Consider the following 144179-nt stretch of genomic DNA (forward strand, 5'->3'; position numbering starts at 1 on the left):
AGAGAAGTTCCGCCATTGGAGACGAGAGAGAGCAAGGAGAGAGGGGGTGAGGCGGAACTTGTGGGGGATCGTTGGTTCACTGAAAAAAGACCACACCAGAGAGAGAGAGCGACATTTTAGGAAGTGGGTATATCTGGGTTCTCAAGCAAAGCGGGGCTCGTCGCCGGAGTTTATCCCGGATTCCGGAGCTCCGATCGGGGGCAAACCCAGATTCTGTCCTTCACCGATTCGACGAACTTGCTACCACGGAAGAATAGGAACGGCCAGACGACCTTCAGCGTTGTCGACTGGGATCTCATACCACCGAGCAAAGCAGGTAAAATCTCGTTTCCCGAGAGTCCTGCTTTGCCTCAGCCGAGAAATACATGTCTGAGTGAGTTGATTCATTATCTCGAGGAGACTGATGAAATAAAGTAGGTTTGTTGCTAATAATAATGTCCGGGGTCTGTACGTGTTGTTGCGAGTGGGAGGAACGTATTAAAATCGGATCGGAGGCTTATTCAGACGACTGCCCATCACTTGTTTGATAAAATGCCGGAATGAAGTTCCGAACCTCCATGTTGTCTGATTCGACGTTAGAAGTCTGTTTAATGTTTGATTGCTCACACATTATCGGAGCACGACTCATTTTGGTGTGTTTTCGCTGGGTTTCCAAGTGACTTCGTGGAAACAAATCGGTTGATGGCAGTTTGGCTTTGAGTCCCCCCTCCACCCGGTGCAGCCAGCGGTTTGAGGCTGCCCCAGTCAGTCCACTTCGCTGCATTTTAGCACATTTTTGTTTGGCTTGTTATTGACACCTAAATTTCACAATTTTACTTAAGACTTAATAGCATTAAAAGTTAGGAATTAGTCGCTAAAAAAAAAGAATGAAATCCAAAAAATTGTCATAAAAAGAAAAAAACAACGAAACAACAAAAAAACAACAAAATGCTTAAGGGGGGTCGGGTTGGGCCTGATCTGGCCTTGGCCCGGCCTGCCCCTCTTTCTTTTCTTCTCTCCCTCGTGCGGGCCCAGCCCAACGTTCATTCCAATTTGCCGGCCCGCACCAGCCTATCTCCTTCTTGGCCATCCCTTCGCATGCGACTTGCAAGAAGAGTAGAGGGGGAGAACGGGAAGAAAAAAAAAAACACGGAGAGAGCACAAGGGAGTGAAGAGAGTTGGAGGGAGAGACCACCGGCCACCGCACGGCCGACAACCTGCCCCGTGCCTCCTTTCCTGCTCCAAAACTCCGACCAGACGTAGAGACCAGAGGAGCGAGAGAGAGAAGGGGGGGAGATAGAAAGCTCAAGAGATGAGAGAGCACCACCGGGAGAGAACAGAGATGGAGGAGAGGAGAAATAGGGGAGTTCACATGACTTCCCTGGAGAGATCTCCGGCGGTGAGTGAGCTAGAGAAGGAGAGATGCCGAGTTAGCCCAGATTTGATTGGAAATGATCAAATCTGGGAGACAATGTTGCTCTACTGTTGCTTACTGGAGCCACTTTGCCCTCCTTCTGCCCACGACCCAGCCACGACGCCGCTCTGCCACTCTACCAGCGACCTGAGAGCCTAACGCCTACAGTCGCACCGCCGGTTACCCCGTGTGAACACCATCCGTAACGCTTGCCATTGTCGCCCGCACACTACTGCCTCGAGTGTCGACGCTCGCACCTGCACCTACACCACTGCCACTGCTAGTTCGCCGCTCCCCTCTACCGGACTGCTGTCGCAGCAACACCTTTGCACAAGCACCCTCTCGCAACGCCAGAACCAGTCACCGAGCCACCGCATGCCTCCATCTTTACTCCGATGCCTAGTAGCCCCGCTTGCACTGCCCTTCGTTTGAAGCTCCACCTCGTCTCCGCCTAGCTTTGTTGATGTTGTTGCCCATCGTGAGCGCTGTTCGCCTCCTCTGTGCCACTGCAACACCAGTCCACACCCTTGATGCCAGCAGCCGAGCCGGTCGTCAAGCCTTCTCGCCATGCAACCTGCAACATCCGTCGATGTTGCTACCCATCATCGCCATCACCTGTTGTGTCGTTGCTGCCATCCACACTACCAGCTGCTCACCACGTCGCCGCTATCCTTGATCGTCTCTCGTCGGCGCCGCAAAGGAGCAGGGGAGAGAAGAGGTGGAATCGAGTAGGGTTTGGTCTTTGAAGCAAATTAGGTGCGAGTCGTGAAACAAGTAAGGTTTTTGGCAATTCGGGCTAGGTTTGGACTGTTTTTGCATGTGGGCTTTATTTTTAAAAAAAAATTAGACAAGACTAGGCCTACACATCAGGCCTAGCTCGACTGGGTTTGCAACTTTGGGCCGCACGGCCGGGCTTGGCCTGAGCCCGGGCCATGGCTCGATTTGGTTGGGCTCGGGCCCTTTTCAACGAACCGGGTTGGACCCAACTCGAGGATTCGACTCGAGTTGTTTTTAATATATTATAATATTATAATATTATAATAATATTTTTAAAAAAATTAAAAAATTAAAAAAATTCTAAAGATCCAAAAATGTAGGGTTTGGTTAGGAATTACCATCTATTGCCTTCTTAGTGTAATTAGGCTTTTATTTGTTCATATTTTGATTATATCGTATGTTTAATTTGCATATCTAATAATGTTTAATTGCACGTATTTAATTTTACTGCAATTAGGATCTTGGTAGCTATGATTATTACTTTAATAATTACGCACTCGCATGATTATTTCATGTGTTAGTGGATATGTATAAAATCAATTTAAACTGTCTGACAAAAATATTTTCTTCTAAAACGAATAAGATTAGGTACCAAAATGGTACTAATTGGTCAATTCGTGTAATCAAGTCACCGACGCTAGATTCTCTGGTTGAGTAGGAATTGAGGTATACTCTTATATCTCACTTAGTTTCTAGCCGACTCCAATAGACTAGTAGCAACTTTTTTTGTGTAAAATTTCTAAAAAATATTCCAATGTCACACAAGGTATGGGCTTGGGAGAGCCTGCACCTAATATTGGGCCATAGGCCCATCCTTTAGGCAATACCCCTAAACCCACGATGGTAGGCTGTGACAGCTTGGCGATTCCATTGGGGATTTTGTTTTAGACCTTAGAGGACTTAGGCCTAAATTTATCTTGTTCAAACATATTTTTGTTTAGCAGCAAGGATTCCAGATACACCCCTAACATTAAATGTGTTAAAATGTTTTCCTAGAATGGGAGGTATAAGGGGAAGTGTTTGTTCACCTTTGTCTTGTAGGGAGGTGTAGGAATGTATGATTTATTTATATGTACGAAGTGTTGTTTGCCTATAAATTATTGTACATGTATCATTTGCATTGTACTACGCTCTAGCACACATAACCTGCTGCCGGAATTGGGCCGCATAGGATATCTTAGCATGGTGTCAAGATGGATACTGCTCCAACTACGATCATGTAGTACGAGTCGCCCATCTCTACCCCAAAATTTATTTCTTCATGTCGAAGGTACCCACTCTGGTTTACAATCACGCGACACGAGTCAGTTCTTTGATGAAGCCGGAGTCATGGGTAACCTGACCTTGCCACGAGCTTGTTGGTTTAGTCCGGTGATCCTATGGCTCTATTTTGAGCTGTATATAGTAGAAATCGAACCACATCCCATGTGCATGTCTATGTAATAAAAACAAAAACAAAAAAGGTCGACACCAATTGTAAGTATCATTTTTCTTTCTATTTGCTCATTTCGTATTGAACTTCTATCTTAAAATTCGCGAACATCAATCGATTGCCTTTGGTGCTATAGGCTTAACATTGAATGTAAGTGCTAAACACTTTGATTTCGCCTCGTCGAACACATGGTTTCATTGAAATTTCTAGTTATGGGCTCGAAATCATCTATAAGGTTTATGGTTAGCCTTAAACCATGTCATTTACAAGATTTGTGAGTCTATCCTTAAAATCACGGGGTTGGTGGCTTTTCCTAAACCACGACTTGTAGGTTTATCTGTAAACCACGCTTGTCTGCATCCGGTCGAAATCCGTTCGTACATGGTAAGACTATCATACGTGGTCGAAACTTGTTTGTATACGGTGATACATTTCTCTCAGTCGAAACTCGTTCGTACACAGTGAGACTATCGTACCAGGTCGAAACCCGTTCATACACGACGAAATTTTTCTCCCAGTCGAAACCCATTCATATACGGTGAGACTATCATACTTGATCGAAACCCGTTCATATACGGCTCCCAGTCGAAATCTGTTTGTACACGGTGAGACTATTGTACCCGATCGAAACCCCTTCGTACACGGTGGGAGAAAGAACCCGTTTGTACACAGTGAGACTATCATCCGGTTGAAATCCATTTGTACAAGGTGAGATATTTTTTCGAGTTGAAACCCGTTTGTACATGGTAAGACTATCGTAGTCGGCCGAAACCTGTTTCTATATAGCGAGATTATCATACCCAGTCGAAACCCGTTTGTACACAATGAGACATTTCTGCTAGTCGAAACCCGTTTTTACACGGTGAGATTATCACATTCGGTCGAAGCCCGTTTGTACATGGTGGGAATTTTTTTTCCAGTCGAAACCCATTTGTACATGGTGAGACTATCATATCCAATCGAAACCTGTTTTTACACGGTGAGACATTTTTTCCAATCTAAACCACACGGTTGGCGGGTCTATCCTTAAATCACACAGTTAGTGGGTCTATCCTTAAACCACACGGTTTATGGGTCATCCTTAAACCACTCTTTTAAAATGTTCATGAGTCTATCTTTAAACTACGATTTTTCAAAAGGTTCATGGTCAACCTTAAACTATGTCATCTACAAAGGTTCATGAGTTTTCCTATATTTCCAACCCGGTTGAAACCCGTTGTTACACGGTGAGACCTCATTTTTCTTTCTTCTTATGACATGGCGTGCTTCTGTAGCTCGAGGTTTCTCTTTCTTCTTTTGACATGACATGCTTCTATAGTCCAGAGTCTTTCCTTCTTCTTATGACAAGACGTACTTTCATAACTTTGAGTTTTTCCCATCGACCTGATGCGTGCTTATGCACCCAAGGTCTCTCTATCGCCAAAATAATTTAGGTGTCTTCTATCTTTGAATGTAACCTCTTTGAGCTCCCATTCAAAAATGGGTAGTTGTTAACGCCTAAATTTCACAATTTTATTTAAGACTTAATAACATTAAAAGTTAGGACTTAGTTGCTAAAAAAAAGAATGAAATTCAAAAATTGTCATAAAAAAGAAAAAACAACGAAAAAAAAAACCAACAACAACAACAAAATGCCTAAGGTGGTTGGGTTGGGCCTAATCTGGCCTTGGCTCGGCTTGCCCCTCTTTCTTTTCTTCTCTCCTTCGTGCTGGGCCCGGCCCAGCCTTCATTCCAATTCAGCCCGGCCCGCGCCAGCCTGTCTCCTTCCCGGCCATCCTTTCGCACTCGACTTGCAAGAAGAGTAGAGGGGAGCACGAGGGAGTGAAGAGAGTTGCAAGGAGAGACCGCTGGCCACCGCACGGCTGATAACTGCCGCTATGCCTCCTTTCTCACTCCAAAACTCCGACCAGACGCAGAGACCAGAGGAGCGAGAGAGAGGGGGGGGGAGATAGAAAGCTCGAGAGAGGAGAGAGCACCACCGGGAGAGAACGAAGATGGAGGAGAAAGAGGGGAGTTTACATGACTTCCGTCGAGAGATCTCCGACGGTGAGCAAGTTAAAGAAGGAGAGACGCTAAGTGAGCCCAAATCTAATCGGAAATGATCAGATCTAGGAGACAACGTTGCTCTACCGTCGCCTACCGGAGCCACTCCACTCTTCTTTTGCTTGCGACCCAGCCACAAGGCTGCTCCTGCTTCCTTCTTGCGAGCTCGCACCGCTGCTCTGCCGCTCTGCCAGCGACTTGCAAGCCTGATGCCTACAGTCACGCTACCGGTGACCAAGTGCGAACACCACTCGTAACGCTTGCCATCATCGCCTGGACATTGCTGCCTCCGAGCACTAACGCCCGTGCTTGCACCTTCGCCACTGCCACTGCTGGTTCGCCTCTCCCCTTTACCGGACTGCCACCGAGCCATCGCGCGCCTTCGCTTCTGCTCTGACGCCTAGTAGCCCCCGCGTGCGCTGCCCTCCATTTGAAGCTCTGCCTCGTCTCCACCTAGTTCTGTCAATGCTGCTGCCCATCGCCAAGCGATGTTCGCCTCCTCTGTGCCACCGCAACACCAATTCGAACCCTTATCGCCAGCAGTTGAGCTGGTCGTCAAGCCCCTTCACCACGCGACCTGCAACACCCACCGACGCTGCTGCCTGTCACCGCCGTCACCCGTCGTGTTGCTGCCGCCGTCCACACTACTACTGCTCACTGCATCGTTGCCGTCCCCAACCATCCCTCATCAGCGCCACAAAGGAGCAGGGGAGAGAAGAGGCAGGGTTTGGTCTTCGAAGCAAGTCGGGCGCGAGTCTCAAAACAGTTACGGTTTTGGCAATTCGGGCCAATTTTGGGCTGTTTTTGCATGTGGACTTTATATAAAAAAAAATTAGATCAGGCCTAGCCCGGCTAGTTTTTGTAAGTTTGGGCCGCATGGCCTAGCTTGGGCCCTTTTCAACAAATCAAGTCGGACCTAACTCGGGGATCCAACCTGAGTCATTTTTATAATATTATAATATTAGAATATTAGAATATATTTAAAAAAATAAAAATAAAATTCTAAAAATTCTAAAAATTCTAATAATAAAAAAATGTAGGGTTTGTTTAGAAATTGTCATATTATGCATTCTTAGTGTAATTAGGCTTTTATTTGCTCGTATTTTGATTATATTGTATATTTAATTTGAATATCTAATTATGTTTAATTGCACATGCTTAATTTTATTGCAATTAGGATCTTGGTAGCTATGATTATTACTTTAATGATTGCACACTTGCATGATCACCTCACATGTTAGTGGATAGGTATAAAATTAATCCAAATTGCCTGACAAAAATCTATTCTTCTAAAATGAACAAAGATTAGGTATCGAAATGGTACTAATTGATCAATTAGTGTAATCAAGTCACTAACCCTAGATTCTCTAGTTGCATAAGAAGTGAGGTATACTCTCATATCTCACTTTGTTTCTAGCCAACCTCTATAGGCTAGTGGCGAATCTTTTTTTGCAAATTTCTAAAAAATATTCCAATGTCACGTGGGGTATGGGCTTGGGAGAGCCCGCACCTAATCACGGGCCATAGGCCCATCTTTTAGGAAATACCTCAAACCCGTTTCCTCCCATTAGGGTAGGTCGTGACACTTGTCAAAATTGTTGCTGTTAAATGCTTGGGCTCGATGAGATTTTTTGAAGATTTTTTTTCTTTTTATTGATGGAGAAAACAATTGGCGATAGGCCGGCGGTGATTGGTGGCGTAGGCCAGTGGTTGGTCGTGGTTTGGAGAGTTTGGTCGTTTGATATAGAGCGGTGGCCGAAGTTCTGGTACTTGTGCGATGGAGTTGTTGCTTCAGCCAACGGTCTACAGGTGAGGAAATCTTCGGAGAAGGAGGAGCCGCGAGGTTGAAGAAGATGCGGTGAGAAAAAGACAAAAAAGGAGAAAAGAAAGGAAAAAGGGGGAAAAAGAAAAATGATAAGGCTAGAAAGAATGGAGAACTGGTTGGTCGTGGGCTAGCTTCTTTTTTTTTTTTTAAAAATTTGGGCCAAAAAATTAAAATTAAAAAGAAGAGAAGTGTTCATGGGCTTATTTAATTATTTCGAAAGGGCCTTCAGGGTAAACATTTTTAGCCCTTAACATTTTTAGCCCAACCCGATCCGAGAGGGCTTGGGTCGGTTTAGTTGGACCGGGTCTCCCCACCCGATCTGAATTTCTTCTATATTAATATTTAAGAATATATTAATAGTAATTAAATAAATATTTTAAAAATTAAAAATTCGAAATATAGTAAAAAATTAAAAATTCAGAAAATGATAAAAAAATTTAAAAATCTTTGGAAATAAAAATAATTTAGAAAAATCGAAAATCAATAAAAAATTAGAGCTTTAGAAAATTATACAAAAATAAAATAATTATTAAAAAATTAATTTATAAAAAAAAAAGAGAAAATTTTTAGAAAACACTTTAGAAATTATAACCCAAAATTGGATAAGCCTTTAGAACTTTATAATAGGATTTCTTTTTTTGCTTTGTCTCATTTTCATTTTTAGGGACAATTTTAGGATGCTTGCAACTTTCTATTATGATTATAAATGATTGCGCTTTTCAATATTTTGATGTTACTTCCTAGTTTTAGAATAGTTATAACAAATATGATTAGGTTAAGTACCAAAATAGTGTTAGCCTTAGGACTAACATAATCAAATCCCCAAGCCCATAATTCTTGGTTGTGGTAAATAGTAAGATATCATCTCATATCTTACTGATTTATAGCCAACCCCTAAAAAAGGCTAGTGGCAACTTCTTAATAAAAATTTGTATAGACTTAATTGATTTAAATTTTTGAACATCCGATGTCATGTGACGTATGAGCTTGGAAGAGCCCATATCAATGGAAGACTGTCAACCTTAAGTTGATAATACCCCTAAACCTAGTATCTCTGCCTCTGTGAGGGGTTAGGTCATGACAGTATCCAAGGGTTCTAGAAAAAAAGACATTATTTGCATGGATCATGCTCAATGTAGGGAAAACCTATGGTTCTAGAAAAAAGACATTGTTTACTTGCTTACATGCAAAATTAATTTGCATGGGTCATGTTCAATGTAGGGAAAACCTAGGGTTCTTGAAAAAAGACATTGTTTGTTGGCTTACATGTAAGATTAATTTGCATGGGTTATGATCAATGCAGGGAAAACCATAAAAAAAAAATTATAAACCTATTGTATGGCGGCCAAATCGGCTAATTTAATTCTAAACTTTTTAATTTGACCAAATTAGTCTTACACCTTTTGATAATTTATCAATATAGTTCTTCTTACTAATTTTGATCAACAATTGATGACGTCAACCCTAGTTGTTCTATGTGGCAAAATTGGTACCAATGTAAATATTTTTTATTTTTCTGAATTATTTATTATTTATTATTTTCTTTCTTCAATTCTTGATAGGCGAGGGCCCTCACCTAGTGGCCATTGAGGATCATTGGCCCTCACCCAGTGGTTAGTGATGGTTGGTTGTCAGCCCAAGTTGGAAAAAAGATATAAAGAAAAAAATGAAAGAAAAAAAAAAGAAAAAAAATTCTAAAAAACTCAGAAAAAAGTTGAAAAAATTATCTACGACTACACTAACCGTGCCATGTAGAACAGTTTGCATTTACATCAGTAATATTACAAATCATCTAATGTGAGGCCTATTTCTTTCACTCGCTCACACATGCACTCAACAATATGCATACGATAATGACAATATAAATGGACAGACATTTTAAAAAAAATTAAACATTAAGAGGACAGTTATGGAGATTTTTTACGCATATGACAACTTAAACTTTGGACACACTACATACATAAAGAATCGATGCCCTCCCTTATGTCCTTGCGAGGAACATTCATTGTGGAATCTTAGCGTTGGAGCGAGGGTCAAGTGAGACCCGTGACTCATTGGTGTGGACCTTATCCTGCTGTCTTCTGCATTAACCGTGATGGACCCTATTTCCTTTTACTATTCAACGTACAAGACGAGGGTGACATTGACTCAAATTTATGGGTCAGACAAAACGACAAAATCTTTCCCTGTCGATACATTGATTGAGAGGCTGAGGAAGCTTCCCAGCAACAACACCTTTACATCTGATGGCGAAGCTTTCAGATGGGAACGCTATACGTTGTTGTCGGGTTTCGATTGTCACGACATCCCGAAGGATTCCCAATTGCGAAGAAAGGTTTCAGCGAGAACTGATTGAATTAGAAGTCACCAAAGAAAAATGTAGTATGAAGAGAGCATGAGTCTTGACAAGTCAAGTGTCCCATATTTACTCGGTAAATATGGTACCAAATCATCCAATTCCAAATTTAGATAGACTTTGGTCACACGATCGGGTCGCCGGGGGGGTGGTTGTGTTTGTGGCGGCCCTTCCACTGTCTCGTATGGTGCACTGGTAACTACATTCCGTGGATGAAGATTTAACAACTTCTAAGTTTCTGGTTATTTACAATTTCATTTCATCACCGATCTCTTTTCATTGGTCATTTGCGCTGACTTTCGATCTTTCCAAGTTACCAAAGTTGATTAGTCAACATTATCTTCAAATTTTAAACTTGTTCACAAGTTTCGGAACCGCGTGGAAACAGAACGCGTCTAGAATAGGGGAAGCTTCATAGTGAATATAGTTTGAATTTTTTGAAAAGACTTTGGACATTTGTGCCTGTCTTGAACCATCGTAACTTGACTTTTCACAAGCTTGTCCATATTATAATATTGCACCAGACCGCAAGCCATGACGTTCGATTCGAGCTACATCAACCAGCATTGAGGTCACGAAGCTGGTAACGAATCCGCAGTATCCTAAGCTAGTCTCATTTGTTGTTTTTAAGTACGAGATGACGATATGTGAAAACTCAATTTGTGCTAACCCCTACTAGACCAACCGACACCGACCAACTCTGGAAAAGATTCCTTTCTCTCTTCTCTCTATCCACCACCCCTCAGCCTTTGACTCGTCCACGTCAACTGCCACAGCTTGGGCCATTATTACCTATTAGAAAGTTCAACACAAAAACTTAAATCGATAAGTGGAGGAAAACCACGTACATATAAAGAAAGTCCAACACAAAAATCAATAAGTAAAGAGAAACCATGTGCATATAAAGAGTTTAAAAATCCCATAAATAAGCTAGAAAAGTACTTTTAAGACTCCTCTCTCATGCAAACCAAATTAGGAATTATATGTGAAATTTGATGACCAAACCGAGGTGGGGTGAACACAATATAAATTGAGGCAAATACAAGCTCTAATAGCATTAAATAGTCAATGAATAACACATATTTCATTGATAATTCGTACAATATAAATAGGTAGATTTTGCTTGCTATAATCATAGTGAAAGTTAAACATAAAAATAAAAATTGATCTACATGAAAAGTAAATAACAAACAAAACAAGAAAAATATCTCCAAATAATCAACTTGTTTATGCACTGCTTAATGTGATCTCTCCATACTTATTGATAGAATATTTTGCATTGTAACTATGCCAATACTTTGCTATTTGGTTTGCTACTTTAAAATTGTCATTGTCCACCTTCAAGCTTCACATACCATCATTGCCACCCCCCCAAAAAAAAAAAAAAAAAAAAACAAGGATTTGAAAGCACTAGAAAAGATAGGGAGAAGATGCCAGTGACAGCGGTGAATTGTGGCGTGGCTTGCTAGACAATGGTGATCAACAAGGGAGGAGCAATGGTTAGGCATAAGGCAACTAAGGAGTAAGAGGAGAAGGAACAGACAATATAGATTTGCATGTTAGGGTTTGATATATTTGAATTAGGTGTTGAGTTTGATTTTCAAATCAATGATAAGGGCATTTTTTGGACCATGCACATTTGTTTTAAAGTTTTTTTGAAGGGGCACTATAAAAGGGATATGTTACACAACCCATAAAAAAACTAGCCTCCACATCCTCTCCCTTCTTTGCTCTTCATATCTTCTTGTTAGATCTATAGATCTTGTGACTCACCAAGTAGTTGAGCCATGTACTCATTGTTGAAGATAGTGAAACCACTCTCTCTTCCCATGGTATTTCTCGCCTTGGATTTTCATATATATCTTGTGTCTTGTGTGGTTTCAATTTTTCTTTCATCATTTACCATTCGTTCTTTGATTGGTGCATTTTTTGGTATTGTTCCGCAAAAAACTAGTATCAAAGCAAAGGAATTTTGGCCTTTTTGTCCGATATGGCATCTATCAAGTTCAAAGTGACACCTTCCGATGGCCAAAACAATTATAGGTTATGGAGGATCAAGATGAATGCGTCATTGCATTGGGAAGGTTCAGTTAGAGCCTTGGATAGGAAGTATCCCGACAGAAATACTACAACCAAGACCGAGGAGATGAAAAAGAGGATGCATGACACCATTCAATTGCCGTTGTCTAACAAGGTGCTTCGAGGTCACTGATAAAGAAACGGTTTCAAGATTGGTGGAATAATTTTGGGAACCTCTACATGAAGAAATCTTTTACAATGAGATTATTCTTGAAGTGGTGTCTTTACACACTAAAGATGCAAGAAGGTGCTCCCATCCAAGAACACTTAGATGGATTTAATAAGATTATTATGGATATGAAAAATTCATATTTGAAGTTAGATAATGAAAATCAAGTGGTAATAATGTTATTTTGAGCTCATATGAGAATTTTGTGAATTCAATGTTGTATGGAAGGGAATCCACAACTCTTGAGGATATGAATGCCTCGTTGAATTCCACGAAAATGTGTAGAAAGTTGAAAGCAATTGGCAATAGTGATAAAGTTGATGGCTTAATTGTTAAAGGAGGGTCAAATCATCATGATAGGCATAGTAATAGTAAAAGGCATTCAAAGTTTAAGTCAGCCGTGACAAGAACAAGGTAGAGTATTACTATTGTTACAAATTTGGACACTATAAAAATAAGTGTTATTTACTCAAGGCTAAGGAGAAGAAGTCAATGGAGAGTTTCAATTTAGCTAGTTTGGAGAAGAATAACAAGTTAGCTGATACAAACAATGTTCTTACGGTTTTGTCTTTAGATTGTCGTGTCGATGATGACTAGTTTTAGATTCGACATGTTCATATCACGTGTTTCAATAGAGATTGGTTCCACACATATGAGAAAGCCAGTGGTGATTTAATTTTGATGAGCAACAATGTAATTTGTAGGATAGTGTGTATTGGCAAGGTGCAAATCAAAGACAATATATGATCACCACCAAGGCTTAAAGGACACACCACCAACTAGGGAATATAATTGGGATCAAAGAAGTTCATCACCAAGGCTCAAAGGACAAACCACTAGCCAAGGACAAAGGACTTCGAAATAAAGAAACTCACAACCAAAGCATAAAGGACAAACCACTAGCTAAGGACAAAAGACTACTTCGCTCATCACCAATGAGTAATTCACTCTATAAGGATAAAAAATCTAGGATATGAGTTATCTACTTTCCAAAGATATTACCTCACACCGAGGAAAATTTCATATATTCATATACCCAAACCGATGCCCGCCTTTACAAAGAGATTACAACTCTATTTATAGAGATAGTGCTAAACAAAAGCAAAAACTATTTGAATGCTTAAAATTGAACAGACTCTTAGGGAACTCACCTAACAATGACTCTAAAAAACAACAACACAATAAAAAATTACAAAAATTTGTGAATAAAGAGACTTAGATGCATGCGTCTAATTATTAGAAGCATTGAAACTTGATAATATTTTGATTATATTCGACTATTGAATTCGGCGGTTCTTACCATTTAACGTGTGTGATTTTGTATATCATTTTATTGAATAAATTCTAATATTCCAAGAACTTGAGTGATAAAAGTGGCGGTTATTTCCTAAAACATGATTGATCACACCGGTGTTCGTGCTCCATGTGTAAACTAGATTTTGCTACGCGCCCTGAAAAAGGTGTGCTGAATGGGTACGCTTGTTTTGTCAAAGCATATCATCTCAGTCAAGTCAATGGTTGTCTACTTCATTACTTTTCCCGACCCGTTTCGGGAGCCGCAAGTGAAAAGGTGCTCGTTCACATTGTTAAGTATACATGGAACAAAGATGCTCAATGCAGCAAAGCAAAAACAGAGGACTCGAGGATTCGGCAAATCAGCAAAGCAAAAACAGAGGACTCGGATCGCCAGCAAATGACTTGAATCGCTAAGTCATAAAGTCAAATCAGTGGCAAAGATCTTATAAAGAAGACCAGCCTGGATCGACGATCAATGAACGAAGATGCTCAAGGAATCAATGACTCGGATCGCCAAAATCAATGACTCGGATGATCGCCAAAGTCTTTAACATAGTCAACTAGGCTTTTCTGTTAAAGTAGTTACTATATTCAGTTTTCCTCTGTAACCAAGTTCTGTTACATATCCTGATATAAATACTCTGCTTTGCTTTACATAAGAAATAATGAAAACTGATAGAAAGAAGATAGAGAGGAAGCGCAAGAGTTGAACAAGGTATCAAGATCATCAACGAATGCTGAAGAGATTTCAGTACTAAGAGAAGAGAGCTACAGAGAATGAAGAACAGCTCAAGTCTGTAATGCTGAAGCAAGTTAAGTACAATTGCTCTTAGAAGATAGAACAAAGAAATTGTATTCACATTCTGTCTTTCAGTTGTACTAAGATACAATGATATGATCATCATTCTGAAATACAAATCATCTTCAGAGTTGATCATTTGATCTTGTTTGAAGTTCTTCATCTTTCTCACACATCATCGAGACCATGGAGCGTTGACTCTTCTCGTGATTCTAAGCACCCTTCATCTTTGTCGAATCCGGGGGATAAGGCATTGTATCAACTTAGATTCCGGAGCCGCGAGGGAGAGGTTGAGAATTGGAATGGGGAAAGCAGATGATCCGCAGCCATGGAACGCCACCGTCCTCCACGATACCGCAGCTAACTAAAAAACTTGAGACCTTGGCGGATTTCATCCTTGGTTTCAGCACACGACAAATTTACAAGCGAAACGAATGAATCCAGATTGATTTGGGCCCCAACTTTAGTTTTCCAACGACATGATTAGCATTTACCTGTAATGCTATTCCGCTTGAGCTATTTCAGTTTGTTCTGAGTTGGAGTTTTTAGGATTTCATTTGCAGATATGCCTATGATGAGCAAAGCTCAGATTCCGCCTAACAGTCAAAGGTCTCATTACTGAAACTGATGCACCTCAATGCCATAGTACTGAATCCTGATGCTGGTTCATTTGGATTGAAAAACGGAGAAACGTCAAAGGATACAGGAATGTCTCATCAGGTAGGCATAGGACAGTAAATGTAGAGCGGTAAAGATTAAAACATGGAAACTAAACTCACTCCTATACCTTACATGAACTTTCTATACACACCCTCTAATGTTTCTTCAATGTATACTGTAGTTTCTCTAATAGACTTATTCATCAGGCACGCTGATTAGGTAAAATCCAGCAACACAGCAAGTTTCTTCAGCACTCGATTTCTACTTCTTGTTCTTCGACACCAAGTTACTTGGGAGTTGAAATTATTCTGGAACTGTTCTTGCAGCGGACAGCTCTGTCTGACTGGGCTCGTCCTCATTTTCGCCCGTGAGCTCCTCGAGCGACTTTCCTTTTGATTCAGGGACTAATAGAGTGAATAAAATCCCGAAGAAGTTGATCACGCCGAGCATGATCAATGAGTTCTTGACTCCAATGCCCGGTGGGTAACCAGCATCTCTATCTGCCTCCTTTTTCCCCTGAGCAGCATACAAAAACCCAAAGGCCCCAACGATTGCCCCTGCCTTTCCACACGCTGCTGATATGCCGTGGCAAGTTGACCGGAGCCTCGCGGGGAATATCTCCGCCGGCACGACGAACGTTGTGGCATTGGGCCCGAAGTTGGCAAAGAAGAAGGTCAGTGAGTACATGATAACGAAGCCGATGTGGTTTGGCTTCAGGGTCCAGTGATGGTAAGGGATTGCGAGCGCGAACATGAACACGGTCATGAAGAAGAAGCCCATTAATTGGATAGCAAACCTTCCGATGCGATCAATGAAAGCAACCGTAAACCAGTATCCGGGGACGGTGCCGCAGAGCGCAATCAAGGTCTGCGCTCTGGCAATGCGGAAGACTTCATGAACTGCGTTCATTTCCTTTGCGGGGGGAAGCCAACCCACCTTGCTAAAGATGTCCTTCTGGAAGAGATTGGAGCTGTAGTAAGCAATGTCCAACAAGAACCAAGTGGTGGTGGTCCCGACAAGGTGGACCCCGTGGCGGCGAGCGAACTCTCTGCTGAACAAGCCGAAGTTGTTGGATCTCTCTTCTGCAATCTTTTGCACCTTCTCTTCCTCGGCCTCAAGGTCAACGTTCAACACCTTAGACATGTCGTTTGCCGCCTGCTTCGCATTCTTGGCCACTAGGGCGGTGTAACGAGCAGTCTCAGGCATCTTCATTCGCCAGTAGTAGGTCATAGCGGCCGGTATTGCCCCGAACATCAGAATGATCCTCCAGATGTAATCGGCTTCCGGAACAGTGGAGCCTGCCCTATCGACTGAGTACGGAGGAGACTTGTATGCATGATCAAATGCGCTCGAGACGATGAGGGCCACGATCCCTCCAACCAATATCCCAAATCCTTGCATGGCGAAGACCGCAGCAATGAACGCGCCACGGGTCTTCTTGTTGGCATATTCAGACATGATGGTCGCAGACAACGGGTAGTCGCCGCCGATGCCGAACCCAAGCCAGAACCGGAAGAAACAGAGGGTAGCCATAACGCCCTTGGGCTGGTGGCCCAACGAGAGCCCTGAGGCGAAGGAGCAAACAACCATGAGGACCAGAGTTATGCCGTAGACTCGTTTCCGTCCCAACTTGTCACCAAGCCACCCGAAGAAGAGCTGCCCGGCCAAAGTGCCACACAGTGCGACACCATTAACAGCAGCTGCGATACTGGGAGGCAAAGTGCCGGGCTTGGCAGAATCGGGATTAAAGTAATATATCCGGCCGAGTAACTTGGTGACAAGAGATATACTAAAGAGATCATACGCATCGGTGAAGAATCCCATCCCGGCGATCACAATTGCGGTGAAATGATACCATTGTGTCTTGGCCACATCAAGCGCATCAAGTACCCCCAGTTGGTTTCGAGCCATGACTGGCAATCACACTAACCTCTGTCAAATGAAAGATCATTTTAGTGGTTTTAATGAACGCATCATACCCTTCTTGTACCTTCAGTGGCAGAATTACAAGAAATTGAACGCGTCTAGTCAAAACGTAACAAAACAAGAGGCTAATTATGAACAATCCTCTAACTCTCAGTAGCCAAGTGAACCAAGTTGAAGAGGAGTGAAAATTTGACACGCCTTCCAAAGCTTGTACAAAGGCTAACGTATTACATGAGTTTCAGATTCGTGGAATCTCTCTCTTCGTAAGATGTTCGATGAACGATATGATTAGGTAGGACACTTGAATCATCAAAAAGACCGAAAAAGATGGCCCAATCAAACGGTTTAGATTTTTGTGTGTGACCTCTGAAGTCAATGTTTCAACAACTCTGGGTCTTTAATCATCTTTAAACCCTTGATTACCGGAAACCCATGTTTCGTGTCGACCCTGCTGATAGCTTCTTAGCTACAGTTATCATATGCTCCAGAATTCAGACTAAAAGAAGCAGAAAAGTTGCAAGGAAAAGTTGTCACAAATTGTTAAGACCCTCTTCTAAAAAAAACAAGTAGCCGAGTTAACAGGAGAGTCTGCTACTAAGGGATTTGCCAAGAACAAGCATCAAAAGACTCTAAAAGGAGTGCAGAGGCAAGAATTACAACATACCAAAGCCCACTTGTTCGTGCAAGAGGAGATTATTTCCATTTGGTTTTGGTGAAGGGAAAATTTGCCTTTATGTTTTATTGTTGGTTTTATCGAAGAAGACAAAGTTGGGAGGAACAGTTAAGCGTATTCAACAGCTCCATATCTATCACTGATCTCAGGAAAGGAACGAGCTTGAGCACCATCATTTGTTCATGCAACGCAAAATGCTTCAGTTGAGTCCAGAAGTATGAGATATGATGACAAGCAGAGAAAAAAAAAGGGCTTTGATGGTCGCTAAAAAAAAGCCATCCTTTGTCTTTTTACGACTGCAATTATAATTAATGAAAGAAAAGAGGAAAAATGATTGTGCATGCAAAAGGAGAAGCAGAAAGTTACTAGGCAGATCTCTCTGAACCTAGCGGTGGAGTCCGCCACTCATGGGAGGGAGGGAGGGAGAGAGAGAGAGAGAGAGAGAGAGAGAGAGAGAGAGAGAGAGAGACTGACCAGCTGAGGATAGTCGACGAATGGTGCTGATGCCAAGTTGGATATGAAGAGTGCAATTGGAGCAGAAATGGTCGGGTACTTAAAGGCTTCTTTGGTCTGCTGGAAACCGAGTCAACATTGGCGTGTCTACCCGTGTTTGCGTCAATATTCTAAGTCGTCGCGGCAGCTCAAGTGGTGCATTTTCGCTCGCGGCAGGTCTCTCTTCTCAACGTTACGTCAGAAGGAAAAGAACAAAAGAAGAGAGAGAAACTTTTGAAGACATTTCTTCTTTCTCCGCGTGAAACGATAAGCCAGGGCCAGGAGGGTTTCATTCATTGTTGACCATGGTGCTTCAAAGGAAAAGAACAAAGGCAGAAGTATAACCCCAATGGAGATTGATTTTTTTTTTTTTTTTTTTTATAACAGAATGGAGATTGATTATGTATATGATTATTGTAACTCGAACCTAGAAAAACGAAAGATGATTGCAATGAAGGGAGAAAAGAGAACTGTTGAAAAGTCAAGGGTAACGGCCCAATCAAGTGAGTGAGTGGTTGTGAAAATTGATGTGGCGATTTTTATATGATGAAGTCTTTGTGGGTGACCTAACAAAGAAATTGTTTGAGGTCATCAAAATGATTATTTGTGATGTACTTATTTAGTACGTACAAACTTTTCGATAATAGTTTTGTAAGGTGATTTTATATATATTTTGTTGATTAACTATAAAAAAGAAGCTGTCCAATTAATTTAGTAAGTCCAGAGGAGCAAGAGAAATAAATCCACTGGTCATCTCTGACTTTCGCTGCATTACCTTTTGGCCGTCCTTGTCCTAAAGAATTCGTGTTCTCCCTCGTATTGCTCTGATGGTATTTGAAGGATCTTTCTTGCATATACTCTAATGGAGTTTATTATAGGACAAAGGACTTCGTAGAAGACATTTATGTATTGTAAAACAGAAACCCCAGAATCCATGTTACGGGCAATCGCCCACATATTTAACGGAAATGATGCCATCCAGTGAAAATATAGAAAATTGTCCAAAAAATTCTAAATATAATTTGCGGCAGTCAATTCAAACCTAAACCTTTTAATTATGTCGATGTAGTCATAAATATTTAACAATTTGTCAATGTAGGCCTCCCGATCAATTTTAGCCATAAATTATTGATGTGGACGCCAACCATTTTATATGATATAGTCAGCATTGATGTAGACAATTTTGACAATTTTTTATTTTTTATTTTTTCTCTTCTTTTCTTTTCTTTTCTTCTTCTTTTTTTTTTAAAAAAAAATCATCTCACTAGCCACTAGCCTAGGCTCGATGACTTGTCAGGCGAGAGCTCGCTGCCCTCGCCAAGCCTTAGCAAGTGGCCAACGGCCCTTGTAAAGCCTTAATAGTAAAAAGAAGAAGAAGAAAATAATTTAAAAACTCAGAATTTTTTTTTTAAAATTACAAAAATTGTCGAATCAGCAATTTTAGATCGGAATGACTATATTAGTAGATCATCAAAAGATTCAAAACTAAATTAACACAATTAAAAAATTATAATTAAATTAATAGCCACACAATATGTTTAGAACTTTCCAACAAAGGTATGTAGGAGAGTGAATCTTATGAGAGATCAGTTATTGTCATGATAATGGTTAGCAAGGTTTGAAAAACAGCAAAGTCGATTTTATTTTATGTTTTTCAACACGTTAGAGACTAAATTCTTTCATCAAAAGTTCCTTACCAAAAAAATTCTTTCATCAAAAGTTATTAAATTCGCATATTCAATCATTTATCATCTTATTGGGGTTAGTATGCCGAGCCTTTGGTGAGGATTTATGTATTATTCAGATTTTTCAAAAAGAAAAAGAAGAAGAAGAAGAAGAAGCAAATTGAATGTGCTTTTTACTAATTATAGAAATGAAATGCATAATTGTAGCCCAGTACATAAGATCTAGAAAAATCAACGTTCGCAATCATGGGGAAAAGAATTATCCATTTTTAATCGACGAGGGCAAGATCAATGATTCATGAGTATAAAAAAACATTCACACCGCCTAATTTAGGATTATTTTGTTTTAATAAAAAAGTATTTCCTTCCCAAAGATGGCAAGGTTGACTTTGCCACCTTCCCAAAGATGGCTCAAAAAAAATATTAAGTTATTATTAAAAATTATCAATGTTAGTCCCAACCATGCTGCGTGAGATGGCTAGCATCCATTTCGGTGATTTTCTGCCAAATTTATCCAAATGGACTCAATTGACATAATTTAAAAAGTTTATGATTAAATTGACAAAAGCTCAATAGATTTAAGATTTTTTGGACAATTTTCCCAATTTAGCTACCTAGGAGATGATGCAAATTTCATGAACTAGTTAAGTCCAAATTTTTGGCCTCATTCATATGAGTTCGCATGCAATTTGTGAGATTCAAATAGGTGCTTCTAGTTTTTTAGCTAGAGATCTCCAACATCTAACCAATTGCACCAATCCTAAAGGGGTAAAAACCTATTGTGGGGAGTTAAAAGACAGTAGTAGATGATATTAGATAGGGTAAATGACACAAATAGTCATTGAATTTTGGTTCAATGTGTAATATGGTATCTAAATTTTAATTTAATATGCAATGTCATCGTTGACTTTAATTTGTACAATGTGGTCCGGGACTTTTGGTATGTGTTTAATATAATTCTAGAATGTATGAAAATGTTCAATATTGTTCCTAAAATATTAAATAAGGATTGTGCTTTGTAGGGAACAAAGACAGAAATAAGGATCGATGGACAAGAGAAATGAAAAACGACATCTTCTGACACAAACATTGTGTTAGGATTAGCCGCACAACCAATTATTTACAATTCAACAAACTTAATTAGTGGCAGTTAATTAAATATTGTATTTACCATAAAAATTGTTGTAACCAGGAATGTCATGATTAATATACGAGTAGCATGCAAAGCAAAGATTACAATGTGAATTCAGAAGCCGAACTTTTCGTAGGGATCATTATAAGATTCGATCAATTTGCTGGATGATTAGAAAACCTGGACTTCAAATGCAACTTCTCAAAACAGGCTGAATAATATATAATTTTAGCGTTATGACCGCATATAAGTGAGGCCACGTTAATATTCTCTACAAATTTTCTATTTAACTTCCCGACAATCAGTGACTACCCAAACAGAAGAGGACACCCATGGACGCGTACATTTCATCACCGAACTCATTTCATTGGCCATTTGAGCTGACCTTGATTCAGCAAGATGCTGAAGTTGGCTTGTTAACATCATATTGTGAAACTTGTTCACAAGTTTCCGCTACCGCGTCGAAGCAAAATGCGTGTACGAAGAATAAATTCATCATATTAGTTTAGGATATTTTATGAGATGAAAATTAATTTAGAATAAATGTGTCATGAACCACTATTGAGATTTCTAATGATATCAAGCCAACAAACATTTAATTCTCGCTCCCCACTTTGCTTCTGCTTTCACCAACAAAAATAACATTCTGTCCTTGTTTAAGTTGCTGTTATTCTCTCTGTGTTCCCTGAAGCAAGCCTCTACGCATAAATTACTGAAACCTGATTGGCATTTTTTGTCGAGATCGTTCTTGCCCCATGGACGACATCATTTGGTACGATTTGGGGTTGATATTTGTGGCAGAATATGATTGTAACTCTCCGACAATGACTTGAAAACTCGGAAAGCTTTCACATTCAAGCCTCCCTAACATCTTATCTTCAGAATGTCATACGGGCACGCCAAGTAGTATATAGAGTCAAAACTCTCGCTATTCATCTGTGTTCTTTCTTGAGCACTCCAAGACAGCGGATCTCAAACTCAATTCATCTGATCTAAAAGGAAAATAAAAAGGGTTAGGCATTGCAAGTGGGTAAAATGTCGGCCTCGTGGTCAACTGTTACTGCCGAATGATGGCTTCTAGAGGATGCAAAAGCGGAATGAGTAAAATTAGGTTCAAAGCATGTACGTTTTTCTTGCTCAGACTAACAGATTTTCAACCCTATGAGGCATCTGAGTTTTTGCGTGATCAAAAGCTTCTTTTCAGATTATGTTGTTGACCATCCAATTAAGCGGTTCTTGTAAGTTAAATGTGCATGATTTTGTAAGTAATAGATGAAATATACTACGCTTGTGACCTAAAAAATTGTAAGTGATTGAGTTTTCTCACACAATCATTCATGATCTTTGAAGTTACTGGGCTCAGTTATGGGTTGTATACTAAGGTTTTAAGAAAAATGACATTTTTTTCTTTAATTACGTGCAAATTAATTCACACGGCTCGTGCTAAATGTTTGGCTAATGGGAAATGATGGGTTTATTTGAAAGGAAGCTGTCTTCACCTTTCGACATTCCCACCTTGGCAGGCGTGGTCCTTTTGACCTAAATAGGAGACACAAAAGTTAGTATGGAATGGATCCAAGGACCTGAGTCCATTCACTATTTCAATTCTCATTTCTCTGGAAAATCTGTTGTCTTCTATTCTAAATCTAATAATTAAACCGGTATGCGTCATCCATTGAACACAAATTGCATATACTAATTAGTTTTCAAATACAATGTGAACGGATTTTTATTTTTTATTTTATTTTTTCCGTTTTAACATATAACTACAGAGCTTACTCAATTTTTGGCTATTATTTTTTTTTTTGGTAAGTATTTTTGGCTATTATTTTACCATTAACTAAGATCAATATCTTTTTTTTTTACTTTTCTAAGTTAAGTTTTTCTCTCTCTGAGATTTTTATTCTACCCCTTTTTAGAGTGTGAAGAGCCAAAAGGGTAAGAACTTAAAGAATATTGTGAAAATGTTATCGTACTGTCATTCTTTAATTTTTGTAACCTTTATTCCTGAATGTGCGAGAAATTTAGAGTATAATTCTAAAGTTCTAAGAAATCAAGAGGCGCAAAGTGTGGTGGTGTAAAACTAGATATATACAAATTATAAGTCTGAGCAACGAAAATCGTACAAGCATCATTTATCAATAAAAAAGTAACGTCTAAGATATTACATAGAGAGTCAAAAGTTGTGAAAATTTATTAGAATAATTATATTAAAATTTAGTGTAAAATTTTAAAACTAAATTAATAAAATTTAAATTATTTATGAATGAATTGATATTCATATAATATATTTATGGTTGGTTGTGTAATTCTTCCTATGATCTGTACGTGCGAGGAACATGCATCGTAGCTTCTTGGTAATGTGGTGAGGGTCAAGCGAGACCCGTGACACATTGATGTTGACCGTTTTTTTAAATATTTGTTTGGTTGTAGATGTGGACCTTCGTCCTGACGTCTCATTAACGGCGGTGGACCATATTTCTTTTGTCATCCAGCCGAACACTGTTAATTTCGTTTGCCCCTATTGAGGGGTGTGACATTGACTCAAATTTCACTGGCTAGATAGGCCGAAACTTCAATACCTTCTTCTACCGTCCGTACAGGAACTGAGGAAACTTCCCAGCAGCAACAGGAACGCGCAAACGGGTTACCAGCCAATACGTTTGATGGCGAAGCTTTTACGCGAAACCTCCCATGTTGTTGTCAGGTTTAGATTGTCATGACATCCCGAAGGACTCCAAATGCTGAGGTGGGAACGCGAAGAAATGTTCTACTAAAATATAATACGCAAAAACGATGTGATCTTCCAAATTACGTCGATATGAAATCACTATAAAAATAAACGAGAAATAATAAGGATATTAGAAATTTACGTGATTCGGTTCGAGTAGCAATACTTACGTCCACGAAAAAAGCCAATATTAAATAATCAACTATAATTGGAGAATTAGGGTTTATAATCTCTCATACGCTTAACTCAACTGTTTTCCGCACCTAAATTTAAATTCAAATTCAAAATGTTTATAAATAAACAACTCATTTGGACGTAAACTCACAATACAAAATTACCGTGCGTTCAAGTTCAAAGTAAAACGTTCTACGTACGCCAAAAACAAAAACTTCAGCATTCGATTTTTTGCTCTGTGTACATATGACCTTCGCATTCTTTCTTTCTTGATCGCGTGGCTTCTACAACGGCTCCTCTAGACATGCGGCTTCTCTTCTTTATTTTTATCCGTGTGGTGCTCACTCTGTAAAAGGAAAAATCTAGGTGTTTTATGTGTGCCCAAAGTAAAAAATTTGACCTTGGGCCCACTGCTTCAACAAGTTCTTAACCACTGCATGTGAAAAACGGGAAACCCTTTCTATTGTCCTTTTGCACCATTATCCTTTTTTTACCCCCAAGTAATAGATAAGCCCAAATCTTTTTGTCTTGTAGCATTCAATATTTCACCTCTAGTTGAAGACGTTTTCCACGCGTGAGATTTGAATCCATCTAGGAAAATCTTTCTCAACAAATTTGGCTAATAAATCAATATTTGAATTCAAACTCGATATATTAATTTAACAATTCTCTACATTGGCTTGATATTTGAAGCCAAGTTATAATGCTTATCATTCATGCTGTCCTTCCAACGCCTCAACATGCACTTACTCTCCACAGACGCTAATGGAGCTCAAGCAGAGCTTGAACTTCATCAAAGGAACAAAGTTAGTCATCATGTCTTCCGGGTTATTTGCTGTAGCATCTTTCTTCACAATAATATTACTCTTAGCTAAAACAACTTGGATGAAGTGATACATAATGGTGATATGCTTCGTTTGCTCGTGATAAATTGGATTATTGCCAAATATATCACACATTGGTTATCATAGTGTATATCAACACTTTTTTATTCTAACCCAAAGTCCGAGAGCAAATTTCGTACCCATATTGCCTCCTTCGCTATAAAGGCTAGTGTCATTTACTCTGCCTTAGTCAAAGATAAGGTAATGTAATCCTATAAGGACACTTTCCAACTAATTGCACCACTTGCTAGCGTAAACACTTACCCTACTAAAGACCTATAATCATTTAAGTCATCGGCTTGATCTGAATCCACAGAGCCAATGGTCTCACTGCCATTGCTATTCCTCTGATATATTATACTCAAGTCTATTATCCCCTTCAAATATTTGAAAATCCACTTCATAGCTTCCTAATGTGTTTTACTAGGATGCTTTATATAGCGACCAACTACACTCACAACTTGTGAAATATCAAATCTAGTGTACACCATAATGTACATAATACTACCTATGGCATTAGAACAAGGAATACGGAATATATGCTTCTCCTCATCTACAGTCTGCAGTGATAATTTATTTGAAAGTTTAAGTGTCACTAAATGCATACTTATAAATTTCACCAACTGTATGTTAAAATGTGCCACAGTCTTCTCATTATATTTCTTTTATGATAGACGTAAAACTTCTGTAGCCCTGTCATGAAAAATCTCTATACCCAATATTTTCTTTGCAGCACCTAAATCTTTCATCTCAAATTCAACATTTAATTGTCTATTCAGCACATTAATATCAGACATATTTTTAGCTGCTATTAGCATATCATCAACATAGAATAATAGACAAACCAAAGAATCATTCTCTAATCTCCTAAAATAAACATAGCTATCCATTTGACTTTTCAAAGTCTTGGCTAGCCATGAAGCGTCAAAACACTTATACCAATGCCTTGGAGACTGTTTCAATCCATATAAAGATTTCTTTAACAAGCCAATATGATTTTCTTTACTTAAAATAGAAAATCCCTCTGGCTGCATCATGTAAATTCACTGCTCCAATTTATCGTGAAAAAATGCAGTTTTCACATCTAGTTGCTTTAACTCAAGATCCTGCGCAGCAACTAAGGTAAGTAAAATACGAATAAAAGTATGTCTTATCATAGAAGAGAATATCTCATTATAGTTAATGTTCTTCCACTGTGTATAGTCCTTCACCACAAATCTCACCTTATACTTCGCTGCCTCGACATTGAGAATGCCCTCTTTTCTTTTAAAGACCCATTTACTTCTAATAATCTTCTCGCTTTGGGTACTTTGACCAACTCCCATGTTTGATTTTGATTGAGTGATTCCATCTCTTCACTCATAACCCTTAGCCACTGCACCTTAGAGTAAGACGAAGGCTCATCTGTTTCCACTTTGTCACCTATAGTTAATGCATAAACAATATCTATATAATGATAACGTACCTGTGATTTATGCCATCTCTATCTTTCTGTGGCTATAGTGTGCTGCGGCTATGTTGGTTGTTCATTAGCATCGACTTTAGGAATTGCAGCCTTATCTGCAATCCTAACTTATGTTGCCCTCGAGGTCTTCGAAGTCTCCACCTAAAACTCCACCTTACTAACGACACCATTATGTTTGCTTTGTTGGTTGTGTCTCAGAACTCCTCTATTCAAGCATTACAATCTTGTTGAAGATCACATTTTTGCTAATTAGAAAACCAGGTGATCTAGGATTAGTGCACCACAGCTGATAGCCTTCCACCCCATGTGTATAACCTAAAAATATGCACTTCTTTACCCTTAGCTCAAGCTTGCCATCACTCACATAAGTATACGCAAGACATCTGAATATATGTAATCCAGAATAATCAATAGGTTTCCCCAATCATACTTCCTCAGGAGTTTTCTACTTGATAGTAGATGATGGAGATTGATTAACTAGCTAACATGTCATGTTCACTACTTTTGCCCAAAATTCTTTGCTAAGTCTTGCGTGTGAAAGCATGCATCGAGCTCGCTCAAGCAAAATTCCGTTCTTCTATTTTGCCATGCCATTTTGCTCTAGTGTCTCAAGTGCTGTGTGGTGTCTTACAGTCTCTTCTTTCTCGCAAAACTCAGTAAATTTTTTACCATAGAACTTCATGCTATTATCAGTTCTTAAGCACTTGATCAGTTTATCCGATTGCTTCTTAATCAATGCCTTAAATTTTTTGAACCAATCGAACACATCATATTTGTACTTCAAAAAGTATACTTATACATTCCTTAAATAATCGTCGATAAATTTTAGCATATATCGGGCACCTCTTTTTAAAGGAACTGAAAACAGGCTTTAGACATTTGAATGAATATATTTAACTAGTCGCTTGGTCAAATTAATAAATGTAGTAACCTTAACTCGATACTGCTTTTCAAAGATGCAATAACAACCCTCTTTCACTTAACATTGCTATACTTGCCTCACTCATTTGCTCTAAACGCATATATCATAACTGAGACAAGTTAAAATCTGACTCACCTAATGAAATTGCAGTGGTTCCAATCTACTAGAGAGTATTCACTTTCTTCCTCTTCATTACTATCATGACATCTCAAGAGATCTTTAATACTCCAGCTTCAGTAGTGTACTTACACCCAATGTCATCGAGTGTCCCTAGAGAAATAAGATTTTTCTTAAGCTCTGGTTCATGCCTCACATCTGTTAATGTGCGCACCACCTCATTGTACATCCAAATTGTCCACATCCCCACAGCCTTACATATTAAGTTATTTTCCAAAAGAATTCTACCACCATCTACAGTCTGGTAAGTAGTAAATCAGTTCTTATGAGTAGTCATATGATAAGAACACCCCGACTCTAGCACTTATTTGTCTCCTAACGAACTAGTAGTCACACATGAAATAGCTTTTGTATCACTAGTGCTCCCCTCGGCAACATTCATCATATTGCTTGTAGCATTCTGATTATTACCTTTATTTCTCCGCTTCGAACAATCTCTCCTAATGTGCCCCTCCTCGTGACACTCAAAGCACTTCACGTGTCCATTGGACTTTCTGTGGCATGATTTCAATATGCTTTTACCTTTACTGCCACTAGGCCTCCGATGTTGTTCTCTACCTTGAAATATTAGTGCTTGCGCTACCTCTTGCGTAAGACCATCATCTCATAACTTTCTCTACCACTCCTTAGAGAATAAGACAAACTTTATCACTTCCTAGGTAATTGTAGTATGCCCATGTAATAGTGAATTAGTAAAGTACTCCCATGACTTTAGTAAAGAAGCTAACAACATCATGCTATGTTTTTCATCATCAAGTATCTTATCGATATTTTTGAAATCCATCATGAGTTTATTAAATTCATCCAAGTGGGATCTGATAAACGTATATTTAGTATATCTAAATTGAAACATCCTCTTTAATATGTACAAGCGATTGTTCAAATATTATCTTCACATAGAATGCCTGAAGTTTTGCCTATAATACTATGGCATCATTTTCCTCAGTAACCTTTATTAAAACCTCATCCAACAAGTTCAATAGAATTGTGCTCTTTACTCTTTCCATTAGCTCTACCCTTTCAAAGGCTTTCATTATAATTGGCAACTCATGTTCACCATCCAGTGTAATGGCCAAACCCTAGGTTGTCAATAATGCCCGTATCTTGATGCTCCATAACCCAAAGTTGCTCTTCCTGTTAAACTTATCAATTTCATATTTTGCCTCAGACATTATTGTAATAATAGAATTTCCAGATAATAATCGGACAAGTAAAAGACCCAACTCACAATCAGGAAATCCAATCCCAAGCTCTAATACCAATTGTTGAAATATAATATGCGGAAACGACAGGATCTTACAATTTACGTTAACACAAAATCACCAAAGTAATAAACTAGGAATAATAAGGACACTGACTGAGTTATCTTTCCCTATCCGCTTTTTGTAAGAGATTTATGTGGTTTGATCCAAGTATCGGTATCTACGTCAAAAATCTGACCTTGGGCCCTATTGCTTCAACAAGTACTCAGCCACTGCAGGTGAAAAAGAGGAAACCCTTTCTATTGTCCTTTTGTCACTATTATCCTTTTTTAACCCCAACAAAACAAATATATTTAAATTTGTAATAAATGAGCCCAAATATTTTTGTCTTGTAGCATCCAATATTTCACCTCTGGTTGAGGACGTCTTCCACACGTGAGATTTAAATTCATTTGGGAAAATCTTTCTCAACAAATTCCCCTAACAAATCAATATCCGAATTCAAACTCAAGATATTAATTTAACATGTTTTATGAGAGAACTCATGAGGAAGATTGTCAGATGGAAATTGAGTTTCTGAGTCTAGACAAATCGAGTGTTTTGAGTTCGCTTGTTGATATGTTGATCAACTGGCATATGCAATCACTCGGGTTGACAATGGGGGAAAAGTATTAAAAAATCCAAAACTTGTTGCGTTGGTTTGTGACAATTAACTCCTAAACATTTTGACTAATAGTCATATCAATCATTTTGGTTAATTTTGGCTAGATATTGGTGACATGTATACCGCCATCTTACACGTGGCACGGCGAACACTGATGTTCACATTTTTTTAATAATATTTTTATAATTTTTGAATTTTTTCTTCTTTTTTCTTTCTTTTCCTCCTCTTTCCTATGGTAGTTTGACATGGCTATGGTTGGTGGGTGGCGTTGCCGAGTGAGAGGGGCTCTCATGGCTAGGGCGATGGTCAACCTTGCCGAGGCAAGGGTGAAAGATGACGAGATTGTCCTCATTAGATTTGGCAAGGTTAGGATTGCTTAGGCGAGGGCGGCCAAAATGAAAAAGAAAAATAAAAATATTATTAAAATATTATTCAAAAATATCCATATTAGTGTCACTATGCCTTATATGACCACTAGCATCTAAGTCCGCAATATCCAGTCAAAATTATCTAGAATGAGTAAATTGGCCCTAGGTTTAAAATGTCTAGGATTAAATTGACATAAATATAATATGTTTATGATTTTTTTTATTTTATTTTTTGTCGACAGTGGGACATGATGTGATCTTTTTTCCCTTGTCAAAAGTGGGGTTGTGGTTATTATTACGAATAAAGCGACTTATGCCCGCTCTTTCTTTTCGCAATTCGTGAATGGATGGTAAGAAAAAAGTGCAAGGAGGCTTATTGACGGAAACTCATTCGGACAACACAAAATAGGCCAAGCCGCACCCAACAGCTCGACGTACCAATTCCCAAAGAATCAAAAGCAATTTCCATTCTTTAAATAGACTAATTTAGTCGCACTATTGAGTCCAACAAGATGGATGATAAGATAGTTGTGAAAAACACATAATAAGTTAGGGACTGCTTATTTTATTTCTAAAACTTTAATGGTTAATCCATCGGTTTAGTATTCAGAAGTTTATTAGTGGTCATCCTTCTCACATGGGAATGAAGAAGTAGGGAGTTAGTTTCCCACCTTCTCAAGGGGCTGAAGATGGGGACGTTTAGTTTCAAGTATGGGATTTGACTCACACGCTCTACAAAGAGGCTAGATAAAAGTTTGAGAGTAAGTTGAGAGTTAATGAGAAACAAACTACAAAATTAAAATAAAAATTGTTCTTCTTTTTGTCTCTCTTTATTTCATCAACCATACGACTTTTGATTAGGACATGGATCCTATGTTCTGTATGGTGTTATTCTTGATGAATTCCATGGATGAGACTAATATCTTTTAAGTTTCTAGTCACAATTTTTTTAGGCATAAGGATTCTAGAAATACTAAAAGTTACGTTCCACTCACTTTGGTGTCAAAAATTTTTTTTAGATCACTTAAATGCCACTTTAAGAAAATGATCACTTAAGTACCAACTTCAATTTGAATTGCCGAAAATTTGACATTGTTATATTTTATTAACTTCTTCGACCAATGTGAATTGCCAACGTGTTGATCAACATATATAACCCTAACAATGCTATCTACATGTTTTTCCCAAATATAAACCTAAAATCAACCATTTGACCAATTTCCAAATATAAACCCTAAATCGAAACCCTAATTCAGTTTTCCCTCTAGCATCGACGTCCCCACAATTGCACTAAGAATTGAGCCATAATTTTTCCCTTAAAGCCCTAATTTTTTCAGCCATTGAGTGAGTGAGAGAGGATGATGAATCTCAAGGGAGCGACTAAGTGAGAGCAATAGAGACGGCACACGAGCGAGCGAGCGAGCGACTACAACTTAGCACGGGCGATGGTGACCGAACAACAGTGAGTGGGACAGAGGACAAAACACTAGCATTGAACGAAGCTTCACAATACGCTTATTTTGAGAGAAGCTCGTGTGACATCATTTTTTAGCCCGGGCTTCATGCGATGTCGTTTCTAGGCAAGCCAGCCACGTCGTCTCATGCGACGTGGTTTAGGAAGTCCATGTGGACTCGTTTTTAATATAATAATGTCAAGTTAGATTAAAATTCTTATTATAAAAAGCCACATAATATTTATTACTAGAATTTCTCACCGAAGATACTTAAATGATTGTTTGGTTCTCCAATTTGGCACTTAAGTAAGTTGATGAAAACTTTTAATACTAAAGTGAGCAATGTAGGAAACTTTTGGCAGTTCTACTATTGTTTTTCCCTTCTTCTTTTTTTATTATAAATTATATTGAGTATTTAATTCAATAGTTCCGATCATCTAATGTGTATAATTTTTATTTCATTTATTAAATGAAAGGATAGTCTTAAACTTTGGCTCAATGTGCAATGTCATTCTTGGACTTTCAATGTGGTCGATGAACTTAAATGTAACAATTCATTTTACTCAAATGACAAATAGGACGTTGTCTGATAACGTTGATTATTATATGCTAACTTAGATTTTTCAAAGTAATGAGTCAACATATCTATTTTTTATCCATCTACTTTAAGAAAGGAAAAATAAAATTAGTGCACTAACATGTCCATCGTTATTCAATGATGTGAATTATTATGTCATTATTTGAGATGAATATTTTATTTGGATAGTTCACTTGACAAAAAAAAAATTATCCACCATTCAAAATTAACGGATTGGAAGCCACATCAATAGATTTCATTAACTTAAATTTAAAGGAAAGATGATATCGAATGTTCTTATATAGTCTAGGTAGTAGATTGAATATTTATTATTAGTTTGTGAATTACATTGAACAAATTAAACGTTAAAAAAAAATAATATACATTGAATCAAAATTGATGAATCATTTGTGTCATTTATAAGAATTTGAGTGATACGCGTGGTGGTTAATTGCTGAATAATGATTGAGCATGGAATTTTATAGTGGTGTCCGTGCATCATGCATAGACTACATTTGCTACGCGTGCAAAAAGGAAATTAGGGAGATGAAACTTGAACGCCAATAAACTGAGTAGCGAGGAGATGACTATAAATATGGAATAGCGAAATATATGTCTTGTTTGGCTTGGCTTTGGGAAGGGACTAGTGAATTTGGCTTGGCTTTGGGAAGGGACTAGTGAAAGTTGTGGCATTTAGCAAAAAAATAAAAATAATGAACCACTTTGAATGAAAGCTAACATTGACAAAGCCCAAAACTCAAGCACGATAATTTGATTAAAAAAAAAAAAAAAAAACCCTGTCTAAGGATGATGATTTTTTCAATTTCCTTTCTACCCTTTAGAAACTTACTATAATTTCTAAATGGCCTTTTGCAAACCCCATAAATGGCCTTGAGTACATTTAGAAACTAAAATTCAAGCAATTCATCTTCTTTAAAAATTGTTCCAGGGAATGTAAATAAAAAAAGTGTTTATGTTCCGAGAACAATTTTTGAACAAAAAAAAACGCGTTTGGTAAATTTGTTCCGGAATAAAAATAAACAGAAATACGTTTGGTAAATTTGTATAATTTTTTTATTTCTTTTATTTTTTAATATTTTTTTCTATTTTTTTCTTATTTTTCCCCTCATTGAGTTTTCTTTCTAAGATTTGTTTTACATTTGTGTTTCTTATTTGTGTTTCTTTTTTTAGAAACTAAAATTTCGCTTTTACCCCTAAATGGTCATCGATCTGATGATTGTGCTCCGCTTGTTGAGGGTCACCAAGGGTTTAGGTTCACGTATTTGGTTCGACACTCATGTGGGTTTGCATTAGTTTAGTTCACCAAGGTTGTGCGACCCTTTTCATCATCTCGCCTAGCCTCTTTGAAATTTCTATAGTCAAGGATGATGGATTTGCTTCAACCAGGTTTGCTTACACGATGGGATATCTCCATTCTCCAATTTTGCTTTCACGATGTTGTATCCCTCTATTTGTCTTTTTTTAACTTTAAAGCTACTTTGCAAAAAACATCAAGTCACTTAACCAAACAAATTTCTGATTGAGCAAATGGACCTTCAGTTAGGAAATGCATAAACTCTTTCAAATGCACTCTTAGGTTGGGTTTAGCAATCAGAATAAAATTCGAGATAAGATAAAATTTATCCTATCTTGTGTTTAATGCCTGCTCAAAACAGGATATAGTCGAATATAGAAGGGATATAGGCTAGATAAAGGTGGATAATATTTCTAATATTTGTAATAGGAAAATTATTTTTCCCGGATAACGAACTTATAAAATTGACAAAATTAAAATTATATTTCAATATAAATAATATTTGAATTCTAATATAGGAAATTCAAAATAATTAAAAATATAATTTTTTTTTACAAATAAAAATTTATAGTTAAATGGTTGTCAAATTGATTAAGTTTTAGAATAGACACAATTAACGAAGTTGATGTCTATATATGATTATATTCACTATTTTTGTCATATTCTGATACTCGTTCGAAATATTGTAAAAAGTTATCATTACACTGGTCTCTTCAATCTTTTGTTTACTACTCATTCTTTGTTTTATTTACTATAGTTTCGTTTGAAGAACTCTTGATAATATGCATGAAATGCTAATCATAAAATAAATGGAATGGAACAGCTGAAAAAAATTCTTATAACGTGAATAATGAGCTAAATGTATTTAATTGTACAATATTCAATAGTGTATGTAACTAATTACAGATAGTTGTTATCGTAAAATTCATATTACACATAGTTCAATGATCAATCTATGCTTTAGTGTATTAAGCTGTATTGCAAATAGATAAAGTAGTCATTTTTATTTGACAGTCAAGGTAGGTTAATATTGCAACAAATAAAACTGTTAATCTAATTAAAAAATAATAAAATATGTGTATATGGCTAATAATTCTGATTACATAAGTTTTCTACAAGGTCAATATATATTTTCAATTTAATAGGGCGAATGCTTTCTTTTATCATTACCATTTTGACCTCTTCTCGAAACCAACCCCCCTTTCCAAAACTTGACTATGTTTCGAAATACCTTCTGAACTCGATCGAGTTAGCCCAATAACCCATCTCAATTCATCAATTTTGGAGGCGATGGCCAGCTGACAAGCATGTGCTTGTCCCGCGCACTTTTTGCGATTTTCCCGAAGGCAGTTTGATCCATAAACGACCAATAACCTATAACACTAAGTTAAAATAAAACATAAGTCAGTCGACCTTACCCTTACTTCTTGCACACAAGAAACTGCCTAGTTACTCGACCGCCTCCATGTAGCTCTTTTCCCATATCTATAATGATTCTCCATCTCCAATTGTTCCATCCATCCTTGAGAAAATCCCAACCCTTTCTTTCTGATTTGCAAAGTTGGAACAAATTTGGAGCTTTTTAACATTTTCGATATGCACGTGTGGGGCATTGGTGAAATCTGTTTAAAAAAAAAAATGCCCCAAAAAAGAAGGCAAAACACGTGCGTGTCGAGCATCCATTCATTGGTCAACCATTATTTCCGACGGTGATGAGCTCGAGGGCATTGTTGCGTCAAAGTATTCAATTTGGGAGTATTTTGAAACAAAGTCGAGTTAGAGAAATTTCAAGAAAAGAAGTACACTTCAGGGAGTTTATCAAGCCAAAATGATCAATTTCACGAGCATTTTGGAATAAAGTCAAATTTAAAGCAAACTTGGAGAGTTGAGCGACCATTCGGGGCAATTGGAATTTTCCCAAACACCTGTTATACCAGAAATTAAGGAAAATTACTAAAGTGCATGTGTCACGGCCAAAAAGTTTTCCGTGTCAAGGACTATGAATGATCCATGAAGATCAAGTAAACCTCGAAACTTCTAAATTCTAAGGATTCTCGTGTATTTTAGAACACTCTAGAGAGCAGACAATATTGGAAATGTATTCTCTTGTAATAAATGCCAATGGTTGATAAATGGGGAGACATAACTCCATTATTAAATTATGGAGAGATCTACGGCTGTAAACCGAGAAGTATATGTAAATATAAGGGTTTTGTGACATCCTGATTTTTGAGTTTGATTTCGATGAGACGAGTTGGGCTTTTTATCGACATGTCTATAGCCTTTTTCTCTGAGTTGGCCAGTCACGAGTTAACTAGCCTATCAAGTGAAGCCGTTAAACGCAATAAAAATGAGAATTTGACCAGGAATCGACTACTCAACCATGCTAATTTACAATGGTCATTATGACACCGACAAAATTGATAAGAGACTGGAGATAGATCGATTTGATAGAGGTATGTGATTAGTGCGTTGGTGATTTTACCAAATTGCAAAATTTCTGTCGAACAGTACTAGACCGATTTTTCTATCATTTATGTACCCAATGTCCGTATTTGAAATCTCGAGATTTTTACGATAACCAATAGTCGCCAATGTGTTGAAAACGTGCAACGTGACTTGAAAATAATCAACCACGGGCCAATTGCATTAAAAATTCCTAAAAGCTATTTGGTAGATTAGACGCGCTAAAATCACGTCATGGTGAAATTAACCGTGAAATTGAGCTTGATTTCAGAAATTAAAAGTTCTATCATATCACAATTCATTTTAGGAATGTCATCTTATCTTCTGAAAATTTTTCGGAAATTCCGGAATTTTTATAGAAAATCGATTTGGAAAACGAACGGAAATTCGGTTTAGCTCATTTGAAAGGAATTTCGACTTCTAAGCCGAGCTACTGGATGGTAGGAATTTGTGGAAGGGTGTGGGATTTTTCTTCGACAAAATTGGACTTCGAATTTGAGAATTTGAGGATGAAACAGAAATTTAAACTAAGTGAAATTCGAAATTAAGGTTGAGGGGCTATATTTTGGTATCAAATTGGTTAATTCTTGGATTATGTTTATTGAAAAGTATTAAGGGGGACAATGATTCAACTGAGGAGATAAGCATGTTGACTTATTTCCGCCCAAGTCAGCTGCGCTCCACGGACGCTGCTTCTTTTCCATTTCTTTCGGTGCAGCTTCCTCCACGTCGCCAAAGACCGCTGCTTCGGTCTCCTTCATGCGCCGCCCCTTCGAAGCCGACATCATCATCTCCTGCTTATCTTCATTTATTTTTTTTTCTTCATTTTCACCCTCTCTTCCACGTGCTGCTCCATTAAAATTTCCCCTCACACCGTTAGCTTCAAGCTGTTGTGAAGACCGAAGCCGCTCATCCCCACCACCGAAACCGTTTCTGCTCAGTCCCTGCCTCACACCTCCACCGAAGCTTTTATTTCCCTGCACCACTCACGCTCGCCCATCTTGAGTCAACCAGTGCCATTCGGTTGACCCCTAAAACCCACCATCTGGACGCCAGCTTCCTCTCCACGTGTCTCTGCCATCTCACGTCCGAAGCTCCATCTTCTTCGGTCAAAACCCCAGCCGAAGGCCTCCATCGTCCACGCCTTCAATCCCACGCATCTTCGGCTTCTTCGGTCAACTTTCACCCAACGAAGACGAGCAGCTTCCCACCGAACCGAAGCCTCACTCTGCAGTTTTGTTGACCGCCAGCTCGCCCGTGGGGTCTCCTCGAAGCCGAACTTCGTGCTGCGTCCTCGAGCCCGCAAGTTTTCAGCCCGAACAGCGAGCTTGCTGGAACATTTCCAGTCGGTTCGAGCTTCCCTTGGCCTTGCTATGAGCCTGGATCTTGGCTGCCGTTGCTGTGAGCCGATTTTTGTGCTTAACTAGTGAGTTGCATCATAATCCTTAATTAGTGGGCTAATGACACTTAGAGGTGTGCTAGTTAGCTAATTAGTGGATTAATTATGTTAATTAGGCTTAAGATGGCTTAGTTAGATTAAGTATTTAGTTAGTTTAATTATTTTGTTAGGTGGATTAGTTAGGAATTAGTTAGTTCATTTAGTTAGTGTACTTAGATTAAATTATATATGATGGTTATATTTAATTGTTAGTTAGATTATTTAGTTTAGTTAGTTTAGGTTAATTCAATTAAATGCTTTAAATTTATTTATTTTGTAATTTATTTAATTTACAGTAATTTATTTAATTATTACTTATTTTTGGAAATTAGGTTGGGATAGCCGATGACCGGAATTTTGTGCTGATTGCAATTGTGTGTTCAGTTTATGCAATTGTATGTTAATTTGTGCGAATTGAGTACTGATTGGAATTTTGAGTATTTAATTCCAAAATTCATGAAATTCACTATATATTCAGAAAATCTCGGATGTTGGATTTTAACATCAAAAATAATTTTATACACTATATAAACCAGTGAGATTTTAAATTTGAGGATATCAATTTTTCTAATGTGAATTGACCATGTACCCACACATGACTATTTTACCATGTATTTCTAATACAAAGAAAATATGCCAAGTTCACTATTTTAATTGAGGCATTTGAGTGCAATGCACAGTATCCTAGGCCAAGATTGATTGGTCGTGTGTTGATTAAGAGAAACCGTCCTAGGCTGTTAAGCCGAGCGTTACCCATTCATTGGGACTCGGGTCACAGTAGATTCTGAACCTACGCCCCTTTGGGAAAGCCATCTAATTAAGAGACGTCGCTGTGCTCAAAGGAGGTGAGACAACACCTGGCAATGCCATAAGACTGCCAAATTTAGAGTTGGCCATACCCTTAAGGGATGTAATTAACAATTGGAACGCATGATTGTTGAGTTGATGAGGTGTTCCGATTGTTACGTGCACTGATTATATGCATTGCGATATGAACTGTACTAATGTGCAGGAAGGAAACTGAGGCAAGATAAGTCATCTATGCCAATTGAGTGGTTGTGTGGTTAGGACACTTCTAGGTGTATTTCCCTTCTAATCGGGGCTTAGACCGTGAACTCACTGAGATTTATATCTCTCCCCATCATGGGCTTGAAATTTTCAAGGCCGTAGAGGGAGAACCTGGAGCTGAGCTGAGGTGACCTGAAGAGTAAGTCAACTAGAATAGCCTCTTTTTGAGAACTAGTATTTCGGTTATAGACTTGTGTAAATGACTCAGTATGTTTATAAAAGTGTGGTTTGTTTGTGAATATGATGTCTTGTTTTTCTATCCCGAGATAATTATTATCAGGGAATTTATTTTTGCTTCCACATGTGTAATGAAAAGTAAGAGTCGGCGACTCATCCTGGGAAGTCGCATAATTTTTATCGACCAGAAAAGGATAGGCACACACTCGAGGATTGGGACATGATAGGTTTCCTCCCGTTTATTGGTATCATCTCACAAGTAATAGAATTTCTAGAAGTTTCACTCTTATTACCATAAGTTTCTCTCGCTAGAGTTTTTCTCTTACAATTCTTGTAAGCAAGAGTGAATAAGGCTAACTTGTGAAAAAATTTCTAAAATCAAACGGATAAAAGAATGCTACATCAACCTATCCGCAAAACACGCCTCATACTCTAAAGTCCTAACATTTTATGTAAATAATCAGACTGGGCATTAATGCACGCTTATGTTGCCTCACAAAGGCTCACCTCCAAAGCCCATGACGGTGTTCGGCTCTCACTGAAATTCATTTGTACGGACTTATTTCCATAGGTGATACCGCTCCATCAGAAATAAAAAATAAATAAAAAGAAAACGTTAGCACTGAAAAGGATTAAGTGTACATCATCCACTTAACCCCTTAATTCCAATAATTGATATCTCGATCTCTCAGCATCAATCCTTTAAACTTACCAAAAAAAAAAAAAAAAAAAAACGTCAATCCTTCAAAAGCAATCAAGTGGTCCAGATAAAAATAGAGGATGTCATTCTTTCTCAACAAGCGAAAGGGAGTGGCAGTTCAACAACACGATTTCATAATCTTTGAACAACCTTAGGAAGTATAATTGCTCTGTAATTAGCCATCCTCGACCATTCACTCACTTTTTTTCTGCATTGTAGAACAAGATAAACCAACCCCCCACCCCCTTCTCCCAAACCCCTCGTCAGGAGAAACCTTTCGAGATTCTAAGCGGAAGAACTAAACACAAAATCAAAGTTATAGCCTTTCCCTCCAACTGAAATGAAGTTCCATGATCCGGAGACTTCGAATGATTCTCCATATCTTCCATTATTGAACGGCCAGCGGTTACTCATGCCTTTGCTCCGAGAAATGACTGCAAAGGAAACAAAAAAATGTTACGGGAGAAAAAGTAAACCATAGACAAAGAACCGATAAATAAAAAGGAAGAGCAAAGTGTCTGCTGGTGAAGGTGAAGGCCCACAAAAACATTCGGTGTTGGCATTCTTCGATGCCGATACTCGTAAACGCTTATGAGGTTGCAACACAAAACATTTGATTCACAACAGTTGCAAAGGTCGGTTCTAATAATTAGCTCAAGATAGTCTAATCAAGGTTCTATAGAAGCTTCAGTTATGTGCTTCATTTAGAGCATTTACCACCCTCCTAGGCAATCTGAAGGCAATAAGAGCTGTAGAAATGCCGAAGACAGAGGTAGAAAAAATGATGGAGGTAACTGATCCTCTAATATGAATCTGGATCTCACAGCAAGATTTGAACTCTGAACGCAACAGGAATATACATGTTATACCAACTACTTACTTTTCATTACTACAAAGAAACGTACCAAAAGCCGTGTTTTTGTATCCAATTGATCTCTTATACTTGATAATATTTTAAATTGAACAGAGACAGAGAGGCATAATCAAGCCATGTTGATTTGACAATTCAATACTCCAAATTGACTTAAATTAAGTCGAACTTGACTCAAATCAACTTGAAGTCAACTCAGTTGATATTTGAGTGAGTGAAGTTAATAAGTCGACTTAAAATAAATGGAGAGTCAAGCTCAAGTCAGCTGACCGATTAGCATTCCTAACCAAATTATGAAATCACCGCCAAGATACTGGAATTTGGAAGTAGTTCTTTTCTCCATTCCACCTCTCTCAGATTGGGCTTTTCACAAACAAAGCCATCAAGTCAAATTATGAATTCACCACAAATATACTGCTGTCTACACTATTGAATTGAACATGTTCAGCTGTCATACAGCAATGCACCAATGGAGGCAAGAGCTTTTGAGAGTCAAGGAAAAGAGACAAACAACATGATGTTATCTCATCATGGAGCTAGAAAAGATGGGTCAAATCCCAAATAAGTAGCATGGTTAAATAGTCAATATTTATATGAAACGATCTTCTTCAGCTTGGTCAAACAATGAAAAGAAAAATTAACATCATGCGTGCATTGAAAGTTAACACTTCGAACACTGATTTTTGTCCAAGTTTGTATTTAACAGATTGTTTTGGTCTAGAATGCTTTACCAATCTTGGACTACATACACTTTCATAGTGAAATGTTGCAACCTACACACACTTTATACAGCTCTCTATGACAACCAACAAGCTTTTCAATCTATGGCAACAAATCAAAGCTCAGAGGACCCAAATCATTGCACAAATGGAACAATTAGGCCATGTCGCTTGTGGACGTTGCCCTTTTCAGAATGTCATCATATCTAGATCTCATTCTTGTCAAAGATTTGACCTCATATTCTTCCTCACTATTTGCCACATAAATATGTATCAGAAAGGAAACTCTTTTTCCTTTGTTCTATTTATTCTATGACAATGACAATTACCAACCAGTCCCTTGTTTCATTTTAATTGTCGTTCAGAGCTAATACTGATCACAAATAAATCTGAAAATTTGGAAATCTGAAATTTTTTAAAACAGATTAGCATAAAAGACCATACAAGTACAATGCAGCAAATCATAAGATTGCACCAACCTTGACTTTATTTGGAAACGCAGCAGGCTTAGCTGTTGCAGTGCTTCCGATGCTTGATTTCTGCTTCTTATTAGCAGGACTCAATATTTGAAAAGAGCACATAAGGTTCTCATCAATAGTCATCACAGCACCAGCATTGTCAAACTCCCCACAATAATTAGGTGCGGAAAATATAGTCACGAGTTGCTTGTTGGAGAAAAACTCAAACCCATCTTCAACAACCTGACATGCCAATAATGAGGGTGAATGAATCTTACAAGTGAATGTCGACCCTTCGAATCTGAGATAATCAATTCTAGGACTAACTATATTTATTTCTCAAAGCAATCCCAAACCTGGTGAGCACGGCAAATCAAGTCAAGATCCTGCCTCTTGAGAAAATCTGTCACTCTGTCAGGACCAAATGTATAGGAAACTCCCCTGTCATTTGGACCCCACCCTCGAATGTCCTTACTAGGATCAGACCAGAGAAGATCGCATAGCAAACCCTTCTCTGGAATATCGGTGGGTCGTGGTAACCTTCTGATCAGATTCAAATTGTTGAGATCAGGAGAGAGTCCACCGTGCATGCACAGTATCTTATCATCAATGAGAGCTGCCACAGGGAGGCAGTTGAAAGAATCGGTGAATGTCTTCCAGAGCCTTACATTGAATCTCCGTTTACACTCATCGTAAAATCCATAAATGCGGTTCACAGATGCACATTCATGGTTGCCTCTCAAGAGGAAGAAGTTTTGAGGGTACTTGATTTTGTATGCAAGGAGAAGGCAAATTGTTTCCAGGCTTTGCTTTCCACGATCAACATAGTCTCCCAGGAATAAGTAGTTTGAACGAGGTGGGAATCCACTGAACTCAAAAATCCTTAAGAGATCACTATACTGGCCATGGATATCTCCTGTTAGACAAAAAGAGATATCACCCATTTCATACTTTGTAGTAATTAGATGTGTATCATCTCTGATTCTAGAACCAAATTTCCGTAAGGCGAATTGTCATCAGCTGCAGGATAGTACAAGCAGTACAAGTTATGGTATTTGAGAATAAGATGGCTGGAAACTCACATCTTCCAAGGACAAAAAGACGTGGACATATATATTACTGATGCTAGCTGACCTTCAGTTTAAATAATGCAAAACTTCAGAGTGTCAAGACTTATGAAATTGACGAGTGAGAACATAGCAACAAAACAACGTTGGGAAAGCATATTGGGAAATGAACCAACAACATTGTATCACAGTATCAGGTACACAAATGATTATGATGCCTCATGTACTGACGCTGACCATAACAAGTGCCAGTCATTTGCAGAAATAAGGATGATCAACTAGAAAGAAGGAATTCAAAAGATCACGTTTTCAGAATCATCATCCGGAAATCTGCACTATCTCAGAAAACTGTCACCTGTCATCGTTTTCCGACAAATCACGCAATTTAGCATGTGAACTCTCCCTATTATTTTTAGCCCAACAGCAATATAGTCCTTCTAATTAGCTCCATTTCTTATGGAATATAAGCTCAGCAATTGTTGCTTCATTCTTCCATGCAACAGATCGTTGGCCATGCCAATCTCTTTCGAGTGAAATAATCAATCCAACCAAACATATTCTTATACTCAAAACAACTGTGGCCCAGAAACCCACCGATTTCACATACCAGACAACTGAAACTTGCTTTGGACTGCTTCTCAAGCTCATCATTCAATCCAGTAGTTTAACGTAATATCTGTCTTTTTTTTTATTATAATTATTATTCAAATCTAGCAAAAGATCTACTTCTGTTTTCTTAAACATATATTAACACAAAAGGAGAAGAAACTTGGCCATCATTATATACCTGTTCTCCAAATACGATGTTAAAGCATGCTTAAATTTACAAGAAAGACTGACAGTAATTTTTGACATGCAGCCAGTCCTTGAACTTGATTACGAACCACAAACATGAATATCACAAGAATTAGAACGAAGAGTAAAGTACCACAAACTTTGATGGGTGCTTCAAGCTCCAAGAGATTGGGCTGGCTCAAGAAGACGTCTCTGGACACGCAACAGAGCTGCTTGATTTCTTCTTCGGAGAGCTGAACTTGCTTCCCTGGCTTGCCTCTCACACTAAGAAGCTGATCGATTATGGAGTTCAGGGAAGATGTTTGCATCTCTCTCTCTCTCTCTCTCTCCCCAACCCAAAAGACTTTCTTTCCTATTCACCCTTCAAAGTGGAAGAAACACAAAACGAAGTGAACAACAAAGCGAAGATGATGATGATCAAGATTACCCACTTTAATAGTCCTTCCGCAGATCAGCTAGGGTCCAATATCTTCTGTTGCTTGAGAGAGAGAGAGAATCTTGGCTTTTGGAAATGGAGGGTCTCAGATTGAAGTGGGAAAGAGAGGAGAATCATATTCGAAAACATTATGGATAGAGTCATGCGTTCAGATTCCGAGTCGAGCACAGAGAGAGAGAGCTATGGAATTTCTCTGTTTTCTATCCGACCATACTCAAAAGAAAATCAAGAAGCTACGCATCGCTTTGAGATCGCGGAATATCAGCGTTGAATTCAGCTTGCTGATTCCTCTTTTGCTCTGCTCCCCGGAGAAGTCGACGGGACTCAGAAGAAATAAATAATAATAATAAAATACAACATAATTATTTTTTATTTTTTATTTTTTATTGAATATTTTAAAATGGAAAAAATCGATCAAACATCTGTTTCGCTTTGCATCCTAATTTCCCATGTGAGACTTTAGGGGGGCCCCCTTTGGCATACGAAAATTATTCCAGTTTCTCCTTTTCCGTAAAAATAAAAAGCAGCTCTGCTATTTTCTTGCAAATGTGTTTTCAATTTCGACAATAAAAACGCTCAATTGGAATGGAAGTTTGGAAAGATGTTAGCTTTTGTTATTTTTCAAGATTGATAAATATGCGAAAAAAAAAATTAAATCTACATATTTTGTTTCGATTTTTTTTCTTTTCATGTTATTGTTTGATTGTATCATCACTTAATTACTATTTAGCTATGCCAAGATTTTTTAATAAATGAAGGACTACAACATAAAATGTTTGGACATAATAGATCAACAATAAAATTGCAATAGTTGATTCATGGGAAAAAATTCATTTAAATTGAAAATCATGAAACAATGTTTGATTCCATTATTTTTAGGGTTAATACCCCGAAAAACCCCAAATTGATACTCCCGTAACAAATTTACCCCAAACTAGTACATTTATGACAAATTTACCCTTTACTAGTTTTCGTTAAATTTTACTATCAAATTATTAAGTTAAATGACACAAGACAATTGATTGGTATATCAATTTGAGATTTTACGCTCCCCGTTTGTCACAGTTTACAATTTTTGTGATTTTTTTGTAGTATTAATCTGATTTAGTGGAGAGTATATTTGTCACAAATTTACCAGTTTGTAGTTTTCTGCGGTTAAATAAATTAGTTTGGGGTAATTTTGTCATAAATATACCAGTTTAGGGTTTTTTTTTTTTTTATGGTCAATAGGGTAAATTTGTTACATGTATATCAATGTGAGGTTTTTCATGGTAAAAAAAATGGATTTTGGTAAATTTGTCACGAATGTACCAGTTTGGAGTTTTTGAGGGTATTAACCCCTATTTTTAATGTCAATCTAATTGATAATCTACTATCAAATTGAAAAAAAAAAATGAATCAACATGAATAAATGATTAAAGTAAAAAAATTATGAAAAAAATGTTTCTTAATATTATATTATGTATTCTTGAATTGGAATATTATTCGTCAATTTTGTGGAGTAGGCTATTTTCGAATTTCTCTTGTCATTGTTTTTTTTTTCTCTCTTCCTCGTTTTTCACCTTTTTTTTAATCTTTGTTATCGTTTGTCAAATTTACGTTTTTTTTTTTCCTTTTTTTTTTTCATTTCTAAAGTTTTTAGGTGCAAAATTCTTAGTCGCCGTTTTCTAGGTTTAAAATATTCTCCTCTTCCAGCCCTTCTTTGACCTCTTCTTTCTACCTTTCGTTTTCTCCGCCGTAGCCACCGCCATAGTTACTGCCGCGCATATTTCGATCCTACACCCTAATTATTTAGTCACTTGGGAATGAATGGCTGTTGAGAGAGAGAGAGAGAGAGAGAGAGAGAGAGAGGAGTCGCCACATCCATCTAATCGACGACGGTCATCAATGCCAAAGAGCCGATGAACCTCCTCCCATATATTATTACATCACAATGGAACCAAATTTGAGAGAGAGAGAGAGAGAGAATGCTGAAATATAAATGATGAACAAAAATGATTCGAGTCAATTGAAAACCCTAATTATTAGAGTTTGCCTCAAATGCGATCCTTCCTACATAGGAAGGAAGAGATGGGGGCTCGAATTATCATATTCTTAGAAGGGTTGATGTGAGGATGATTTGATATCGTTTCAACTCCCACATCCTATAAGGAGACATGATATAAATTTGAGAATTAAAGTATAAGTAGAGTAGAATCGACCAAAAAAGAGATGACTCGGATTTCTAGTTTAAGAATTCCATTCAACAATATATATATATATATATATATATATATATATATATATATGTATGTATTAAATTTATAGTTAGAATTGGATTGTATTAATTAGAGAAGTTTTAGAAGTCAAAATGCAAAACTTTGTGTTTAGTTAGTCTTAAAGCCGACCCGAGAGAACCCAATGTCGTAGTTTTGATTGGAAAAAAAAATGTTTCCATAAATGTTCATAGGCATATATGCTTTTTGAAGACCTGAGGTAGTCTATAATAAATTAAAGTTTTGATTTAACACCCCAAAAGTAAACGGAAAAAGAAGAAGAAAAAGGCAAAAAGCAAAAAGCAAAAGCAAAGGCAAAAGCAAAAGCAAGATTTGTGGTTTGTGGTAAAAGAGAGGAAACTATAGTATATTCACATTACTTTAAAAAACAGTATATAGGGTGAGAAGGCAATTAGCTTTAATTATGATTAATGTAAACTACAATTAACCTAATCTCAAGTATACGCATTTAACACCCCCTCAAACTCAAGAGAATTGGAAAAAAAAATCAACTGGAGTTTGAAGAAAAAAACATCAGAAGCATCGAGGTGGATGTCTCTTGGTGAAGACATCCAATTTCTGTGGTCAATGAAGTGAAAATAAGTTGAATAATGCCATGAAGAGCGCAATATCAAATGAAATATTAGTTTATCTCAATGTGTTTGGTGCGATCATGAAAAATATCATTATGTGCAATTTGAATAGCATTGTGATTAATGAAAGACTATCTCGTAGTGATGACACACTCCATATCTTTCAATAGCCATTGCGATCATAATAACTTTGATGTCGTATCGGCAATAGTTCAATATTCAACTTTTGTAATAGAGCAAAAGACAGTGGTCTATTTCTTGCTATGTCATGAGATAAGTGAGGTGCTAAAAAAGAAAAAATAGCTTGTAGTGGAGCGACAATCTTGAGGGTCACCAACCCAATCAGCATTCAAACAAGTTGTTAACTCCAATGTAGAATGAGCAGAAAAGTGAAAGCCATGAACTACTGTACCCTTAACATAGTGAAGGATTATAGCAAAGTAAGTCATACAGGACACAAAAATTTACCGATTGACAACGTAAATAGCATAAGTGATGTAAAGTCAAGAATGAGATATTTAAGACTACCAACTAACTATCGATAAATAGTAGGATTTAAAAGAGGGGTCCCAGCATTGGCATCAAATTTGGCATTGGTCTCAAGGAGAGTCATGGTGACCTTATTGTCAAGGAGTCTTTCTCAAGAAAGAAGATCAATGACATATTTGGCCTGAGAAAGATAACAGCAAGATGAATATGAGGTTACCTCTAAGCCTAAAAAGTAATTGAGTTGCCCAAGATCTTTCATCTCAAATTGTTGACTAAGATATTGCTGAGTTATGACATTCCAATACGATCATCTCTAGTATTAACAATGTGGTCCACATATGAGAGCAGCAAAATAGACTCACAAGAAGTGTGTCAAAAAAAAAAAAAGAAAAGAGCATGGCCATAGACTAGATGTAAAGCCAACAGATTCCATTGTGATCTAAACTTTTAATACCATGCATGAGGAAACTATTTCAATCCATATAATGCATGCCGTAATGAAAAGGATGAATGAAGTTAGGAGGAGGCACCAGATAAATTTCCTCGATGACATCGCCATTTAGGAAAAAAATTTTAACATCCATATGAAACAGAGACCATGGCTCAATAGTGGCAATAGCAAGAAGTTTGTGAACGAAAGTAAGATGCACAAACCGGAGTAAAAGTCTAGTCGATCCCATATTCCTTAGTCTAGCCTTCCGCAATGAAGCAAGCTTTATAGCAATCCACGGTACCATTTGCTTTTGTCTAAAGCTTGTAACTCATTTGCCATTATTTGCTACTAAAGAGGATTAGTACTAGCTTCTCTATATGCATGAGGTTCATAAAGGGAAGTCATAGTAGAATAACAATGATAATCCCGAACTCGAACATAAGGTTGACTTACTATAGTGGAAAGATGGTTAGAAGAGCATGGAAAGACCAATGTTGGAGAATTTGTGGATGGGTAGGCATGTCAAAAGTGGCTAAAGTGGTGTCACTAGAAGACCATGCATCAAGATGAGGAGAAGACAATTTATGGATGAGAAGAGTCAAAGGTGGATGAAAATGTGGTAACTTCTAGAAATAAGTCTATTGAAGGATTGGTAAAAAAGTGTACATGAGCAAGGATTTAAATGGATGAATAGAAAAGAACATCTTGTATTCCCAAAAGGTAACATAACAAGATACACGAAGGTAGTTAGAAATGGGATCCTAGCATCTATACCCTTTTGTGCTTAATGCCATACCCAAGGAAGTAACATAAATGGGCATTGGGTTCTAATTTCATGTTCATGTGGAAGAAGACACACAAAACAAGCACTACCAGAGATGCGAAGAAGACTATAATTTGGTACATTATCATACAAACACTCATAAGGAGAAATGTTACCTCAAAGGGGTGATCAGGTACGGTTGATAGTGTGAACAATATTGTGACACACTTCCCCCCAAAATTGTTTAGGACGAGAGGTAGAGACGAGAAGAGTACGCATAACATTTAAGATATGCCAATAGTTATGTTCTACTCTACCATTTTGCTAGGAAGTACTTCGACAAGAGCAATGAATGTAGTACCATTTTGGAAAAGAATTCTAAGAAATTTTGTCTCTATATTCCATAGCATTGTCAATATTGAAAACATTATATCCAATGAAAATCGGGTTTTGATTAATGCATCAAAAATCATGGTAAATACAAGTAAGTTCATAGCGATTTTTCATAAGATAAAGTTAGGTATAATGAGAGTAACCATCTACAATAAAAATAATAAAATAGCAAGAGCCACTGATGGTGGGGTATAATGAGAGTAACCATCCATAATAATAATAATAAAATAGCAAGAGCCACTGATGGTGGGGAAGGGAGTTAGTCCTCAAATGTCAGAGTGTATGAGGTCAAAAGGAATATGAGATACAGATTCACTAGTATGAAATGGTAAAGCGTGATGTTTTCCTAACTTATAAGGCAAACGATCAAAATTAGTGTCAATAGAACTGAAAAGACCATTTGAAATCAAGGAACTTAACCTAGAGAAAGAATCCTAACCTAATTGAGAACGCAAGTTTTAGATGACAATATGGCAACACAACTGTCAAAAAAAGTCAGAATGTTTAAGGAAACAAGCTCAAATAGGTGCCCCACTTTATAGCCTGTCCCAAGTGTTTGTCCCATCTAAGGATTCCACACATGACAACCATGAGAAGAGAAATGAATACCAAAACTAAGCTCACATAATTGTTTGATAGATATAAAGTTTAGTAAGAGTTTATGAACCCAAAAGGTATTAGGTAAGGATAATATAGACGTGGAAATGTTTCTCGTATGACTAACTCTCATCTGTGAGTCATCAGTTGTATGATTAAGAGGTGCATGTGAAGTGAAAGTTTTAGACTGAAAGAGAAGGGTTGGATATCATGTGATTGCAACAAGCAGAATAAAAGAAAAAAAAAACCATGAATCTAAAATACCTAGAGTGAAAGACATAGTACAAATGCTAGGAATGGAGGAGCTAAAGGTGCCAAACTATTGAAGGATAGAACAAAGATCTTCTAAGGATAGTGTGATGGATGATCCATGGGCAGAAGTCTCTATAGTGTTAGCATTGATAGGTAAGAGGAACTCTATTGCAAGGTTGACTAGCCGATTAGTTGATCCTGTTGCGTAGGTCATAGCAGATAACAATTATATGCCAAATGACCATGTCGACAACAGTGTTTGCAAAAAGGGCTCCGCGAGGAGGAAGAACTCGAAATGGCAAGTACGGCATCTATAGGTGTGGAGATTGACAAGGCCGTGCGTTATGCTTTCAAGTAGCCAATTGAGTGATTGTAGCATATAACAATTATATGCCAAATGACCATGTCGGCTGTAGTGTTTGCAAAAAGGGCCCCATGAGGAGGAAGAACTTGAAGTGGCAAGTACTACATCTATAGGTGTGGAGATTGACAAGGCAATGCATTATGCTTTCCAGGTAGCCAATTGAGTCTCCTTAGTCAATAATTTCGATACAATCGTCTCAATACAAGAGAAAGAATCTATATGTAGAAAGGAGGCCCTCATAAATTCAAACTCATCACTCAAGGCCACCAAAAATTGCATGAACGCGCACAATCATGATATTCAACAACTTTGCAGGCATCATGGCTTAAACATGGTTGACTGATCACAAATAGCTTGCATGGAGGATAGAAAATCATTAATGGATTAACTTGGCTCCTAACACTTGATATAAATTCCTTAAGAGTTGATACTGATGGGCAACATTTGAATTGGAATAACGACCGGCAAGAAGATCCCAGTCTTCCTTTACCATATTAAAAAAGCCAAATTTAAGTCAAATAGATAGGATCAAAGTGTTCCTGAACCATGTGAGAATCTAATAATTCTTACTATTCCATTTGGAATATCAACAAATTTAGCCTCAATTTCTTTTAGTGTTTTAGTAGTTGCACAAATATCTAAAGAGACATAAAATCAAAGCCGACGTCCTTTCAAGAAACTTGATATTTCTTGAACCCATAAAATATAATTAGAATTATTCAAAATAGTTTGAATGGGCATTGGGACTCCCAATTTATCCCTGATAGGCACTTTACTAATATAAACCAGCATAGTCCAATATGTCAAGAGCAAATATGGACAAAATAAGGCAAGAAATGAATTCAGGAAATCGAACTTTAAAACTAGTCAAAAACATCAAAAACTGGTTAGGAAACAATTGGACCGATCAAAAATTCAACAGAACTAATCTGATCGGTCTGGTATGAACCGGTCAACGCCAATCAATAGTTAATTAACGCTGGTCAACAGTGAGATGACGTGGCGATGACATGGCGGATGATGTCAGCAGCCTAGAGAGCTGTTGGCGCATATCCCTAGGGAGGCACATGGATCTCAGATGCCGTACTTCCGGTGGCATGTGGCATGTCCGGTGGCGGTCGGCAGCGAAAATTCATGAGCTGACTAGGTGAAGGGCAACAGGTGGGAATTGGGGGTTGGGTTTTCGAACACACGGCGAAAGGTGTCCAAATCATCACTGGACGACGGTGGGATCCCCAGGTTTGAGACGCGACGGTGCGTGTGGTGGCGTTCGATGTCCATTGGCGACGAAATTTCAGAATGTGGCTCGTTTGAGGGCGGTGAATCTGATAGTAGTGTTGGTTTTCCAAAATGAGCAGTGAAAGTATGTCGAACAGCAAACAAAGGTTTCGGTCATGGCGGAGAAATTGGGAGCGACATTGGCATCGTGGTGGCCATTGTGTAGCAGACCTAATGGGCGCTCCTCAAGTAACAATGGCTCTAATATTGAGTTGAAAATTGTGGTTTGTGATAAAAGAGAAGAAAGTGTAGTATATTCACATTACTTAAAAGTAGAGTATGAGCCCTTCCTTATTTATAGAGTGAGAAGGCAATTAGATTTAATTATAATTAATGTAAACTACAATTAACCTAATCTTAAATATATACATCTAACAATACCGAAAACCCGAGATTTAAGACTTTTAGTCAACGTTTTGCAAGAAAAATATCGACCATCATTCATCTTTCCAATCTGCTCTTTAAGTGAAGTGATGACCATATCAATCATAAGATCATTCCTAGTAATGCAATTCCATAGTACACATTATATCGATCTAATATTTTCTGGCATTCTATTCAATATGAAATATAGACCATATAATATAATTATAATGGATTGAAGACATATTCATGTGAGTAATTTCTTTATCTATTTCTTCTCAAAATTTCTGAAAGCCCTATTTTGAAAATATTCTCGCGAGGGCAAATGTGTAAAGTAACAACAAGTAAATATTAACAGTTACCTATCCATTTTAATGGATGAAATCCACAATTTTCACTGCCCTTTGGGGTTCTCACTTTTAGTTTTTTAGTTTTTAGTTTTTTATTTTTATTTTGTAAATCCGTATTCTCTAACATCAAGGATTTTTATAACTAAATTTATGAATCCAATTTCGGGTGTGCGCAGATATAAGTACCTGGTATATGGCTTTTTCTGACATTATGCATTATTTTGAGGATAAAACCCCTTAATAATATCACATTCTATTTCTTTTATTTTCCTCCCTGATTTTGAATAAAAACCCTGCAGCACGCACAAAGGAGAAGCTATTATTAGATGCCATGGAGTAGGACGTTCGTTGTATCTGCAAAGTCATGTGTTATCGAAGTCATGAAGGATTGACAGCTGAGATTTATAACGATGGAGCAAGTTCAACATCGCTCAGCTTTATAAGGAGTCACATTTGCAGGAAGTACCCTGCCAAATTAGCAAAGCACACAAGCCATTGGTACACTATAGTAACACTTCATGACAAGCATCGGAGCTTCTGGAGAACTACGTGCCTCTGCAGCTCCTCTTATTCATAGTATTACACATCACTTTTTTTTAGTTGAGCACACTAGATGCTAGTTGAATCATTCGGAACCTTCATTTGTAGTCTCTCTTTTGATTATTTTTCCTTGCTATTGCCCTTTTCGATGCACACGAAAACGGGCTTAGGGACCTTCAATTAAGAGGAGGACGGCCTTTGCGAGGTCGACCAGCAATGAGCTTCTCCACCGTGTGTGGTGGCTTTCCCTTGTGGTGTGGTGGTCTTTTGTCCTGCGGTGCTTTCCCTTCGCCAGGACTCTTATTGCGGCGATCCTCTAGGGCATGACGATGAGGAGGGTGGTCGTGGTCGCCATCGTGGCCACGACCAGATGGTCCTTTCTCCTCCGGAGGCTTTCGCTCATCACCCCTGTGTTCGCCAGGACGATCATGATGATCATCCTCTAGAAGATGTCGATGAATAGGGTGGTCGTGGTCGCAATCGTGGCCGCGACCAGATGGTCCTTTCTCCTCCGGAGGCTTTCGCTCATTGCCTCTGTGTTCGCCAAGACAATCATGATGATCATCCTCTAGAAGATGTCGATGAATAGGGTGGTCGTGGTCGCCATCGTGGTCGCCATCGTGGCCGCGACCAGATGGTCCTTTCTCCTCGGGAGGCTTTCGCTCATCGCCTTTGTGTTCGCCAGGATGATCATGATGATCATCCTCTAGAAGATGTCGGTGAATAGGGTGGTCGTGGTCGCCATCATGGCCGTGACCAGATGGTCCTTTCTCCTCCGGAGGCTTTCGCTCATCACCCCTGTGTTCGCCAGGACGATCATGATGATCATCCTCTAGAAGATGTCGATGAATAGGGTGGTCGTGGTCGCCATCGTAGCCGCGATCAGATGGTCCTTTCTCCTCCGGAGGCTTTCGCTCATCACCCCTGTGTTCGCCAGGACGGTCATGATGATCATCCTCTAGAAGATGTCGATGAATAGGGTGGTCGTGGTCGCAATCGTGGCCGCGACCAGATGGTCCTTTCTCCTCTGGAGGCTTTCGCTCATCACCCCTGTGTTTGCCAAGACAATCATGATGATCATCCTCTAGAAGATGTCGATGAATAGGGTGGTCGTGGTCGCCATCGTGGTCGTGACCAGATGGTCCTTTCTCCTCCGGAGGCTTTCGCTCATCGCCCCCCTGTTCGCCAAGATGTTCACGAAGATCATCCTCTAGGGCATGACGATGAGGAGGGTGGTCGTGGTCACCTTCATGGCCATGGTCGTGGTCGTGATCGTGATCGGATGGTCCTTTCTGCTTCGGAGGCTTTTGCTCATCGTCCCCATGTTCACCAGGATGTTCACGACGATCATCCTCTAGGGCATGACGAGGAGGAGGGTGGCTGTGGTCGCCGTCATGGTCATGGCCATGGTCGTGATCATGATCAGATGGTCCTTTCTCCTCTGGAGGCTTTCGCTTATCGCTCTCGTGTTCGCCAGGACGTTCATGACGATCATCCTCTAGGGCATGACGATGAGGAGGATGGTCATGATCATCACCGTGGCCGTGGTCGCGATGTGATGGCCCTTTCTCCTCTGGCGACTCTCGCTCATCGCCCCAGTATGAGGAGAGACGGGCATCGGTGGTGGCGGCAGCAACAAGAACCACCACTCCAAGGAGGACTAGGAAGTATGTGAGGCGAGACATGTCTTGGGTTTTGGAGTGGAGATTAATAGTGAAGGCAAGCTCTTATTTATAAGGTCATAAATCTCACAACGGCATGAGAAAATGAAATGCCATAAGGCTAATGCCCCAAATATTTTATAGGAACTAACTTTATGACAACATATACTAAGGTTATATCATCCAAATCCGAGGCCCGCAACTTGGATTTCCCTTTGCTGTGGACCACCGGATTGAAATATATAATTTACTAGGCTAACACGGAATTCTTTTATCTTTACATTACATGACTCAACATTCATGTGGGAGATTATGGGATAAAGAATGAACATAACATGTCGGTAGTGCATCTCGCTCGAGAGCCCATGTCGACATGGTGTGAACCTCGTGTGTTAATACAAGCCGAAAATGTAATGTGGAAAAACAGTCAGCCCCGTGGGCACCTAATTTGCACCACCAAAATGACAAGAACAATGATTGAAGATGCGATGAAACAACTTTAAGTTCAAGAGTCAAGTGTGCATTTTTATCTTTTCACCTTAGAATTGCTTCAATTCCTATATGTTGGCCACCGCAGAATTTTCTTCCTTCTTTTCTTTTCTCCCACAAATAAGCATATTATTGAATCTCCCGACAGACATTAACAAAAGTCACTGTGCATGTATGCCCGTGTCATGGCAGTAATTGTTCAAAATATTCTAAAATCTTTTGAATGACGATCAATTCAATCATACATTTTTAAATTTGGTCATTTAAATCTTAAACTTTTTGACATTTGCCAATATGGTCCTTTTGGCCAAATTTGATTAATAATCACTAATGCAGATGCCAGCTCTTTTTTTTTTTTTTTTCCTTTCATTTTTCATTTTTCTCACTTTCTTATTTCCCTCTGCTAGGGCCTTAGTGATGTTCGACAGAGGTCATTGGCCATAAGGCAAGGGCTGCAAGGGCCACAATGGCCTTGTTGGATCTAAAAGAGGCCATGACGCCCTCACCTTGCCCAGATCCAATGAGGGGATGTAGCCCTCGTCGGTGGTTGGCGACCAAAAGAGAGAAACAAGGAAAAATAAGGAAAAATATTTTTTTTTCACAAATTACACAAATCTTTTACGTCAATGACAACCGTGCTATGTGAATTGACTAATAATCAAATCACTACGAGAGAGACTTTCTACTAAAACGGGCAAAAAGGTTTATAACCAAAATAAGTAAATTAAAAAGTATATAACTGAATTAACTGCCGTACAATAGATTCATGAGTCTTTAGATGATTTTCCCACGTGTCGTGATCAACAGATGTGCTAGCCGGAGCTTTGCTTTTAAAATTCAAGTAAGTGCGCCTTTTGTGTAGATTAGCAGCCGGAGAAAGAAAGATACGCGCGCCCACCCGTTAGTGCTTACTGAATGTTGTACCATCTTCTCTAATCATTTATTTTTCTTACTCTTTCGGTCATGGATAACGATCGCACTGGACCCATAGAGAATCCGGATCCCGCTCTCTTTCTCTTTTGCCTTCCTTTAAGAACCTGTGGACTTCTTTCTTTCCTATTAGGATATCAACCTTGTTTGTTCCTTCTTAGTTTGCCCTAAAAGCTTCACCTTGTGGGTGTTTAAAGTTAGGTTTTGTTAATAAGGGTCGGTAGTGCACCTGATTCCCAAGTATGGCAAGTTGGTCATTTTAAATAAACTGCCACTCCTCGTACCATGCATAATCAGTGCATTCTAAATGAAGGTTTTTTTTCATATGGAGTATGGTTAAAGAATGCTTCCGAGCTATTCACTAACGAGACCCTTAAATTAAAGCAATAAATTGTTGCAGGAGGAATAGTAGTTGGACAAGAGCACAGAATTCAACAAGTTCATAGAATATAGACCAACATCCGAGAATTCAGAATGGTTCGACATAAGATTTGGGAGTTTAATTCTAACAGATGTTCATGCATTCAATTTTATTTTTTTATACAAAGATAATTGTCTGAAAGGTCATAAATCTATTATCCGGCAACCGTGTTTAGTCCTAAATTTATCAATTTGTCTAATTTAGTTCTTCACCTTATGATAATTTGTCAATATAGTCATTTCCAACAATTTTGATTGAAAATCATTTACATAGACACCGATCGTCTAACGTGGCACCACTAGTACTGATAAAGACAATTTTTGCAATTTTTTACAATCTCGCCAAATATGCTGAAATGGGATTTCTTGCGTGTCTTGGGATCCAAGGATCATATAATTTCACCACGGCCACAACGCCACACCAGAGCATGGTCGATCAGCGATAAAACTCGCAATCTGGCACTCTCCCTCCCTCCCTCCCTCATATTCATACATGCGCGTGCGCGGACAAACACACCGGCAAGTTGTAATAGCATCTGTGGTCCCTGAGAGCGCGGATACCAGGGCTACGTTGGAAAAAGTTCACAGACAAGAAATGCAGCATGCGCTTCTTCTGTTCTATTCAAAGTTCTTCGGGAGGCAACTCGCATTAAAATGACAGTCAATTTTCTCTTCCCCCTTTCAAGGACATAAAGAGTCTAGAATCCTTGTAAAGCATCCAAGAAAACCAAGCATATATACTTAAAACCATCCGAAGGGGAAAAAGATGCTTACAGAAAGAGAAGAATTCAGAACAAATGGTTTTATCATGACATATATAATCCATGTCAATTCAGGAGAGACTGGGATCATCATAATAATTTACATGTGATCCAACCATCATTAGGGAAATTCAAATGCAGTTAGTACTTTGTCTCTGTATATCATTCCACATGTGAAAAACCGCCACCACCTTCAGCCTTCGTCCTACACATAGTGAGGCATGCACGGATGGTGAAAATAGTGAAAGAAACCTGATGTATGTGCGCTTTTGCTAGGTACAAATATGTCAAACATAATCAGCTAGGAGAACATCAGTCAAATACCAAACTAGAGGATACACAACCCCAAATGCCTACGGTCCTTGTAATGCAAGCAGCCCTAGAATTGGTACATATCATGGCATGCATTATGGTTTTTGAAGGAAAGCTATCAAATAAATTTCCAAAACTTTAATCGACTTGTAAAACCATCTCTTAGTTTCGAACAAGTAACACTCCATGCCATCAGAGATGTTCAACACCATGTTCATACTTTCTAGAAGCTTAATAGCCAACAGGTACTTCCGGCAGTGAAGTACTTGCAGTTATGGCCTCACTTCAAATAAAGTAATGAATAAAATTTATTTTATTCATTAAGATCTCATTCAAACCAAGGAGCAGGAGAAAATTTTTGTGGAGATGAGCTAGGAAGAGGAAGACTTACTTATGATCAGAAGGATTCGGCATCAATTCATATACGATGGTAGCAACAACATCCCTCTTCAACTGTTTAATCACAGTCCAGCGCATGTGTCAGTTAAAGAGCACCAAGACAATTCATGAAACCAAGCTGCCTAGGATATTACCTGAGTAGCTTCGCCTTTAAAGCCGATGTAATGTATCTGGCTCGTGTCACCCCCAAAGTTGTCAGGAAAATGCAACGTAATGTTGCCCACACTTTGAAATTTTGAGTACCTAAGATCGAGATCAAAATGTGTAAGAAAATCTAATGTATTTTCAGCGTTTTTCTTATGAGTCCTCCCTCTTAGAATGGCCATGTCCCAACAAAACTCTCATTTTCCCCCTATTTATTTGCATTCATGTTTCATGGAAGTTGGTGGTGTGCCAAGTAGGAAAGAACATAAAACAATTACCGAGTCTGATATTCCAGCATTCCTTGCGTGTTTTCAGCCAAATCCCATTCCTTCAAATAAAACCACCAGATTATTATATGATAGCCATAAACACAGCCAATGACCCTAGAGATCAGCTATGAAAAGTACCTGGACAGCTTGCATACTCTGGGCATCTGAAAAGTCAATGCCCTCTCTATTGATAAACCTGATTGAGACCACATTTACTTAGCCTAGAAATCGATGAGAATATAAACATATGCAAGAAAACCGTAAGAAACAAATATCACTGAACCGAAAGAGGAAAGTATTAGCACAACCAAGTGCAAGCAGCTACTTCACGTTAAAATTCCAAAATTGAAAAAAATTGACTTGCACCAAACACGTAATTGTGGAATCGAACTTACGCCCTCATCTTTGATGGACTTGATCCATCTGCACCACCCACAATTGAAATACTCTTGATCTTGACATCCGAAGTAAATCTATTTACAACCAATTGAATGTGATTAGAAAGACAGATGAACCCTTCAACCAAGAAGAACAGCACATTTGTACCAAGCACAAAAACACATGCACACTCATGAAAGGGGGAAAAAAGAGAGGGAGAGAGGGAGTGAGAGAGAGACAGAGACTGTATCTCCAGCACAGAGAGAAAAACAGCCAGTTCTCTATGAAATTTTCTTCTAAATTATGAACTTGCAAAGATAGAGATGTGATTGTAACTATTTAAGCCATAAAAAGTTGAGGACATCCAAGAAAATGCAAAAAGGAAAAAGAGAGAAACAAGGCAAGTTCTTTATGTGTTTTCTTCTAAATTTTGAACTTCCAACAATAGAGTTGTTGAAGACATCCAAGAAAATGCAACAAGGAAACGACAGGGTGTTTAGCTGCAATTATAAATAAGAATTGCAAGTCTTGAGACATACTTGACACTTGCAAACAGTGACAAAGTTTTTACAAAAAATGATGTATCAGGAATCAGTGATTTGCCTCTGTATATTGAAATATATACATCATTACAAGTCTGATTTGGGCAAGGTTATACCCAACCCTGACAATCTTGAAGGTAAAAAAGAAAATGACAGGGCCAGCTCTGCAACAGATCCTGGTGGTAATGACACCATAAATCTTCAAGAATACAATGGATATCGCAGAAAGGTTCTATGTAGATTGATAATGACTTACTTCTACAAGCACAGGTAATTTCTACCCACAGGCTGTGCGCCAAAGAATGAAGTAATCTTCATCCCCAGTTACATAAATGAAAAACAAAAACCAAAACCAACATAAAGGAAATGCAAACCAAAGCAAAAGCAAGTATGGAGCAGAAATCCAACATAAAAATTTCAAAAAAAAAAAAAATGATGGATATAAACAATGGTTATGCCGCATAATACCAATGTAAGTGGAGATTCTCACAGATTGACTAATCCACCATGCTTCCCACATAAGAGGTTCAGTAAAACATCTGGAAATCCTTTTGAAAGGAAAGAGTATGGACTATTTGCATATTCAATGTATTATCCCACAAAGTTGACGAATAAAGACATTACATTAAATGCATAACCCAATCAGCAACTCAGAGCAGACTGCTAATACACAATTCAACATGTAACAGAGACTACAGATTTGGGCCCCCATAAACTTACGGAATGAAAACAAGTAACTCAGGATCACCATCATTGCTTTCCAAGTAGCCCTGTTACAGTATCCACACATAAATAATGAAGAAGTAATAAAAATTAAACAGTTATCATAAAAAGTGAATACCACATCATAAAGAAGTGGCAGGGAGAGGAGGTTGTTTGAGGGATAAGACCTGACAACTCTAAACATTAACCCTGAAACATATTCCACAGACATACAGACACGACTCATTAATCAGCAGCTATTTGACATTGCCACCAACTGCACTTGTATAAGGACACATAAGTGCCAACCAAGTACCTGGAAGATCACTACCCACTTGTAACGATCAAGCAGATCAAGCAGATCAAGCAGATCAACCTGATTATAAGTACAAGTACAGGGCTTAAACTAATCAAATATGAAAAGGAGAGAGGTTCGAATGTCAACGGTTCATTCAGAACTTGATGAATGAAATATGTCTAGAAAGCAGACAGGTAATTGATTTTGAAGCTAATTTAGCAATGTCTCATACACAAAACAGCTTCAAGACAATCAACTAAACCATGATATCTTACATTTCTTTTTATGTCACCGGATATATCGTTAACCACTATCCTGATTTATCAGAAAGACTGACCAGCAGTTCCTGCAGAAGCATTATCACGAATCCATTGCTTAAAGTACTTTACCTTGACCAACATAACCAGGTACAAGAAATGCCTAACAGAGTCAACATTTATTTTAGCAAAACATAGCGTAATCATCCTAGTACCACCAGGGATCATAAATTGGCCTAGAATGGGCACCCTAAGCTTGTTGATATCTATTTCTAAAATTGTTATGAAGTTCTTGGAGTAACTGCTAAGTTGCAATATACAGGCATTAAGATAGTAAAATTTGTATGATTATATATTTTCTGGTTAGAGGGAGCACTCTAACAAAACCTTTTCCAAACATTGTCCAAGTACAAAAGTAATAAAACTCTATCTATAAGTGTGCATAAATTACAGAGGAAATACAGTGGTAGAACAACAATTTACCTCAGAAGAATTCAAGCGATGCTCCCAAGCTTTAAACACTGACTTCACGCTTCCTGGAACAGCCTCATTTAGTGCCGATACCTAAGACAATCCACAATCATTATGAGCAGAAGACCTAAACATGGAGACTTCCCTCTTATTCCCACAACATTTCCAACAAGCTGTTAATAGTTTCCAATTAGTAAACAACAATTCCACCAAGATATACAGGGTCTAGAGACTGCATCGTTGGTGCAGAAAATTGACATCGATCAACTCTATCTCTTACGCTACTCAACTTTAGTTAACAAGGGAGCTTGCAAAAAAAAAAACAACATATTCATTCTTAGACTCTCTTATTAATCAAGCCGTCAAGATAGTATGAAATGATCACATCAAATTTATTCTCCTGGCATGAAACCCTCTTTGTGCAATAAACCACCCCAAGCCTTGCGACTCATACTCAATACATAACTTCCTAAGCCCATTAGTTACTTTTTTCAACCCCCTCGAATGAGTTTCAAGAACAAGTAGTACTTCCAATTCTTCAACCTAGACGTCAAACCTCTCATAAAAGCACACTAAAATGTGATTCTTATACTGGATTTTTCTAAATTCGGTGAAGCATGAGGCATTGGCGGAGACATCATTGAGAAGCAATCTCCAACTCTTATGAGACAAGACTTGCTCGGTCCACTTGGTAAAGGCCAATCTCCCTACAAGCACTAAGCCTTCAGTTTGATGCACACATTTCTCCTTCCCACATTAACCTAACTATAAAACAAAACGTGCCCTCATGATTTTGAAAGCATTCCAGAAGGAAGAAATTCGGATATCATCACCAACAAGTACAAGAGGCACCGACTTTTCGAGTGAAAAATTGATCCATATTCGGAAAATGTATTGTCATGTGTATCACATTTCATCAAAATAGGCCCAAAAAATTCCTTAGCTCCACAGAGACATAATATCATCGACGTCTACTGATTCTTTCGAGTCTCTTAAGAAGACGATACGATCAGCCAAAAGGATCCAAACTCCAAAGCAACTCCCCACAACAAAATTGAAAATACTTGTCAAAGTTGACATGATTTAGGCACTATGACGTGCCAGAAGCCACACGGCAGAGAAAACCCATCAGCCAAGAGAGGTTTCCGACAGCAATTAAACACGGGACATCTGCAGTGAGCATACGCATAACACCAATCTATCGCCAAACCGAAGATGACCCAATTCACGAGATAGCATAATCTCCCAATAATCTAACCGTAATTGCAACAAGCTCACAGACAAAACACAAGATGCATGCGGGCCAATCTGGAATCGAACAAGCAAAAGGAGAAAGAACGATGGGGGGGCACCTTGGAGAGGTCGATGTGCTTGTAGAGGGACCAATTGGAGGAACAGTCGTGGTCTTCGCAGCTGTGGTCGTGCATACACGCCATTTTCCCTTCGAATTAAGTGATCGCTCGCGGAATTCGCTTCTGGGTCTTCCTCTCCTTCGAATTTAGCGATAGCCCGCAAGAGGTTGCTTCGTCCACGGAGGGGAGACGCGCCCTGATTCCGAGCGTGCGTTCGTGGGTCGTCCGCTAAAAGCTGAGGTTCCGTCCACGGCTCGCCACCGATCCGCCGCGCCGGCTGGGCCTTTTGGGCTCGCAGCGACTTTCGCGTTCTTTTTCGAACAGTGTAAGTTAGGCATTTTCAATGGGATAACGACGGCGAGGGTTTGGACAATTTGGGTTGATCCATTTATATATAGTCTTAGGGATGTCAACATATACCATATTTATACATAAAGAATCGGGGATAAACACACTCAACTAACGGCCAAAGCGCCAAGTGCCAAATAAAAAAAAAAGCCAACATGATGCATATGCTTTAAGATTCAATCGAGGTCTCAGATATGGTGTGAGAGACTAAGTTCATCACCAGACACAGGGGCTTGCTTGATCTCCACATAATTCTGAATTACAGATTCTTGTCTAACAAGGCTCATTCTTTTGAAGGAACCGGTACTACGTTGATTGAGAATCAAGTGAAAATGTGGTGGATCATTTTAGTACTAGTTATCTGAGGTGATACTAACAGTACACACATTAACATCGACACGAGACCAATGTTCGATTTATCGATTCAAGTTTCACAGCTCTGAAAGCTGGTGCCAGCTTCCCTATTTTGACAATATACTCAAGATTCTTATGAGGTGCTATCCTCATGAAATTTGAGGCTATAGAAAATAAACTAAGACTCTCAAGAAATTAGAAAAAGATCAGCAATTACCCTGCATTTTGACTATTAATGATAATTTAGCATCTGGATCACTTAAACAAATTATAAAGTCTCAAAGCCTTGCAAAGAGACTCTACAATTCTCATCAGAGCTTAGCTCTACTAAATATGTTTCTCAATCTTACAGTCTGTTCTAACTTTCCTGAGAATGCAGTTAGATACTCCCAAACGCTCCCAACATCAACAACTTAGTCGGAGGATTAACCACAACACCCCTCTGGTTCCGACGGCGACGATCGAGGTTGGCGGTCGTGGAGTTGAAAGGGCGGTGGAGAAGATCGGGGAGAGAAGGCCTTCGGACGAGAGAATGTCACGATGGTGGCTGGGCTTCGATGGAGACGGTGGTGGCTGGTTCCAACGGCGACGGTCGGGGTTGGCGGTCATGGAGTTGAAAAGGAGCGGTGGAGAATATCGGGGAGAGAGAGAAGGCCTTCGGACGAGAGAAGCGAGACCCTGTAGAGGCGAGCGGCAACGGAAATTAGGTTTTCAAAAGGGTCAAAGTTGGAATTTAATAAATGTGTGTAAGGGAACAAAGGCAAAACAAAAATTTCCTTCAATGAAGCTCTAGGGCTAAAAAGCCCAAGCCTGGAACTTCGGTAAAAATCTTGGCATTTTGCTTTGAAGTCATTCCAAAGTTTTAAAGCACCATTTTTTGCCCAAGAACCAGGAAGTGTTTCCATGTCTTAATAACTAGGGATGTGCAAAAGAATCGGGATCTCGTCCACTCGCCCACTCAAATCAGACCGATTACATTAAAATAATATATTAATTTTGCGATTAAAAAAATTAAAATTACTAAATAATAAACTCAAATCAAATAACTAAAAACATTAAGTCAAGATCGCAAAGAAGCAAGGTTGGCCTAGAAGCTAAAACGTCCAAAGCCGTCCAAAGTAGGGCTGGCCAGCCCAGCTGGGTAATCTCCAGTCAAACCAAATGGAAAGGTCAAGAAGTTAAAATGTCCAAAATGCACCTTAAGTCCTTGACAAAACGCCAAGTAGTGAGTGGGCAAAAAGCAAGCAAGCGAAGAAGCAGGGTGCAGGAGGAGGAGAAGAAGAATAGGTCAAGCAAAGAATCAGCAATTTCGATTGAAAACCAAAGTTGTTTCGCGTCAAGATTGGACCGAGAAACCCAAGAACCCCATCAAGCTAGGGTTCACGAGGAAACCCTCAATCGCAGCAGGTCCATCTATCTCCTTCTCTATTCAGCCCTATGGAAAATCGTCGTCACCCTCGACAATAGTAGGTCCGTCCATCCGTCCCTTTCTCTATCTCTTTATTCGGCCCTCCGATGTCGATTTTCCGGCACCGTCACCCTCGACAGCATGTTAGCAACAGATGGGACAATGAGTGCTCATCGTTTGAGTGGATGCATCTCGATCCTGATGATTCCGGGCATTCGGGGGGTTTTTTATGCGAGGAAGATGATAGAGCGTGAATAGATTGATTGCAATTTGATTTTTGTCATCTTGTGGGGTCGAGCTGTGTTTGTTATTGTGAGACTGATTCCATGGATCCACCCGGAACCAGACCAGACCAGCGGTTCAGTTCCCAAGTGGATCAATGCAACTAATGGGTGAATCCTGATTTCGATTTTTGGAACCGGTCCTTGGCGGGCGGTTCTCGATTCTAGGTCGGGAACCGCCTGCTCAGATCATGCACACCTATACTAATAACATTGTTTTCCAATTTTAAAGTTCCAAAACTTGCCACTATTTTTAATGTTAGCTATCCTACTAATTTCGTCCATTTTTCTTATATGAAAAATTTCAATGACCTCTTTTTTTTTTAATTAATTTTTATTTTATTTTTTGAACTAAGAGCGTTGATGTAGTGCTAAATAACCATCCCATTAAAGGAAAATTAAACATTCCAAAAAGAAAATTGCCAATACGCAAATAGAATGACCGAAAGGCAATGATTAGAACACGAGCATCTTTTGTTGTCACGATGGTTAGAGACCTTCGCCAGGTTATTGATTAGGTGTTGACACCTAATTTATACTTTCAAGCACATAAAAAAAAGGAAAAGAAAAAATTTGATTGAAAAAATATATATGTTAAAAAAATTTAAAACGAAGCCGCACACTACCGCCCCTCTTCCTCTTTTCTTTTTTCTTCTTTTCCCCACTTGGGCTTGGGCCCTACCTTCCTCTTTCCCTTTTTCTTTTTTTTCCTTCACGCAGCCCAGCCCCCTTCACCCTTTCGGCCCGACCCGCACCTCTATCATCTCTCTCGGCCGTTGGTTGCACGGGGAATCCACGAAGCAAAAGCAGAGCCGCTTGGAGCAGAAACGAGCGCCAACGGGGGGCAGCATGATCGCATGGCAGGCAAGCGGCGCGATCCTAGGGTCAGAGTCGGTTGGCAGAGGCCACTGGTTGGCCAGCCGAGGGCACGCGGGCGAGCGAAGTGGGGAAAAGAGAAAGAAAAGACCAGAGAGAGAAAAAGGGAGAAGGGGGTGCGACAGAGGGAGAGGGAGGAGAGATTGAGATAGTTGCTGGAGGTCAGCCAAGGTGTAGGAGCCCCCAGGATGCCTCACCACCGTCAAAGAGCCGCCCGTTCGTCGTTGTTCACCGCTGTCTTCCCCGAAATCCAGGTTGGCCTCTTATCAAACACTTGGCGTGCAATTTTTGAAATTGAGCTGGCCGGAGTTTGTTTCGCCCGTTTTGAGTGAGCTCCAGCCCCATTGTCCAATCCTATTACTTCCCTTGCATGTTGGTAGGTTTCCTTAGATCTCCAGGTCGGCCAAGCCGGAGGCTCTTGGTCTCGTCCATGCCCATCACTTGTTCGCTATATTGCTCGAATGGGTCCTCTCCCCCCGAAGCTCCCCCGCGTGGAGCCCTAGGACCCCCTAGCTGCCAGAAGGACGTCGTTGTAGCTAGGGAAGCTATGCCGTTCCCCCCACCTAGCCACCGCGGCGCCGTCGCCGGCGTGCGCATTCACAGCACCCCTGGTCGCGACTGGGCAGTGGCAACCAAAGGGATGCCAGGCGAGTGGGCTAGATCACAAATTTGGCCCACTCGACTCCTATTCTCACTTGGGCACGGCTCTCAGGCCCAAGTTGGGCCTAAACCGGTGGAACCAGACCTGGTCGAGCCGGACCGGTCGAGCCGGACCGGTCAAGTCGGACCTGGTCGAGCCTAGATTCGGTCAAGCCGGACTTGACCGGGTCGAATCGAGTCAGACTCGACCAGACCCAACCCAGTTTGGGCAAAAAAAAATAATTATTATTTAAAAAAAATCATTTAAAAAATTAAAAATAATTAAAATAAATTAGTTAATTAATATATATTTTAAAAAATTAAAAATTAAAAATTTCGAAAATCCAAAAAGTGTAGGGTTTGGTTAGAAATAGTTATATTTTGCATTCTTAGGGTAATTAGACTTCTATTTGCTCGTATTTTGATTATATCGTATGTTTAATTTGCATATCTAATTATGTTAATTGCATATGTTTAATTTTTACTGCAATTAGGATTTTGGTAGTGATGATTGTTACTTCAATGATTATGTATCCGCATGATCACATTACATGTTAGTGGATAGTTATAAAATCAATCAAAACTGTCTGCCAAAAAAATCATTTTGTTAAAATGAACAAGTTTAGGTACCGAAAGGGCACTAATTGGTCAATTAGTGTAATTAAGTCATTGACCCTAGATTCTCTGATTGCGTAGGAAGTGAGGTACACTCCCATACTATCTTGATTTCTAACCGACCCCAATAGGCTAGTGGCGACTTCTTTTATACAAAATTCCTAAAAATATTTCAATGTCACGCGGGGTATGGGCTTAGGAGTGCCCCTGCCTAATCATGGGCCTTATGCCCGTCCTTTAAGCAATACCCATAAACCTGTTCTCTTCCCTCAGAGGTAGGTCACGACGCTAGGGTTGTCGCCCTCATCACAAGCAAACGCTTGGTGGCCATGGCTCCCCCATCGCTACTAGGCAAAGGTTGTATAGCCCTTGCAACTGTCAAGCTTGGGACCTCGCTCAATCATGGCTAGGGCCCTTGTAGCCATCACTTAGCCAGGGCAGCTCGTGCGGAGGGCAATAAAGGAGACGATGCTGCCATCTTTTGTTGTACCTCCGTGCCTACCCAATCCCTCTCTCCTTTCTTTATTAATTTCCTCTTTATTTTTTATTTTCAGTTTTTGAATTTAATGGAAAACGACATCATTTTTTTGTTAACAAACATCGCTTTGTACTTTAACAACCTTTACTAGTAAACAACAATAACGAAAAGAGTGAGGTCGAATTTTCCATCCACTAAAAGCTGACAGGAAAATTAATGGGGAGGATGGCAACTAATTTTATAACTTAAATACATGAAATTCATATAAGTTTTGAGGACTCTCGTTACCATTGCTACTATTTCCATGAGCTGGAAAACAAATTATATACCTGTTTTTGGGAGCAGAAAAACAAAATTTGTTCAGAAAATGATATTAGTGGCCAGAATAAATAAGACAATAAGAAAAAGGAAATGCCCGGGAGCATTGATCAATATCGCAAAGCGGACGAGAAAGTCAAAAGCAGAAATACCATTTGAGGAAAAATAAAATATTCACGATCAACTGTGAGGAAAGGCCCCTAAAGCTTCTAATCCATGTGAAAGAAATTATACAATTTCGAGCAAAATTCCTGTCTTGCCCCTTCCGACATAAAAATTTACATAACCCATACCTTGCCATCCGCCACGTGGAATGCACTTATCTCGTGAAACAGCAATATAAGAGGGCAAGATCGTCAATTTCAAAAACGTGCACCATTAGAATTCTCATCCGTGGCGCTCGAAAGGGGCGCGTGTACACAGTACGTAAAGGATAAATGCTTCATTCGTTTTGGGAAATGATTATTCATTTCTTATATTCGTAAAGAGAAATGAGTAGGGAACGGTGCTGTTATTTCAGAAAATGAAAGGTGCAATGTCACGACAAGTATCAAACATAAAAAAATGGAAGACTCGTCCGTGGAAAAAAATTTAAGGTAAATATCTAGAGCATATCTAAGCAGGCTCAAAAGTTTTAAATTACAATATTTAAGATAGCAAATATTATTTTCTAGTTAGAGAAAAGATTTAGGGGATATCATTCCCAAATAAAAGAAACTTAATAACACAAAAAGAAACTTTATATGAAATTCGATTGAAAATCCTTTCTTTTTATTTTAACTTTAGTTTTGACTCATGTGATCCTAAAATTGATCTTGTTATGTTTTAGGTTCTTATGTATCTTCATCTACAGGTTAAGAATCAATGGGTAATTTTTTGTCTACTAATTTATTATTAATGATTTCTTTTTAGTTAGTGATTACGTTTTTCTACTTGTGATTTGTGGTTATCTATATTTCAGTATTTAATTTGTTTTTTTTTGGTAAAGAGTATTTAATTTGTTTTTCTATCCTTCATATTTTAAAAATTCCACTTAATGAGATTTGTGAGAGTTTCCTTTTTAAATTAGTGCTTGTTGGGCCTTTTTAAATCCTCTAATGTAATCATAAATTAAGCCGAGAAAATATAAAGCAATGGGAAGTAAAAAAAAAAATGAAACTGGGGGAACCTATCTACCAATTTCCTCCATAAACATGAGCGGCTAAAATTCGACGGTTCCTACCGTCACAAAAGCCCACGGTTAGCTAGCTGGGCTCATTTCTAAAGCAAATATTTTAGGACGTGGTCCGATGGATCCTCCGATCAATGCTACCTATGCGGCATCATCTAGCAAATACAAAATTCTAGGTGTTTTGAGTAAATATATATTGAAACGCTTTTTGTCGGTCGAGAGCCAATGGTAACATTGGAGAAGCATAGGATTACACGCAATAATCTACATCGTCCAAGGTCTAGTACAACCGACACAAAGCCAAAGAGCCAACTCCAAAACAGAACATAACTAAAAGACGAGCCAGAGAACGAGAGAGTAGCGATACAAGACTGTCCATTCAGTAAGACTTGAGAAATCGCACTGATAGTGTACATATAATCGGATCAGCGTGGCTCTTATTCCTAATGCATAATGAGCACATGCAGGGACACATCATCTACGGCACACTCAGCTCTCGGTCGGAGGCTTGTGCGGCGGCTTCTCTCCCTTCCCCTTCTTTGGCTCCTCCCCTTTCTTCGGTGGCTCGTTCTCAGGGCCTTCCACCTCCTCTACGAGAATGTGCCCCTCGTGCGGTGGCTTGCCTCCCTTCCCCTTCTTTGGCGGCTTAGTGTCCTCTTCCACCTCTTCTGCGAGAATGTGCCCCTCATGCGGTGGCTTGCCTCCCTTCCCTTTCTTCGGCGGCTTCACGTCCTCTTCCACCTCCTCTGCGAGAATGTGCCCCTCATGCGGTGGTTTGCCTCCCTTCCCTTTCTTCGGCGGCTTCACATCCTCTTCCACCTTCTCTACGAGAATGTGCCCCTCGTGCGGTGGCTTGCCTCCCTTCCCCTTCTTTGGCGGCTTAGTGTCCTCTTCCACCTCTTCTGCGAGAATGTGCCCCTCGTGCGGTGGCTTGTCTCCCTTCCCTTTCTTCGGCGGCTTCGCGTCCTCTTCCACCTCCTCTGCGAGAATATGCCCCTCGTGCGGTGGCTTGCCTCCCTTCCCCTTCTTCGGCAGCTTTGCGTCCTCTTCCACCTCCTCTGCGAGAATGTGCCCCTCGTGCGGTGGCTTGCCCCCCTTTTTCTTTGGCGGCTTCGCGTCCTCTTCCACCTCCTCTGCGAGAATGTGCCCCTCGTGCGGTGGCTTGCCTCCCTTCCCCTTCTTCGGCGGCTTTGCGTCCTCTTCCACTTCCTCGGCAAGCATGTGGCCAGGGTGGTGGGGCAGTGTCTTGCCGGGGAATGGCTTCTTGTGGGAGTCCTCCTGTTCGGCCTCTTCAACGAGGATGTGCTCAGGAGGGTGGTGCGGGGGCTTGGGTTTGGGGAAGGGCTTTTGTGAGTCGTCAACTTGGACGTTCTCGAGGAGGCGGCGACCCCCAACAGGGGGGTGCTTGTGGGGAGGTTTGTCCCCTTTCGGTGGCTTGGGATCGTGGCCATCGCAGAAGACGGTGGCGGCAAAAAGCGCCGCTCCTAGGAGCAACACTAGCAAGTACTTAGAAGACATCGTTTGCTTCATTTTTGCTAGAAGAGGATTTATGAGCTGATGGTGTTGGAGTTAGAAGCGAGGGAGTGTCCCGATTTATAGTGGGTTTCGAACTTATGTCGTCGTCAGCAAGCATGTCACCCGGTCCCTCGGATTTTGCCTCTCGCCTTCGCTACGAAACAGCGCGTCTCTTAGGTCTGTGTTCTATTGGTTGCTCAAGAGTGTGATAGAGTGGGGCCCGCCTTGGATATAGGGATTTGCTTTGGGGTAGAAAAGTTTGACAATCAGCCTAATGCCTAATTAACTAATCTCTCTAAGTTTGACAATCAGCCTAATGCCTAATTAACTAATCTCTCTAATTAACTGCTCCCACTGGATAGATTTGCACGGCCGGATGGCAATATGGTGGGGTCCATCTTCGGACGTTGGGAGTGCTTGATCTCTCAATTCCTTGTGACAATTCTCTTTCTTGGAAAAGCAGGAGTAGATTCACACGCATAGCACATTGGAGTAGTAGAGGCTCTTACCTTCAATGTGAAAAGCTTTTACAATGCAACCACAGATTGAATTTATGTTGGAAGGCGGTGGTTGATATGGAACCAAAGACTTGTTTATGAGCGAATGGGCATAAAACTACATCTTAAAAGAGAACAATACTAGATATATTAATACCGATAAGAGGGGCATGGCGGTGATAAGTTTAATAATTCTTAAATTGAAATAAGGTAATGTTATTCCTTTCGTATAATCCACAACCAGCTATTTGGACGCATTTTTACAAGTCCTTTTAAAACTGGTTAAGTTCATGGGATTAGACCAAAATAATAATAATAATAATAACAATAATAATAATAATAATAATAATAATAATAATGGTAATAATTGCTTAGCTAATACATGGGACTAGATTAAAGCAAGAGTAACAATGACATACTTATTCCCTAGTTTGTTTCACATGAAGGGATAACTATTATGGGACTATGTTCTTTAAGGGAGAATAGCTCAAAAAGTTAAAAACTTATTACACTTTTGTCAATTCAATCATAAATCTTTTAATTTTGCCAATTGAGTTCTTATTTGTAAACCTTCTCACCTTTAGCTAATTAAGTGCATACGGCCAATTTTGATTGAAATTTGTTAATATGGATGACAGTTGTTCTACATAACATGGCCAACATTGATATGGATAAATTTTTTTTTTAATTTTTGAATTTTATGAATTTTTCTTTCTTTTTCTTTACTTTTTATGGTTATTTGGATTAAGGGTAGGCAGCCCTTGTCTACTTTGGGTGAGGGCCACGACGTCTTCACTGACTACTAGGCGAGGGTCACGATGCCCTCATGAGCCAAATCGAGAGCGAGGGCCATGATTCCCTCACCTAGTGCCATCTTAAATAGCACCGATACCAACATGCGACATACGATACAATACGACATGCCAACATATTGTTTCTAAAAAATTAAAGAATTTCAACATGTTAAGACCTCGTTGTATATTAAAGGTATATTTTTTATAAACATGATTATTTTAATCAAATTAATTTTATTCAAATTCACAAATAAACAAATAATAAAAAGAGAGCCTAGAATGAATTTACACTAAAAATATTAATCTACCATTTGTTAATATCATCTATTGTTTCAATTTGACAAATTCAACTCCATTTTAATAATCTATAAAACTTAGAAAAAAAAAAAAAACAATCCATATTCTGGACTTGTGTGTCAGAGTGTGTTAGATGAGAAGAAAAAAAAACTTGGGCGGTGAATTGTGTGTTACAAGAAGTGAGAGTTAAAGAGAAGAGAAAACTATGTTTTTCTTCTTTTCCTCTTCGTATTTTTAATATTTTTTTACATATTTGCATTTTGATCCCTCATTTATTGAAAATTTTTAAAATTGACCAAATACGTGTCGAAATCATATAACAAAATCTTGAACTCGCATATTGGAATTCCAAACTCACATACCAAAGAGTGTTGGGAGAATTGACTAGATGTTGAATTTTCCAACACTTATTAATAGAGTGCCAAAAAGTGTCGAACACGTGTCAGAGTGTCTAACATGACAAGAATGCTCCCGGATAGTGTTGGTGCTTCCCAAGTGTTAGCAAGGGTCATTGGCTCTCAATCTAGAAAAAATAATGTAAAAAAAAAAAAAAAAAGAGAAAGTAAAAAAAAAAATTAAAAAGAAAATATCTCAAAAAGATTATTAAAATATTTAAAAAAAATATTTATATCGGTCTGGCCATGCCATGTAGAGTGATCGGTGTCCATGTCATCAATTTCTTGCAAAAATTGATTGAATGGATTCAATTAGTAAAAAGTGAAAGAGTTTAGGACTCGGCAAAATTGAAAGTGTAAAACTATTTTAGCAAAATTTAATAGGTTTAGGATTTTTTGGACAATTTTCTCATCAATTAATGTATTGGACTATCCAAACACAACTGTTCAAATCCATGATAGTTTTAAAGTTAATTTTATCTAATTAAAAAGGCCATATTTTCCTCCGTCTTCCTATATTATGTAATTTTACTATGTATATTGCTAAAGTGCAAGCAAATTAAGGATTGTAAGTGAATCATAATTAAGATACGTGTCGATTATAATCATAACTTAATTTTTTCCGATATATACTTTAAAAAAAAAGATAAATAGGGATCGTGTAAGCGCTATAAGTTTCGTCTAAATATGGGTTATACCCATGTTTCTAAATCAGAAAATTGGTTGAAAAAAGCTTCATCCTACAAAGATGGAGGAAGACAGGCCCATTAGTTTCAATTTTCTACATAACTCAATGTATTAATTTGCGGGTTACCCTTAATATATCTCCCATTAATGACCCAAATACTAGTATCATGACACAATAGTGGAGGTATTTATTGAGATGATTATCACCCAGATATACGGGCTGAAAACTTAAATCATAGATTGAAAGAGTGATGCATGATGCATATATTATCGTTGCATATTTTTACATGGTCTTTTCATCCCTCCCTTCGTACTTCAACTCCTAGTTATTTTCTTGATCTTTCATTGGGAATTTACAAGTTAACATAGAACACTCTCGTTTTGTTGTGAATTTTTTTTGTCCAATCGCGATTTAGTCAAGTACCTTCATTAAACCACAGGCTTCCACTAGACTTAATTATAAAGGATAATCCAGAGACTTTTACTTGTGGTTAGTATTAAATATATTATCAGTGAATAAATTATCTTCGTAAAACCTATATGCCTAACTGGGCCAGCCTATCATTTTAATATAAGGATATGCGTCCTAGTCATGCCAAACATGAAGAATAACGAAGCCCGTCACACGCAACCCAACGAGCCTTCGTGACATTGGGCAAGTTTCACTGTTCAAATTGATGCGCTGATGAATGGAAAGCATGTGAGCCTTTGAGATTTTGACCAGCTGGGTCCAGGTTGAGAGAGAGAGGAGAGATTTTGCGGCGTCTTTTCTCGGTTTCCCATTTGAGATGGTGACCCTTGATTTGATACGTACATAAAACGTGGAGGCATTAGAGACGATGAGAAAAGGGCCCCCTAGTCATTATCGTCTTGTCTATTCTTTTCCTTATCTCGGCAAAGTAACATTTTGCACGAAAACTAGGGGGAGGAACATTAAAACGTTGTTCTAACCAAAAAGAAAAAAATTGAAACATTGAAAAATTGTTAGTATGAGCTCAACCCGTCAAACAACAGATGACTTAGGTCAGAATTTAAATAGTCTAATCCAAATAGACTCATTTAATTTATTTTGACTCTTTTTTTTTTGGTAAGAGATAAGAATAATATTGACTTTTGAATGAAGAGCTACACAAAAGTACAGTAAAAGGACTGGCTCCAAAAAACTTGCACTAAAAAAGACACAGGCGTCAATCCAAGTGGAAGGGAGTCGGGGAAAGCTCCACCAGAAAAACAGAGAAGGTACAAGCAGCAGCGGAAGCCAACACAGAGGCAAGGAAGAAATAAACAAAAGAAGGGGCAACGACAATGAAACCCCAAAACTGCAGAAACAGACAGGGGAGCCAAACGGAGAAACCAAGGCCACACCCGGCAAAGCAAACCAAAAGACAGCTCAACTAAGAAGAACCATCAACAGCAGCACGGACGAGCAGAGCAGAAAGCAGCATCACCCAGTAATCCAACAGCTCAGCCACCGAGAAAACCAAAGGGACGAAAGCAGGGTCAAAATAAACTTAATAATCCATGATGAATCCAATTCATATCGTTAAAATGCTCTGAAATAAGAATGCGGAGTGAGTAAGTATGAGATTAGGTGAAAGCGAGAAAAATTGGAGAGAGACATAGAAATATGTTCGGTTTAAGTAAGTTGAAAATCCATATATCATCTATTTAATACTTATATTATGTTTAAACCCATTTATGACATATTTACTCAATATAACTAATATGTTTATAACCCTTATGGGTTAATAATTGAATTTATGACCCATTTTGATGGGTCTAGTACGAGCTTGTGACATGGGATAAAAATGTGGATTTTCATTAGCTGCATAGAATGTCCAAGCCTTTTGATTTATGTGATCTCCATCGATGCATGCAGGGCTTTTCCGGGAGAAAATCGGGGTGAGCATGGCTCAAGTCATTACATATGTATGGGAAAAAAGTGGGGGCTACTGTTTAAATAAGAAGAAACTCCCTTTCTCGCATAAGTAAAGACTTTGAAAGATTTTGAGGTCACATGATTAGACTATATAAATTTCCTAATACTCCCCCTCACACATAAACAACTTATTTTAGATTTATGGTTAGCCAATGGCTATAAAATCAATTGGTTTGGTTCTTAATTTCAATTTTTTGTAACCAGTGCTCGAAGGGTTGGTTTCCAATTGTATGTCCAGAACCGATCACCCATACTAACATTAAAGTGTGTAACTAAGATCATACCTATTAAGAAACTAATAACACTAATAAAATTGAAAAGTGCAAATTGAACATATAAAAATGGCATTGCCCCTCCCTTTACCCTCTTCAATATATATTGAAAAAGTTTAAGCAGTTGATTTAGGCATGATTTAATACCTCAAGCATGGCATTCACACTAAATCTCACTAAACAACCTCATAAATCTCCGACACCCTATGTTCTCTGTGTACAAGCCATCTTCCTTTCCCTTCTCCCTAGAACAACCTGCAATTACTTAATTCGAACCTGATGTCACCGCGCATGTCAGCCACGACAACGACTTCACTGGATCGTGCACCGGAATGAATAAAGAACCGAGACAGAGAGAGAGAAAGGGAGAAACAGGGTAGACCGGATCGGGAGACTACAGGATTTGCGATCGTGGATTGCGATTTTGGTGGCAAATGCCAGTGTGAACCGTTGAAAAGGTGGACATTTCGCTTCGTGGGGTTAGTTACAACAAAATCCTCTTTTGACTCGAACAGCGCCGACATCGGTTGCGAGGGGGATCGTCGTGCGTATTTCACCTGGATCTCAGTCTCGATTCAGCTTTAGAAGACGTAGCAGACTCGACCAAGGTTCTTGACGTCTCATCCCTCATCCTTCCGTTTTCTGTGGTTTATGTGATTATGACGGACTTCTAAATTCTTCCACTGCGACTTATCCTAAGGAAATTTTACCTGTTATCGTTATGGAGTCCTTTCTTGTTTCTTGTAATCAATATCTACAAAAAATAGATCCTATTATATTTATCATGTACGAAAAAGTTTTTTTTGAAATACTCATTAAAATTATGAGTGATTAGTTTTAGCGTGGGATGGTTTCCACCCCCACAATCGTGAAATGACCCACCTGATTTTGAAACCAAATCGAATTGGAACCATTTCTCAGATGGATCTGAGAATTGATGAGGATATATTTCTTTTCTTTTTCCCTACGCAGAGTCATTCGTTCGCTTGCTCATTAAATAACATACTCTCATACTCTGTAACACCCCATAAATAGTAACAGACCACTGCTCAAATCTCTCACCCCTTGCTTCTTCACTGACCAACAACAACGCTCTTTAGGATTCCCAATCTCCATTTGGAATTTCCGTTCTTAGAAAATTAAAGGAAAAGGTACGTTACAAAACAAACACCAAAAGAGGGAGTCCCATGACTGTGTGAGACTGAGAATGAGAGTGAGAAGTGAGAGGCGTGAGACTGAGTGAGCAAGGGGAACTGAGGGAGGCATAGCGTGAGACCGAGAGTGACAAGAAAGAGGAGTGAGATTGAGTGAGAACCAAGAGGGATGATTAGGGAGAGAGAATGGAAAATTAGGGTTTTGAGAATTGATTTGTAATAATAAAAATTATATGTAAAAAATTATCAGCCTAGTTTAGATGGTTCGGTTGGATCGGTCCACATTGAAATCAAGAACTAAATCGATAATCACCAGTTCCAAATCACTAATTCAGTTTGGTTTTGTGCTTATCCCTATCAAAAATAATATATGAAGTATTAATTTTAGTCAAGCCATGGTTTCGGTGACAATTTAACAGTTGACTAAATTGGATGAAATCACCAAAGTTTGTGTCATGTTTCGTTTTCCTTTTTAAAAGATGCCCACTGAGTTGCTTGGAGTGCCCATTGAGATGCTTACTAAATTCTTTCTTTATGTTTGACTTTTTATTATTTAGTTTAGGCCCTTGCGCAAACTTTAAGAAAAGACAAATATGGGCATAAACTGTCAAAAAGATGACTCAATTAGAGGAACAGTCGTGGTCTTCGCAGCTGTGGTCGTGCATACACGCCATTTTCCCTTCGAATTAAGCGATCGCTCGCGGAATTCGCTTCTGGGTCTTCCTCCCCTTCCAATTTAGCGATAGCCCGCAAGAGGTTTTGCTTCGTCCACGGAGGGGAGATGCGGTCCGATTCCGAGCGTGCGTTCGTGGGTCGTCCGCTAAAGCTGAGGTTCCGTCCACGGCTCGCCACTGATCCGCCGCGTTGGCTGGGCCTTTTGGGCTCGCAGCGACTTTCGCGTTCTTTTTCGAATAGTGTAAAGTTAGGCATTTTCAATGGGATAACGACGGCGAAGTTTGGAGAATTTGGGTTGATCCATTCATCATAGTCCTAATAACGGTGTTTTCCAATTTTGAAGTCCTAAAACTTGCCACTATTTTTAATGTGAGCTATCTTGCTAATTCCGTCCATTTTTTTTGCACTGAAAATTCCAATGACCTCTTCTTCTTTTTTTAAATTAATTTTCATTTTATTTTTTGGACTAAGAACCATCCCATTAAAGAAAAATTAAACATTCCAAAAAGAGAATTGGCAATACCAAAATAGAGTGACTAGAAGGCAAGGATTAGAATACTAGCCTCTTTTGTTGTGACAATAATTAGAGATCCTCGCCAGGTTACTGACTAGGGCTGTCGCCCTCACCACAAGCAAACGCTTAGTGGCCATGGGTTCCCTATGGCCACTAGGCAAAGGTTGTATTGCAGCTGTCATGCTTGGGACCTCGCTCGATTGTGGCTAGGGCCTAGCCAGGGCCAGCTCGTGCCAAGGGCAATAACGGAGATGATGCTGCCATCTCCCTTGTTGTACATCCGTGCCCACCCAATCCCTCTCTCCTTTCTTTATTAATTTCCCCTTTATTTTTTATTTTCAGTTTTTGAATTTAATGGAAAATGACATTATTTTTGTGTTAACAAAAATCGCTTTGTACTTTAACAACCTTTACTAGTAAACAACAACACGCGTGCAAAAGAATAACGAAAAGAGCGGGTTGAATTTTCCATCCACTAAAAGCTAACAGGAAAATTAATGTGATGGATGGCAATTAATTTTATAACTTAAATACATGAAATTCATATAAGTTTTGAGGACTCTCGTTACCATTGCTACACAAATTCTATACCTGTTTTTGGGAGCAGAAAAACAAACTTATTTTGTTCAGAAAATGATATCAGTGGCCAGAATAAATAAGACAATAAGAAAAAGGAAATGCCCGGGAGCATTGATCAATATCGCAAAGTGAACGAGAAAGTCAAAAGCAGAAATACAACTTGAGGAAAAATAAAATATTCACGATCAACGGTGAGGAAAGGCCCCTAAAGCTTCTAATCCATGTGAAAGAAATTATATAATTTCGAGCAAAATTCCTGTCTTGCCCCTTCCGACATAAAAATTTACATAACGCATATCTTGCCATCCGCCAAGTGGCCACTTATCTCGTGAAACAGCAATATAAGAGGGCAAGATCGTCAATTTCGAAAACGTGCACCATTAGAATTCTCATCCGTGGCGTTCGAAAGGGGCGCATGTACACAGTACGTAAAGTATAAATGCTTCATTCGTTTTGGGAAATGATTATTCATTTCTTATATTCCTAAACAGAAATGAGTAGGGAACGGTTCTGCTATTTCAGAAAATGAAAGGTGCAATGTGACGACAAGTATCAAAGATAGATAATGGAAGACTCGTCAGTGAAAAAAAAAATATAAGGTAAATATCTAGAGCATATCTAAGCAGGCTCAAAAGTTTTAAATTACAATATTTAAAATAGCAAATATTATTTTCTAGTTAGAGAAAAGATTTAGGGATATCATTCCCAAATAAAAGAAACTTAATAACATAAAAAGAAACTTTATATGGGATTCGATTGAAAATCCTTTCTTTTTATTTTAACTTTAGTTTTGACTCATGTGATCCTAAAATTGATCTTGTAATGTTTTAGGTTCTTATGTATCTTCATCTACAAGTTAAGAATCAATAGGTAATTTTTTTGTCTACTAATTTATTATTGATGATTTCTTTTTAGTTAGTGATTACGTTTTTTTACTTGTGATTTGTGGTTATCTATATTTCAGTATTTAATTTGTTTTTCCATCCTTCATATTTAAAAAATTCCACTTAATGAGATTTGTGAGAGTTTCCTTTTTAAATTAGTGCTTCTTAGGCCTTTTTAAATCCTCTAATCTAATCATAATTTAGGCCAAGAAAATATAAGCAATGGGAAGTCAAAAAAAAAAAAAATTGAAAATAGAGGAACCTATCTCCCAATTTCCTCCATAAACATGCGCGGCTAAAATTCGACGGTTCCTACCGTCACAAATGTCAAAAGCCCACGGTTAGCTAGCTGGGCTAATTTCTAAAGCAAATATTTTAGGACGTGGTCCGATGGATCCTCTATAGTAATGGAGTATAAAAATACGTTGCGTCCGATGGATCCTCCGATCAATGCTACCTATGCGGCATCATCTAGTAAATAATAAATTTCTAGGTGTTTTGAGTAAATATATATCGAAACGCTTTTTGTCGGTCGAGAGTCGATGGTAACATCAGAGAAGCATAGGATGACACGCAATAATCTACATCGTCCGAGGTCTACTTGATGAACCAAGCGTACAACCGACACAAAGCGAAAGAGCCGACTCCAAGACAAACATAGCTAAAAGACGAGCTAGAGAATGAGAGAGTAGCGATACAAGACTGTCCATTCAGTAAGACTCGAAAGATCACACTGATAGTGTACATATAATCAGATTAGCACGGCTCTTATTCCTAATGCATAACGAGCACATGCAGGGACACATCATCTACGGCACGCTCAGTTCTCGGTGGGAGGCTTGTGCGGCGGCTTCTCTCCCTTCCCCTTCTTCGGCTCCTCCCCTTTCTTCGGCGGCTCGTGCTTGGGGCCTTCCACCTCCTCTACGAGAATGTGCCCCTCATGCGGTGGCTTGCCTCCCTTCCCTTTCTTGGGTGGCTTCGCGTCCTCTTCCACCTCCTCTGCTAGAATGTGCCCCTTGTGTGGTGGTTTGCCCCCCTTCCCTTTCTTGGGCGGCTTCGCGTCCTCTTCCACCTCCTCTGCCAGAATGTGTCCCTCGTGCGGTGGCTTGCCTCCCTTCCCTTTCTTCGGCGGCTTCGCGTCCTCTTCCGCCTCCTCTGCGAGAATGTGCCCCTCATGCGGTGGCTTGCCTCCCTTCCCTTTCTTCGGCGGCTTCGCGTCCTCTTCCACTTCCTCTGCGAGAATGTGCTTGCCTCCCTTCCCTTGAGGTTTGCCTCCTCCTGTGCCCCCCTTCTTTTTCTTTGGCGGCTTCACATCCTCTTCCACCTCCTCTGCTGTGAGAATGTGAATGTGCCTCCCTTCCCTTTCTTCTGCGGCTTCGCGTCCTCTTCCACCTCCTCTGCGAGAATGTGCCCCTCGTGTGGTGGCTTGCCTCCCTTCCCCTTCTTCGGCGGCTTCGTGTCCTCTTCCACTTCCTCGGCGAGCATGTGGCCAGGGTGGTGGGGCGGTTTCTTGCCGGGGAACGGCTTCTTGTGGGAGTCCTCCTGTTCGGCCTCTTCAACGAGGATGTGCTCAGGAGGGTGGTGCGGGGGCTTGGGTTTGGGGAAGGGCTTTTGTGAGTCGTCAACTTGGACGTTCTCGAGGAGGCGGCGACCCCCGACAGGGGGGTGCTTGTGGGGAGGTTTGTGCCCTTTCGTTGGCGTGAGGTCGCAGAAGACGGTGGCGGCAAAAAGCGCGGCTCCTAGGAGCAACACTAGCAAGTACTTAGAAGACATGGTTTGCTTCATTTTGGCTAGAAGAGGATGTATAAGCTGATGGTGTTGGAGTTAGAAGCGACGGAGTGTCCCGATTTATAGTGGGTTTCGAACTTATGTCGTCGTCAGCAAGCATGTCACCCGGTCCCTCGGATTTTGCCTCTCGCCTTTGCTACGAAACAGCGCGTCGTTTAGGTCTGTGTTCTATTGGTTGCTCAAGAGTGTGATAGAGTGGGGCCCGCCTTGGATATAGGGATTTGCTTTGGGGTTGAAAAGTTTGACAATCAGCCTAATGCCTAATTAACTAATCTCTCTAATTAACTGCTCCCACTGGATAGATTTGCACCGCCGGATGGCAATATGGTGGGGTCCATCTTCGGACATTGGGAGTGCTTGATCTCTCGATTCCTTGTGTCAATTCTCTTTCTTGGAAAAGCAGGAGTAGATTTACATGCATTAGCACATTGGAGTAGTAGAGGCTCTTACCTTCAATGTGAAAAGCTTTTACAATGCAACCACAGATTGAATTTATATTGGAAGGGCGGTGGTTGATATGGAACCAAAGACTTGTTTATGAGCGAATGGGCATAGAACCACGTCTTAAAAGAGAACAATACTAGATATATTAAGACTGATAAGAGGGGCATGGCAGTGATAAGTTTAATAATTCTTAAATTGAAATAAGGTAATGTTATTCCTTTCGTATAATCCACAACCAGCTATTTGGACGAATTTCTACAAGTCCTTTTAAAACCGGTTAAGTTCATGGGATTAGACCAATAACAATAGTAATAATAATGGTAATAATTGCTTAGCTAATACATGGGACTAGATTAAAGCAAGAGTAACAGTGACATACTTATTCCCTAGTTTGATTCGCATGAAGGGATAACTATTCTGGGACTATGTCCTTTAAGGGAAAATAGTTCAAAAAGTCCTAAACCTATTACACTTTTACTAATTCAATCATAAATCTTTTAATTTTGTCAATTGAGTTCTTATTTGTAAACCTTCTCACTTTTAGCTAATTAAGTGCATAGAGTCAATTTTGGTTGAAATTTGCTAATATGAATGGCAGTTGTTCTACATAACATGGCCACAGTATGGACATGAATAATTTTTTAATAATTTTTTAATTTTGAATTTTTCTTTCTTTTTCTTACTTTTTTTTAATGGTTATTTGGATTAAGGGCTAGGCAACCCTTGTTAGCTTTGGGCGAGGGCTACGACACCTTCACTGACTACTAGGTGAGGGTCACGATGCCCTCATGAGCCAAATCGAGGGCGAGGGCCACGATTCCCTCACCTAGTGCCAGCTTAAATAACACTGATACCGACATGCGGCATATGATACAATATGACATGCTAACATATTATTTCTAAAAATTAAAGAATTTCGACATATTAGAACCCGTTGTATATTAAATGTATATTTTTTATATACATGATGAATTATCATTTTTATGATTATTTTAATCAAATTAATTTTATTCAAATTCACAAATAAATAAATAATAAAAAGAGAGCTAGAATGAATTTATATTAAAAATATTAATCTACCATTTGTTAATATCATCAATTGTTTCAATTTGACAAATTCAACTCCATTTCAATAATCTATAAAACTTAGAAAAAAAAAAAAACAATCCATATTCCGGACTTGTGTGTCAAAGCGTGTTAGAAGAGAAGAAAAAACAAACTTGGGCGGTGAATTGTGTGTTATGAAAAGTGAGAGTTAGAAGAGAAGAGAAAACTATGTTTTTCTTCTTTTCCTCTTCTTATTTTTATTATTTTTATTTTTTACATATTTGCATTTTGATCCATCATTTATTGATTTTTTTTTGAATTTGACCCAATGCGTGTCGAAATCATATGTCGGAATTCTTGAACTCGCATATCAAAATTCCAAACTCGCATACCAAAGAGTGTCGGGAGAATTGACTAGATGTTGGATTTTCCAACACCTATTAACAAAGTGCCGAAGAGTGTCGAACATATGTCAGAGTGTCTAACATGACAAGAATGCTCCTGGATAGTGTCGATGCTTCTTAGGTGCTGGCAAGGGTCATCAGCCCTCAACCTAGAAAAAAAGAAAAGTAAAAGAAAGAGAAAGAAAAGATCTAAAAAAGATTATTAAAATAGTTTTTTAAAAAGTCTACTTTAGCGTTGGTCATGCCATGTAGAGCGATCGGTGTCCATGTCATCAATTTCTTGCAAAAATTAATTGAATGGATTCAATTAGCAAAAAATGAAAGAGTTTAGGACTCATTTAGCAAAACTGAAAGTGTAAAACTATTTTAGCAAAATGTATAATGTTTAGGATTTTTTGGACACTTTTCTAATCAAGTAATGTATTGGACTATCCAAACACGGCTGTTCAAATCCATGATAGTTTTAAAGTTGAATTTTATCTAATTAACACAAAGGCCATATTTTCCTCCGTCTTCCTATATTATGTAATTTTAATATGTATATTGCTAAAGTGCAAGCAAATTAAGGATCGTAAGTGAATCATAATTAAGATACGTGTCAATTATAATCATAAATTAATTTTTTTCGATATATATTTTTAAAAAAGATAAATAGGGATCGTGTAAGCGCTATAAGCTTCCTCTAAATATGGGTTATATCCATGTTTCTAAATCAGAAAATTGGTTGAGAAAAGCTTCATCCAACAAAGATGGAGGAAGACAGTCCCATTAGTTTCAATTTTCTACATAATTCAATGTATTAATTTTGTAGGTTACCCTTAATATATCTTCCATTAATGACCCGAATATCATCACACAATATTGGAGGTATTTATCGAGATGATTATCACCCGGATATACGGGCTAAAAACTCAAATCATAGATTGAAAGAGTGATGCATAATGCATATATTATTGTTGCATATTTCTACATGGACTTTTCATCCCTCCCTTCCTACTTCACCTCCTAGTTATTTTCTTGATCTTTCATTGGGAATTTACAAGTTAACATAGAACACTCTTGTTTTGTTGTGAATTTTTTAGTCCATTTGCGATTTAGTCAAGTACCTTCATTAAATCACAGGCTTCCACTATACTTAATTATAGAAGGATAATCCAGAGACTTTTACTTGTGGTTAGTATTGAATAAATTATCTTCGTAAAACCTATATGCCTAACTGGGCCAGCCTAGCATTTTAATATAAGGATATGCGTCCTAGTCATGCCAAACATGAAGAATAACGAAGCCCGTCACATGCAACCCAACGAGCCTTCGTGACATTGGGCAAGTTTCACTGTTCAAATTGATGCCCAGATGAATGGAAAGCATGTGAGCCTTTGAGATTTTGACCAGCTGGGTCCAGGTTGAGAGAGAGAGAGAGAGACATTTTGCGGCGTCTTTTCTTGGTTTCCCATTTGTGATGGTGACCCTTTGATTTGACACGTACATAAAACGAGGAGGCATTAGAGGCGGTGAGAAAAGGGCCCCCTAGTCATTATTGTCTTGTCTATTCTTTTCCTTATCTCGGCAAAGTGACATTTTGCACGAAAACTAGGGGGGAGGAGCATTGAAACGTTGTTCTGACCAAAAAGAAAAAAATTGAAACATTGAAAAATTGTTAGTATGAGCTAAAACCGTCAAACAACAGATGAGTTAGGTCAGAATATAAATAGTCCAATGCGAATGGACTCATTTAATTTATTAACAAACTTAATAATTCATGATTCATATTGTTAAAATACTCTGAAGTGAGAATGCGGAATGAGAAAGTACGAGATTAGGTGAAGGCGAAAATTTGAAGAGAGACATAGAAATATGTTTAGTTAAAGTAAGTTGAAAGTAAGTTTAAACTCATTTATGACATATTTACTAAATATAACTAATATATTTATAACTCTTATGGGTTAATAAATGAATTTATGACCCATTTTGATGGATCTAGTATGAGCTTGTGACATGAAATAGAAATGTGGATTTTTATTAGATGCATAAAATGTCTGAGCCTTTTGATTTATGTGATCTCCATTGATGTATGTAGGGCTTTTCCCGTCACCTGAATCGAGGGGCGAGCATGGCTCTTGAGTCATTACATATGTATTGGGAGAAAATCTTGGGGGGCTACTGCTCAAGTTTAAGTTATAAGAAGAGTGGGCGATCTACTATGTAAATACCTTGAAACTCCCTTTCTCGCATAAGTTAGACTTTGATCTAAGACTTATGAGGTGAGCATTGATTCAATATATAAATTTTCTAATACTCCCCTTCATACATAAACAACTTATTTTAGACTTATGGTTAGCCAATGGCTACAAAATCAATTGGTTTGGTTTTCAATTTCAGTTTTTTGTAACCAGTGCTCGAAGAATTGGTTCCCAGTTGTGCGTCCAGAACCGATCATCACCCATACTAACATTAAAGTGTGTAACTGAGATTAGATCTAATCTGGAAATAATCACTCTAATAAAATTGAAAAGTGCAAATTGAAAATATATAAATGGCATTGCCCCTCCCTTTACCCTCTTAAATATATATTGAAAAAGTTTAAGCCGTTGATTTAGGCATGATTTAATACCTCAAGCATGGCATTCACACTAAATCTCACTAAACAACCTCATAAATCTCCGACACCCTATGTTCTCTGTGTACACGCCATCTTCCTTTCCCTTCTCCCCAGAACAACCTGCAATTACTTAATTCGAACCTGATGTCACCGCGCATGTCAGCCACGACAACGACTTCACTGGATCGTGTACCGGAATGAATAAAGAACCGAGATAGAGAGAGAGAAAGGGAGAAACAGGGTAGACCGGATCGGGAGACTCCAGGATTTGCGATCGTGGATTGCGATTTTGGTGGCAAAAGCCAGTGTGAACCGTTGAAAAGGTCGACATTTCGCCTCGTGGGGTTAGTTACAACAAAATCCTCTTTTGACTCGAACAGCGCCGACATCGGTTGGGAGGGGGATCGTCGTGCGTATTTCACCTGGATCTCAGTCTCGATTCAGCTTTAGAAGACGTAGCAGACTCGACCAAGGTTCTTGACGTCTCATCCCTCATCCTTCCATTTTCTGTGGTTTATGTGATTATGACGCATTTCTAAATTCTTCCACTTGTGACTTATCCTAAGGAAATTTTACCTGTTGTCGTTATGGAGTCCTTTCTTGTTTCTTGTAATTGATATCTACAAAAAAATAGATCCTATCATATTTATCATGCTCGAAAAAGTTTTTTAGAAATACTCATTAAAATTAGGAGTGATTGGTTTTAGCGTGGGATGGTTTCCACCCTACAATCGTGAAACGACCCACCTAATTTTGAAACTAAACCGAATTGGAACCATTTCTCACATGGATCTGAGAATTGATGTGGATATCTTTCTTTTCTTTTTCCCTATGTAGGGTCATTCGTTTGCTCGCTCATTAAATAACACACTCTCATACTTTGTAACACCTCCATAAATAGTAATAGACCACCGCTCAAATCTTTCACCCCTTCCTTCTTCACTGACCAACAACAACGCTCTCTAGGATTCCCAATCTCCATTGGAATTTCCGTTCTTAGAAAATTAAAGGAAAAGGTACGTTACAAAACAAACGCCAAAAGAGGGAAGCGCATGACTGTGTGAGACTGAGAATGAGAGTGAGAAGTGAGAGGCGTGAGACTGAGCGAGCAAGGGGAACTGAGGGAGGCATAGCGTGAGACCGAGAGTGACAAGAAAGGAGTGAGATTGAGTGAGAGCCGAGAGGGATGAGTAGGGAGAGAGGATGGGAAATTAGGGTTTTGAGAATTGATTTGTAATAATAAAAATTATATGTAAAAATTATCAACCCGGTTCAGATGGTCCAGGTGGATCGGTCCACATTGAAATCAAGAACTAAATCGATAATCACCAGTTCCAAATCACCAATTCGGTTTGGTTTTGTGCTTATCCCTATAAAAGATAATATATGAAGTATTAATTTTAGTCAAGCCATGGTTTCGGTGACAGTTTAACAGTTGACTAAATTGGACGAAATCACCAAAGTTTGTGTCATGTTTCATTTTCCTTTTTAAAAGATGCCCATTGAGTTGCTTGGAGTGCCCATCGAGATGCTTACTAAATTCTTTCTTTATGTTTAACTTTTTATTATTTAGTTTAGGCCCTTGCGCAAACTTTAAGAAAAGACAAATATGGGTATAAAATGTCAAAAGATGACTCAACATTTCACTACGCCGAATTTCTGTTGATTTTACGGATCACTAGAGCTTTTGGCCCTAAATACTCTTCACAAATGTGCGCAGATCGTCTTGTCTAGACGTCCACTTCCATCATAAAAGGCAGATATGCCCTCAAAGCTACTTCGTAGAATAATCCATAGAGTTATTACCTGCATATGCAATGGCTACGACAGTACCACACATATCTATGTATTAAACCTTCATTACTCAGCCGCTCATAGGAGAACATAAAGTTAATCAGTTCAAAACGAACCTAATGCTTTGCTAATCAATTGTACAGAAGTAGTTTGAGCATGGTACATTGCGGATCTTGTCTACATCAATTAACAATTTGCTACTTTCCTTGTCATCCTAAATGGGGTTGGGAAGTACTTGGTCGTCTCACTTTACAATTCAACCCACAATGACAAGTAAAACATGAGCTTTCCAATAAGCAATTTATGGTATGTTAGTATAGTCTTGGTTTACTATATAGAATCAATAGCATGTCTTAATTATTTGTGAGATTATTCTCTTACAATTACACTTTTCTTAGTAGGACACAATGGATTTCGTGGTACTATAGTTATAACTGCTTTTTTCGCTCTTAAATTGAAAGGTTGCAATCCCTACTTTAGATTTTCGTCTAGGTAATCTTTTGTTTGGAAAGGATCTATAAAATCCCTGGAGGCGGGTACGGTCCTAGAACGAGGATGCCATTGCAACCTACGGGAGCCCCACAAAGGCTGGCGGCACTGTTTCCCTCTGCTCCATTCGCCACACGTGCAAGGATCGTCAAAGGCTGCGCATCAACCTGTAGTTGTGCATGCCTGTCGCGATTTGCCACGTGGCGCGTGGAGCGGGTACCCACCTGATTCTTATTCGCCCCGTTATGGCTCAATCTGGCTTGGCTCTGCGAATCGAAGGTCACCGTCCTAACTGACATCGGCAGTGACGTCAATATTAGAAAATAAATTCATAATACCATCATAATATATTGATTGAATATAAGTTTTTGAATCGACATAATTAATGGTTGCGCTTGTTTGTGTTCTCAAACCCATGTGAGTCTGGCCAACTTCGGAACAAAAAACCTTGAAATTGTTCATTTTATAATACCGCGGATGCAACGCGTGTAGGTGTTCTAGGTTCTGTTAGCCCATGCAATGCACTTACTTCTAAAATGAGAATATTAGTTATATAATAAACTTGTGTGCACTATCGCGTTTGAAAATTCGCTAAACTCAGGTACGGAAAGGGTATGAAACTTAAATTTCTACAAGTTCGATTACTATTGAAGAGTTTTCATTGACCAAATACCACATTGATGCAACGCAATAATAATTAATCAAAAAACCGACTACGTTTGTGGGGACTTGCCCATTTCACGAGTCAACATGAATTTGATACGAACCCTTAATATGATGCATGCACCCGTCTAATGAAAAACAATTGACATCAATCTGCTATTGATTATAGCTAGGGAAGCTTTTGACTTGAATTGAACTAATAAAGATTTTTCTTAGATCACAAGGACTTTTAGATTGGCATGATATGTGACGATTTCACACATGGAAAATCGTTGAGTATAGCCATAAAGCGAAGTTCTTCATGAACATTTGCCTACTCAATGATGGATTTGCACAATGCAAAATTGGACTAAAACATTCGATTAGAGAGTGATCTGGCTAGTAGAAAGCTAGAGAGTCTAGTATAGTGCTCCTCACTTTCTTTTTCAATATAGTTGATCCAATGATTTATATAGATGCCATTTCTTGTCCCTAATAAAATATTTAGTTAGATATGATGAAGTACGAGATGTAATCCATGAAACGTAATGGTGTTTGAGAACTTGTTAAATTGTCTGAAGGTTACAAGCCCATTGATTGCAAATGGGTGTATAAGATTAAAAGAGACTCTAAAGGAAATATTGAGAAGTTTAAAGCCAAACTGGTAACCAAGGGTTTTACTCAAAAAGAAGAAATCAACTATTAATCAACTTTTCCTAGTCTTGTCTAAAGATTCTTTTAGAGTGATCATGGTATTAATAGCTCATTTTGATATGAAGTTACACTAGATGGAAGTTAAAAATGCATTTCTCAATAGAGACCTTGATGAGGAGGTTTATATGGTGCAACCCAAAGGTTTTGCAACAGATGATTCAAATAAACTTATATGTAGATTGAAAAAAATCTATGTATGATCTCAAGCAAGCTTCTAGACGATGGTACTTGAAGTTTCATGATATTGTCACGTCATTCAGTTTTGTTGAAAACAAAATAGATTAGTGTATGTACTGCAAGCTAAATGGGAGGAAATTTATTTATCTCACACTTCATGTAAACGATATCTTGCTTGTGAGCAATGATATTGGATTACGGCATGAGACAAAGCGAATGTTGTCGAAAAAATTTGAAATGAAAGGACCTTGGTGATACGTCTTTTGTCCTTGACGTTCAGATCTATAGGAGTCGTTCTTGCTATATATCGGTTTTGTCTCAAAGGGCATATGATGATCGTATTTTGGAAAGATTCAGTATGCAGTATTGCAAACCAGGATTTGCTTCGAATCTCTCACAATGTTCTGATTGAGATTTTTGAGAAAACTCAAATAAATGATGTACCTTATGCTAGGGAACTTGGAAGCATCGTGTATGCTTACGTCTGCACTATACTAAACATTACTTTTGCAACAAGACTTCTAGGTTGATATCGGTCAAATCCATGATATGATCACTGGATTGCTACCAAGAAAATTTTGAGATACTTAAAGAGGACAATAAACTATATGCTGTGGCACCCCTCGAAGGCCCCCAATCCGTTAGGGTTGCCATAGATTACTTTCTACTCATCCTATCACATGCCAGTCTAATGACTTTTATGATTAAAATGAAACCACAGTTCAGAGGGGTTGATCAATGGAATTCCTTACCATTTTTTTAAAAAAGAAAGGTCCCAGCGTAGTTCATCAGCAGAAGCATAAACAAGTCTCACCATCTCTCTCTCCAATAACTATAATGCAATGCACACCAACTACGCACCAGAAGAAAAGATAAAGCCGATTCACTTTTATTTATATTTTCATGATTTACATTAAGGTCGATACAACAAAAAGGCCAAGATTTTTAACTATACTTGGCTATCCCAAAAAGAGAACTCGACCCTATACGAAACATGTACATCCCTCTATCAACAAGTGTCGGCTATCCCCAAAAAGAAAGCATTAGCTCCCACCAGTCCTACGTGCCATCACACCCACCCCGGTGCATCGGGCGGCAGTGGCAGTAACATCCTTAGCATCACCCCATTGCATCGAACGTGAACGGACAACAACTCTTGGATGATAGGGCCATCAGCTAATCCCACGTCGTACATCACCAATACTCGAACTCGGACATACTCTAGACCAGGTATACTAATACAGGAATGCTCGGTACACTCCACCTCAACGTCAGTAGGTATGCCATAGAAGGTACCACGCACAACTAGTAAAAGATGTATATTTCTAATCTGAAATGTTAATCCCCAAAAGGGGTGAGTACAACCACTTAGCAGTAAAGATCCGCCACACTACACAGTGCATCAAACAAACAATCAAGGTATCATGAATAAAACACATATCATTCATGCATTCAAGCATACCTTACCTTGCAGCCATGCATATATCACCATGTCATATGTGCATATACCACCATGCACTCATTATTAAGCAGTCATGCATATATTACCATGCCATATGTGCATATACTACCATGCACTCATCATCAAGCAGTCATGCATATATCACCATGCCATATGTACACATCTATGTGCATGATAGAGTCTCAATTTTTATCTTTCCAGGGACTAGTGTTTGCATCCCTCAATTTATCACTCGTATCCAACCTGGCATCATGAGGAACCTCCGGCACACACCTCCGGGCATCCGGCACACACACTCTAGGCATCTCGTACCCCAACTAGCATCACGGGGTATCCCCCCGGCACACACTTCTGAGGCTTCCAGCACACACCTCCGAGCATCCCGAAACTCTCGAGGATGTTCGGCACACACACTCCGGGCATCCGGCACCCACACTCCGAGCATCCCGAAACTCCCGAGGCATCGTCGGCTCACACCTCCGGCGATCTTGTTATTATCTCAATTTATATTCACATATGAATCTCAATTTCAACATGGCATTTGATGCATCAATATACAAAGTCTCAACCAGCTTTTAATGCCATATAACCTGCCATATGTCATCACATATGCAGCAAACTCAATCACTCAAAACATTGCATCACATGGAAAAATTCATTTATTTTTGATAACACATCAATTTTTTTTTTTTTGATAAAACAGAATACACTCCTTTGGTTAAAACTCTAGGAAAATTAGTAAATGGTATAAATAAATTCTGAAAACTTGAAAAATTATAGACGAGACCTAAAGGCAGATATCTCATGAAGAACACCATACCAAAAAAATCTCACACAAAACAGTACGGTCCATGCATCACAGTCTTCAAAATTTTAACACTTCAGCTTGCACTTCGGAAGTAATTTAAATTAAATATCCAATTGAACTCCGAAGATTCTGAAATTTTGATATGTTATAAAAATTTCCTAAAGGTAAATATCTCATGAAGAAATCGAACCCCAAATCGTTCTAAATTAACAGATATAGACGATTAATTTCCCCTGTTCTCGGTGTTGTTTTTTTTCCAGATTATCTTCTTTCAAAGGAAACTTGTTTCACCAATATAAATATGTCCATTTCTTATAAAGTTTCAGTATGTTATACCTCAGAATATTACCTACAACTTTCATTAAGGACACACGATCAAATTTTAATTGTATGATTTTATAAAAATCATAGAATCATACTAGGTCGAGGTAGTATTTTCCCAGATCCAGTTTCTTCAAAGGACAACGATTTCACTGACCTATTTTTATTCATTTCCTCTAAATTTTTGATATGTTTTACCTCAAGAAGTACACTAAAACTTTCATTAAGAACTCAAAGTGAGATTTTCACAAGAAAGCTACTTTACAGTCCACGAAATCACTAAAGGTCAGCACAACAAATTCCAGATCTAATCTCTCCAAAAGAAAATCATTTCACCAGAAAATCCTTGTCCGTTTTGTCTCAAATTTTAGTATGTTATTCCTCAAGATGTTCTCTACAACTTTCATGGAGAGATCGAAGCAAGATTCCAACTAAAAATTCACATGCAGCTCACAAACTCGTGAAGGGTCGGATTGGTTTTTCCAGAAAACAGCATGCTAGGCCAACGAATTTCTCCCCATAGCTTCGACCTTTCATCACATCTACCACAACCAAAATTCACCATCTTCTACACACACAACACAGCAAGCAAAGGGTAGGTTTTAGGACTCTACTTGCCTCGAATTTAAGCACAAAATAGCGACAAATAGTGGGCAAAGCGGCAAACGAACGGCGGTGAGCTAGGCGGACGATCGGCGGACGGACCTCCCTCCTTCCTCTCGCACGCACGGCCTCTCCTTTCTCTCTTTCTCTCCTCTCTCTCTCTCTCTCAAACGACTCCCTCTCTTCCTCTCCTCTTTCTCTCGCTTAATCTGCCCCCTCACTCTCTAATTTCCTTCCCTTCATCATTAGCCATCATGATCTTTGCATGCCCGCGCCACTTGGCAATTGCCATGCAAGGTGGGCTTGAATCCGGCTGGGCTTGGGCCAGCCTGGCCGACGGCAACTCCTCCTCTCCCTTTGGGCTTCGTGGGCCAGGCCCATGTGGTCGAATGATGGGTGATCTTGGGCTGGTCTTAGCCCACTCTTCTCTAATTTAATCTACTAATATCTTCCACTTAAATAAATTCCTAACTTACAAAAATAATATGGCCATAAGACTTGATATGGCCATAAGACTTGAAGTCATAAGTCCATAAATTCCAATTTATAACAAACATAGCCAATGATAGAATTTTCTTTCCTATCAAACTAATTATCCACTAAAAGCTTGGTCATAAATCTCATTGCAAATTATGAATCAAATAGCTACAATATAACTTGATGGTACTTTCATGACCTATTCATAGACTTTAATGCTTTTAGAGATTGCCATGAATTTTGGGATGCCACATATGCTAATTTACAAATATATTCAAGACTTGTAGTTTATAGGGTATTTAGATTCAGACTTTGCTGATTGCTAGGATTATTTGAAGTCGACACATGATATATCTTTCCATTAGTAAGAGCTGCAATATCATAAAAAACGACAAATAGAAATCAATATCATGTTCAACCATACAAGCAGAGTTTGTAACATGCTTTTCAATTGCTCAACTCCAAAACCTTAACCATATTTGATTTTGTGAATGGACCTATATCATGTATTGTGATAACAACTTTGCATTGTTGTTTATCAACAACAATGACGAAGGTCTTAAGGTATCTAACATCGGCAGTCAATTTTTGATCATAAATAAATAGTTCAGAATGGTGACATTACAATAGAGCATATTTTCATAAATGATTTGGTTGCAGATCCAGTAAACTAAAGGCTTCGCCCTTGTATGTTTGAATGACATATTAGCATGGACTTAGAAGCATCATGAGATAGTATTTAGTGGGAGCTTTTTTTTGTTTTTGCTTTAATAAAGTTTACGTATGTGTTTATTACATTTAATAAAGTATTTATGAGTGTATTATTATTATATTGAATACATATTGATGAAAATCTCAAGATATTGTGTAAACCTTAAGCAAAGGCTAGGGGCATCCAATTATTAGCTCTAAGGATATGTTTTATTACACAGAAAAAAAGGTTAATCATAAAGATAAGACATATGTATATTCATTGGAACTATAAATGTATTCTCTAGTAACACATTAAGTTTTAAGGAGAAAGGATGGTGATTGACAAAGGGGATGACACATAAGGTGCTATTCTCTATGAGGTGTTATTTATTTGTTACATTGCCATGAATCTATATTAATAGATTTAAAAACACTTGTAACCATAGAAAGTTTTGTGTGTATACAAGTAGTTACTGTTATGATTCAATATTTGAGACTTTATGGGATCGGATTAATTGTTAAGAATTATCCCTAGACCAACATGAATATGTGCACATATAGTATAGTTTCAATTAATACAACCTGGGTGGAAGAATGTAATTTTTTTTCTAATGTGGGCTATATTAATAAATATCGCAATTTACTGTTTTATGGAATTGGTAAAGCGAGATATAATGATTCTTAATTAGTCTAATATGTGGCTAACTAGTATGGGCTCAGTAAAGCCCGGTTTGATGAGAGGAACCGTGGCTTAAAACCCTATAAATGTTGTTTAAGTCTCTCTTTTAACCCTAACACGCAAAAATCCTCACATAAGGAGCAGTTATTGTACACTAAGGGTGAGGAGTAGTCTCATTGAGCTAGTGGATACAGAGAATACTAGAGAAGAAACACTTGAGCTTTGGATCATCATTGTTCTGCATTAAAAACAATAAATTCTAAATAAGATGTGTAAATCTCTTTTACTTGATCATATGTATTCTTTATTCTACCTATGCAGATCTTGGGTGCTGTTTTTACGATTTACACAATTTACAAATCACATCCGCATTTGTACGTAATTCATGTCAATGTGTGTTAATGTACCTATCACTTCTATCTCTTTCTATCATATTTATTCAAGCATTTTCTTTGTACTTCAAGTTTCCCGTCTCTCTTGTTCCTGCCGATTAAACAAGGAACCGTGTTAAATACATTCAATGTACATTCATGAAGGAGTGTTCCTATGTCCACCTACATTTTTGAATGATTATTCGTTTCCTATATCTCTAAAACAAATATTTTAGGACATGGTCCGTGGATCCTCAATAGTAATGGAGTATAAAAATACATTGTGCCAATGCATCAAACCTGTCCTACGGTGAATCTTCTTTTTGCGCAATAAATTGTAATCCTCCGATCAATGCTGCCTTTGCGGCATCATCTAGCAAAAACCAAAATTCTGGCATCAAATAACATTGTGGTGTTTCAAATAAATATGACACAACACCTTTTGTCAGTCGAGAGTCGATGGTAACATTGGAAAATCGTAGGATGACACGCAATAATCTACATCGTCGAAAGTCTTGTCAATGCACCAATCATACAACCGATACAAAGGGAAAGAGCCGACTCCAAGATAGAACGTAGCTGAAAGACAAGCCAGAGAACGAGAGTGCAGCGATACAAGACTATCCACTGACTAAGGCACGAGAGATCGCGCTGATAGCGTACGTATAATCAGCACAGCTATTATTCGTAATGCATAATGAGCACATGTAGGGACGCATCATCTACGACACTCAGTTCTCGGTGGGAGGCTTGTGTGGCGGCTTCTCTCCCTTCCCCTTCTTTGGCTCCTCCCCTTTCTTCGGTGGCTTGTGCTCGGGGATCGGCTTCTTCACATCCTCTTCCACCTCCTCTACGAGAATGTGCCCCTCGTGTGGTGGCTTACCTCCCTTCCCCTTCTTTGGCTCCTCGCCTTTCTTTGGCGGCTTGTGCTCGGGAATGGGTTTCTTCAAGTCCTCTTCTACTTCCTCAACAAGAATGTGGCCCTCGTGGGGTGGCTTGTGCTTTGGAGGTGGTTTCTCTCCCTTCCCCTTCTTTGGCTCCTCGCCTTTCTTTGGTGGCTTGTCCCCAGGGAATGGCTTCTTCGAGTCCTCTTCCACCTCCTCGACAAGAATGTGGCCCTCATGGGGTGGCTTGTGCTCCGGCGGTGGCTTCTCTCCCTTTCCCTTCTTTGGCTCCTCGCCTTTCTTCGGTGGCTTGTCCCCAGGGAATGGCTTCTTCGAGTCCTCTTCCTCTTCCTCTTCCTCTACAAGAATGTGTCCTTCATGCGGTGACTTGTGCTTTGGTGGTGGCTTCTCGCCTTTCTTCGGGGGCTTGTTCTCAGGGAATGGCTTTTCCGTCTCCTCGGCGAGCTTGTGGCCTGGGTGGTGGGGTGGTTTCTTGCCAGGGAATGGCTTCTTGTGGGAGTCCTCCTTTTCGGCCTCCTCGACAAGGATGTGCTCAGGAGGGTGGTGCGGGGGCTTGGGTTTGGGGAAGGGCTTTTGTGAGTCCTCGATTTCAACGCTCTCTAGGAGGCGGCGACCCCCAACAGGGTGGTGCTTGTGCGGTGGTTTGTGCTCTTTCGGGGGCTTAGGGTGGTGGCCGTCGCAGAAGACGGTGGTGGTGAAAAGCACCGCTCCTAGGAGCAACACCAGCAAGCACCTAGAAGACATCGTTTGCTTCATGTTTGCTAGAGCAGAGGATGTATGAGCTGAAGGTGTTGGAGTTAGAAGCGAGGGAGTGTCCCGATTTATAGTGGTTTTCGAACTTATGTCGTCGTCAGCAAGCATGTCATTCGATTCCCAGGATTTTGCCTGTGCCTTCGCTATAGGCAGGGTCCATCTTTCGGTCATTGAGATTAATTTTAGGTTTGAAAAGTTTGACAATCAGGCCCTAATTAACTGCTCTCTCTGCACAGATTTTCACCGCCAGATGGTAATTTGTTGGGGTCCATCTATGGATCGGGGCTTCTAGATCTCTCAATTTTTAGGGTGTATTGTTTGAGTTAAAAAAAAAAATTCTCAAATTAATTTTCCAAACTTTCTTACTGAAAATGATTCATTTACCAATAAAAAATCAACAATTAAAAAAAATGCATGTTTAAAGCTAGGTGATATAATAATTAAATATTAAAATGTGTATTCATTTAACAGTTTAAGTTTTTTAGAACAGTTGGTGATGGTTATACAAAATTTCATATTAAGAAAAATCCGTAGATTTTTTTTTTTAGGAAAATGAATTTCCTAATCTAAAAAGGGGAAAATATCTTTCTAAAAATAATTTTATTAAAAAGCATTTTTCTTTAACGTGAAATTTTCTCCGAAACAAACACATCATAAATCAATATACTTGACAATGAAGAACACGCATTTCGAAGCGCAATTGGTCTAGCCAGACACCGGATTTGTAGATCACATGCACAATAGAGTAGAATAGAGTAGAGTAGTAGAGGTTATTATAGGATGATGGTCTTGATTACGTAGCAAGCTTTTCTTGAAAAGCTTCTATAGCGGAACCACAAATTGAATTTATATTGGAGCGGCGGTGGTTGATATTGAGCCAGCCACTAGATTGATTCGCGTGAAGGGATTACTATTCTTGGACTAAGAATGGTCTAAGAATGCATTGGATTATCCAAACACGGCTGTTGAAATCCCTAATGTTTCTAGAGCTCAATTTTGTCTCCCTAACACAAGGGCCATATTTTCCTTCGTGTTCCATATATTAAGTAATTTTATTATGTATATTGTTAAAAATGCAAGTAAATTATGGACTGCAAGTGAATTCATAATTAATTTAGAGTATCACTTTTTATCATGTCTCAAATTTCTTTTTAATATATACTCAAAAACGGAAGATAATTAGAGATCGTGGCAAGCACTATAAGCTTCCTTCATCCATGATTTGAGGAAACTTCCTCCAATTATGCCTTTGATTGGTGAATTAAGAATTATGGACATTGTCCACTTGCAATCTTAAGTAAAAATAAATTTGGGTTTTATCCATATTTTTTAAATCAGAAAATTGGTTGATCTAAGCTTCTTCTAATCAAAGTCGGAGGAAGGAATGGCCCTTCTTTATAGGCTTTTAATATGATCCACTTATTCGAATGCCCATTAATTACAACTTTCCACATCATTCAACGTATTAATTTTGTAGATTACCCTTCATTTAACTCATATTATTGGCCCAAATATTACCCTCGATATATCTCACATTATTGGCCCAATTTTTCATCGTCTTAATATGTAAATATAAATTGTTGTTGAAAACTCAAATACTAGATTGAAAGATGCTTGTATGCATTTATTAATTTTGCAAATTGCTACATGCCCTTATTATCCCTCCCTTTGTACTTCACCTCCTAATTATTTTCTTGATCTTTCAAAGGGAATTGACATTGGCAAAATTACCAAACAAGTCCTAGACTTATTGTGCTTGTACTAATTCATTGTTGAACCTTTTCATTATGTCAATTTAGTCCTCAATATTTTGACGATTTGTTTATTTAGTCACAAACCTTTAGACTATTTGTCAATTTAGTCATTTAGACCAATTTTGGTAGGAAAAATGTTATTTTAAGGGTTAATACGCTGAAAAACCCAAAACTGGTACACTTGTGACAAATTTACCATAAACTATTTTTTTGACCATGAAAAACTCCAAACTAGTACACCTGTGACAAATTTACCCTGACTGACCATAAAAAACCCTAAACTAGTACATTTATGACAAATTTACCAAAAACTAATTTTTTCGACAACAAAAAACCCAAAAATTGGTAAATTTGTGACAAATATACCCTATACTAAATTGTAATAATACCACAAAAAAATCACAAAAATTGTAAACTATAACAAATGGAGCGTAATATCCCAAATTAGTATACTAGTCAATTATCACGTGTCATTTAATTTAATAATTTAATAGTAAAATTTAACGAAAACGAACATAGGGTAAATTTGTCACAAATATTCTAGTTTGGAGTAAATTTGTCAAATGTATACAAGTTTGGGATTTTTTGTGGTCAAAAAATTAGTTTGGGGTAAATTTGTCATAGGTATACCAGTTTGGGGTTTTTTAGGGTATTAACCCTACTTCTAATTAGTGTTAGCCATTCTACTTGGCATGGCCGATGCTAATGTAAACAATTTATTTGTATTTTTGAATTAGTTTATTATTATTATTATTATTATTATTATTATTATTATTATTATTATTATTATTATTATTATTATTATTATTATTATTATTATTATTATTATTATTATTATTATTATTATTATTATTATTTGCTTGTTTTTTGGGCCTTCACTTGTGGCTGGCAAGGTTGGCGTAGTGACCTTTGTGCCATTGTTGGCTAAGAGTTGGAAAAAAAGGAAAAGAAAAAAAAATACAAAATTCAGAAAATAATTAAAAAATGCAAAAAAAAAAAAAATTGTCAACATAAGTGTTTTCCGGTCAATGTTGGTCAAAATGACTAAATTAGCAAATCATTCAAAGTTTTAGAACTAAACCAGCATAATTTAGATGTTAGGATTGGTTGGAAAATTGTCAAAATGTTTATAATTAAGTTGGTCATATTGAAAAATTTAGAACTGAATTAACACAAGTCCAATGAATCGGGATCTTTTTGGGAATTTTTCTAATTTACAAGCTAACATAGAAAAATCTCATTTTATCGCAAACTTGTTTAACTCGATCACAATTTAGTTGAGTACCTTCATGAAATTATAGGTTTCTCACTATACTTAATTGTATAGGAGACTAAAAAAATATCGTGTTACAGTGTCCTGGATGTGTGGTTACCGTTGCATATGTAGTCGGTGAATAAATTATCTTCGCAGAACCGATATGCATAACCGGACCAGCTGGTCATTTTAATAGACCTAAGTTCCACGTATGGAAACAATGATTATATGTCAAGAAAGCGATGATATGGGAGACTCCAGAAACTCGATAAGAAGATGCGTCCTAATCATGCCAAACATGATTGCTAGAATAGCGAAGCCCATCACACGCATCCCTATGAGCCTTGGTGACATTGCTCAAGTTTCACCGTTCAATTCACTGCACGATGAAGGAAAAGCATGTGAGCGTTTGAGATATTGATCAGTTGAATCCTGGTTGAGAGAGAGAGATTTTGCGGCGTCTTTTCTTGGTTTCCCATTTCAGATGGGGACCACCCTTTGATTTAATACGTTTAACTAAAACGTGGAGGCATCATAGACGATGAGAAAAGGGCCCTCTACTCGTTATTGTCCTGTCTACTCTTTTCCTTATCTCGGCAAGCAACATTTTGCACGAAAAGTAGGGGGGATGAACATTGGAACGTTGTTAGCATGAGTGGGATGAATAGGTAGACTTTCATGAGATGCATGGATGCTTGAGCCCTTCGGTTCATGTAATCTCCCTTGATGCGTGTTGGGTTTTCCCATCCACCTGAATCATGAGTTGAACGTGGCTCCCGAGTCATTACATATGTGTTAGGTGGCACTGTAAAATTTTTATTAACCACCGTCTAAGTTTAAGTTGTTAGATAATGTGCAATCTGATATATAAATACTCTTACACTCCCTCTTAAGCATAAGCTAGAATTTCATCTAAAATTTAGAAAGTGAGCACTTGTTTAATGCATAAATATGCTAAGACTTCCTCTCACGAGTAAATGACCTATTTTGGACTTGCGGATTAGCTGGCGTTTGCAAAACCAAGTGATTCAATTCTCAATTCCAATTTTTTGTAACCAGTGCTCACGGGTTGGATTCTACTTTGTTGTCTGGAGCTAGTCACCCATACTAACATCAAAGCGTATGATTTAAGAACCGACTTAATTTGGTTTCGATCACCTCTACTAAAGTTGAAGCATGCAACTTGAGAATATATATATATATATATATATATATATATATATATATATATATATATATAAAGTAAATTTTATTGGGATCACTAATAAGTATTTAAAAGGCTTAAATCTGTTATTTAATAATATCTCAAGCACGGCAGTCATACTAAATCTCACTAAACAACCTCATAAATCTCCAGCACCCTTTTGTTCTCTGTGTAGTGGTACACGGCATCTGCCTTTCCCTTCTCCCTAGAACAAACTGCAATAACTTAATGTCGAACCTGATGTCACCGCGCATGTCAGCCACGACAGCGACTTCACCGGATTGCGCGCCAGAATGAATAAAGAACCGAGAGAGAGACAGATAAGAGAAACAGGGTAGACCGGATCGGGAGGCTGCAGGATTTGCGATCGTTGATTGCGATTTTGGTGGCAAAAGCAAGTGTGAACCGCCGAAAAGGTGGACATTTCGCCTCGTGGGGTTAGTTACGACAAAATCCTCTTTTGACTCGAACAGCGCCGACATCGGTTGCGAGGGGGATCGTTGTGCGTATTTCACCAGGATCTCAGTCTCGATTCAGCTTTGAAAGACGTAGCAGAATCGACCAAGGTTCTTGACGTCTCATCCCTCATCCTTCCTTTTTCTGAGGTTCACGGGATTTATGTCCAAACTTCTTAATCCTTCCACGGCGACTTATCCTAAGGAAATATATCTGTTGTCGTTATTGAGTCATTTCGTGTTTCTTGCAATCAATATTTATAAAATTAAATCATGTCATATCAATCATATTTGAAAAGTATTTTGAAATGCTTATTAAAAATCAAGAGTGACTGGTCTCATAGTGACTCGATTCTCACCCTACAACTGTGAAATGACCCACATGATCTTGAAATTAAAGTGAACCGAAACTATTTCTTGGATGGACCCGAGAATTGGTGAGGATATCTTTCTTTTCTTTTTTCCCTATGTAGGATCATTCGTTCGCTCACTCTTTAGTCAGCATAATTTCATACTCTGCAACACCCCCATAAATAGTAATAGACCTCCGCCCAAATCTCTCATCCCTTACTTCTTCACTGTTGCTATTTAGGATTCCCAATCTCCATTGGAGTTTACGTTCTTAGAAAATTAAAGGAAAATGTATGTAACAAAACAAACACCGAATGAGAGAGGCACGTGACTGTGTGAGACTGAGAGTGAGAGTGAGAAGTGAGAGGTGTGAGACTAAGTGAGTAAGAGGGACTGAGGGAGGTACCGCGTGAGATTGAATGAGAGAAAATGAGAAATTAGGGTTTTGAGAATTGTTTATAATAGTAAAAATTATATAAAAAAAAAACTTATTAGCCTAGTTAAGATGGTTTGACGGATCGGTCCACATTGCAACTAGGAACTAAACCGATAATCATTGGTTCTAAATCACCGATTCGGTACATGTGAAGTATTAATTTTAGTCAAGCCATGGTTTCGGTGACAGTTGAACATTTGACTAAGTTGTAGGTAAAAACCAAAGTTTGTGTCTTGTTTCGCTTTCCTTTTTAAAAGAGTGCCCATTGAGTTGCTAACTAAATTCTTTCTTTATGTTTAGCTTTTTATTATTTAGTTTAGGCCCTTACGCAAACTTTAACAAAAGATAAACAAGAACATAGACTGTCAGAAAGATGACTCAACAAATTTTTTTTTTTTGGTCGAAGATGACTCAACATTTTACTATGCGGAATTTCTATTAATAATACGGGTCACTAGAGTTTTTGGCCTCGAAAACTCATCACAAATGTGCGCAGGTCAGTCTCGTCTGGACGTCCACTTCCATCATAAAAGGCAGACATGCCCTCAACGTTACTTTTAAGAATAATCCATAGAATTATTACCCGCCTATGCAATGACTACAACAATACTACATATCTTTATGCATCAAAACCTTCATTACTCAGCCACTCATAGAAGAACATAAAGTTAATCGGTTTGAAACAAACCTAATGCCTCGTTAATCAATTGTACAAAAGTAGTTTGAGCATAATATATTGCAGATCTCGTCTATATCATTTAACAAGTTTCTACTTTCCTTGTCATCCCAATTGGGTCAGGAAGTACTAGGTCGCCTCACTTTATGAAATTCAACCCACAATAGTAAGTAAAACACGAGCTTTCCAATAAGCAATTTATGGTATGTTAGTATAGTCTTGATTTATTATATGGAATCAATAGTGTGTCTTGATTATTTGTGAGATTATCCTCTTACAATTACACTTTCCTTAGTAGGACATGCAATGAGGTTTACGATACTACAGTTATAATCACTTTTTTCACTCTTAAATTACAAGGTTTCAATCCTAATTTTAGATTTCCATCTAGGTAATCTTTAGTTTGGAAAGGATCTATAAAATCTCTATGTTCACCACAAAAGATTCGATATCAATTTGGAGACCGATGTGGTCCTAGAACGATGATGCCATTGCAACCTACGGGAGGCCCCCCCCCCAAGGGTGGTCGGCCTTGTCGATCTGCCCCATTCGCCACTCGTGCATGGATCGTCAAAGGCTCAGCATCGACCTGTATTGGTGCATGCCTGTCGCAATTTGCCACGTGGCGAGTGAAGCTACACTACGAGGTCTCGCGAAGTCTGCGTTAATCAACTAGCAAGTACCGGCCCGATTCTTATTTGATCGGATATGACTCAATCTGGCTTGTCCCTGCCAATCGAAGGTCACCGTCCTGGCTGACATGAACAATGACGTCAATATTAAAAAAAAGAAACTTGTAATACCATAATAATATATTCATTGAATATAAGTTTTTTAATTTAATGCCTCGATATTATTAAGGCAGAATTACAATACAAATGTCCAAACTTAACATAGAGGGACACCTAAGTACTACAAATTCCAAAAGATACACTTAAGTGTCACTTTTTAAAAAAAAATATGATATTTAAGTATCAATTCTGGCGAAGGGCGCCAAAAATCTGATGTGACTTATTTTTAATAATATAAGTCGACTATGTGGCTTGTCGGAAAGTTGAGTTAAAAAAAAAAACGATGTCATTTTGCCTTTTATTTAATTAAATTAAAATTTAATCTAAATTATTAAAAAAGAAAAAAGAAAAACAAAAGGATTGCATCAAGTAGCCCTCATCGCTTGCCGCCCCACTATCACAGGATAGGCCGGCGACAGTGGGGGAAGAGTCGGCGAGGTTGCTTGGTCCCCCACTGCTGCTGGTCCTTCCTAGCGATTGTGGGGTGGCGGGGCGAGGGTTGCATAGCACTTGCCAATCATGTTGCAATCCTTTTTTTTTTTTTCCTTTTTTTTTTTTTTTTTTTAAAACATTTTTAATTTAGTTTGATTAATATTTATACTAAATTCAAATTCGATGCAAAATGAAGTTGTTTTTGGCTTATCTAATCACATTAGCATGCAAAACTTCATTTTTGGCTTATATAGTTAGGTTAGCATGCAAAATGACATTGTTTTCCACTTGTATTGCCAAAAAAATGCCACGACAATATTTTGACTAGATTTTCTCACTATTAGCACTTTATTGATCCATTTTGCTTCGATTTTGATACTTAAGTGTACATTTTCTAACTTTTGGCACTATTGTCGATCCGTGTTAAGTTTTGACACTTCAGGTATCCGCGCCCCTATAATTAATGGTTGTGCTTGTTTATGTTCTCAAACCCATGTGAGTCTTGCCCACTTCGGCGTAGAAAACCTCAAAATTGTTCATTTTATAATACTGGGGTGCACATGTGTAGGTGTTGTGGTAACTGTTAGCCCATGTGATGCGCTTACTCGTAAAATGAGAATATTAGTTATATAATAATCTTGTGTTCACTTATCACGTTTGACAATTCCCTGTGCTCAGGTATGCAAAGGGTGTAGAATTTAGATTTCTACAAGTTCTGGTTACTATTGAAGAGTTTTCATTGACCAAATACCACGTTCATGCAACACGATAATAATTAATAAAAAAACTGATGATGTTTGTAGGGACTTGCCCATTTCACGAGTAAACATAAATTTGATACGAACCTTAGTATGATGCATGGACCTGTCTTATGTAAAACAGTTGACATCGATATGCTATTGATTATAGCTAGGGAAGCTTTTGACTTGAATCAGACAAATAAGGATTTTTCTTAGATCCGCCATTTTTGTAACTACATCTACACAAAGACTTTTAGATGGGCATGATATGTGAGGATTTCACACACAAAAAATCATTGAGGATAGCCATAAAGCGAAGTTCTTCATGAATATTTGTCTACTCAAAGATGGATTTGGACAATGCAAAATTGGACCAAACATTCGATTAGAGAGTGATATTGCCAGTAGAAAGCTAGAGATCTAGTACAGCACCTCACTTTCTTTTTCAATGTAATTGATCCAATGACTTATACAGATGCTATTTCTTGTCCCCAATAAGATCCGTGGTTAGATGCGATGAAATACGAGATGTAATCTATGAAATATAATGGTGTTTGTGAGCTTATTGAATTGTCTGAGGGTTACAAGCCCATTGACTGCAAATGGGTATATAAGACTAAAAGGAGACTCTAAAAAAAAAAAAGATTGAGAAGTTTAAAGTCAAACTAATAGCCAAGAGTTTTACTCAAGAAGAAAGAATAAACTACGAATCGACTTTTTCCTCGGTCTTTTCTAAAGATTCTTTTAGAGTAATCATAACATTAGTATCTCATATTGATATGTAGTTACACTAGATGGATATTTAAACTGTCTTTCTAAATGGATACCCTGATGAGAAGGTCTATATGGTGCAATTCGAGGGCTTTGCAACAAATAATCCAAGTAGACTTATATGTATATTGACAAAGTCTATTTATGACCTCAAGCGAGCTTTTAGACAATGATACTTGAAGTTTCATTATGTTGTCACTTCATTCAATTTTGTTGAGAACAAAGTAGATTAGTATATATACTACAAGGCCAATGGGAGGAAATTTATTTTTCTTATACTTTATGTAGATGATATCTTGCTTGCGGGCAGTGATATTGGATTACTACATGAGACAAAGCGGATGATGTCGAATTTTTTTGAAATGAACGATTTTGATGATATGTCTTTTGTCCTTGACATTCAGATCTGTAGGGATCGTCCTTGTCGTATGTTGGGATTGTCTTATAGGGTATATGTTGATTGTATTTTGGAAAGATTCAATTTTGTAGCATTGCAAGCCAAGAATTGCTTCTGTCATTAAGGGTGATAAAATGAATCTCTCACAATGTCCTCATTCAAATTTTGAAAAATCCCAAATGAATGATGTACTTCATGCTAAGATACTTGTAAATATCACATATGCTTACGTTTGCATTAGATCAAACATTACTTTTGTGATATGACTTCTGAGCTGATATTAATCATATTGCTGCCAATAAGGTTTTAAGGTACTTAAGAAGGACAAAAAACTATATGTTGATTTACAAACATGTTCAAGACTTGCAATTAGTAAGCTATTCAAATGTAGACTTTGCTAGCTATTTGGATAATTTGAAGTCGACAACAGGATATATCTTTGAGTTAGTAAGAGTTACAATGTTATAAAAAAAGAAAGAAACATAAATCTATGTCATCCTCAACGATGCAAGTGGAGTTGGTAGCACGCTTTTTGACTACTATTAAGGCTATTTGATTCCAAAACCTTATTAGGCAGTTGACCGTATTTGATTTTATGAATAGACCTATATAATTGTATTGTAATAATAATTGTGCATTGTTGTTTATTAACAACGACAACAAAGGTCTTAAGGTATCTAAGCATATGGTAGTCACGTTTTTGAATAGTTTAGAATGGTGATGCTACAGTAGAGCTTATTTCCATAGATAATACGGTTGTAGATTCAATAAATTAAACGCCTTCACCCTTGTCATTAGCATGAGTTTGGAAGCATCATGAGATTCTATTATTTTGTAGGAGCTATTTTTATTTTTACTCTAATAAAGTTTACCCCGTGTATATTACTATCATGATTATATATTTTTTTTTCAAATTTATTTATTTATTTTATATTTTAATTAAATTAATTTTATATTAAAATTCTAATATACAAAATCCATGCCAAAATGGTGTCGTTTTTGCATTTTTTGTTGAGTAAACTCTCCGGCGAGCCACATAGGCAAGAAAATTAATAAAAATTTGCCACGTAGGATTTCTGGTAGGGTTCGTTTAAGATGTCACTTAAGTGTCTCACTTTTCAATAGTAATGGAGTATAAAAATACATTATGCAAAAAAAAAAAACACTTAAATGTTACTTTCCTAATTTTTGGCACTTAAGTGTCTCTTCGTATCAAGTTTTGACACTTAGGGAGTACTTTTCCCAAATAAATATATCGAAATTCCTTTTGTTGGTTGAGAGTTGATGGTAATATTGGAAAAGCATAGGATCACATACAATAATCTACATGGTCGAAGATCTTCTCAATGCACCAATCGTACAACCAATGCAAAGTGAAAGAGTCGACTCCAAGACAGAACATAGCCAAAAGACAAGCTAGAGAACGAGAGTGAAGCGATACAAGACCATCCACTGACTAAGACACGAGATCGCGCTGATAGTGTACGTATACTCAGTGCAGCTATTATTCCTAATGCATAACGAGCGCATGTAGGGACGCATCATCTACAACACACTCAGTTCTTGGTGGGAGGCTTGAGTGGGGGCTTCTCTCCCTTCCCCATCTTCGGCTCCTCCCCTTTCTTTGGCAGCTTGTGCTGGGGGAATGGCTTCTTCGCATCCTCTTCCACCTCTTCTACGAGAATGTGACCCTCGCGTGGTGGCTTGCCTCCCTTCCACTTCTTTGGCTCCTCGCCTTTCTTTGGTGGCTTCTGCTCAGGGACGGGCTTCTTTGAGCCCTCTTCCACTTCCTCTACAAGAATGTGGCCCTCGTGGGGTGGCTTGTGCTTCGTAGGTGGCTTCTCACACTTCCCCTTCTTTGGCTCCTCGCTTTTCTTCGGTGGCTTGTCCCCATGGATTATTGAACTACTAGATTCACTGAATAAAATGCAAGTTAAGCAGTTAAAATACACGGACTACAATATAATGACATATTAATATTATAATTAAACAAAATGCGTACCAAAATTGATAGATGATTCTTTTCACTCTTACTTATGTTTAGATTATTTTTTGAATAATAGTTTCCTAAAGCAAAAATAAAAAGAGAAATATCAACTCATTGACACAATAATTTGTTAGCTATCTACCAAATAAACTTTTTTTTTTGGAAAATAGGAACACCAATTTATTCCAAATAGATAAAGAAAAGGAGAAAAATAAAAAATAAAAAACATAAAAAAAGAAGGCAATAAATAATTTAAATTAAGATTGGGCCCCACATCTAATCTTAGCAAATATTGTCTGAGAGGAGTATGGGTAGTTTCATTTCTAGTAAAATCGAAAGTGGAGAAAAAAAGGAAATGACTAATCTTAAATTAAGAGTGAGACCTACAAGAGATAATATAATCAAATCAATGTGATAGGGAGTGTCAGGAGCTAATAGTGGGGTGAAAATTACTTGAGCCTTAAAATGTAGTATCGTTTATGATCATAACTCAATTTTCTTTTCAATGTATACTTAAAAAAAAAAGAAGATAAAAAGAGATCGTGGTAAACACCATAAGCCTCCTCCCATGATTTGAGGAAACTTCCTCCAATTATGCCTTTAATTAGTCACTTACGAATTATGGACATTGGCCCCATTTGGTTCGGCCTTTCAAATGGGCTTTCGGACTCTAAAGTCCCTTGACCAAATGCAAACGCGTTTGGTTCGATTTTTTGGGTGACTTTGGCAAAATGCAATTACATCTCCAAATGGCTCTAAGGGCCCTTAGCCCAAAGCAGGTCTTGAGGTACTTTGGGAAATTGCATCTTTGGAATGTAAGTTCGGTTATTGTTCATCTTCTCTAAAACCACCGCACGGAAGCCGATTAGAGGCCAAAAACCGTCAGCCAAGGGGTTGCGCGCATCGGCAACCGCCGCTTAAGGGTCGCCGAACCTCAGGCGACACCTAGGTCGTGCAACCTCAGGCAACGGTTGCCGGGGTTGGGCGACCCCAGGTGATAGCAGCTTGAGGTCATGTGGCCCAAGTAGCCAGATTTAGCCATCCGGCCGCCAGATCCGGTAGTTCGGCCGCCCGATCCGGCGGTCCGGTGGCCGGACTTTAAAAAAAAAAAATACAAATTTTTTGTTTTTTTGTTTTTAATTTAATAAAAGTCATTTACAAATGCAAATTTTACCAAACCGTATTTTGGCCAAAGTTGTTTCTCAATACAAATTTTACTAAATATTATTTGCATTTCGGAAAACCTCATTCACCTAAAGGTATTTACATTTTTGCAAATGCATTCCCTAAAAGCCGAACCAACGGGCCCATTGTCCCCTTGCAATCTTAAGTAAAAATAAATATGGGGTTTATCCATAATTTTAAATCAGAAAATTGGTTGACCAAAGCTTCTTCTAATCAAAGTTGGAGGAAGACATGGCCCTTCTTTGTAGGTTTTAAATATGATCCAGTTATTCTAATGCCTATTAATTACAACTTTCCGCACCATCCAACGTATTAATTTTGTAGATTACCCTTAATATATCTCACATTATTGGCCCAAATAATGACACAATAGTGGAGGTATTTATTGAGATGATTTACAGACATTGGTCGAATCATAATGATTTTCACCCCCCTCGAAAACTCAAATCATAGATTGAAAGATTGATGCATGGAAGCATGCATGCATTTATTGATTTTGCATATTGCTATTTGAACTTGTTATCCCTCTCTTTGCACTTCACCACCTAATTATTTTCTTGATCCTTCACGGGGTTTTTCCAAAGGCAAAATTACCAAACAACTCCAAAACCTACTGTGCTTGTATAAATTCATTTCTAAAAATTTTAATCATGTCAATTTAGTCCTAAATATTTTTACGATTTGCCAATTTAGTCATAAACTCTTTGTCAATTTAGTCATTTCGGCCAATTTTGGCCCGAAAAACACTGACATGGGTACCACTACTACCACTACTACTACTACTACTAACTACTACTACCACCACCACCTACTACTACCACTACTACGACCACCTACTACTACGACTACCTACTACTACTACCATCTATTACTACTACTACTACTATTGCTGACTAAATTGACAATTCGTCCAAAGGTTTAAGACTAAATTGATATAATTAAAATATTTAGGTTGATTGGTAAATTGTCAAAATATTTATAACTAAATTGGCCAAGTTAAAAACTTAGGACCGAATTAGCACAAGTGCGATGAATTTAGATTTTCTGTTGTTGATATTTTCCAATTTATAAGTTAACATAGAACACTCTCATTTTATCGTGAACTTGTTTAATCCGATCGTGATATAGTTGAGGAACTTCATGAATAACAGGTTTCTCACTATACTTAATTGTATAGGATACTAAAAAATAATCATGTTACAAAGTCCTGGACGTGTGGTTAGTATTGGATGTGGTGTCGGCGAATATATTATCTTCATAAAATTGATATGCCTAACCGACCTAAGTTTCATATATGGAAACAATGATTATATGTCAAGAAAGCGATGGTATGGGAGACTCCAGAAACACGATAAGAAGATGCGTCCTAATCATGTTAAACATGATTGCTAGAATGACGAAGCCCATCACATGCTCCAGTTTCACTGTTCAAATTGTTGCACGATGAAGGGAACAGCATGTTAGCATTTGAGATCCTGATCAGTTGAGTCCCGGTAGAGAGAGGGATTTTGCGGCGTCTTTTCTTGGTTTCCCATTTCAGATGGGGACCCTTTGATTTCATACGTTTAACTAAAACGTGGAGGCATTAGAGACGATGAAAAAGGGACCCTCCACTCATTATTATCTTGTCTATTAGTTTCCTTATATTTTGCACATTTTTCCTTATCTCCGCAAGCAACATTTTGCACGAAAACTAGGGGGGATGAAAATTGAAACATTGTTAGGTGAGCTCATGATATGGGATGGATAGGTGGATTTTTATTAGATGCATTGGATGACTGTTATACTCTCTCTTGCGCATAAATTAAAATTTGATATAAGATTTAGAAAGTGAGCACCATTTTTTTTTTCTTTTGACTAAGGAACTGTCGGAGATCACCTTTTGGGGATCACACGACTCTCCAGGACCCCACACTTTAAACACTTTAGCAACAAGAGGGTTCGAACCTCGACCTTTACGATGAGGGTGAAAACTCACACCAACTATATTTCCCGTGGTTGGATACGTGAGCACCATTTTAATATAAAAATACTTTAAATCTCCATCTCATGCATAAACAACCTGTTTTGGATTTATGGATTAGTTATTAGTTGCAAGACCAACAGGTTTGATTCTCGATTCGAATCTTCCGTAACCAATGTTCATGGGGTTGGTTTCTAATTTGATGTATGGAACCAATCACTCATACCAACATTAAAGCTTGTGATCAAGAACTAAGTCAACTTGGTTTCGATTGCCCTCGCTAAAATTGAACCACATAAGTTGAAAATATATATATTAAGCAAATTTTTGGTGGGATCACTAATAAGTATTTGAAAAGCTTAAATCTGTTATTTAATATCTCAAGCATGGTATTCACACTAAATCTCACTAAACAACCTTGTAAGTCTCCGACACCCTTTTGGTGTCTGGGCGCACGGCATCTTCCTTTCCCTTCTCCCAAGGACAACCTGCAATTACTTAAATTCAAATGTGATGTCACCGCGCATGTCAGCCACGACAGCGACTTCACCGGAACGTGCGCCGGAATGAACAAAGACCCCGACAGAGAGACAGAGAGAGAAACGGGGTGGATCCGATCGGAAGGCTACAGGGTTTACGATCGTTGATTGCGATTTTGGTGGCAAGGATTAGTTACGACATAATCTTCTTTTGACTCGAACAGCGCGACATCGGTGCTGCGTATTTTACCTGGATTTCAGTCTCGATTCTGCTGAGAAAGACCTAGACTAGATCCAGGCTCTTGACATTTCATTTCATCCCCCGCATCCTTCCGTTTTTCTGTGGTTTCCGTGATCATGTCAAACTTCTTCATCCTTGCGCTACGACTAGCCTAAGCAAATTTCTGTCTATTCTCGTTATCAGTCTTTTCGTGTTACTTGAATTCAATATTTTAAAAATTAAGCCGCGGCATCTCTATCGTGTTCGGCAAGTAACTTTGAATTTCTCATATAAAATCAACATGTGAACTGATAATTTTAGTTGAGCCATGGTATCAGTGAGAGTTGATTGGTTGACTAATTTGGATGAAAACATCAAGGTTTCGCTCTTTAATAGAGTGCCCATTGAGTTGCTTGGAGTGCCCATTGAGTTGCTTAGTATATTCTTTCTTATCTTTATTTTTTGTCATTTAGTTTAGGACTCCTACCCAATTTTTTTATTTAAAAAAAACGTAAAGTATAAGAAAGAGGACTCAAAGTTTCGCAATGTACATCATTTTTAATAATTATATGGTTCATTGAAACTTTTGGCGCTAAATACTTTGCATAGATATGAGTAGATTGTCTTGTCTAGACATTTAAGTCCATAAGAAAAAACCTTACATGCTGTCTAATTTATTATAGAGAATAATTCATATAATTATACCACGACATACATGAAAATAATACATATCTTACTCGACAGCTCTTAGAAGAACATAAGTGAATCGGTTTGAAACAAATCTAATGCTTCACTGAACAACTGTACAAAAGTATTTCAAGTATGGTATGTCGGTAATATCCTCTAAATCATCTGACACGTTGCTAGTTTTCTCGTCATCTAGAATAGGGTCAAGAAGTACCGAGTTATCTCACATTACAAACTCATGCCACAATGATAACTAGAGCACGAGCTTTTCCATCAGCAATTTATGTCATGCTTATATAGCGTTGGTTTACTATAAGAAATCAATAGCACGTCGTTTGTCTTTCATTACGAATCAAATTATCCTCTTACGAACCCTCTTTCTTGCTGGGTTTTCTGCTACTATAGCTAGAATCACTCCTTTCACCACATAAGATACAGAGACGATCTTGCAGGCCGACGTGGTCCTGCAACGATAATGCCATCGGAACCTATGGGAGCCACACAAAAGGTGGTCGGCACTGTTTCTATTAAGCGAAGTTAACATTTATCTAAAAGAAGGATTCGCATAATGCAAAATTGGACTAAACGTTGGATTAAAGAATGATATGGGTAGTAGAAAGCACAAGAGTCCAGAATAGCACCTCACTTTCTTATTCAATGTGCTGTCTCATATGCCCCGTCCGACTAATTCAATCAGTAGTTGGAAAGCCCAAGTTGGGCCCTATCAAAATCATGGTCGACCTAAGAAATTTACTGAAACAAAAATCCAAATACCGAGTGACGTGCTTGCTGACGACGACAATAATCTCAAAACCGCTATAAATTGAGAGACTCCCTTCACTCCAGTCCCACACCATCGGCTCTCTCTCACATCCTCTTCTCTGAAACTAGTGACACGATGTCTTCCAGGTACTTGCTAGTTTTGCTCTTGGGAGCGGTGCTTTTCGCCGCTGCCGTCCTCTCCGACGGCCACCGCCCTTTCAAAAAAGAGCATAAACCACAGCACAAACACCACCACAAGCACCCCCCTGGTGGTCGCCGTCTCTTGGAGACCATCGAAGCTGAGGACTCGCACAAGCCATTCCCTAAACACAAGCCCCCACACCATGGCCACCCTCACGAGCACATTCTTGTCGAGGAGGTTGAAAAGGAAGACTCCCACAAAAAGCCATTCCCCGGCAAGAAACCGCCCCACCACCCCGGCCATTTGCTTGCCGAGGAAATGGAAGCCGATGACAAAAAGAAGCCATTTCCCGAGCACAAACCCCCAAAGAAAGGCGACAAGCCACCACCGAAGCACAAGCCGCCCCACGAGGGACACATTCTTGTAGAGGAGGCGGAAGAGGACTCGAATAAGCCATTCCCTGAGCACAAGCCCCCTAAGAAAGGTGAGGAGCCCAAGAAGGGAAAGGGAGAGAAGCCGCCACCAAAGCACAAGCCACCACACGAGGGACACATTCTCGTAGAGGAGGTCGAAGAGGACTCTAAGAAGCCATTCCCTGAGCACAAGCCGCCCAAGAAAGGTGAGGAGCCCAAGAGAGGAAAGGGAGAGAAGCCGCCGCCAAAGCACAAGCCACCCCACGAGGGACACATTCTCGTAGAGGAGGTGGAAGAGGACTCAAAGAAGCCATTTCCTGAGCACAAACCACCCAAGAAAGGTGAGGAGCCGAAGAAGGGCAAGGGAGAAAAGCCACCACCAAAGCACAAGCCACCACACGAGGGACACATTCTAGTAGAGGAGGTGGAAGAGGACTCAAAGAAGCCTTTTCCTGAACACAAGCCGCCGAAGAAAGGCGAGGAGCCGAGGAAGGGCAAGGGTGAGAAGCCGCCGCACCACAAGCCACCACACAAGCCTCCCACCGAGAACTGAGTATGCGTTCTACAATGAATGTATATGTCGTGTGCTTTTCACGGGTTCAAATAAGAGCTGGTCCATAGAGTGTCTGGCACTACCGTGTTAGCTGGTTCGCTGTTTGTGCTCCATGCGATATGGGATGTATGTACTTTGCTTGGGCAGGTCCTTTGACTTTGTCTACATTGATATATGCTGAGTACTTGCTAGCCATGAGCTTTCCTTTCTAAAACTCTTCTAAGTGTCCCCTTCTGCAATCTAACCTTGCCATGTCCCGCGAGCACGAAAAGTTTGTTCATACTCCTAAACCCTCCACAAACATAGATGCACGGCTGGAATCTGATTAATAATTAATGAAAGACGTAAAATAGAAAGTTGATTTGCACTATTCATTCGAAAAAGTCATGCGGAAAGTATTTATTGGCATGCTTAGATAGGACTTGCTTATTCAGAAAAGACAGCAGATTTTCATCCAAACAGGTGTACTAAGTACAGCTTTAATCCAAAAAGCTTGGTTTGATTATCTAAGATCTAAAAATGGTGATCAACTGCTTCTGACTCCCTTGTGAAGTATGAGAAGTAATAATGAATTTTCGACATAATGATAGTTGTACATACATGAGATGATAACAATGGATTGTAGCGAAAATATTGATTCGAATTGGATAGAATACTGAAGTAAGATCTTTAGAGCTATCAAGTCAGACTTTAAGATATTATATTACTTTCTTTGAAGATTTATTTGCTTCACAATTGTTATTAATGGTTATCAGCAAATTTTTTCCAAGATATAATAAAGTCCTAAATGAGAATACTAGATAGTAATTCTAATATTTTGTGGCATCCCAAAATTCAAGTCATCCTCTAGAGAAATTAAAGCCTATAATTAGGTAATGAAATTACCTATGGTCTATGTGTTAGCCATTAGTTTTCTTAAGGCTAGGTGTTATTGTGCTTGTGTTTATGAATTTTGAATTTAGGACTATAGGATAAATTAATAATCTATGCTTGGCCATGCACTTTATAAATTAAATTTCAATAAATGAAATGTCGAAAGACTTTGGTCATGTGGAAAATTTAAAGTTTAAAATATTTATAAAAGAAATTTAAAAAAAAAAAGAGAGGAAAATGTCAATTTTTAGGATGGGCGTTAGGCCCATTGGCCTAAGCTTTTAATGGGCCAAGTTGGCTGGCCCAATAGAGGCCCAAGAGGAGTGGTCGACCAGCCCAACTCCAAGGCCCATGATGCATGCAATAGGACAAGTGGCATGGAGGAGGTGAAGCATGGTGGACACTTGTCTTCCTCCACAATTACACTTGTCCCTCATGCAAACCTAGAGTGCATGCAAATATATACAACCAAAAACAGAGAGAGAGAGGGAGATAGAGAGAGTGGCTTGTTCGGCCAAGAGAGTGAGCAGAGAGAGTGAGATGCGAGAGAGAGGGGAGGCCGAGAGAGGAGGAGAGGGAACCGTTGCCGCCCGCACGCCGTTCGTCCGTCGCCGGTGTGCCGTCTCTTTTGCTGCTGTCCGTCCGGTCTAGAGGCAAGTGGGAGTCCTCTAGCTTCTCTTGCATGCTTGTATGTTGTTTGCATGTTGAATTTTTGAGTGTTAGATGAGAAAAAAACCGAAGCATGGATGAGTTGTGTGTGAATGGTGTGACTGTTCTTGCTCAGATCATGTGAGTCAGAATGTTGTTTGAGATTGCATGTGTGTTTAGAGTCCGATTTTGGCTTCGATTTATTCATGAGAGTTGTAGCTAACATCTTTCACTACAACATACTGAAATTTCGTGAAAAATGATGGAGATTTGAGGGGTTAAAGTCTTGTTCTACGGAGAACTCAGATCTGGAGAGTTATTACTGACCTCTTGCTGGATTCGTGGTTGCATGTTGGTTTTTGTTGAGAATATCACTTCGATTCCTTCATGAAAGTTGTAGGATACATCTGAAACTATAACATACTCAAATTTGAAGATAAATGAACAAGTATAGCCTAGTGAATCTACTAGATCTTGAAGAAGATGATTCTGGTGATGTATTCCGAGATACCCGAGACTTCAAGGACATAGATGATGACTATACTCTGGTTATTTGACATAGATATCTTCATGAAACTTGTAGAGGACACCTTGATGTATAACATATCCGAATTTAAGAGGAAACGAAAGAGAATAGGTAGGTGAAATCTCAATATTTCGGAGATGTGTACACTGGACGATGCGGTAGTGGATCCAGAAGTTTCATGAGACTGTATAAAATAATATAAAAAGAATCTGGCTTGGAGTTCTTCATGAAAGTTGTACAAAAATGTCTTGGCTATAACTCTGTAAAATTTCGTAATTTTTGGAGGCAGTATGGATATTTTAATCGAATTTCTTCGGAAACCGTGCATTCTGGTTTCATCCGAAAATTATATGATGTTTTGTGAAAATTGGGAAATTGTGTGAAATGCTATTTGGCCATGTATTTTGTATGAAATTATCATCCTATTGGCTTGTTTAATATTTGCTGTAATTTTTATAATTTTGGGAATTCGTGGATATTAAATTTAATATTTATGGAGATGACAAAAGTTGGAATTTAAATAAATAAATAAAAATAAAAATAAAAATAAAATAAAATAGATTATTTTATTGGCCATAAATTCCATTAATTTTATAAATAATTATACCATGTTGCATTGTATGATGAGGTCTTGATGTATGCATGACATTGAATTGAGATGCATGTGTGAATTCCATGCCAAGTATAACTTGTTTGATGTCATGTCATATGCCATGCTAAATTAAGACCGAAATTGGTGAACATGAATAATGTTAAATGAGGAGATTGTTGTGGTGGATGATGATGCTCGGTGGCCTAGTGGCGTAATTCCGGAGATTCCCCGGGAGTGTCGGGATGCTCGGTGGTATACGGTACGTAATTCCAGGGGAGGCCTGGTGGTATGTTGGTACATAATTCCGGAAGCCTTGTCGGAGGTCTTTGCCCGAAGGGAATGCCTCGCGATGCCAGGATTTGGGTGCGGGATGCCTGGCTAGAAGGGTAAAGGCCGGAAGCCCTGTCGGAGGTTTCTGCCAGAAGGGAATGCCTCGTGATGCTAGTTGAGATGCGAGATGCCCGGAATGTGGGGGCCGGAAGCCCGGTGGCCATGGGATGGCTGGAATCTTTGGGAACCTGTCGGAGGTCTTTGCCCGAAGGGATGATGAAATTGATGATATGAGAAATGGGTGATGTGGTGATCAAATTGAAAGCTAAAAGTGGAAATTAAACCATGGCATGATATGCATGATGATGATGATGATGATGATGATGATGATGATATGTGATGAGAAATAATGATGATCACCCATGGCATGACATGCATGATATGCATGATGATGATGATAATGATGATGATATATGATATGCATGATGATGATGATGATATGTGATGTGAAATAATGATGATCACCCATGATATGATATGCATGATGATATGCATGATGATGATATGTGATGTGAAATAATGATGATCACCCATGATATGATATGCATGATGACATGCATGATGATGATGATGATGATGATGATATGTGATGTGAAATAATGATGATCACCCATGATATGATATGCATGATGACATGCATGATGACGACATGTGATGTGAAATAACGATGATCACTTATGATATGGTATGCATGATAATATGCATGGTAATGATAATGATGATGATATATGATATGGCTCGATGACATGTGTAATGATGACATGTATGATGAAATGATATTATGATGATGATGACATGTATGTTACGATGATGATACACATGAATGTGTTATGTATTGGTATGATGATGCATGATAGTATGCACATGGCTTCAAGGTAAGTAATGCACGCAATGCATGTATGATTGCATGATGCATTGAGTTGTTATTGGATTTCCCTATCTGCTGAGTGGTTGTACGCACCCCTTTTGGGGAATAACATTTCAGATTAGTAGATGGTTTGAACGGTTGGATATGACCGCAAGGAGAAGGATAGCAAATGAGGGAACCTTTGGACGCCGACACTGGTTGATGGACCTTAAGCATATGATTGTGGGAGGAGATGTCGGTCATCTTTTGAAGTATAGCCGAGTATAGAAAACTACGGCATTTTGATGTACCGACTAAAGATGTCCATCTGCTCTATGTAAATAAACGTGTTCGGTTTTAACTTATATAAGATATTTAGTAGGTGTGCATCGTTTTCTGAATGTAGGGAAGGGAGTTTGTTAGATGTGCTTCCGTATGTGAATTGCGCAAGGGACCTATAAAAAAAGAAAAAGAAAAAAAGCATAAACCCCCTATGTTGTATGGACCCGCTGCAATTGAAACGGTATCGAGTGACATGTTATTAGGAAAGTAAATGGTAAGCAAACTGTGGCGACCCAAATCGGATCGGGGCCGTCGAGGGTGTCACATATTTCTTCAAGGTCTCTCTATAAAACATTTGGAAAAGATGATTATATATCTTTTTGAAAGAAAACAAAAATGGGAAGAGAAAGATTGTGAAAAGACTTGAAAGTTCTGCAAATAATTGAATTGAATAATTATATTTGAATGGATACAACCTTTCAAAGAAGAAAAAGTTATTTCCAAGCAAACACAATGTTTCAAAGGTTGTAAGAGTGCCTAATAACTATTAGGCAACAATAATAAATTCTAGTTTAAATAATTAAAAAGTAATGGTCGCTCTATTATGAACAATGACACTATTTCAATAAGACGCAAAAATTATTTTATAATTATAATTTTTTTTTGGTGACCCAGGATCCGCCGAACCCGACTTTCGTTTACGCCAATTGTTAGCCCACGGCTCGTACAGTGCGCGGTGCACCTTGGACCAAGTATCAATACCTGGGTGGGGAAGCTAACACATGACCCACCACCATGGCCCCCACTTAAGACGTGTTAGCAGCTGTGGAGTTTCGACTCTAAGACCTTTGCGTGCCTAAAATCGAACCAACTGAGCTACCCACAAGTGGGTGTTATTTAATAATTAAAGAATTTTAATTTTAATGAATAAAAAATAATGATTGTTAATTAGTGCAAAATCTCGTTCACATACGCACTCACGTTGACAAGGCACCTCTTAGTTTGTTTTACAAACAAACTACAAACATAGATGAATTAGAAACATCAATTTTTTTCTATTTAGATAACTACTAAAGACTGTTAACAGAACCGTATTATTCTAAATAGATACTTACCGACGACCAAAAGCTACACTACACGTCCCAACAGATTGATCCGATTTTACTGGATCCATCGCCTGTCTTTACAGAGATCATAAAGGGATACTTACTGATCTGCATTCGAGATGCGTCCCTGCGAACTCAGCATTTGAAACGGAGTGTCAAGCCCTCATCTCTTCACTTCGACATCTCCTCAGCCAAGGCCTCCACAACGCCACTCTGGAAGTCGAATCTGACTGTCTTCATCTTGTCGAAATCATGAAGGGTCTGCGATCTTCACCGTGGGAGCTGCGATCAGTGCTCGATGAAGCTTTCTTTTTGGTTGCTCAATTTCCTAACCTAACGATGCTCCACTGTAGAAGGGGAGCAAACCTAGCTGCTGACTGGGCTGCAAAGGCCCATCTCCATGCTTCGGCCCAAAACTGGAATCTATTTCCCCCGTATATTTTGCTTGATATAGTATATGCCGATGCTTTATCTTCAGGTTGTAATATCACGCTTTAATGAATACAATCTGTTTCTTCGACCAAAAAAAAGATATGCTTCAATTGACGTTTGACAATTTGGCCATCCTAAATAGATACCTACCGACGACTAAAAGCCACACTACACGTCCCAACGTAATGATCCGATTTTGCTTCTTACATATATGCTTCAATTGACGTTTGACAATTTGGCCTAACTGCTTTTGGACTGATTTACCAAATGGCCCACTGATTCCTTCGTTTAGCACTTATGCTAGTCAAAATATGAATTTTCATATAACGTAATTGGGTCGAGCATTTCGGATGTACCTAGTTATAGAGTTAAAATGTGCCGTAGTATATTTGAAAGTTCTAAGAAAGTTAATTTAGCTCTTTTTTTCGATGACCATTTTCATATCTTCATATTTACACCGGTTTGCTATCTCTAGACAAAACACTTAAAAAGACCAAATTACTCTCCCATACAAACACCCAAGCCTGCGAACCCCCTCATGAACCCTAGCCACTATTGCCGACAAATCCCTTTCTCTCCCTCAACACACATCACCATCAGTTGCCATCAAACCCCTAGCCCACCTTTATAAATCTTCAAGCCTTGAAACTCTCCCAATTTCGATATCAATTTATAGAATCTAATGATATCTATAAGTTCATTTCTAACAATGATGATATTTGATTTATCGTATCATCTCATAAAAAAGAAAAGAAAAGATAAACTCCACATTTTTCATAAAATTGGGAAAAGTGCCAAAAAAATCCTAAACTTTTTGTCTTTGTACCAATTTAGTCCCAAACCTTTTTTTTTTTTTTTTTTTTGGGTGCCGATTTAGTCCTAAACCTTTTACGTTGTGCTAATTTAGTCATTTCTACCCAATTTTGGCCGGATTTTGCTAACCGGACGCCGGCCGGTTGATGTGGCCTTATCGGTGCGAGACATGGATAAATTTTAATAATATTTTAATATTTTAGATTTTTTTAGATTTTAGATTATTTTAGATTATTTTTATTTTTATTATTTTTATTTTTCTCCTCTTCTTCCTCTAAGCGGTCGCTAGACCTCGGCGACTAGCCAAAGGTGACAGCCGCGAGGTCAACCTCGACCTCGTCGGCCACCTTGCCAATGGCCACGAGGGCGGCCTCATGTTGGGTAGGTGAGGCTCGCCCTCGTCGAATCTGGTGAGGTCGAGCCTTAAGGTTGCCTTAGAGGCCGGGCGGTGAGGCTCACCCTCGTCGATTTGGCGAGTGTTGAGCCTCACCCATGGGCGGTGAGGGCGAGCCCCGCTAGTTCGAGGCTGCCTCCTCACACCAAGCTAGTGGGGCTCGCCCTCACCACCCGGGCCTTGAGGGCAGCCTCACGCCGGGCGGGCGAGGCTTGCCCTTGCCGGCCATGGGCGAGGCTCGGGAGAGCCTCGCCGCCTTGCGCAAGGCTGCCCTCGCGACCACCGGCGAGGTGGTGGCGAGGTCGAGGTTGACCTCGTCGGCTGTCGCCTCGGCGATTGTTTAGGTCCAGTGACTAGCTGGAGGAAGAAGAGGAGAAAAGAAAAATAAAAAGAAAAAAAAAAAAATAAAAAAACATAAAATAAAATAAAAAATTTAAAAATTCAAAAATATTAAAATATTATTAAAAGTTGTCAATGTTAGAGCGATTAGGCCACATTAGCCAGCCGGCGTCCGAGTTAAAATCCGGCCAAAATTGGCCGAAATGACTAAATCGACACAACGTAAAAATGTTTAGGACTAAATCAACACCAACAAAAGGTTTAGGACCAAATCGGCACAAAAACAAAAGGTTTATGACTTTTTTGACACTTTTCCCAATTCATTACGTTCACCACGTAAATTAAGATTGACCATATGTTTGCAGGTGGTATGGTCCTACGTCCTATACATACAAACACCTATATGACCCACCAAGGTGGCCGGTACCACCAATAGCTGAATATGCTCCAACTTGCCGCACGTGCTTGGATTTGTAATGGTTCCAATCAATTTGTATGTATATCCAAGACAAGTTATGTACTTTGTATTATTTTTTGACTAATTTCATGAACCCAGTTAATCAAAATATTGAATCATGTGAAACCATATAAGAGTCGACATGTGATCTAACGGATATAGTGGTTCGTACGTGAGACCATATAATGTAACGATTATAGTACATCAAGCTCATACGTATCTAATACATGCAATACTGGTGGATACTGGACGTGAGTCCCCTCGCAACGTGCGACGATACCGTGAAGTCAAAAGAAGTCTATACTATCCTAGACTTACCAGCCCAATTCCAATTCCCCCGGATTTTATTCGATGTTGTACCCTATCAATTAATGTCTCCTTTGTCGGGTACCTTGCCTAATTTAAGTTCACGGTCCCAAATGATATGGGCAGTGATGTCATATTAAAGCAATTTACTAATTTGAATGTGCTTTATATTCAAGACACAATTCCTAAAAATGAGGCCCTCGATATTATAGTGAATACACTCCTTTGTATATCGCCCAAGTGAGCATAAGTTTTTCTATGGAATTCACCTCGTTAATGGAAAATGAACAAAGTTGCACATTAACGACTTCGGATAAGACAAGCTAGTAGTATATTATGCTCTTAGGAGGTGCAATCTGTACACGATAAAACAAAGTTGTTTATTCTCTCCGTGCCCCGGGATTTTTGCTTGTAACTTAAGAACATCGATATTGACCAAGTGCGTTAAGTTTTAAGAACAAGGATTTTAGCAATTCTATTGTCAGTGAAGAATTTCTATTGCACAAATGCTATTGATCTCGTGGTGTCGGTGAACTTGACATAAACTCTTATTAGGTCTATCATTAAAGTGGAAAAATTTATTGAAACCACACTTTAGATCGATGATATGTAAAAATTACAATCACATTGGACCATAGGCTGATGATCACGTTCGATATATCATTGAAGAACATGAAATATTTTGGAGAAAAAGAATTACTTTTCAATATATTTTCATAGCTCTTCTTGATACCAAGAAACACACGCGCGCACACACACAAGAGAACCCTGCTTTAGGTTAATCCTAAGATTCCCTTTAAATAAAGAAGCACAACAAGTAACAAATTAGTATACAAAACTTCCTAATTTAGTTCCAATTTATAGCTCACACCAACACTCCCCCTCAAGTTGATGCATAAATCTCTTCGATGCCCAACTTGTCAAGTGTGCTATAGAAGATCTTGCTCAATACAACCTTTGCCAGTATATCAGCCCGTTGATTTTCATATTTAACAAAAGGAAATCGAACTATCTCGGTATCCAGATTCCATCTAATAAAATGTTGATCTACCTCGATATACTCTGTACGATGGTGCTGAATTGGATTGTGAGAAATATCAATGGTTGCCTTATTGTCGCAAAACAAATACATCTAAGACTTAGGAGCGAAGCCAAGTTCTAACATCAACCTCTTAAGCCAAAGAAGTCACAGTATCCTTTGGTCATTCCCGTAAATTTAGCCTCTACACTCGACAACACTATCACTTTTTGTTTCTTGCTTCTCGAAGTGAATAAATTCCTTCTCAATAGGGGTATACAAAACAAACTGCCCAAACCAAGAACTGCTTGGACTAGACAAGCCGGTGTGGTCCGGTTTCCAAGAGTATCGGTTCGGTTCCAAGTTCCTAAAAGTGGAGTTGGTTTTTGAATAGTATGGTTCCAGTTCAAGGGAAAACCGAACTAGACCAATTAAATGTATTTTATTTATTTATTTATTTATTATTTCTTTAAAAAATTAGTAAAACTTGAAGTAAACACAATCTCAGTCCAGTTTCAAGTAATGAAAAAAAGTAAAGGGAAAAAAGTAATCATGAAAAATCAATGATCATTCCCATTGCTCAGACTGATGATTCGATTCTCTTTTCAATCCTACGACTAACATATCTGGTCCCTAATCCTATTTTTGGAAACTAGACCGAACCAATTGGATTAGGAACCGATCAACCCTACTTCCCACAAAAGTAAAGTTTCATAATATCGATTTCTTGTTAGAAACACTTCCCGCCCAATCTGCATCTACAAAACCTTCAATTTCAAGATGACCATTCTTTGAAAAGAAAAGTCTTTCCTTGGAGCAAACTTCAAGTAGTGAAGGATTTGAACCACAACATCCATATCATCTTCATTAGGTTCATGCATAAATTGACTAACAATGCTTATAGCATATGTAATATTTGGGCAAGTATGAGACAAATAGATTAACTTGCCCACTAACCTTTGATATCTCTCCTTATCGATTGGTACCTGATTTAGATATTATCCAAGTTCGTGATTCTGAACAATTGAAGTATCAGTTGGCTTACAATCTAGCATTGCCACCTATATCAATAGATCCAGTACATATTTCATTTGAGAAAGAAATATGCCTTCTTTTGATCTGGCTACTTCAATTCCTAAGAAAAACTTGAGTCTCCTAAGATTCTTCATTTCAAACTCCATCATAAGCGCAGTGTCATTGACATGGCATGTGAGCAATAGCCATGGTAGACCAAATTGAATTGGTGACCCTACATGGGCGCGATGAGACTCCCTCTATAGCAGCAATCCTTGAGGATTTGACAACCAAGATGCAATAGATTTTGACCCAGAATCATACCATAAGTCTTCCGCAGCCCAAATCGCCATCAAGTTGGACAGCACTGGCTATGGCCTTTAGTTCTAAGTTGTTGAGATGTATACCTCTAACAAAGACAAATTGTGATATATTAATGGGGACCTTCCACAACCCTAATTGACAAACCCAAGCTTTAGAAAGTGGAAAAATGAAGATTCAATAGTGAAAGGATGGTGCCGAGTTTTTGTTGTATAGCATTCTTGTTGCTTTTGGCTTAAGTCAATATATATTTTGTACATTTACCAAAAAAAAATAAATAGTGAAAGGATGGTTAATTAATTCCATCGATCCAACCTTAATAGGTAACTTTATCAATTCCCCAACTACAAAGATGATATGGGATTCGATTGCTATTACTTTTTTGATGGAATTGGTACTTCTCAAGTTTATGATTTGAAGAGACATGTGACTAGAATGAGATAGGCTAGGGGGTAAGTACACTATCAGTGCCAAAATTTGTGTCTGGTGCTCACTTTGGTGCCAAAAGTTTCCGTCAGATCACTTAAGTACCAAAATGGAGAAAAAATGATCACTTTGATGCCACTGACGATAGATTCCAGCTAGCTTAATTACATGACTTTTATATTTTAAAAAAAAGTTACGGTGGCTTTAAAACGACGTCGTTTTCCATCCTCCTTAAGAAACGAGGTCGTTTTGCCGTCATACATGGACATCCTCACAGAAACGACGCTGTATAGCTCATATGAGGATTGAGATAAGGGTTTCTTTGTCGTTCGTTGCTTGGCCACCGTCGTTCGCCCGCCATCACTCGGCCACCATCGCTCGGGCACCATTGTAGTAGGTCGACCAGGTGAGCAAGGAGACACTGAGATTGTTGCTCAAGCAAGAAGTGGCAAGAAGAATAGGAGGCAAGGGCAGAGGAGGAGGAGGAAGAAGAGGGGTTGAAGGCACCGCTGCTGGGGTGTTGCTGCTGGTGCTGGTGCTGGTTGGTGCGCTGTTGTTCTTCGAGGAAGAAGAAGACGACATGCTTCTCTCTCTCTCTCTCTCTCTCTCTCTCTCTCTCTCAATTTGGGGATTTAGGGTTTTGGGTTGTGGGAAAGATGCCAAATGGCGTCGTTTTGTTATTTAGATGCTGATTGTAATCTACGATGAGCCATGTCAGCTTCAAAAATTAATAAAAAAAAGTACCACGTCAGATTTTCGGCCATTTTGATTGGCGTTGGCACTGAAATGATCGTTTTTCAAATTTGTTGGCACTTAAGTAATCCAAAATAAAATTTTGGCACCAAAGTGAGCGCCGTACACAACTTTTGGCACTGATAATGTACTTGCCCCGATAGGCTAGAGGAGCCATTGAAACTTACTACAATGGTTTTCAAGGCTTGTGGTGGGTGATGGATTTCCACCACCCAAATCCGATCATATATCCTACTAAAATAGAGAGATACAAGTCAGCTATATAAGAAGATAGTGTTTCTTTTCCTTGATGGATTGGATAATCACTTGGATAAAGTTCGAGTTGATGTGCTCCAAATGCAACCATTCCCCACAATTGAGCAAGCTTATGCTCATGTTTGACAGGAAGATGTACAACAAGTGATGATGTTGACAAGCATAGACACCACACACGCACACACGCCATTGTCATGGCATTGAGGGGGATTAAGATAGGACCTAGGAGGTGCCAATGCTATGAATGTCCAAGATGGTTGTCTCTACAAGTGGTGGAAAGAATAGTACTATCCCAAGGCAAAAATCTCAAACAATTAGTCGATGCACTTACCATGGTAAAATGAAACATAGTCATGAGACATGCTTTAAGTTATATGGTTATCTAGATTGGTGTAAAGAACTCAAGGCACGAAAATAGGTTAAAGGTGAGGCAAATGGCAAAAAAGGAAATAACCTATATATATACTAATGATATTCTCTAACAAGGAAACCTCTGATCTCCATATATATACTTCATCACTACCCTCAAGCTAGAGCATCCAACTTGCATATGATTGGTGCAAATTTCTTTGAAATTTTGTGAGCAAGTGCCTTATAACCCAGACCTTATACTAAACAAACCGGATTTGATAAGCGCTAAAGCAACACATGCTTAGAAAGTTGATATATTTTTCTCATACAAACTTGATAGAATCATGTGGAACCCAGCTTGAATCGCAGCAAACTAAACTGCATCACCTTACAATGCTCATCTTCGGCTACTTGATGAAGTTTGTTCAACTGCAACTCTCATAGCTACTTGGATACTTGGTGACATCACTCCATGGCGCTCATCCTTGGCTACCCAATGAAGGTATGCTTGACTCCGGTGCTCACAGCTATCTAGATATTTGACAGTGACTTCACCTGTTGATGTTACTCACAATTAGAAGAGAGTACCCCAACAAATATTGTCCATAGTAGCCTTGTTGAGTGTTGACAATATGAGGAAGTTATTGAAGATGAGACAACTAAAGATAGCATAAAGAAAGAAAAGCTAAGGTTTGATTTAATTCCTTCTCTCTTGGTGGCTATGATACCATGAAGAAAAGGAAAGACTTGGAGAAGAAGAATTGTTTTCTAGTATATTTTGACATCTCTTCCTGATAAAAAAAAACATATAATTTAGCACATATATAATAAGAGAACCCTATTTTAAGCTAATATTAAGATTCAGTTTTAAATCAAGAAGCATAATAGATAACAAATTAGTATAAAAACTTCTTAATTTAATTTTAATTTGAAAATCAAGCCAATAATCACGTCGTCTCATAAAAAGTAGACAAATTCCACCTATTTCCATGATATTATTAGGTTGACCACATAGAATAATATTGTCCATATATTTGTATGTGGTATGGTTGTCTATGTGCCTCACGAAGGTGGTTGGTACTACCAATAGCTCGTTATGCTCCCAACTGCCGCACGTCCATGGATTAGTAACGGTAGCAATGAAGTTGCATGTATTTCCTTGTCGAGTTATATACTTTGTATTTTCTTGAGTGATTCTTTGAACCCAATTAATCACAATGTTGATTCGCGGGGGACCATATAAGCACCACATGTGATTTAACGGATGTAGTGGTTCATCTGAGAAATCCTTATAATGTAACAATCATAGTACATCTAGCACATACGTTCAGTTTTGGTCGATACTTGATGTGGGTCCATTTCCACGTGGAAAGGTTCTGTGAAGTCAAAAGAAGTCTATAATATAATTAGAATAACCAGCCCAAATATAAATCGCCCGCTTATAACAAAATCTTGTAGTTTATCTTTTTGTGCCACCTTTGTCGGGTGCCTTTCCTAATTTAAGATCACAGTCCCAAGTGACATACGCAGCGACGTCATATTAAAGTAATTTAATATTTGAACGTGCTTTATAGTCCAGACACAATCCCCAAACTGAAGCCCTAGAAAGTGTGATAACCAATACACTCCTTTTGTTTCTCGCCCATGTGAGCGTAAGTTAAACCTACCTATTTCACCGCCGTTAACAGAGGATGAAGAAAATGACACCTTGCTGACTTCAGTACACAAGCTAATATTGTTTATTATAGTCTTAGGAGGTGCAATCTGTAGGATGATTAAATAGAGTAATTTACTCTTTCTATGTCAAGTGATTTTTGCTCGTAACATAAGAACAATAACACCGATTATGTGTAAGTCTTAGTTTTAAATTGTGGAAATCTAGGTTGTTGCAATTTTTCTCGAGATGAACCATCAAGGGAAAGTTAATGAATTACTAAGTATGCATGAACGGCTGCTCATTAAAAAGACGGTGCAATTGCCTAGTGCAAACTTCCCCAAACCCATGCCAATGACAACTTGAATTTTAATTTAAACACGTAATATATCTTACTTTTTAGAGCTGTCACTACTTATGGGTTGATTAGAGAGTATGCCTTACTTTTGTGAAACAAAGATTCTGAATATGTGTCACGACCTCCCTTTCGAGCTCCCTTACGTGCGAGCGTGGCATAGGCTAATGGCTTGTTAAGTATTAGGCTTAGTACGGGCTCTTCCAAGCGCATCAATTCGCGACTTATAATTCGAGTGTTTAACTTGCAAGTCAATTTCAAATATGAGTCGCCACAAATCAATTTGGGGTAGGCCGATTAGAGACCCAAGTGAAAGATTGGAAGAAATACTTCACTCCTTTGCAATTAGATAAATTAGGATCAATGACTTGGTTGCACTAGTTAATCACTAATACTTTTTCGATACCTAATCTTGTTTAAATATCAAGTAAAGCATTTATGTAGCATTTTTATACCAATCATAAATTCTAGAATTCAATTCTTCACCAAAGTGAGGAAATAGAAATCCATGCATCATAAGAGCGTAATTGGAATAAGCCAATATTTACTTCCAAGAACTTAAACATGATTTTCTTTTCTTTTTTTGGTTTTTCGATGCATTTATGAAGGAAACTTGATATTGCTAGTATGAGTACCTAGAGGGGCGTGAATAGGTATATAAAAGATTTTTCTTCAACAATTGCACAATACTAGACAGTAGAAGGAAACGTTAATCAAAGTAAGAGCGAGAGAAGAGAAAATTGAACACGCGGTTTATAGTGGTTCGGCTTATATCAAGCCTACGTCCACTCTTCTTCACTAACAGCCTATTGGCTGGATTCCACTATGAACAAAAGAGAAGTTACAGCACAGCTTTGCCTTGATTCCACAGTGTAGATGTTCTACCACACCTCCTCAAGATTTCTCACAAATATAGACTCTCTTTTGTATACAAGTATTCGCTCAAAGGATTTGTCTAAACAAAAATGAGCTTCAGACTTTGGAATTCTTCTATCGCGCACACCTTGAACAACTAAGACAGTCTTCCTTATATACTCCTTTATGCCATCATACCCGTTGGCACTTACCAAAGGAATTCCTCCAATCTACCCGTTGGACGGAATCAATTAGGAAGATTGTTCAAGCTATTAAAGGAACGTGTTGATAGCCCATCAATCTGTTCGCCCATACAATCAGGATCTCGGTTTCCATAAGCAGAACCTTCCAATAATATTTAGGCAATCACCGGATCTTCAATTATTGAATCAATCTTAGATCAATCAAAGGACTCCGTTTATGTCTTCTCCAGCCACGAGATCTTCTCCAGTTGATAAGGTTAAATCCTTAACGAAACATCCGATTCGGATAACCTTTCTTCAACGGATTAGAGGCTGTCAATGAGGATAGACTTTGAGTCTTGAGTCCGGCTGTCCGGAGGTCTTCGGACTTTAAATAGTAGAGTCTGCAAGCCTTCGAGACTAGATCGATAGAAACGTTTTGTCAACTTCAAAACACTTCAAGAAGATTTCTCCAACAATCTCCCCCTTTTGATGGTGACAAAACTTTCCTGCAGATTTGGATATCTTTGACCGCAAAACATTTCTCAAACACATATGCATATCTTATAGAGATAAATGGCTAACAGAATAACACTAGAATCTGTAACCACAGAAAATAGGTTAGTCAATATATGATGAAGCCATTCATAAGATATCAATATTGGTTAATAGAAGCAGTCAAGTCCAAGTCTAGTTCAGTTCTCATCCAGACACAAACCAAAGTCAAACAGATTCAAACCACAAAACAATCCAACAAACAATTAAAAGTTTAATGAATGAAAAGTTTTTTGATCAAATCTTGCATCTCTCCCCCTTTTTGTCATCATTAAAAAGGATGAGATGTAGTCAAGATTGCTTGGGAACGCGGACAAGCTGAAAATCTTCCATAGGCGAACGATGCCTTCCAGCCTTTTAAAGTCTTCCTTTAGATGTGCAATCTCCTCGCTCTTGGCATTGGCCTGAGTTTGAACAGAGAGGGCTTGCATTTTATCATTCAATGAACAGGAAGAAGCTTGACCTTCATTCTTCAAGCTTTGAACTTCGCATCCCAAGGCATAAATCTGACCTCGCATCTCCAAAAGAATATCCATGATTCTGCGAAAATCTGCTCCATTATCAGTTTGAGCACTTGCTTCTGCTTGATCTGATGGAGTAAATGCAGACGATGGTAGATCAGCATAATCTTGCAGGTTTGGCGATGAAACTTCATGACCTTCTTCTGGAAATTGAGATGCATAAACATCCTCTGGGTCTGCTGGTGAGCGACTGACTCCTTCACTTGCATCAGGACATGAAGACTTCACACCTTTCTCCTGATCTCCCCCTGTTTCCATGCCTACAGGTGGAGAAGAGTGTTCTTCAGGTTCTCCTTCTTCTCTTCTTACTTCTTCAGGTCTTTCCTCCTCTGTTTCTTTTTCAGCTTCTATTTCTTCTTCTTCCTTCTCCTATGCTTCTTTCGTCATTTGCTCCGATTCTTTACGTGGAACAGACGACTTAAATTCTTCAAAGCCAATGCGAGAGATGGTGATGTCTTCCTCATCATCTTCATCCTCAACGAGGAGAGCTCTTCTTCTCTTGGATGGAGCAACCATGGGCTCCTTCCCTTTTCTTTTTAGCCGAAGATATTTGATGAGATTTTGCGGGAGTCTTCTTTTGAATTTCTCCAACTCCTTGCTCGGTTCCTTCGATGCATTTTGGTCACCATTTTCAGACCTACCACCATATGATCGCATGGTCGAACACAAAAGATTTGTGGAGGCTGAATATTCAGATGTCGAATAACTTCGTAACAAGGCTTGGGTAAGGGAGTTGACCTCTGTCCTTCATCATTGCTCTATACATGTGAAACATCACGGTGTGAGGAGAGAAAACCTTTTTCCAAAGAGAATGGCATACATCGGTTTGGCCTCCGAACTTGAAACATCGAGTCTTGGAAGTTGATTTCGGTCGGAGGCAATTAATCACAATCTTGTGAAGCAAGATGTTGAATGCACCCATCCTTAAGTAGGTGATCTTTTCATCTGTTCTCCTGTCCTTCACCAGTTCAAGTGTGGCCCGAGCAATGGAAACTTTGATTGGCTGATATCTTCCTCTTTCGACTTCTAACACATTTGCCATCATATTCATATCCACAACATAGTCTTGGTCTTTAACGTTGAAAGAGAATCATTCGCATCTAAAAAGCTTAGATTTGAATAAAAATATGCAGTTAATTCAGCATATGCCTCTAGCAGAGTCGAACGGGGAACTTTTCAAGTTGAAGATAAGCTGAACTTTTCCCTCAAGTTCACATTCACAGCATCCAGAAAATCAAAATCCACACTCCTAGGGTTTATTACCCCACGCTTAAGCAATTTCAGTACAGATCCTTTTGCTCCTTTGATCGAACAAATCTCCCATTTTCCTTGATTTTCAAGCGCAACACCCATTTTCGGTTGAAATTGACTGTATAATTTATCATCATCATTCCCATCTACGAGTTATTTTGATCACGAGGATCACTTGGGATATTTGCAAGGGTTTCCTCAGCCACCCCTTTTCGAGCAATTCCCAAACTTTCCATTTTTCGCAGAAAGATATATTCGTTCCTATGTCCTTTGTCTTTAAGAAAATCATCAATGTAGTTCAAAGGAGTACGAATTCCTTTTAGGGCACGATATAAGCTGGTAAATATAAGCGGGCTTTTGAACTCTTACGGTGCATCCTCGATGATTTCTTCCGTTGTTGATGATCAACGCCTTGAGGACTAGATGGAGGAGAATGACGCTGTTGAGAATGTTGTGGGCTCGCTTGCACATTGCGGGAGTCACTTCATCTTGATAAGATCGAAGTGCGTAGGCCCCTCACTCATCCGCCATGGTCCCCATTTGCGATTCTTGAGGACTTTCTTGAAGATGACATCTTTCTCAGTTTTTGGAAGATTCCTTGCTTGACTTTCCCAGGAAAGATGACAACTTTTTGAGGATTAAACGAAGAAGACAAACGGGAATGGAGGATCGATGCTTTCTAGGGTTTTTGAGAGAAAAGTGAAGAGGAATCGACAGTGCACGATCGGTTAAAAAGAGGGATAACCAAACCGTCACAAAGGAAATAAAAATATGCCTTTTCAAAATAATTGTCTTTTTCCGCAAAAATAGCCATTTCAAAAATAACTTCCTTTTTGAAAATGAAACGATGCAATATTTACGTCAATTAAATATAGCAATAGTTTAAACACGGTCGACGATCGTACCTTTTCAAGATGAGATTCAAGGGAGAAAGACTTTAGTCGACGGACGTACCAAGACTGTCTTTCGGATAAAGTCTTGTAAGTCCGAGTCCGAAAGTATTTAGACTTTGATATCCTCATACCTCAAAATGTTGAGTCTGGGAACGTATAGACTCAAATTGATTTTTCTCCAAATGCTTTGTGAATATATCCGCCAGTTGATTCTTTGAGTCAACAAATTGAATTGAAACATCTCCATTTTGAACATGGTTTTTAATAAAGTGATGTCGAATCTCTATATGCTTTGCTCTTGAGTGGAGAATTGGATTTTTGGTGAGGTTGATAGCGCTGGTATTGTCGCAATTAATCTCCGTGCATGAGTCTTCAATTTCAAAGTCTCTTAGCTGTTGTTTTATCCATAGAATTTGCGAACAGCAGCTTCCCGAGGGCTACATACTCGCTTCGTTGTTGAAAGGGACACGGTGCTTTGTTTCCTTGAAAACCAAGACACGTCCCGCTTCCAAGCAGCGGCAAGTTCCCGAAGTGCTTTTTCTATCAACTCGCAACCGGCCAGATCGCGTCGAATATCCCGGAAGATTAAAGTCTCCCTTCTTAGAATACCAAAGACCGATGCTTGATAATGAAGCAACGTATTTAATGATGCGTTTCGCAGCACTAAGATGGGATTCTCTAGGATCTGATTGAAACCTAGCACGAGATGCAAACACTCAACAAGATGTCGAGTCTAGAAGCGATAAGATAAATGAGTGAACCAATGATGCTCTGTACAGCTTTTGATCAACTTTCTTCCCTTCTTCATCTTTGTCTATCTTCAAAGAACTTGACATCGGTATGTCGGTCTTTTTGCACTTTTCCAGTCCAAATCTTTTGACAAGATCATTAACATATTTTTCTTGATAAATAAAAGTTCATTCCTTCAATTGTTTTACTTGAAGACCAAGAAAGAATGTTAACTCTCCCATCATACTCATTTCAAATTCATCCTGCATAGACTTAGAAAATTTCTTGCACATATTTTCATTAGAAGATCAGAAAATAATGTCATCCACATATATTTGAACAAGTAAGAAACTTTTGTTCTCCTTTTGATAAATAAAGTCGTATCTACTTTACCTTTGACAAAACCATTTTGTATTAAAAACTTACTTAATCTGTCGTACCAAGCTCGAGGTGCTTGCTTTAAACCATACAAAGCCTTCTTCAATCTGAAGACTAAGTCTGGCTTCTTTGGATCTTCAAACCCTGGTGGTTGTTCCACATAAACTTCCTCTTGGATGACTCCATTTAGGAAGGCGCTTTTGACGTCCATTTGGAATAACCTGAAATTCTTATAACAAACAAACGCAAGTAATAGTCGAATAGCTTCTAACCTTGCTCTTTGGAGCGTAAGTCTCATCATAGTCTATTCCTTCTTCTTGCATATATCCCTTGGCCACGAGTCTTGCTTTGTTTCGTACGACTTTTCCTTTCTCATTCATCTTGTTTCTGAACACCCATTTAGCTCTAATAATAGTTTTACCTTTTGGTTTGGATGTCAATTCCCAGACATCATTAATGATGAACTGTCTGAGCTCTTCTTGCATAGCTTCAATCCAGCTTTCATCAGATAAAGCTTCTTCTATGCTTTTTGGTTCAATTTCAGAAACAAGAGCCACAACACTAGACTCTTCTCGCCTTTTGGATCTGGTGCGAACTCCTTCATCAATTTCGCCGATTATAAGATCTTTGGGATGACTGGACTTATGCTTCTAGTTACTTGTTGATTTGTCTGGATGATGATCTCTTTCTTTGTTTGGATCTTCACGAACATCCTCATGCTGGTTTTCAGTCCGAGATGCTTCTTGAGTTGTAAGCTTTGGAAGATGCGGAGCAGTTCGAGACTCTTCTTGATGAGTCGACTTGATTCATCTTGCGTTGAGTCTTGAAATTTGACATTCATTGACTCCTCCACGATCGGCTCTTCTTGTTATAGACTCTGAAGGCTTTGCTTGATGTAGAATATCCAAGGAAGATACCTTCATCTGATCTTTCTTCAAACTTACCAACTCGATCTTTTGCATTTTTCAATATAAAACATTTGCAACCGAATACATGAAAGTATGAAACAATAGGCTTCTTGTCTTTGAACAATTCGTAAGGGGTTTTCTCTAGAATAGGTCTTAAGAAGACTCTATTGATGATATAACATGCTGTTGAAATAGCTTCAGCCCAAAATCGTGAAGAAATCTTGCTTTCAATTAAAAGAGTTCTAGCCATTTCCTGAAGAGATTTGTTCTTTCTTTCCACAACTCCATTTTGCTGAGGAGTATATGGAGAGGAGAACACATGATTAAAGCCAGATTCATCACAAAATTTTGTAAAATCTTGATTTTCAAATTTACCTCCATGATCTGTTCTTATACTTGAGATAACACATCTTTTTCATTTTGAACCTTTTTAGCAAACTTTTCAAAATACGAGAAGGTTTCGGACTTACTTGCAAGGAAATATACCCAAGTAAAAGGGAGTAATCGTCCACAATTACTAGGCAATATTTCTTACCTCCAATACTCGTGTTCGGTTGGTCCGAAGATATCCATATGCAACAAGCGTAGTACATGATTAGTAGAGACATGATTTATTGGCTTAAATGAATTTCTTACCTGTTTTCCCAGGAATACATGGAGTGCATGGATCAGTCTTTTGATAAGGTAATTTGGGTAGTCCTCGAACAAGCTGTTTTGATGAGATTTTGGCTAATTACTTCATGTTGACATGACCAAGCTTTCTATGCCATAAGCTTGCTTCGTCTTGAATTGAGATAAAACATTGCGATTCATTTGGTTTCACATCCGGAAGATAGATGTTTCCATGTCTTCAACCCATGAAAGACGAGTAGAGTCTTTACCGATTCGAACATATTCCTTCTTGAAAGAAGATCTTGAAACCAGTATCACACGTTGACTAATGCTGAGAAGATTGTAATTGAGTCCTTCCACTAAGGAAACATTACTTATTGTGAGATTTCCAATTTTCTGAGTTCCAAATCCCACAATACTTCCTTTGCTGTTTCCTCCAAATGAAACTTTTCCACCATTTACTTGAGCAAGCTTTATAAAACAATTTGAGTCTCATGTCATGTGTCTTGAGCATCCACTGTCAAGATACCACTTTACCTTTTTCTTGACGGTGACCTGCATTTAAAAAGAGTCTCAAGCTTTCTTTGGTACCCAAACTTTCTTGGGTCCTTTGGTGTTAGTAACATAAAGCGGTATTAGCCCATAATTTCTTAACGGGTTTCCAAACCATAGGACACTCTTTTTCAAAGTGATCCGGACTGTTGCATTTTGAACATCGAGAGCATTTCTACCTACAGATTTTACAAAAACTTTCTTGAAGTGATTTTTGTAAACCTCTCTCGAGAGTCTTTTCTTAATTCTTTCTTTTACTTTAGGAAAATCAATCAAGGGAATTGTTTTGCTGTCATACCTAGACCGGACTTATTGAAGTAAGGTCTTTGGGCTGAAAGAATTTTCTCAAGTTTTTCAGACCCTATTGAAAATTTCTTTGAGATATTTGATAAGTCTGTTTTTAAAAGAGCATTTTCTTTTAAAAGATTATCTTCATTTTCTTTAAGAGTGGAAACAGTCAAGTCTAGACTTTTAACTCTTTCTACTAAAACATTTTCCTTTTGCTTTAGAGCTGAGTTTTCCTTTTTCAGTTCGGAAATTCTTTTGAGAGAAGTCTTAAGACTAAAACACAATTCATCAATGTATTTAGAAACTTTGACAGGAATTTTAAAATTACTTGCCTCAAATTCACTGTTTGAGTCTCATCCAGTCTCGAGTCTGGATTGTGCCATCGACATAGATTGGCATATTCATTATCACTTTCTTCACACTCGTGTCACTCCGTGTTTCGGCTTTGAGAGCTTTTCGAAATTTTTCAGCTTTTCCTTTCTTCTTCTTGAAGAGGACAGTTGGGTACGATGTGTCCCTTTTTCTTACATTCAAAGCGAGACTATGTCTTTGTTTGGTTCCTCATCATCAATCAGACTTGGTCCGCTGTCTTTGAAAGCTTTGTTTCTTTGAGTTGAACCTTCTTCCTTTTCTATTCAGTTTTCTGAATCTTCTTATCATGAGAGCAAGCTCCTCATCGTCCATATCTTCTTTGAGAATCTGTATCATTAGAATCATCATTTGATTTTAATGCAATGGATTTCTTACCTTTTGGATCTTCATCTTCATTGATCCGTTCCATTTCATAAGGCGAAGAGTTCCAATTAGCTCGTCGACAGATAGTGGCATAATTCTTTGCGTCTCTCTTATCGAAGTCTTTATGTGATTCCAATCCCTGGAGAGTCCACGCAGCAGCTTGTTTACCTTCATGGGATCGGAAGTTGGTTGACCTTGATTTTCAAGACCATTCACAATATCTGTAAAACGACTAAACATGTTAGATATAGATTCTCCTGGTTTCATTCTGAAGGCTTCGTATTGACCGAGAAGAATGTTGATTCTTGTTTCCTTCACTCGATCTGTTCCTTCATAGGCGATATGCAATCTGTCCCAAACTTCTTTTGCTGTACCACAAGAAGATATTCTATTATATTCAATTGGTGATAAAGCACAATATAAGGAGTAAATTGCTTTTGCATCGAGTGCTTGTCTCTTGATTATTTCTTCTTGAGACATTCCACTGGTCTCATCAGTTTCTTTTCCTCTTTCAGAGACTGATGCAGTGGTAGGAGTAATTCCTTTTTCTACAACGTCCCATTCCAGAGGATCCTTTGATCGAAGGAAAGCTTTCATATTGTTCTTCTAGATGTTGTAATCCTTTCCATCAAAGTAGGGTGGTCTGGTATTGCTTTGCCATTCCATCAGCCCTGGTGCTAGCATACTAACCATGGATCTTTTACTATGAAGTAAAACACTTCAAATAAAGTAAGTACAGAGGCTCGATACCAAATGATATTGCTAGTATGAGTACCTAGAGGGGGTGAATAGGTATATAAAAGATTTTTCTTCAACAATTGCACAATACTAGACAGTAGAAGGAAACGTTAATCAAAGTAAGACTGAGAGAAGAGAAAATTGAACATGCGGTTTATAGTGGTTCGGCTTATATCAAGCCTACGTCCACTCTTCTTCACTGACAGCCTATTGGCTGGATTCCACTATGAACAAAAGAGAAGTTACAGCACAGCTTTGCCTTGATTCCACAGTGTAGATGTTCTACCACACCTCCTCAAGATTTCTCACAAATATAGACTCTCTTTTGTATATAAGTATTCGCTCAAAGGATTTGTCTAAACAAAAATGAGCTTCAGACTTTGGAATTCTTCTATCGTGCACACCTTGAACAACTAAGACAGTCTTCCTTATATACTCCTTTATGCCATCATACCCGTTGGCACTTACCAAAGGAATTCCTCCAATCTACCCGTTGGACGGAATCAATTAGGAAAATTGTTCAAGCTATTAAAGGAACGTGTTGATAGCCCATCAATCCTGTTCACCCATACAATCAGGATCTCGGTTTCCATAAGCAGAACCTTCCAATAATATTTAGGCAATCATCGGATCTTCAATTATCGAATCAATCTTAAATCAATCAAAGGACTCCGTTTATGTCTTCTCCAGCCACGAGATCTTCTCCAGTTGATAAGGTTAAATCCTTAACGAAACATCCAGTTGGATAACCTTTCTTCAACGGATTAGAGACTGTCAATGAGGATAGACTTTGAGTCTTGAGTCCGGCTGTCCGGAGGTCTTCGGACTTTAAATAGTAGAGTCCGCAAGCCTTCGAGACTAGGCGATAGAAACGTTTTGTCAACTTCAAAACACTTCAAGAAGATTTCTCCAACAAAACTAACCAAACACTATTTTTAGACCTTTTCTGATTTTTTTGGAAAGCACAAATCATTTTGGATTCTTTTATTTTAAAATTTTCTTATTTTCAGATTTTTTAATTACAATAACAATAAAACAAAAGTTGACCCAGTGGGTGAGACCCGCAAGCCGGCCCGACGGGATCCGGCCCGACCAACTGGGGTCGCACCTCCGGGGGCTAGACGCGAGGTCCCCCTGTCTCCTATTTTCCTTTACTCTTTTATTCCTTTCCTTGATCATTTCCTTTTATCTCTCTCTTCCTTGTCTTGTCGTTTCTTCTCTCTGCACACGCCAGACTAGTGAGAGAGAGAGAGACCCATTTTGTCTTTATTCTTTTTTGACTTTCCTTTCTTCTCTCTTTGTTTCTCTCCTCTCTCTATCTGTATGTCTTTCGGGTCTCTCATTCCTTTGCACCAAATGGCCGAAACACTGCCGACCTCACCTTCCCAATGACCGCCAGCTCAAACGTAAAAATAAGACTTAGACTTAACTAACTAGAAAAAGGGGGAAAAAAAGGGCTCAAGAACGAGGGAGTCGCAACCAGCTACCACCGCCGCTCTCCAACCTCGCCGGGCAAGAATCAATCGCTTGTAAAACCATGATGCACGCTGATAATAACAATGAAACGAAGTAGACCGAGCAAAAGATGTCATTGGAAATCTACAAAAACGTATTCGATGAGCCATGAACGCCAAGAATGAATGCATATATCTCAACTAGGCATTTCAACAAGCACTTAGGGTGCATCGGTAGTGGGGTTAGAGATGAGGATAACGCGCTCGATATCAAGCCGTGCTTCAAAGCCAATGGCCCTCGAGACCTTGCGATCACAGTTCGCACCAAAATGAGGTTGGAGACTGATCCAACCCGAAGGATGGCAGCTCAGCCGACGGGCTTGAAATAGAGTACGAAATAAGGTACTATAGGTGTTCGGTTGAAGGAGCCCTACCCGACTCAACGGCGTCAGACGGCAAACGAGCTCGACAGATCGGGCTACAGTTGCCCACCTCGCTTGTCTCCAAGTCAGGTCCCTTGAGAAACCGGCCCTAAACCCATAATTTCAAGCCCAAATAGAACCTACCACAGCTTTGATGAGAACAAACCACCCTTTATTCCACCCTTACTTGTGACTCTTAGCTCACCCTCAGGGTCTCTCAAGTAATTTCAAGAATTATTAATATGCATCAATGCAAGGAATAATGCAAAAGGAATTAAAATATTCTAAGGTTCACGTGACATCTTGTAGGGGTGAGCATCGGTCCAGGGTCAACCCTGGACTGACCCTGGACTGGCCCAACCCTGCTAGTCCTGGTTCGATTCCTAGGGAGACCGGGTCGATCCTTGATCTTAGAATTTCTAGACCAACATTGTGCGAGTCATTCCTTGATCCTGAAAGTTTTAGGTCGGTCCAACCCGGACTAACCCCGACTATAAATATAATATTATTTATTAATTTTAAAAAAAGAAACAACCTTAAATTAAATAGCATTAACAACATTAAATATCTATTTAGTGAAGAGTTCAAGTAATTTTATATTATTCTTTAATAACTTAGATTTTAGATGACCTTTATAATGTCAATAGTCATAATTTACGAAGAATGAAAATGTTTTCGTGAGAAGTCATTTTGGCGTCCAAAAAGGCATAAACAGTTTTTTATGGCATCTTCCTCTAATATTCATTCTCTTTTGTCTTATTTTTCTCGTAGTCTTCAATTTGCCAAAATTGAAAAAAATAACTTCTCCACTCGCCACTCAACACTCGCCTCGCTCACTTTGGGTCATTCGTGCCACTTGCCGCTCGATGCTCGCTTGGCTTGTTGCTCCCCGCTCGACATTCAATGCTCATTCTGTTCGACGCTCACTCCACTTTGATATAGCTAGTATAAGCACCTAAAGGGGGGTGAATAGATGTAAAAATAATTTCTCGAGATATGAAAACAATACTAGACAAATCAGAAAGGAAGCTCTCATTTAGTTAACAAATCGAACTATGATTAAAGTAAAGCAGAGAGTAGGGAAGAGAAAATTGAACACAAAGTTTACAGTGGTTCGGCTTATTTCAAGCCTACGTCCACTCTTCTGCACTAACAGCCCACTGGCTGGATTTCACTATGAACAAAAGAGATGTTACAGCACTGCTTTCCCTTGATTCCATAGTGTAGATATTCTATCACACTTCCTCAAGGTATCTCAAAATATAGACTCTTTTGTGTACAAGATTTCGCTCAAGAATGAATTGACTAAGAATCAAAGAGCTTCAGACTTTGAAATTCTTTTATCGTGCACTCCTCGAACAACTGGAACGTCTTCCTTTTATACTCATTTGTGCCATCATACCCGTTGACACTTACCAAAGGAATTCTTCCAATCCTCCCGTTGGACAGAATCAATTAGGAAGATTATTCGAGCTATTAAAGAAACATGTCGATAGCCCATCAATCCTGTTCGCCCATACAATCAGGATCTTGGTTTCCATGAGTAGAACCTTCCAAGAATACTTCGTCAATCATCGGATCTTTAATCATTCTTGATTTGAATAAAGGAATCCGTTATGTCATATCCAACCAAGAGATCTTCTCCAGTCGATAAGGCAAAATCCTTGATGAAGCAGTTCTGGATAGCTTTTCTTCAACGAATTAGAAACTGTCAATGAGAATAGACTTTGAGTCTTGAGTCTGGTAGTCCGGAGGTCTTCAGACTTTAATAGAAGAGTCTACAAAACTTCAGACTAGACTGATAGAAACGTTTTGTTAGCTTCAGAATATTCCAGAAAGATTTCTCCAACAATCTCCCCTTTTTTGATGGTGAAAAAACTTTCCTGCAGATTTCAATAACTTTGAACTGCAAAACATTACTCAAGCAAATATAGATATCTCATAAAGATTAATAGCTTAATGATAACACTAGAATTTGCAACCACAGAAAATAGGTTAGTCTTGCATGAGAGTAAAGCCATTCATAAGATATCAATAGTACTTAATATAAACATCAGTGAAATCCAAATCCACGTCAAAATCCACATTCAGTCAATCCTCATCCGACATAGACACACAAGTCAAACATCAAAACAAACTAAAAATTCAACAAGTTTAAGTTCAAAGATTTCAAATCTCGCATCTCTCCCCCTTTTTGTCATCATAAAAAAGAAGTTGAGATGGGAATAGAATGGAGTCAAGTTTGCTTGGGAATGGGAACAAGCTGGAAATCTCCCATGGACTGGATGATGCCTTCCAGCTTTTTCAATTCTTCCTTCAGTTGATCCACCTCTTCACCTTTAGCATTGGCTTGAATCTGAAGAGTAAGGGCTTTGCGGCCAGCAGGCAAAGCTCTAGAGGGTGTTAAAGCTAGTACGAGCACCTAGAGGGGGTGAATAGGTGTAAACAATTTTCCTGAGGTGAAGTGTGCAACTCAAATCAGCAATAGATTATGAAAATAAAATTAGACTTTTGTAAACAAATCAAGTTACAATCGAAGTAAAAGAGTGTAAGGAAGAGAATAAGAACACAAGATTTATAGTGGTTCGGCTTAATCCTAGCCTACATCCACTCTTCTGCACTGACAGCCCACCGGCTGGATTTCACTATGAAACAAAAGAGTTGTTATAGTAAAGCTCTTCCTTGATTCCACAGTGTAGAGACTCTCTTACACTTCCTTAAGGTCTCTCAAAGATATAGATTCTCTTTTGTATATAAGATTTCGCTCAACAGTTTAATTGACAAAGAACAAGGAGCTTCAGACTTTGGAATTCTTCTATCACGCACACACTAGAACAACTGGAAAGTCTTCCTTATATACTTCTTTATGTCATCATACCCGTTGGCAATTACCAAAGAAATTCTTCAAATCTACCCATTGGATAGAATCAATTAGGAAGATTCTGAGTTATTCAAGGAATATGACGATAGCTCACCAATCCTGCTCACCTATACAATCAGGATCTAGGTTTTCACAAGTAGAACCTTCCAAATATACTTCACCAATCAACGGATCCAAAATCCCTGAATTAATCTTGATTTGAATAATGGATTTCAACATGCTGTATTCAGCCAAGAGATCTTTTCCAGTTGATAGAATCAAATCATTAACGAAACATTCAGTTCTGGATAAGCCTTCTTCGACGGTCTAGAAACTGTCAATGAGGATAGACCTTGAGTCTTGAGTTTGGCAGTCTGGAGTCTTCAGACTTTGATGGAAGTGTCTGCAAGTCTTTAAACTAGACGATGAAAACGTTTTGTCAGCTTCAAAATACTCAAGGAAGTTTTCTCCAACAATCTCCCATTTTTTTATGGTTACAAAACTTTCTTGCAGATTTGGATATCTTTGACCTGCAAAACATTACTCAAGCAAATATGGATATCTCACAAAAGATAAATGGCTTAGTAAAGATAATATTAAAATCTACATCCACAGAAAGTAGGTTAGTTCTGTAAATGAGCAAAGCCATGAGATATCAACGGTGCTTAAGATAAACAAATGTTTAAATAGTCAAACCCAAATCCAGTCCAAATCCAAATAGCCAAGCACAAAAGTCAAGTCAAGACATCACAAAAGTTAAGAGTTCAAAGTGTTCAAAGTTCAAAGTCAAATCTGCACCACATCTCTCCCCCTTTTTGTCATCATTAAAAAAGTAGAGATGAAAAGAAAATGGAACTAAGATTGCTTGGGAACATGGACAAGTTGGAAATCTTCCATTGACTGGACAATGCCTTTAAGCTTTTTCAAATCTTCCTTCAGTTGCACCACATCTTCACCCTTAGCATTTGCTTGAACTTGAAGAGTAAGGGCATGGATTTGTTCATTCAAAGAAACCGAAGAAGCTTGTCTTGCATTCTACAAGTTCTGAATTTCGTATCCCAGAGCATAGATTTGACCTCGCATCTCCAAAAGAACATCAAGCACTCTGTGAAAGTCTGCTGAATTATCAGTCTGAGTACTGGCATCTGCACGATCACACGGCGTATTGGCAGATGATGGCAAATCAGCATGGTCACGCAGATTGGGCGATGAAACATCATGTCCATCTTCAGGAAATTGAGAGGCATAGATGTCCTCTAGATTTGCTGAAGAGTGGCTTACTCCTTCACTGGTGGCAGGAAATGAGGACGTACCTCTTTTCTCAGGATCTTTCCCTGTTTCCATGCCTTCAGGTGGAGAAAAATATTCCTCATGCTCTGCTCCTGCTTGTTCTCCTCTGCCCTCTTCTTCTCCTTCCTCAATCCTTTCCTCCTCTGTTTCTTTCTCCAATTCTTCTCTCTCTCTTGTTCTCTATTCTGTCTCATCCCTGTTTTGTTCCTATCTCTCCGTTGATTCTGGAACAGAACGACTCAAGTTCTTCAATGCCATTGCAAAAATGGTGATATCATCCTCATGCTCTTCATCCTCAATAATGAGTTCTCTTCTTTTCTTGGATGGGGTAGCCATGGGCTCCTTCCCTTTCCTCTTTGCAGTCGAAGAGACTGGATGAGTCTTGACATGGGTTTTCTCCTTGAATTACTCCAACTCCTTGTTGAGTTCCTTTAGACGCATTTTAGAGACCATTTTCAGTCCCACCACCATTTGATCGCACGTTCGAACACAAAGAATCTGAGGATGCTGAATGTTAAAATGTTTGAATAACTTGGTCACAAGTGCTAGGTAAGGAAGTTGACCCTTATCCTTCACCATTGCACTGTACATGTGGAACATAATAGTGTGTGGAAGAGAGAACTTTTTACCAGCATTGATGGTGTACATCAACTTTGCCTCCGAGTTTGAAACGTCGGTCTTTGAAGTTGATTTTGTCCGAGACAATTAATCACTATCTTGTGAAGCAAAATGTTGGACGCATTCATTCTCAAATAGGTAATCTTCCCTTCCGTTGTTCTATCCTAAACAAGCTCTATCGTTGCACGAGCAATAGACACACTGATAGGTTGATATCTCCCTCTTTCAACTCCAATCATATCAGCCAGCGTATTCATGTCAACCACATAGTCCTGATCTCGAAAACTGAAAGAGAACCTATTCGCATCCAAGAACCTAAGATTCGAATAGAAGTAAGTAGTAAGTTCAGCATGAGCCTCTGTTGTTTCAAAACAAAACTATTTGAGTTGCAGAAGATTGAATTTTTCTCGTAGATTGACATTCATAGAGTAAAAAAAATCAAAGTCCACCCTTCTAGGGTTTATCACGCCACGCTTAAGCAACTTGGAGTACAGTTGCTTGTGTTCCTTCTAGCGAAACAAGTCTGTCATTTTGCTTCGGATTTTTGCCGCAACACCCATTCTCGGTTTAAACTAACTGTACATCCTATCATCGTCATCCGATCAGGCTAAATCAGCCCTCCAACATGTGGATTGCTTGGGATATTTGCCAAAGTGTCTTCCGCCGACCCCACATGGACAATTCCCAATCGTTCCATTGTGCGTAAAAAGAAAGTTTCATTTCCATACCCTTTGTCTTTCAAAAATTCATCAATGTAGTTCAACAGAGTACCACTCATCTTTAAAGCATGGTAAAGCTTGTAGGTAAAAGCGGGCTTAAGAGTTCTTACGAGTTCTGTGTCTTCGATGATTTCTTCCTTTTCTCGATGTGCAACATCCTGAGGTCTAGATGGAAGAGATAGACAATGCTGAGAATGTTGTGGGCTCTACTGCTGTCTAGGAGATTCTTCTTCCTCGGTGAGATCAAAGTGCGTAGGCCCCTCACGCATTTGCTGTGGTCCCCTGTTCGCGATCCTTGAAGACTTTCTTTGAGATGACATTTTTCACAGTCTTTGAGAGATTCCAAGCTTGTTTCCCAAGAAAGATGAAAACTTTTCGAGGATTAAACAAGAAAAGAAGACATAAATGAAAGATCTGTGCTCTCTTAGGGTTTTTGTGAGTAAAACGAAGAAGATCCAGTAGTATATAAGGCAGTCGAAGCGAGGCATACGGAGCGTCGTAAAAAAGGAAATATAAAAATTTCTTTTATAAAATAACTGTCTTTTCAAAATTAGATAATTGTCATTTAAAAATAACTTCTTTTTCAAAAAGGAAGGATTGCAATAATTTCGGATAGATGATTGTACCTTTTCAAGATTTGATCCGAGAGATCAATTTCTAAAATAGAAATAACTTACAATCGTAGATCTTGATTGTTTGAGTCTGAGAGTCTTTAGACTTTCAGTCCTAAGTCTAAACTTCCTCAAGCTTTAAGATATTGAGTATGTATCGAATAACTTCAAATTGATTTTTCTCCAAAGGTTTTGTAAATATAACCGCCAGTTGATTCTTTAAATCAATAAACTGAATTGAAACTTCTCCATTTTGAATATGATCTCTAATGAAATGATGTCGAATTTCTATATGTTTTGCTCTTGAGTGAAGAATTGGATTCTTGGTGAGATTGATTGCGCTGGTGTTGTCACATTTGATCTCAGTGCATGAATTTTCAATTCCAAAGTCTCTTAGCTATTGTTTTATCCACAGAATTTGTAAACAACAACTTCCAAGAGCTACATATTCTGCTTCTGCCATAGAAAGAGTTACTGTACTTT

General features: G+C 38.6%; 8 protein-coding genes across 9 annotated transcripts; 1 reads left to right on the forward strand and 7 right to left on the reverse strand.

The window, feature by feature from the left end:
• Positions 1 to 14812: 14812 nt before the first annotated feature.
• LOC104414513 (probable inorganic phosphate transporter 1-3) lies at positions 14813 to 18054 on the reverse strand. The gene is made up of 2 exons (XM_010025657.3): positions 17903 to 18054; positions 14813 to 16761 (listed from the first exon to the last, which is right to left on the reverse strand). The coding sequence occupies exon 2, from the start codon at positions 16738 to 16740 to the stop codon at positions 15133 to 15135; it is 1608 nt and encodes a 535-aa protein (XP_010023959.2). The 5' UTR covers positions 16741 to 16761; positions 17903 to 18054; the 3' UTR covers positions 14813 to 15132.
• Positions 18055 to 38578: 20524 nt separating this feature from the next.
• On the reverse strand, positions 38579 to 43183 carry LOC104414514 (serine/threonine-protein phosphatase PP1 isozyme 3). 2 transcript variants are annotated; one of them, XM_010025658.3, is made up of 4 exons: positions 42563 to 43183; positions 40924 to 41483; positions 40589 to 40810; positions 38579 to 38953 (listed from the first exon to the last, which is right to left on the reverse strand). In XM_010025658.3, the coding sequence occupies exons 1-4, from the start codon at positions 42735 to 42737 to the stop codon at positions 38930 to 38932; spliced, it is 981 nt and encodes a 326-aa protein (XP_010023960.1). In that variant the 5' UTR covers positions 42738 to 43183; the 3' UTR covers positions 38579 to 38929. The 2 variants fall into 2 exon arrangements, with proteins under 2 accessions (XP_010023960.1, XP_010023961.1); XM_010025659.3 differs by having other exon boundaries at positions 40924 to 41587; positions 42563 to 42702.
• An 8528-nt stretch (positions 43184 to 51711) lies between these two features.
• LOC104417218 (histidine-rich glycoprotein) lies at positions 51712 to 53220 on the reverse strand. The gene has a single exon (XM_010028527.2). It carries the CDS (start codon positions 53218 to 53220, stop codon positions 51712 to 51714), a length of 1509 nt encoding a protein of 502 aa, XP_010026829.1.
• Positions 53221 to 55742: 2522 nt separating this feature from the next.
• Positions 55743 to 61241, reverse strand: LOC104414517 (PITH domain-containing protein 1). The gene is made up of 9 exons (XM_010025664.3): positions 60921 to 61241; positions 59581 to 59661; positions 58561 to 58610; positions 57316 to 57393; positions 57059 to 57116; positions 56930 to 56979; positions 56642 to 56750; positions 56500 to 56561; positions 55743 to 56001 (listed from the first exon to the last, which is right to left on the reverse strand). Exons 1-9 carry the CDS (start codon positions 61002 to 61004, stop codon positions 55959 to 55961), a joined length of 615 nt encoding a protein of 204 aa, XP_010023966.1. The 5' UTR covers positions 61005 to 61241; the 3' UTR covers positions 55743 to 55958.
• Positions 61242 to 67637: 6396 nt separating this feature from the next.
• On the reverse strand, positions 67638 to 79426 carry LOC104414515 (basic salivary proline-rich protein 4). Its single transcript, XM_039300924.1, has 3 exons — positions 78963 to 79426; positions 78520 to 78798; positions 67638 to 68607 (listed from the first exon to the last, which is right to left on the reverse strand). Exons 1-3 carry the CDS (start codon positions 79393 to 79395, stop codon positions 67898 to 67900), a joined length of 1422 nt encoding a protein of 473 aa, XP_039156858.1. The 5' UTR covers positions 79396 to 79426; the 3' UTR covers positions 67638 to 67897.
• A 14427-nt stretch (positions 79427 to 93853) lies between these two features.
• On the reverse strand, positions 93854 to 94951 carry LOC104417220 (early nodulin-75). Its single transcript, XM_010028529.2, has one exon. The coding sequence runs from the start codon at positions 94949 to 94951 to the stop codon at positions 93854 to 93856; it is 1098 nt and encodes a 365-aa protein (XP_010026831.2).
• A 10647-nt stretch (positions 94952 to 105598) lies between these two features.
• Positions 105599 to 107071, reverse strand: LOC104417221 (early nodulin-75-like). Its single transcript, XM_010028530.2, has 2 exons — positions 106989 to 107071; positions 105599 to 105959 (listed from the first exon to the last, which is right to left on the reverse strand). Exons 1-2 carry the CDS (start codon positions 107069 to 107071, stop codon positions 105599 to 105601), a joined length of 444 nt encoding a protein of 147 aa, XP_010026832.2.
• Positions 107072 to 111461: 4390 nt separating this feature from the next.
• LOC104417222 (early nodulin-75) lies at positions 111462 to 112433 on the forward strand. Its single transcript, XM_018861458.2, has one exon. The coding sequence runs from the start codon at positions 111462 to 111464 to the stop codon at positions 112431 to 112433; it is 972 nt and encodes a 323-aa protein (XP_018717003.2).
• The last annotated feature ends 31746 nt before the right edge of the window (positions 112434 to 144179 follow it).

The sequence above is a fragment of the Eucalyptus grandis genome, chromosome 8 (genome assembly GCF_016545825.1).
Source record: "Eucalyptus grandis isolate ANBG69807.140 chromosome 8, ASM1654582v1, whole genome shotgun sequence".
NCBI classification, from domain to species: domain Eukaryota; kingdom Viridiplantae; phylum Streptophyta; class Magnoliopsida; order Myrtales; family Myrtaceae; genus Eucalyptus; species Eucalyptus grandis.

Excerpts from the sequence above, each read along its gene's own strand:
- LOC104414513 (XM_010025657.3), bottom strand. The coding sequence starts at position 16,740 with ATGGCTCGAAACCAACTGGGGGTACTTGATGCGCTTGATGTGGCCAAG.
- LOC104414514 (XM_010025658.3), bottom strand. The coding sequence starts at position 42,737 with ATGCAAACATCTTCCCTGAACTCCATAATCGATCAGCTTCTTAGTGTG. Across the intron at positions 40,811-40,923 it reads TGATTTGCCGTGCTCACCAG|GTTGTTGAAGATGGGTTTGA; the intron begins GTTTGGGATTGC and ends TTGGCATGTCAG. Across the intron at positions 38,954-40,588 it reads CGTTTCCAAATAAAGTCAAG|TCATTTCTCGGAGCAAAGGC; the intron begins GTTGGTGCAATC and ends TTTCCTTTGCAG.
- LOC104417218 (XM_010028527.2), bottom strand. The coding sequence starts at position 53,220 with ATGTCTCGCCTCACATACTTCCTAGTCCTCCTTGGAGTGGTGGTTCTT.
- LOC104414517 (XM_010025664.3), bottom strand. The coding sequence starts at position 61,004 with ATGGCGTGTATGCACGACCACAGCTGCGAAGACCACGACTGTTCCTCC. Across the intron at positions 57,394-58,560 it reads GAGTTACTTGTTTTCATTCC|ATTTACTTCGGATGTCAAGA; the intron begins GTAAGTTTATGG and ends GGTTGTAAATAG. Across the intron at positions 56,562-56,641 it reads TTAAAGGCGAAGCTACTCAG|TTGAAGAGGGATGTTGTTGC; the intron begins GTAATATCCTAG and ends GTGATTAAACAG.
- LOC104414515 (XM_039300924.1), bottom strand. The coding sequence starts at position 79,395 with ATGAAGCAAACCATGTCTTCTAAGTACTTGCTAGTGTTGCTCCTAGGA. Across the intron at positions 78,799-78,962 it reads GCAGAAGAAAGGGAAGGGAG|GCAAGCCACCGCATGAGGGG; the intron begins GCACATTCACAT and ends AAGGGAAGGGAG. Across the intron at positions 68,608-78,519 it reads TCTCGTAGAGGAGGTGGAAG|AGGACGCAAAGCCGCCGAAG; the intron begins GCCCCAAGCACG and ends AGGAAGTGGAAG.
- LOC104417220 (XM_010028529.2), bottom strand. The coding sequence starts at position 94,951 with ATGACCGAAAGATGGACCCTGCCTATAGCGAAGGCACAGGCAAAATCC.
- LOC104417221 (XM_010028530.2), bottom strand. The coding sequence starts at position 107,071 with ATGGCTAAATCTGGCTACTTGGGCCACATGACCTCAAGCTGCTATCAC. Across the intron at positions 105,960-106,988 it reads CCCGGCAACCGTTGCCTGAG|TGAATCTAGTAGTTCAATAA; the intron begins GTTGCACGACCT and ends CATTTTATTCAG.
- LOC104417222 (XM_018861458.2), top strand. The coding sequence starts at position 111,462 with ATGTCTTCCAGGTACTTGCTAGTTTTGCTCTTGGGAGCGGTGCTTTTC.